Source organism: Phascolarctos cinereus, unplaced genomic scaffold, assembly GCF_003287225.1.
Source record: "Phascolarctos cinereus isolate Bilbo 61053 unplaced genomic scaffold, phaCin_HiC Scaffold_2;HRSCAF=192, whole genome shotgun sequence".
Classification (NCBI taxonomy): domain Eukaryota; kingdom Metazoa; phylum Chordata; class Mammalia; order Diprotodontia; family Phascolarctidae; genus Phascolarctos; species Phascolarctos cinereus.
This window is the reverse complement of record NW_027555625.1, coordinates 385141142-385285320: the sequence shown is the minus strand read 5'-3', so window position 1 is coordinate 385285320 and position 144179 is coordinate 385141142. Positions and strand designations below refer to the sequence as shown.

At 39.5% G+C, this 144179-nt stretch overlaps 1 protein-coding gene and 1 long non-coding RNA gene across 3 annotated transcripts; one reads left to right on the top strand and one right to left on the bottom strand.

The window, feature by feature from the left end:
• The first annotated feature begins 26009 nt into the window (after positions 1–26009).
• NMUR2 (neuromedin U receptor 2) lies at positions 26010–40648 on the top strand. Its single transcript, XM_020964294.2, has 4 exons — positions 26010–26893; positions 30877–30961; positions 33527–33652; positions 40365–40648. Exons 1-4 carry the CDS (start codon positions 26159–26161, stop codon positions 40616–40618), a joined length of 1200 nt encoding a protein of 399 aa, XP_020819953.1. The 5' UTR covers positions 26010–26158; the 3' UTR covers positions 40619–40648.
• A 1876-nt stretch (positions 40649–42524) lies between these two features.
• On the bottom strand, positions 42525–107940 carry LOC110192885 (uncharacterized). 2 transcript variants are annotated; one of them, XR_002320297.2, is made up of 3 exons: positions 107797–107940; positions 59114–59190; positions 42525–42807 (listed from the first exon to the last, which is right to left on the bottom strand). It is a non-coding gene; the product is annotated as an uncharacterized LOC110192885 (long non-coding RNA). The 2 variants fall into 2 exon arrangements; XR_013484875.1 differs by lacking the exon at positions 107797–107940 and having other exon boundaries at positions 59114–59276.
• Between the last annotated feature and the right edge of the window lie 36239 nt (positions 107941–144179).

The following is a 144179-nucleotide window of genomic DNA, read 5'->3' as shown; positions in this document are numbered from 1 at the left end:
AGGATATGAGTCACTACAGAGATGAATTACAGATGGCCCGATCTTAAGTGGATAGTATCTTTAGGAAGCGTGAATATTGCCAACAGTCCCCTAAGGTACTTTCAGACTAAGGGTACACTCAGCCCCTGTAGACTTCCTTCTTGTCCTCATCCAGCCTTCTCCATGCCAACATAAGTACCAGAATCCATGTGAGGGTCATAGGATGTCTCAGCAGTGGTGTGATTTAAAACTGTATTAATTCTGCTTATGAAGTAGAAAACATTGTTTCTTATATCAGTCCTTATCAGTGATGCCTCTTCCTCTTCAAGTACTCGTAGAAATTTATGAACACTAAGTAGTTAAGGTGAGCTTATAAAAAGTCTTTTCTGAGCAGTAATTAGTCAGAGTACGTAAGGCTAACTCACAGACTATTGTTTCCATATTCATGATTGGTTTCAGATGTAGGTGCCTGTTGTCTGGGTGAAACTGGTAATGAACCTGTTGTCACAATTGACCTAATAGCGACAAATGGTCAGTGACATTGGAAAATGTCAGTTTTCTCAGAATGGGCAATCTGTTCAGCATTTGCAGTCACAATAGACAGTAAGTAATAAAAACAAGAACAAAACAAAAAATGATGATGGTGGTAGTGGTGGTAATTTTTTACAGGCTTGTTATATACTTAGCCTCACTTCTGCAGGTTGGAATGGATATAGCAGAAGATCATAGATTTATGGGACCTCCGAGGTCATCTTTTCTAAGCCTTTTATTTTCCAAATAAGGAAATGAAGGCCCAAGGAAGTTAAGTGACTTTTTCAAGGTTTCCTGATAGTCAACATCAGAGGCTGGCTTTGAACCCCTATCCTCTGACTCCAGAACTGAATCAGTATGCTTTTCATTGTTGTACTATAGTACACTAGCATACCACGCCATGAAGCGGTTAACATCAGAAGAAATAAACCACCAGCTAAGAAAAAGGAAGGCAGCACAGGACAAAGGGACCTTGAAAGGAATGTAAAATACGTAATCTTCGAGCTAGAATAGGTATTGTGTCATAGAACAGCATATATGAGCTGCAAATGGTCAGGAAGTGATAGTGATTTTTACAGGCTTTAATGATCACATTCAATGTCTGCAAGTAGGAAATTCAGGCCCAGAGAAGGAAAGTGAGTTGCCCCAAGTTAGAAAGTTAGAGACACAGTCATAATTCCAGCATGGGTCTCCTGACTTTTCCTGGAATTTGTCACATTGCAGCTGCTTCAAAGTTACTTGCTGATGAAATGAATAAATGGAAGGACTTAATGGCAGTAGTTTGTAAGAGTATGAATAGCTTAATAATTCAATTTCATTGGGAAGAATGGGAAGGAAAAAGCTTCCCTTCTTAATTAGAGGGAAACCAAAGCTGTTACCATGGTTGCCAATATATTCTAAATGATGATGGATTCTGAGTAATTTGCCCAAATTGTTTTCTTCTTTTCAAACAGATGTCTATCAGAATGTTCAAGTTGAGTCTACAAAGGCAGTCACATAATCTGAAATTCCAAAACCTACCTCAGGACTTCAGTATGACCCCAAAGTGGCACAGAGGTGGGGGTGGATGTCTTGCTGAGGTACCGGTTGAATTGGATGGCTTCTGAATTTGCTTTCAACTCAGAGCTAGTGTGATTTTATGTGAGCATCACCTCTAGGTGGAAAACTCAAAGCAATGAAACAGAGTTGCAGGGGCAGATTTGGTGTTGAAGTTGGAAAATATTTCTTACCAGACTGGGCTGCTTTTAGGGGCAATAGGTTCATCTCCACTGGAGGCCTTCAAGCAGAGCCTAGATGTCCATTTGTTGCATGTTTTGTAGTGAGTTCAGGAATCTATTGAACTAGATGGTAATTCACACTGGTCAGATCAGTCCCTTACATTCAGGAGAGGAAAGGGACATGGAGAGACAGAGAGACAAAGAGGGAGAGACAGAGAGACAAAGAGAGAGAGACAGAGAGAGAGAGAGCACTTGATTGACTGATAATGATTGGAGGCCCTGACTCCAAAAGAATTTCAGCAACCCATTTCCAGAGCTGTATGCCTTTTGGCACCTGGGTCAAATCAGTGGATGATGCAGAAGAAAACTAATCAATAGCTATGTGACCATAGCCAAGTCATTTTAACCTCTCTGAGTCTTAGTTTCCTTATCTGGGAAAGAGAGGAGGGTTGGACTATATAACTTTTAAGATCCCTTTCAGGCCTAGATCTATAATGCAATGATCTTCTGAACATGGAGTATGAAGAACTCTCTTCTTGCATCATCAGTTAGTGAAATCATCCTGCCATTAAATTTCCATTAGCACACACAGAATGTTCACAGAATCCTGAATTTAAAAACTTACTTTGGAAATCACTTGGCCCAATTCTCTACCTAAAATAAGTATCTACTTTATAACATTTCAGCAATTCAATGCAGCAAGCATTTAATAAGTGTCATATATGTGCAAGGCACTTTGCAAAGTGCTAGACACACAAAAATGAAAATAAAACTATCCCTGCCCTCAAAGAGTGCATTACATTCTAGGACAAGAAGCAAGGAGGTGAGAGGAATAATATTATACAGTTAAGTAAATCTAAAAAGTAAGATAGTAAATAGAGTAATTTCAGGGTGGAGAGAACTTGCTGTTGCTACTGCTGCTGCTGCTGTTTTTCCTTCCTTCTCTAAGAGGATCATGACATCAGGGAGGTGTTGCCATGACATGCAAGTGAATTGGATTTAAGTGAGGGAAAGCTGTGCAAAGTCACCAGCCTCATCATCTCTGGTGGAGAGAACACCAACAACTGGAAGGAGGATCAGGAAAGGTCTCATGTATAAAGTGATATCCGAGATAAGCTTGAAAGAAAATCAGGATTCCAAAGAAGGGAAATGAGGGCGGAGTGCATTTCTGGTAGGAAGGGTTGCTTTTTCAGAGGCATAGAGGCAGGAAATGGACTGTCCTATACAGATAAAGGTAAATGGATCAATTCAACTGGAAAGTAGAGTTGGGTAATGAGATAAAATTACAAGTAGATTATGGTGAAGGAATTTTAATTCCAGGTTAGCATGGATATGACATGGCCTCTAGGAAGATAATTTTGACAGATATGTGGAGGAAGAATTGAGGAAAGGAATGACTCCCTATAGGGAGATCAACTGGAAGACATTAGGAAAGAGGCAATGCTGTCCTGGATTAGGATATTGGCCCCGTGAGGGGAAGTAAGAGGACATATATGAAAGATGCTTTGGATGTAGAATCAATAAGACTTGGAAAATGAATGGATATGGCAAAGGGCAGTGAGAGAGACTGAAAATTCAATAATAACTCCAAGTCTATTAAGCCCGGCGATTGGAAGAATTGAGACAGCTTTTAGTGTCTGGTTAGGAATAGGAAAGTTAGGAGGGAAATTTTTTTTATGAACCAAGATAATGTTTCATTTTGGAAATGTTGAGTTTGAGCTGATGGTCTAAGGTTTGAACTCAAGGAAGAGAGAAAGCCTGCATATATGCTAAATTTGAAAGTCATCAGCATGGAGATGGTAATTGAATCTTGTGGAGGTTGATGAGATCACAGAAAAAAAAATGGAGAAGTGTGCCCGAGCCAGAGTTCCTGAATTAGACTCAAGAGATAGGACATGGATGATGATCAGAATAAGTGCTTATCTAGCTACAGCATATCCAATTTTGAGTTAGCTCTAACTTCAGGCAAATTCTTTATATAGAGATGAAATTTGCTTCCCTCTTACTTCAGCTTATTAGTCCTGGCTCTGCCCTCTGAGACCAAAAAGAACAAGCATAAACCATATCCAATTCATCGGATAGTTGAAGACATCCTCCAACCACTAACTTGTAATTCTCATGTATTAATTAATTCAATAAATATTATGAATTCTATTTCTCCCCTGCATCAGCACTCTGGCCAGAGGTAAAATGGAGGCTGAGAAGTCTGAGCAAAGTCAGTACTATGTAAGGGAGAGCACCAAATACCTGGAAGCCGTGCGTTGTAGTACTATCATTAGTGTTGTACTGGTGGCACCCGCAAGGAGATTTAAAGAAGAGAAGTGGACTACTTTCTCAGATAGTTAGAAACTAGCCCAAAATGCGAAACCTTGAAGTCATTTCAGTTGCCTTCAGAAGTCAACACAGAAGCTAGTGAGCCCTGAGCCAACTGCTTCCCTTAGCACAAACTCATGTGTAATTAATTGTGTTTGCCTTCTCCCAGGAAAACTCTTTACCCTTCACTACAGATCATTCTTTTATAATTAGATAATTCTGTGAAGATAAGGTCTTCCTGAAATTACAGGTACACTAATCCACCCTTTGTGGAACTACAACTTGACCCAACTATTCTGGAAAGCAATTTGGAATTATGTTTGCTATTGTGACTAAAATGTCCATGCCTTTAAACTTAAGACCACACTTCTAGGAAGAGATCCCAAGGAAATCAAAGATAGAATGAGATTCCAGTATATACAAAAATATGTATAGTATCACTTTTTATTACTGACAAAAAACTGGAAACAAAATAAATGTCTATTTTGGGGATAATGTCTAAACAAATTATAGTATATGAGTGTGATGGAATATTACTGTCCTAGAAGAAATTATGAATCTGAATAATATAAGGAAGCATGGGAAGACATATAAACTGATGCAAAGTGAAGTAAAAAGAACCAGGAAAATAAAAAGCAAAATGATTACAACAATGTAAACAGAAAGGATAACAGATTAAAACTTAATATTGTGACCAAGTTTAACCCCAAAGAAGATAAATGATAATGTACATACCTCCCTTCTTTGTAGAGGTGGGTGGAATCATGGGTGTGGAACACTGCATATATAGTCAGATTGGATTAATGTTGATTTGGTCCGCTGAACTGCTTTTTTTCTCTTTCTCTTTTTTATTTTGTTATGATGAATGACTCTCTGGGGAGAAAAGGGGAAGATGTGTTGGAAAAATTGAGGTGATGGAAAGGCAAAATATAACAATTTAAAAAAAAACTTAAGGCTTTCCTGAGAGGTTCTAGGACTGCATATTGATTTACCTTATTATTACAGCTCTCATCTATATACTGCCTAAATGTTTACAAAGTGCTTTTTCTCACAACAATTCCATGCAGAAGTATTAGTCCTATATCAAAGATGAGAAAACATGGTTAAAGAAGTTAAGTGACCTCAACCCAACTGCACATATAGTAAATGGCCAAGTCAGGACTCAAACCTTTTTGAGTATTGCCTTTCACATCTGTCTGAGGCCCTCAGTCTCAGAGGTGGTTTGAGTTGAAGGTACAAAACTAATGGTTGCTCTCTAGTAGTACATACAATTACACTTTCAGAACCATGAGATTAATCCTGGGATAGTCATAAATTTATTTTATTTGTTTTCAAGGGAAGAGATCATTTTTCTAGTAAAGAATGAGTGTGTGATGAAAAAACCATTCCGGGATGGTTCTGACTCTATTTCTGACACAGTATCTGTTCCTAAAGGAAGGTTAGCATCAAGCCAATTCTAATCATTGCCAGCCTCTCACATGACCCAAGCAAAATTATAATGTGGCTTCCTCTGCATGGCAAAGGTATTTGAGACTCTCTGGCTAAGGAGCTATGTCTCAATTCACTTTCTGCCATTCAGCCTAGAGTTTCCAGTCTGAGCAGTATTACAATGGACTAATCTATCTCTGCTAAGCTCAATAGTTGCCTCATAGGTTTGGGGATCTGTACTTTTTGGATAACTTAGATGTCATTTTATTTACTAGCTTTAATAAATGGAGAAAAGCTGCAGAATTGAGGTCAATAAGTTACTTTTTCTTTCATTTGTCCTAATTCTAAGGAGTTCTCACAAAGGATAAGTCATAGAATGTCAGAGTTGGAAGGAATTGAAAAAACTGAACATATAAAGTTAGAGCTAGACAGTCTATTCGAGATGATTTAATCTAACACCTTCATTTCATAAATACATAGACTTCTAAAAAGATGAAGTGACTTGCCTAAGGTCACAAAAATAATCATATTATTAACTTTTTTTAGTAGTTTGTGGTTTTTTCCAGGTAATGTCTTCTTCAGCTACCTCATAGTGGCATGGAAATGAGCATAGGTTCTCAAAATCTATGCTGGAAGACATAAGCTAGACATATTTTGAGAATAGACTCAGCAGCTGGCAAATTATTCCCGCTCCTGAGGAGTAGCCAGGCTAAGTTCAGTGAGTCTTCTCACTGGAATACACTAGGAAATGATATTTTTTTTTTGCTTCACTATATAATAGATACCTCATTCTAAGTCTAGAAGAGGCTGCAATCTCCATCTGTGAAGGAACTTTGGTATATCTGGGCTTTAAAAATATTCCTTTGACATGAATGGGAGAGTATCAGAACAAATACTGTGTCAGAAATAGAGTCAGAACCATCCCAGAATGGTTTTTTCATCACAGACTCATTCTTTACTAGAAAAATGATCTCTTCCCTTGAAAACAAATACAATAAATTTATGACTATCCCAGGATTAATTTGGGATATTACCTAGAAAAAAATTAAACTGACGAGCAATTTAAAAACTTGCACCTTACATGAATTTATTTTGTTTGGTTTATAATATTAAATAATGCAATGACTAGCATGTGTGTGTGTTTTTGTCACTTTTAAAATTAATCTTTATTTTTATTCTGGTCTTATCAAACACCAAGTAAAACAGGCATTTGCACATACATAGCAGAACAGAAGAAGAAGATCATAGATGAAGCTGCAGATCTCTCAGGTACAGCTTGCTATTCTTTTTAAATATATAATAAGATCAAATTTTAGCTTTCAAAGCTGTCCTGCTTATCATGACAAGTGTCAATGGAATATGAAAATACTTCCTTCTTGTCTCTATGAAGTCATATAATGATGAGTCTCTTTGATTCCATTTCTTCATGAAGGACATGTCGGGGGAAACTTCCTAACAATTGCAGATGTCCAAAAGTGGCATGGGCTTTCTTGGGAAGTGGTGGATTCCCCCTCCTTGGCAATCTTCAAGCACAGGTTGGACTGCTACTTAGTGGGCATATTAAAGTGGGTAATCCTTCTGCATATCCATTGGACTAAATGATGGCCACTGGGGTCTCTTCCAATTCTTAAATTCTATGATTCTGCATGATTCTACCATGCAGAAACAGTACCAAGTACCACTGTGAAAAGTGGATATCAAAACAAAGGGACATATTGACACATTCTCTCTCTACCTGCTTTCCTGACAGTTAATACACTATGCAACACATATGAAGACACAACCAAGATAAGACTATTTCTTTTGGAACAAAAATATAGTATAATGGTAACCTCCCAATACCCCAGTGATTCATGTGGGTCTTATTCTTGCTCCTCAAACAATCCAAACCACCCAATAGCACCAACATTGGTAATCACCTATTATCTTCCTTAAATATGGCAAGATCAATTCCATCCATGCTTCACTTTACATCCTAGCTGCCTTCTCTCTAGCCACCTCATCCCACTGTACCTCCTCCTCCCCCACCACTTTCCAATTATAGGACAATTATCAGATCAATAATACCATTGCTGCTGGAAAGGTCATGTCAACCTATTTCCATGGGGCTCTTCTTTCCATCCTGGTAACTTTCCAAATCAAAATATCCCTCCTGGGACATTTCTCCCTGAGATATGTTATCTCCTTTTATTCAAACATAGGTTTCCTGAGGTCAAAGGATATCTGTCTTAGCTTTTGTGTTCGTATGCTCAGTGCTTAACAAGGTAGTCAGCACATGGAAAATATTTTATAAATGTTCATTCAAAAATCCCCAGTAGCATGCCCCATGTATGCTATGGCAGCAATGAAACAATGCAGCCCGAGTGTGATGGCTCCATAGAGAATATTTTCTAGAGAGTGTTCCTGTGCCATTTACTTTCCCTGATAAGAATTAAAAGATCAATCGTAGGAGGTGCCAACACACCCTCTGGGCATGTCTATGGGAGCTCCACTATTTTCCATTGCTTTAATCCTTCAATTAGAGGCAGGTCTAACTCCTGCACCCTATTAGATCTGGTCCAATGTTGAGATGAATTAAGGCACTCACAAGTCGTTGAATAGTGTTTTTTTCAAAAATGATTACTGTGCTCTAGCAGCAAGTGCACACAGCAAACATAAAAGCATTTAGCTTCTACAGCCTTGCATATGCCCCCTCATCTCTATATGGAAATATCTGGTCAGCAGGTCAGGGTATGGTGACTAGAATGGTCCTTAGATATCAACCAAGTCTTTGGGGCCCTAACTCCATGTGGGTAGTACTTTTATGTCCTTATGTGACCACGAAGCTGAATTAAGGGAGGAAGGATTCAACTAGGTCCTTTTAGGAAAGCTAATATCTATTGGAAGACCAGCCAGATGGCACAGAGTATAAAGCATCAAGCCTGGAGCCAGGAAAACTCATCTTTTATGAGTTCAAATCTGGCCTCAGGCACTTCTTAGCTGTGTGACCCTGGGCAAGTCACTTAATCATGTTCGCCTCAGTTTCCTCATCTGTAAAATGAGCTAGAGGAGTAAATGGCAAACCATTCCAGTATCTTTGTCAAGAAAATCCCAAATGACATCACAAAGAGTCAGACATGACCAAATAACAATAAAATTCCTTTTGGAGGGAAATTGTGGGGGGCGCCCTTGTACTAGCAGTCATCCACCTACTCATACCCATGCTAAAACCACTAGCCTGGTACAGAAGATTTTGCCTCAGATAGCAGTAATATGAAAAGTAGGAGGAAGGTGCAGAAAGGAAGTTTTAGACTTTATGCAAAGAAAAACGTTCTAGCAATGAGTGCTGTACAAAACTGGAATGGATCATTTAGGAAAGGAGTAAGTTCCACGTCTACCTTACTCCAAGTCTTCAGGTGAACTATGGATAATAGTATGTTGGGGATACTATTATAGAGAGGATTCTTGTTCAGGGACAAGTAAGACTTGATGGCCTCTGACATCTCCTCCAATTCTAAGAGTCTGTGATAGGAGGAGGAGGTGATCATCATCAATTCTGCTCTCCAGGGTACTCCTTCAAATTCTCTCCAACCCTTTGTCAGTCATTAAATTTCATCTGAACAGATACACTGATCAATACTATAAAGTACTCGAATCTCTGCTGAGTAGAATGTACAGAATCATTTATGGCCAATCCATATCTGCTCTGTGGGGTGCTGCTTATGGATCTAAGGAGGAAGCATTTCTCTCTTACACAGCAATCATGTTTGACTGAGTCCAACACATGGTATTTGTAAGTATTTATATTGAAATATGCTTATATATTATATATTTATATATTATATACATATTATTTATAGATGGTAAGTCTGCTGATATCAATAGTTTAAAATTGTAGCTCCCTAATAGATTTCCTGGTGTTCTGATCACAGTAGAGCTTGTGCCACAGACAAGTAAATTTTGTGGTAATCATGTTAACTGTACTAACTCTGAAATTTTTGCTGCTGATAAAAATACAATCATGACACCAACTTTTCTAGCATGTTATACTATCTACCACTTTCCTTCCATCACTTCTGTGAGGGAGGTGGTGAAAGCATCATGATCTCTCATTTTATAGAGGGGAAAACACAGACCCAAAGAGGATGAATGGGTTACTCATGATCACCTAGGTCATAAAGTCATAGGTTTTAGAGGTGAAAGAAATCTTAGAGAGAATCTAGTTCAACATTTTTTACTTTATAGATGAAGATCAGAGTGTCAAGTGACTGGCCCAGGGTCATAAGAAAAATCTCTTCTAACCTTCACATGTTATCTACATGAGGTTATTGTTTTTTCTTGTTTGTTCTAAACTTGTTATTTAATTTGTATTGGGAATTCCCAGACAGGAAATCCATCTTCTAATCCATGTAAGTGACTGTTCTTCAACATGGTTTGAGAGTGGTACCTCAAGCACTGAAATATTAAGTGATTTACTGTCACTTATATATATCAGAAGCAGGATTTGAGGATTGCCTGAAAAATGAGGCAGGCTCTCCATCTTTGTTATTCCTTTTATTACATTGATATAATATTTTATTAATACTAATCTAAATAATTATGTTATATATAGTTAATATAACATAATTGATATCTTATATGAATATATAATATCAGTTAATCAGTCAGTCAATAAATTTTTATTAACTATTTACTATATGTCAGATACTATGCTAAGTGCTGCAGATACAAAAAGAGGCAAAAGACAGTCCCTGCCCTCAAGAAACTCACAATCTAATGGATAGTAAGTATCAGAGCCTGTATGTAAGAGGTCAAGGTCTCCTGAGTCCCAGTTCAATTTTCTTGTCCTTAACGAGGACAATTTAAAATGAAGACTATTTTTCTGGGCCCAATTCTGGCCATCATTCCATTGCACTAGGAGGTGCCCGAGTGTTTCTTCTTAAGGAACAGGGTATTAATGTTCTATTTCCTTTCCTTTTACCATCCCTCCGGGCATCTTTCCAATAATGCTAATACCTCTGATAGGTTGAGAACAGCAACTGTGTGGAAGGTATTCCAAGAGCAACACTCTTTTCTATTTCAATCTGGATACCCATTTTCCATTCTCCATCCCTTACCTTCCATTCTCCATTAAGTGGGTCTTTCTGGCTAATGTATAAGATTTGCTCCACTCACACAGAGATTCATGGAATTTAAGAACTTGAAAGAAATGAGAACAAAGAACATAGCATGTCCAGAGCTAGGTGGCAACTTAGGACATAGAACATAGAACACTGGAACTGGGAAGAACCTTAGAAAATAGAATATAGTGAAAGACCTGGAAGGGACCTTAAACATAGAATGTTAGAACATAGAAGCCATTGTGTTAGGAATGGTAAGGATCTTAAAATATAGACCAGAAAATGTCGGAGATCGGACAAATGGTAGAGATAAATGAGTCCAAACCCCTCATTGAACTGACGAAGAAACTGAGGCAAAGTAAGGTAAGAAGGCAAAGTGGTTTTCTCAAAGCCTCAGGAAGCATTAGTGGTGAAGTCACCTAGATTTGACCCTCAGTCATAAGCTGTGCTATGTAATCCTCTCTTGATGTGTCATTCAGAATTACTCACCAAAAGAAGTAAGAAAGAACAATCAGAGCTGTAGATCTAAAGCTTAATTATGGGGAACCCAGGAGGAGAAAGGGAAGAGGGAATGTTTGAGGAACAAGTTTGCAAAGGTTGGGGAGGCACATTAATATCTCCCAGGCCTGTGGCTGGAATTTTGAACAAAAGCGGTGAACATAATGAAATCTGGAGTATTGGCTTAGCATGACATTGTACCCTTGGGTTAGCCTTTGAAAATGAGGGAAGAGCTAATTGCATTTTTATCACATTCAGGATAACGGGCTTCTGCCCAGAGCAGCTGTTGCTCTTATTAGGAAGTGACAGGGGGCGGAGGGAGGAGGAGAAGATGGGGGAGGAGGACAAACAGGAAGTCCCTTCTTCAGTTCCTGAGAGTCTGAATATACTTGAGTTCAATAATGGTGTTTACAGGTAATGCTTTCCCAACTTTGCTTTAAACCCAAGTTGTCCTGTTATTATCCCTAGCTTTCTTTCCATCTCCCTTCATCCCTTAGCCTCGGGGTGCGTGTGTGTGTGTGTGTGTGTGTGTGTGTGTGTGTGTGTGTGTGTGTGTGTGTGTGAGACAGACAGACAGACAGACAGACAGACAGACAGAAACAGAGACAAAGACAGAGAGAGAAAGATCCCTGGAATGCAAGAAGGATCCTCAAAACTAAAACCATTGATCATTAGAGTTGAAAGAGAATTTTAAGCTAGAAAGGATTGTAAAAATAGAATAAAGGATATCAGAACTAGACAAGAACTTAGAATATAATAATAGCTGACTTGTATATAACACTTTGAGGCAACTAAGTGGCTCAGTGGATATAGCCCTGGGCCTGGAGTCAGGAAGACCTGAGCTCAAATCCAGCCTCAGATGCTCGCTATCTATATGACCCTGGGCAAGTCACTTAACCTCTGTCTGCCTTAATCCCACAGAGAAGGAAATGGCCAACTACTCTAGTATCTTTACCAAGAAAACCACATAATCAGTATTGGCATGCTATGGTCCACGGGGCCACAAAGAGTCAGATACCACTGAATGACAGCAATATAACACTTCATAAATATTATAGTATTTAATCCCACAACAACCTTGTAAGGGTGGTGCTATTATTGTTCCCATTTTAAAGACAAGGAAACTGAGGGTCAGAGAGATTAAGTGACTTGTATTCAGTAAAACATACCTCGTCAGTGCCAAAGGTAATATTCAAACGCTGGTCTTGGCTGACTCTGGCTAGCACTCTTTCTATGATGCACTATCAAATAAATAAGGAATCTTAAACCCAGAATGTCAGAGTTGGAATGAACTCTGGGAACATTAAGACATCGTTAGGAACATTAAGAAACAGGAATACAAATGGGGTCAGAAGATTAGAGGATCACACAGTAATTGTTTCAATACAAAGGAAGAGGAGGGAACATCTGATTCATGTGAACCTGTGTGATCCTCCCTTAGAGAAGCATCCTAAAGACATAACCTAGCCTGTGAGAGCTGAAGAAAAGATTTGGAAAGGAGAAAAATACAGTTACTGATTCATTTCTATTTCTTTTTTTTCCAATTTTTCCAGTATCTAGTTCTCAGCCACAAAACCAATTATTCCACTTGAATTCTCTAGGAAGCCACACTTCTAACTCACTATTTGACCTTTAGCAAGTCACTTAACCTCTCTGGTCCTTAATTTCCTCATTTATCAAATGACAGTATTGAGCTAGCATTCTAAGGTTTCTTCCAGCTCTCAATTTCTATGGTTCTGTGGTCCTAAGTTTGTGTTGCATTCTCTATCCAGAGATAATGGATAGAGAGAATTGACAGACAGATGGATGGATGGATGGATGGATGGATGGATGGGTAGATGGACAGATGGGTGGATGGATGGATAAATTGTATTTGGATATAATTAGTTTCCTTTGTAATCCTATGTATTTTATTCATGTTAAACTATCATTCCGAGGAGTTCATAGGCTTTACCAGACTGCAGAAGGGGTCCATGATACAAAAAAGTAAAGAACCCCCAGATCTAGAAGATAACAATAGCTTATGTTATATAAATATAAATTATGTTACAGAAATAATGCTTTGAACTTAGCAAAGTGCTTTATGTACATTAGATCTTTTGAGCCTTGAAGTAGGTACTAAGGGTAGTATTATCCCCACTTTGTAGATGAGGAAACTGCTGTTCTGAGAGACTACATGACTTGCCCATGATCACACATGGAAGGGGAGGTAACTAGCTGCACTTCTATATTTTAACCAACAACTTTACTTTTTGCTTGTTTGTTACTTTTTCAGTTATATTCAACTAGTTTTTCAAGGTATTTTAGAAATATTCTCCATACTACATTGCAAAGAAACACATACGCACACACACACACACACACACACACACACACACCATCCAGGTGAATTATTCCTTAGAAGTCAACTTTGTTCATCCGGCATTTCTCTGATGAACATTTTCTGAGCCATTGTTATTGAAGGACAAACTGCTTTTCTGTGGTGCACATCTTCTTTCACCTCATCTGTCCTCCTCACTAGAGAAAAGAGAAACCTCCCCAAAAAAATCACCCTAATACCCTCACACTATTTAAGAGTCTGGTTTCCTCCTGCTAGAACCTGGATAATTAGTTGCTAAACTGCTCCTGAATGCTAAAGGCAAAATTTCACCTTAATTTCAAACTCTTGCTAAATCTTACTGTCAATAACTGGTATCTGTTCCTTTCTAGAAGCAAATTGGTCTTGAATTAATAACTTTCTGTCATCTGTAGACCCAGGAGTTGGTCCATTTTTTTCTTTTTTTTTATTTAAATTTAATTATTTTTAGTTTTCAACATTCACTTCCATAAGATTTTGAGTTTTAAATTTTCTCCCTCTCTCATTTCTTCCCCTCCACCCTGAGTTGGCGTACAATTCAATATAGGCTGTACATACGCATTCATGTTAAGTGTATTTTCCCATTAGTCATGATATAAAAAACAATTAGAACTAATGGGAATGAAGCAATAAAATAAAACAAAAAAGGAAAAGGAGAGCAAATAGTGTGCTTCCATCTGCATTCACACTCCACATTTCTTTCTCTGGGTGTGGAAAATTAGTCCATTTTTAACAACCCTTAACATCATAAAGGTGACTCAATCCAGTCATGTGATCCCTTCCTTATAGAGAGTTATTGTTCTGTCCAGAGCTGAGTGGTGAGAGGGCTTATTATTCTGCTCCACTATTTCAAAATAGGAGGAGGAGGAAGAGGAGGAGGAGGAGGAGGAGGAGGAGGAGAGGAGGAGAGAGAGAGAGAGAGAGAGAGAGAGAGAGAGAGAGAGAGAGAGAGAGAGAAAGTAAAGGCAGACAGAGACAGAGAGAGCAAGCCAAGTGAGATTTCTGTGTTAAAGCAATGCGGTCAAAGGGGTGGAGCCAAGATGGCGGAGTGAAAGCAGTGACTTGCTTGAGCTCTCCCCCAAACCCCTCCAAATACTCATAAAAAATGGCTCTAAATAAATTCTGAAGCAGCAGAACCCACAAAAAGACAGAGTGAAACAAATTTCCAGCCTAAGACAACCTGGATGATTGATCAGAAAGGTGTATGGCACTGGGCTGGGAGCTCGGCGTGGGCACGCAGGCCGCAGCTAACCTGGAACAGGCCTCAGAGGACTGAATCACGGGCAGCTGTGGAGGTTTCCAGACTCCTCAATCCACTAATGCCAAAGACAATTTAGAAGGTCAGTGGGAAAAGGCTGTTTCTGTCAGTGCTGAGACAGGAAGGCGGGGTTTCAGCTCCATTCCCCAAGAGCGTGGCCCTGGGGGGGTGGGAGCAGCTGCTTTCCGAGCTTCCGGCCCACAGACTGAGGGGGAATCCAGTGGCTGATCAGAGAGGGACTGCAGGGATCTCTTTGCCAGTGCTGAGGCAGGAATCTCTTGCTTTGCCCGTGTGTGGATCTGGGTCACAGTTCTGGGCAGCGGTGCTGGGGTGAGGAGGAGCGCTGGCGTGGAGGAGCTTGTATTGGCTGTGGAGAGGAACCCCTCACAGTTATGGGACAGAAAGGAACACTTGTGGTCATAGGCCAGAAAAGGAGTAAACACCTCACCCCTTATCATACCACCTTGGAAGAACTGAAAATTTACAGGTCTCTACAAGTATCTCTGAAAACAGCTGTACAAACCCCTGAAGCTTGGGACAGTACATTCTCCACATTGGAAGCAGACTCTTACCTTAACAAACAGTTTAAAACTCAAGTAATTGGCTGGGATCATGAGCAAGCAGCAAAAAAGAGTCAGACTATATTAACTTACTTTGGTGACAAAGAAGATCAAAATATACAACCAGAAGAAGACAACAAAGTCAAAGCTCCTACATCCAAAGCCTCCAAGAAAAATATGAATCAGTCCCAGGCCTTGGAAGAGCTCAAAAGGGATTTTGAGAAGCAAGTAAGGGAAGTAGAGGAAAAACTGGGAAGAGAAATGAGAGTGATGAAAGAAAATCATGAAAACCAAGTCAACAGCTTGCTAAAGGAGACCCAAAAAAATACTGAAGAAAATAACACCTTAAAAAATAGCCTAACCCAAATGGCAAAAGAGGTCCAAAAAGCCAATGAGGAGAAAAATGCCCTAAAAAGAAAATTGGCCAAATGGAAAAGGAAGTCCAAAAGATTACTGAAGAAAATACTTCCTTAAAAATTAGAATAGAGCAATTGGAAGATAGTGACTTTATGAGAAATCAAGACACTGTAAAACAAATCCAAAAGAATGAAAAATTAGAAAACAATGTGAAATATCTCATTGGAAAAACAACTGACCTGGAAAATAGATCCAGGAGAGAGAATTTAAAAATTATTGGACTATCTGAAAGCCATGATCAAAAAAAGAGCCTAGACATCATCTTTCAAGAAATTATCAAGGAAAACTGCCCTGATATTTAGAACCAGAGGGCAAAATAGAAATTGAAAGAATCCACAGATCTCCTCCTGACAGAGATCTCCAAAGGAAAACTCCTAGGAATATTATAGCCAAATTCCAGAGTTCCCAGGTCAAGGAGAAAATATTACAAGCTGCCAGAAGGAAACAATTCAAGTACTGTGGAAACACAATCAGGATAACACAAGATTTAGCAGCTTCTACATTAAAGGACCACAGGGCATGGAATATATATTCTGGAGGGCAAAGGAGATAGGATTACAACCAAGAATCACCTACCCAGCAAAACTGAGTATAATCCTTCAGGGGAAAAATGGTCATTCAGTGAAATAGAGGACTTTCAAGCATTCCTGATGAAAAGACCAGAGCTGAATAGAAAATTTGACTTTCAAATACAGGACTCAAGTGGAACATGAAGAGGTAAACAGGAAAGAGAAATCATAAAGACTTATTAAGATTGAACTGTTTACATTCCTGCATGGAAAGATGATATTTATAACTCATGAGACCTTTGTCAGTATTAGGGTAGTTGGAGGAAAAAAATTATATGTATGTATATGTAGATAGATAGATAGAGGGCACAGGGTGAGTTGAAGATTAAGGGGTCATATCTGGAGAATAAAATTAAGGGACAAGGGAGGATTATACTCAGAGAAGAAGAAAGGGAGAGGTAGAATGGGGTAAATTATCTCACAAAAAAAAAACAGAAAAGAAAAGCTCTTACAGTGGAGGGGAAACGGGGAAGGTGAGAGGGAATGAGTGAATCTTATTCTCATAGGATTTGGCTTAAGGAGGGAATAATACATATTCAATTGGGTATGGAAATCTGTCTTACCCTACAGGAAAATAGGGGGAGAAGGGGACAAGAGAGCAGGGGATGATAGAGAGGAGGGCAGATTGGGAAAGGGTGTAATCAGAAGTAAATACTTCTGAGGAGGGACAGAGTCAAAGGAAAGAATGGAATAAATGGGAGGGCAGGATAGGATTAAGGGAAATAGAGTTTCACAACGTGTCTACTATGGAAGTGTTTTGCATAACTGCACATGTATAACCTATATTGAGTTGCTTGCCTTTTCAATGAGGGTGGGTGGGGAGGGAGGAAGAAAGAAAATCTGAACCCTAAAGTTTTGAAAATATATGTTTAAAAAAAATGTTTTCACATACTACTGGGAAGTAAGAAACACAGGAAATGGGGTATAGAAGTCTATCCTGTCCTACAGAAAAATAGAAGGGGAAGGGGATAAGAGAAGGGGGGGGAAGAGATAGAAGAGAGGACAGACTAGGAGAAGGGATATTCAGAATGCATGCCATCTTGGGGTGGGGGGAGGGGTGATATGGGGTGAAAATGTGGAACTCAAAAACTTGTGGAAGTGAATGTTGAAAACTAAAAATAAATAAATTCATATTAAAAAAAAAGCAGTGGGGTCAAGTGAGTTTTCATGCTATTTCCTGTGTAACTTTAAAAAAAAAAAAACAGATAAAATGTCTTAGGAAGCAGTAAGTTCCCAGCCTTTAGAATAGCTGTTCAGCAAAGTAATTTGAAATTCTGCAAGAAATCACTATAGTAGCCATAGCTTTTGACACAGAGACACCACGGCTAGGCTTTTTCCAAGAAAGTCAAGAGAGAAACCAATGTACATGAAAGTATTTATAGAAATACTTCTTATAGTAGCAAAGAATTGGAAACAAAGTAAATACCTATTAATTAGGGAATGACTAAATGCACTACAGTACATGACTACGATGGAATATTATTAGAAATAAGGTAAGACTAATGTGAACTGGTACATAGTGAAGTAAACAGAACCAGGAAAACACACTGACTACAACAAAGTAAATGAAAATAAATCAACAATGAGGAAATTTTTAGAAATCTATTGTGTAATTATAAATACAAGCTTGGCCCCTCAAAAGAGAGGAAAAATATACCTGCCTCCCTTCTTTGCAAAGGTAGAGGACTCTAAGAATAGAACATTCCACGTACGCCAGACTTGTTTGACACATTTATTAGCTTTTCTGAACTGCTTTTGTTTCCTCTCTTTTTTATTCTTTATAATGTGGGGTAGGGGTGGGGGAGGGAGGGAGGGAATAGGAACCACAATTTTTTTTGCAACATATTGATAACCTAATCCTCCAACCATATGGTGGTTTAATAGTAGAAAGACTCCAATGCTTATAGAAGGAGAAATAAAATATTAACAAACTATACAAGGCCATGGTAAAGAAGGTGGTCTCATTCAATGTGGTAACAATTATAGTTATCCCTTCCACAACAAGGGAGGGGTTAGGCCACAGCATCCCCCATGATTTGAAAAATCCACGTAAAATTTTTGGCCTTCCCTTCATACCAGAGAAGAAGTTTAAATTATTATGGTATGTTAAAGATAAACTGTGTAGATATTATACAATACTATAGATAAATTTTATGCGTTTCTGAGTTTCTAAAGTTTTTCTGTGTCATCTGCTGGCCTTCATGTGTCATCTGTGGCTTCTGCAAAATTCCCATTTAATTTCTTATACTAACCTATGATATATCGAAACCGTGATGAGGAAAGTAATGATGTGAAAGGAATAACTGAATTTGCTGTCCATGGTTAAGAGGTGTTACAATACTTTCCTAAAAGGACTTTTTCGCAGTTATAAAAATATCTAGTCTCTTCCCCTTTTCTCTGCCCTGGAACAGAGAATGTTTTCTTATTCTGATAATAAATCTTGTCACTTGCATTCCCAAAACTCCTTTTTTCCCTTTGACTTATCCCACTTTGTCTACCCCTCCCTCTCTTATTAAATGCTTTACTTCTTCACCCTAAGTTTCCACAGGATGCTATCAATTGGTTGCATACTTCAAGCCAGCTTGAAAGGTTCTAAAAACCAAATCTATAACCTATAAATCTGAATTTGATATCAGCAAGAGCTGAGACACATATGTCTTATCCAAGAGGTTCAGAGAATTCTCTGAATTACAAGGGAGGAGTCTCTGGGTAAGGATGCAGGAAATATACTTGGATATAAAGTGAATTTTTTAAAAAATAAATTAAAAAGAAACAACCAGAAAGGTAATTCAGAACTGAATGAGGGAGTGTCTTATTATTTTATTCCACTCTTTCCAAAAAGCTGAGCAGGGGAAAGGAGAGAGAGCCTAGTGAGACGTCTATGTGTTAAAGCAATGGAAGTTCAGGGATTAGGTGATCCGTAGTGGTTTTCCCTGTGTATCTCTGTATTCCTTAACTCTTAACCACCCAAAAAAAAAAAGGAATGTACTGCTTCAGGAGGTAGTAAGATGCTGGTCTTTGGAAGTATTCAATAAGAAATTAGATGGTAATCAACCAAGCGTTCTGTATAAGGCATTGCTACAGTGGATAGGAAATATAATTAGAAAGTGAGAAGACTTTTGGCAGCATTTCTAAATCTAGTATTTTATGTTCTAATAATCTACATTCTAAAATCCCTTCTAATACTATCATTCTGTGATCAAATGAGGTAATATTTGGAAAGTGATTTGCACCTTGCTTGCCATATAGTAGGTGCTATTTAAATACTACTAGCTAGTAGTCGTGGCAGCAGCAATGGTGGTGGTGATGGTGAATGTTAACATCTTCTAAAATATATTTTAGAACTAATATCCTGTGTTTAAGGGCACTTCCATCTTTAAAATGCTGAAAAGCTTAATCTGCAAGTAGCTTTTTAGTATAAAGGACTCAGATGTTCCAGCCCAGAATTCAACTTCAGATGTCCAGGTGCCCTAGGAAAAAAAAAAAAAGCTCAAATTATGCTTTGGTACCAATTGGAAGTATCAGCACTTTGTTTGCTGAAGTCTACGAGTTTTCAGAAGAGTTTTGTGAAAAGGAAGGTGGCCCAAAACTGTTGGTGAATTGTTATGAATCAATTTATTCAGTCAATACAATTTATTGAGTGCCTACTCAAAATACTTGTTGAATTGAAGTGAAAGTACTATAGGATGTATATATTATATTTACAACCATCTAGCCTTGAACCCTCCCAAGTGAGGAAAAAAATAATTTTGCTGAGTGAATAACATTGTGTGAAAATGGCATCTAATAACAGGGAAGTAAGGACATTTTGAATGAGAAGAATTTATTGTCTGATATTGGTTAGTCATAGCAAGTCCTCAAATAGCCTTCACCACAATGCCTTCCATTTAATTTCTATTGAGATTAGACTCCTCACATAATAGCTAGATATTGTCTCTCATGAGTGAAGGAGTCATCCAAGAAGAAGGCTATTAGGAGCAAGGTTCATTGTGACCCTTACCTGTGTCCTATATTCTAGAGCAGATCTCTTAAGAGTAGTCTTCATTCTGAATGAAACACTATTTAGGTGAGAGCCAAACTTCATTCAAAGACTAGTGAACTCAAAGAACTTGTGTTCTGGAAATTGTCCCTCTGGGTATTTCTGATTTTGATTCTTCAGCAACAGCACTGAATTTTCTGGTAGGCTTCACTGTGAGAGGTAGTAATAAAATTAATAAGCCACTTTTATTATCATATCAGATCACTTCAGCTTGCTCAAGAATCTACCATTGATCCCTAATTCCCTACCACAGCTTCCCCCTTAAATATACCAAGTCCAAATGCCTCACTTTGATTATCAAGACCCTCCACAATATGAATCGCCATAGGTAGCCAACTTTATCTGGCATTCCTCCATAACATATACCCTCTACTCCAGGTGGTTCTGTATCCTCCTTATTATTCCTGAAAAGCATGTTGGTTCTCCATGCCTTTTTAAATCATAACTATCATCCTTTGTTCTAACATTCCATGTCCTATGTTCAACAGTACCTTCTAGCTCTAAAATTTTGGAATCTGTGGTCACACCCAATGCTGACATTCTATATTTTGAGCTACCATTAGTGCTAACATTCTATGTTCAATGTATTTTTTTAGCTCAGGAATCCTTGGTTCTCTAAAAATGCCCATCTCCTTACCCAGTAAATTGCCCTAGAATATGACAAGGAGAAGTTGGTCATATTCTTTCCTCTTTCCAGAATAACCACTGTAGGTTCTTCTTTAGAACAGAATAATAACAAACTCAGACTCTAAAATATAGGCCATGTAAAGGGGATTTCTAATACCTCTCAAAAATTGATGGCTGGGAGTCATAGGGATAGATTAATGGGACAATGGGGAAGATAGGGAATGGGTCTGGATTAATATTTCCCAATGTCCTTGAGTTCTCTCTTCCCTTGCCCTTGAAGAAATTTCTAATACTCCTTCAATGTCATTTTAAAATATTTTAACTCAATTTTTATATTTAAAAAGATGTTTTGTCAAATATCAACCATTATTTGTTTTCTCTCTCTCACTTTCCCCTACCCATGAAAAAGAGAGAGAGGGAAGAAAGAAAAAGAAATAGAAACCCCTTATATTATGTATGTATAGTCAAGGAAAATAAATTTCCACATTGAGCACATCCAAAAATTCATTTCTCATTCTACATGAGGTGGTCAGTGTTTTTCTTCCTCAGCTCTCTGTAATCATGGCTGATCATCTTATTGATCAGAGTTATTAACTCTTTCAGAATAGTTCATTTTTACAATACTAATTATATAATTGTTCTCCTTGTTGTGTTCACTTCACTCTGCATCAGTCCATACAAGTCTCCTCAGGTTTCTCTAAAACCATCTCTTTCATCATTTCTTACGTCACAATAGTATTCCATTACATTTATATACCACCATTATTCAGCCATTTCCCAATTGATGGGTATCCCCTTACTTTCCAGTTTTTTGCTACTACAAAAAAACCTGCTATAAATATTTTTGTACATATAGGACCTTTTCCTCTTTGGGGTATAAGCTGAGTAGCAGAATTGTTGAAGCAAAAGGCATACATAGTTTAGTAATCTGGGGAGCATCATTCCAAATTGCTTTCCAGAATGGCAGGACAAATTCATAGTTCCAGCACTACATCAATGTACTTGTTTGTCTACATTCCCTCCAACATTTGTCATTTTCTTTTTTGTCACCTTTGCCATTTTTTATTCCATTGTTGGAATGGATGGCCACATGGCAACCTGCTGTTAACTTCTTGTTATTTTGGTGCAGCTTAAACTGGTCAGTGCAAAGAACAGGCTGGGATGGACACTGAAGAGCCACAGTGGTGCAGACAGGGACCTCGAGCAGATATGCGGTCAGTATATTACATTGACTAGCTATCAATGTGGATACAACAGGATAGGACTAGGCACCATAGTAATGAAAGAGATGCTATTGTTTTGTGAAATCACTGTTTGAAGAGAGAAATCAAGCTAATAGCTGCTGTGAAACCTCAACCACTGGTGAGATTGAGCTAAAAGTGGGATCCTAACTCTGTTGTTGCCCCCACCCCTGCTGCCACCCCCTGCATTTTCTCCACTTGTCTATAGAACCAATCTCAATGATTTTTAAGCACCACCATTCCCTTTATTGTTTCCCTCAACTAAAGCTGGGAAAGGGTTGAGGGGCTGGAGAGTGGGTTATGAGTGAATAAAGCAGCTTCTTTGCAGTTTTGATATGTAACAGCTCTTTTATGGTTATTGTGTTCTAATAAATCGTGTAGCCATTGAAAAGCCAATTGTCTAAGACTTATGAATGGGATTTGTTGATTGAAAATCAACTTCCCAAATATGTTATAGGAATAAAATTATCAAGATTTCTTTTAAAATTTCAGACATATTCAGTTTTTATACCTGTACATCTACGTTATATCAATGCGAGTGCCCAGGTGCCATGAGGAAGAGGGAAATAGTCTAAAAGCTCTAAAAGGTAAGCACCAAGGCCAAGCAAAAGGGATCCTCCATTCTTTGGGAAAGTCAGTTCATGTATACTGAATACCTTTTGATAAGACAAAGGCCTTTCATAACCTACTTCCCCAAACTTCCAGTCTTCTTACACCTTACACTGCCTATCCGGTGCTGCCTTAAGCACTCTTCAGATCTGTAACACTGGTCTCCCTTCTTTTTCTCAAACAAGACATGCCATCTCCCAACTTCAGGTTCACTTGCTGGCCCTCATGCATGGAATGTTCTCCCTCCTTATCTCTGTCTCTTGGCTTCCCTGGCTTCTTTCAAGTCACCAATAAAATCCCACCTTCTACAGAAAGCCTTTCTCAATCTCTTAATCCTTGTGCCTTCTTTCTGATGATAATTTCCAATTTACTTTATATATGGTTGTTTTTATAAATGTTGCGTATTTATTTCCCCCATTAGATTGTGATCTCCTCAAGGAAGAAAACTCTTTGAGTTTTTTTCTGTTTTGTTTTTTGTTTGTTTTTGGTCTTTCTTTGTATCCCCATAGCACAGGTCCTGCCAAATAGTAAGGTGCCAAATAAACATTTATTGACTAACTGGTATATGGAGGATAGCACCCCCTGGTGACTAAAACACATCCTCAACTCCCTTAGCTGGTTAGTTAATTTTCTATAGGGGTTGGAAAGAAGAGCAACAAGATTGATTGCATGCAATTATTGCTATGATAGCAACACAAGGGTACATGATAACCCTGACATCTGTCACAAAGGTTAAGAAACACGTTTTTAAATATAGTTTTAAAAAGAATATATATAAATTCCAATGCCACAGTGAAATGTTCAGAATCACTAATAATGAAAGAAATGTAGACTAGACCAGGAGTGGGGCACCTGTGGCCTTCTAGGTCCTTCAGTGTGGCCTTTTGAGTGAGTCAAGTTTTACAGAACAACTCCTTTTATTAAGGGGATTTGTTCTGTGAAGTTTGGATTCAGTCAAAGGGACACCCTTGAGGACCTACAGGACCACGTGTGGCCTCGAGGCCACAAGTTCCCCACCCATGGACTAGACAGTCCTAAAGCATCATCTCACACCCACGTCACTAGTTAAGATAATAAAGGATGGGATAACTCATTGATGGGTAGTTCTTGCACTAAGAGGCATGTTGATTCCATGCTGGTGGAGCTCTAAATTGATTCAGCCATTCTGGGAAATAATTTGTAATTATACAGAATTTAACAAATTGTTCATGTCCATTGTCCCTAGATATTCTACTACTACTACTACTGCTGCTGCTGCTGCTACTACTACTACTATTACTACTACTGCTACTGCTACTGCTACTACTACTACTACTACTACTACTACTACTACTACTACTACTACTACTACATTGTAGTTCAGTCATGCCCAGTTCTTCATGACCATGTGGACCATAGCAGGCGTATACCACCCATGGGATTTTCTTAGCAAAGACACTGGAGTGGTTTGCCATTTCCTTCTCTAGTAGACTAAGGGAAACAGAGGTTAAGTGACTTGCCTGGAGTTACACAGCTCAGAAGTATCTGAGGTCAGATTTGAACTCAAGTCTTCCTGACTCCAGGCCAAGTACTTTATCCACTGAGCCACCTAGCTGCCTCTCTACTACTGTACCACAAGAAAATTATTGATAGCAATAAAACACTTACCACTTTAAAAAAGCAGCATTTCTTCAAAAAACAAAATCTGGAAATATATTATGGGCCCATGATTTAGGAATGACTAACCAAACTGTGCTATAGGAATGTATTACAATAGGACTGAGCCATAAGAAAAAGCAAATATGAAGAATCTGGAGAAATATGGGGCACAGTGATGAAAACAGTCAAAAGAAAAATATAACCAGTGATCATAACAATGTAAACAAAATCATCATGGAAAGGCAACAAAACTCTGCTCAGATGCAACAGCTAATGTTAGTACCATACCATCAAATTTAAAGGATGTCCCATTTCTCTCTGATAATAATTGATAAGCTAAAAATTTCAGGGAGGGGAGTTGAAGTGTGAAGGAAGATACTTTATAAGCCAGCTGGTCTGGCTCTTTGTTAGGAAATGCCTGATGTACCAAAAAACAAAATGGATTACTATGTTTAAAAAAAATGAAATCAAAGAAGATTTGCAACTATGTATTTCAAAGGAATAAAGGAAATTGAAAAGAGAATCAAATAAAAGTGAAAGGAAAAATTATAGGGTTTTTTAAAAGATGTGAAAAAAAACAGTATAAAAGAAAACATAAAGGAGGCACTGGAGCAAAGCTGTATGGGAAAGCTTTCGTCTCATTAAAGTAGAGCTTTTTCCTCCTTCCAGTCCCTGTATAGATTGCCCCATGCAGCCCACCTCAAAAAATATAATTACTATGCATACAACACCTTGGAAGGAAGCACTAAAAAAAAGAAATAACTTGTATTTTCCACCTTTTTTAACTGTCCTTTTTTTTCACTCTCAATTTTAATAACTGGCAGCCACTTGTTTAATCTTGAGAGCAGGGAAGTAACCGTGTTTAAGGGTTTCTGAGTACAAGAAGAGCGAAATAAAAAATTAAAGGGAAAAAAGTTGTGGATTTGTTTGTTTGTTTGGGGAGGGAAGCAGGGAAATTAGGAGTAATGCCATGGGGAAAACATTGTCTTCTTCCCCTAGGGGCTTCTAGAAATTTTTGGTGGGCATATTTTGGGTCAGCTAATCATAGTATGCTGGAACCTCAGAGTAAAAAGGACTCGGAGATGAAATACTCCAACCCACAACTATTGCAGGAATTCCTTCCACCTTTAAAATTCTGTGATCTTTTTCCTTAGACATTGTCATTTGTGTCCCAGCTCAGTAGGGATTCCTGCTCTTCTGCTACCTTCCTTTGTGTATCTAAGTTACTTCTGACTTCCTTGTAACTCCCCACATCCACCTCCCGGAGCCGACAAGTTCCAGAAGCTTTGCCTCCAGAGTCACGTCCTGTGTGTCAGAAGTACAGCTCCTCTCTACTCTTCCTCTGATTCACAGAAACCTTGGCTTTTCTGTGCAGCCAGTGCAGTCAGATACAACAGCACATAGAGCCAAATGATGAGTCCTTTCTTCTCATACAATTTGACACCCAGTCATTGGCCAGGGGTTGTGAAAGGAGGGGCTTCTGTCTCTGGGACTCCTCAAGTGGGCTCAGCCAGCATAGGCAGCTCTAAACCAAATCGGACACAATCATTCTCTCTCTCTCTCTTCTCTCTTCTCTCTCTCTCTCTCTCCTCTCTCTCTCTCTCTCTCTCTCTCTCTTCTCTTTCTCTCTCTCTCTCCTTTCCTTCTCTTCCCTTCCCCTCTCTCTGTCTCTCTATCTGTCTTTCTCTTCTTCCCTCTTATCTCCCCTCCCTCATTTCTCTGACTCTATTTAGATTATCAAAAATCTGGCAACTATCAAGGATCCCTTTCTTTGTCTGCATGACAAGCCAGCCATCAATGGATAGGATGAAGAATTCCTCCTGGTCTTACCAGCTTATGCCAGAAGATCCGTACAGGAAATATTGGAATAGCACTGAGGACTACCTGACTTTCTTCTGCGGCCCCCGGAGAAGTCATTTATTCCTGCCCATGACGGTGGTGTATGCACTGATCTTTGTGGTTGGGGTCACTGGCAATCTCTTAGTATGCCTGGTGATTCTGAAACACCAGACTATGAAGACACCTACCAACTATTACCTGTTGAGCCTGGCCATCTCAGACCTGTTGGTTCTGCTCCTCGGTATGCCATTAGAGATCTATGAAATGTGGTACAATTACCCATTCCTGTTTGGGGCAGTGGGCTGCTACTTCAAGACTGCCCTCTTCGAAACAGTGTGCTTTGCATCCATCCTGAGTGTAACCACAGTCAGTGTGGAACGGTATGTGGCCATCCTCCATCCCTTCCGAGCCAAGTTGGAGAGTACACGGAGGCGGGCCTTGAGGATCCTTGTCATCCTCTGGGTCTTCTCCATCCTTTTCTCCCTGCCTAACACAGGCATACATGGCATCAGGGTCCATCACTTCCCCAATGGGACCATGATCCCAGAGTCAGCCACCTGCACTGTGGTCAGACCCATGTGGATCTACAACTTTATCATCCAAGTGACTTCTTTCCTCTTTTATGTCCTGCCCATGGCCATCATGAGCATCCTCTACTATCTCATGGGACTGAGAGTGAGTATTTGACCTTTTATCTCTCTGGGGAACGTTTCTTCTCATTTCTCTTATTTATAAGATTCATTCATCCATTTATTCAACATCCATTTATTGTATCTGCTATGAAGATTAGAGGGGGAAAATCTGCTGCCTACTATTGCTTCCTTACAGCTCTTTCTTGACCTGACTGCTGCTGAATGTCCAGTGCACCAGCAACTGTTACAGTATTATAGACTAAAGCACATGAGCAGAATTTAAGGTGCAAAATCCCTTGACATCCAGGCTGCCTCTGATTTAAATGTCAGGTGAAAATGAAGGACAAGTATGCATGAAGCTGCATCTAATATCTACTCTGTGACGTGTATGTATGTGTGCAAGACACAGACAGACAAAAAAGGGAGAGTCAAAAAAAGAGACAGAGACAAAGACAGACACTGAGACAAATGAGAGAGAGAGAGAGAGAGAGAGAGAGAGAGAGAGAGAGAGAGAGAGAGAGAGAGAGAAGAGAAGGCATATGAAATGTGATGAAATAGAGAAGGGAAAGAGATGTAGATCAGAGAAAGAGACAAGAGACAAGGAGAGAGTGATTTAAAACTATAGAGTGATTGGGTGGGGGACAGATGAAGAAGTGGAGAAGTAAAGAGAGAGATACATGGGTAGACAGATGGATAGATAAATAGATAGGTAGGTAGATATTTAGAAAGCCATATAGATAGATAAACATTTCATAGAGAGATGAAAACAATGCATAGATAAAACAAAGAGTAGGGAAGTATTGAGAGATAAGGATAAGAGAGTTGGAGAGAGATATAAAGGTCAAGAGAAAGACAGAGGAAATAGTCAGAGAAGGAAAGACAGAGACATCTCATAGTTAACAACATATACATGCACAGAAATGAGAAGTGTTAAGAAATTAATTCACTTTCCCTCTTTTTTTCATGGTCATAGGCTTATCTCTTTCCTGTCTCTTAGTTTCCATTCCCCAAACACTGATTTATAATTTTCTTTGTAGCAGAAATTTTCAGAAGGAAAATTCAAACAAAGGATCCATGCTTGCAATGACATTTTTCTTCTATGAGATATAGAATGAAGAAGTTTGTCATTACAAAAAAAAAGTCAACCCTCTGTGACCTCTTTTCTTTTTAGTAAACTAAGCTAAATCAGAGAGGGGAAAGGTCTTGAATGCTAAATTAAATGAGAAAAGGATGGGTTTGTCACATTTACATTGTGTTCTGTTAAGATGCCATGGATTCTATTATATGACTCAATGTACTCCTTTCTTCATCTGTCTCTAAATGATGTAAACAAGAAGTCCAACCAACAGGCCTGGGGACTGTGTGAATGATCTCTAAAGTATAATTTTCCTGGAAGCAAATGCCTAGGCGTTGTCTAGACAACAGAGAAGGGTATGGGAAAATACCAAGCAGATAGAGTTCTGCTCTTGCAGCTTTTTCTTGGGGAACACATTGGCTCACTGAAGACCGTCCTGCAGAACTAGCTCATCGACACTGTCCTATCCCTCCTCCTTCAAAGCACACTTAGGAGAGACTAAAATATGACTAAATATATTGTGACTGCAAGAAGTTGTGGGAGCTTGGGCAAAAGACTTCCCCTCTCTGGGACTCAGTTTTCTCCTTTGTAAAATGTGAAGTATGCACTAGATGGTTTCAAAGATATGACCTCTCATGTTTGATGTTCTAAGGTCCCTTCTGTCTTATCTATGCACCTTCATCTTCTAAGGTCCAACACATAGTGTATATAGGAGGCATTTAATTCATATGTGTTGAATTTTCATTTTTAATAAGGCCCCTTCACCAAAGTCACCAGAGGGTTGTCAAGCACATGCTGCTTGTGTGCAAGACAATCTGCTAAGCCCTGGGTCCCAATGAATCGACAAGCAAGGATTAAGTGCCTGCTGTGTGTTAGAGATATAAAGAAGAAAACAAAAACGGTTCCTCCCCATTATTTGTTAACATTTCACTGTCTCCTTTAGCTCTAAAGGTCTATGAGCCAAAAACATTTTGTTGCCATTCAGTCGTGTTCAATTCTTTGTGACTCTATGGACCATATTGTCCATGCTGTTTTCTTGGCAAAATTACTAGCGTGATTTGCCATTTCCTTCTCCAGGGGGTTAAGGCAAACAGTTAAGTGACTTGTCCAGGGTCACACAGCTAGTAAGTGCCTGAGGCCAGATTTGAACTCAGGTCTTCTTGACTCTACACCCAGCGCTATCCACTGAGCCATCTGGCTGCCTCCTTAGCTAAAAATATTGAACTGTCCAAAAGTTGAATGGAAAGTTTTCAAGTAGAGACTAGTTGACCACTTCTGAGAGATGTTGTAAACTGCTGAGGCACATACAGACCAGCAGACCTAAGGTCCCTGCTCTCCTAGACACACAAAAGACAAAAGCCACCCACCCCCATGCCCACACCCCCACCAGGCCAAAGCACCAGACACTAGCCCAGAAGGAGACACAACCACAGCACAAGGGAAGGTTAGGGCCACTCTCTGGATATAGCAGGGGAAATGTTTCTTAGGAGGGCAAATCTGCCATGAGCTCACCTGATTATCAAGATTCTCTCTATTGAAGACCTGTGTTAGGACTGGCTATAAATGGAGCTTTGTGAATGCATCTGTGGTAACAGCTTAGAAACATTGCCCAGTGTCTGGCCTTTCAAATTCAGCCAGCCATTTCAATTGTATAAAACTTTGTCTGTGTCCCATTTTCTTCTATTACATAAAATAACTTCACAAAGCTTTTTTCATTTTTTCCCTTACTAGACTAATACCTTACTCATGCTGTCCAAGATGTGTTTCCTGTCTGGGCCTCAGTTTTATCACATGAAGTGAGGCTTTAGAGTATGTGAACAACAAGCTCTTTTTTTTTTTTAATTTGGACATTCTATGCTCCACATTCAAAGGTCCCTTCTGATGTGGTACTCCATGTTCTAATAACAACATGGCACATCAGAGCTGAAAGGTACTTTATGATCTAAAAACTAGAATGTCAGGTGGAAACCTTAGAGTAGAACATAAAATATTTGAACTGGATGAGACAAACGGAATCACAGAACCTAGATTGTCAGAGCTAGATATGGGATCAGGAGAGACATGGGTTTGATACTTACCCCCCGCACTTACCAGGTATATGACTATGTATATAAGTCGGTCTCTCTAAGCCTCAATTTTGTTATTGTTGTTCAATCGTTTCAGTCATGTCTAACTCTATATGAGCCCATTTGGGGTTTTATTGGCAAAGATACTGGAGTGTTTTGCCATTTCCTTCTAAAGCTCATTTTACAGAAGCAAACAGGGTTAAGTGACTTGCCCAGAGTCAGACAGCTAATAAGTGTCTGAGGCCAGATTTGAACTCTGGTACCTCATGCCAGGCCTGGCATTCTATCTGCTATGCCACCTAACTGTCCCAGAGCCTCAACTTGCTCATCTGTAAAATGGGGAGAGTAATACCTATAAAACCCATCTTACAGGGTCATTGTAAGGATCAGTTGAGATAATGGATGTGAGATACTTTATAAACCTTCAAGAACCATGTAAATGTTAATTATCAGTTCTCAGGTCCTTTCCAGGTCTAAATATGCTATGCTGTATGACTCCTTTTATCTCTGATACTCTATGGTCTATGTTCTGAGGTTCCTTCAGGAGCTATTGTTCAGTGATTCTGTTCATGACTGGCACAGCCTTTGGCCTGACAGTAAGGTGCCCAAATGGCACACATTAATGACAGAGATGACAATATAGCCATAGATTTACAGCTGGAATGAACCTGAGAATCCATCAATACAATGCCCTCTTTTCATAGATGGGGAAACTGAAACCTATAAAGGCTAAATAACTTGCCTAATGTCACATAGGTAGGAAGAAACATTCCAACGTGCCAAGCTACCTGGAACAAGGATCTCCTGCTTGACCATCCAAGGTCTCACTCTACCCCATGACATAACATTCCCCCTTCTGACTTCTTCCCAATGCATTCATTTCAGCTTCGAGGAGAACAATCTCTTGAGGTCGAAGAAATGGCTGCAAATGTTCAGAGACCCTCCAGAAAATCAGTCACAAAGATGCTGTGTAAGTTGTCAGGCCTCTGCTCCAAGCAAAGGTAAAAGAGAAGGATGTGAAGAGAAGGGAAAGAAATATCTGGCAGGGCATGGGGAGGGAATCTTTCAATAAGGAGAGATGCAAAGTCTCATTCCTGGACTACAAAAATTAACTTCCCAAAGCCAACATGGGAAGATGTTGTTCGATAACAATTTATCTGAAAAATTCTGTGAAGGTTTCAGTGGATAGCAAGCTCGATATCAAAAAAGTAGTGTTATGTGACAGCCTCTCCACCAAAAGAAAAAGAGAATGCATTTCTAAGTTGCCTTAAGAGAGGCATAGTGTCTAGCAGAGAACAATAATAGTCCTCTTGTACTCCAGAATTCATCTGCAGGGTTGTATTCATGTTCTGGGGGACCAGTCAACTAGCATGTGTTATGCACTGTATGTTCCAGGCACTAAACACATTACAAGGAATATATTGGTAAGCTGATTGTATTTAAAAGATAAGGAACACATAAAAGAGGAAGATGGAAATGATGATGGATTTTAATATCATGCCACCTTGTTGCTCAGTCATGTCCAACTCTCCATGACCCCATTTGGGGTTTTCTTGACAAAGATACTGGAGTTTGCCATTTCTTTCTCCAGCTCATTTTACTGATGAGGAAACTGAGGCAAACAAGGTTAAGTGATTGCCCAGGGTCACACAACTGATAAGTGTCTGAGGCTGGATTTGAACTCAGGAGAATGAGTCTTCCTGACTGCAGGCCCAGTGTCCTATCCACTGAACCACCTAGCTGCCTTGTATCATGCTACATAAGGACCAGTAAAAAGAACTGGGGATATTTTGCCTCTTGAGAACCTAATGGGGACAGATTAGTTGTTTCTGTATATTTGAAGGATGTTATGTAGAAAAGGGAATGGGCTCGATTCTGCTTGGCCCTGAAGGTTAGAATTAGGAACAAGAGGTGAAAATTCTAGCGAGTTACATTCAGGGTCCATATAAAAAATGGCATGTTCCTAACTATTAGAGCTGTCCAAAGATAAAATGGCTACATCTGGAGGTAGTGGGTCACCCATTTCCATGCAGAGGTTCATGTAAGGGCCAAATGACCACTTTCACGGAGATTGTTGAGGGGATTTGTTCAGGTAGAGGATAGATTAGGTAGATTCTTTAGGCACATCTGCCAGGGAGATTCTGCAATTCTGTGACCCTGTCCTGAGGTTGGAGCCTTTATAGTTTATATTTCTGGGTGGAAACCTCACATAAATGTTTTATGTTCTAAGTTCTTTTTTATCTCTAACATTCTAGGTTTTGTGTTCCGAAAAATAGCTAGATGGTGCAGTGGATAGAGCACTGGACCGGAAGTTAGGAAGACCTCAGACACTAACAAGCTGTGTGACCCTGGGCCGGTCACTTAACCTCTCTTTGCTTCAGTTTCATCATCTGTAAGATGAGAATAATAATAGCACCTTCTCCCAGGGCTGTTGTGAGAGTCAAATGAGATAATAACTATAAATGGCTTAGCACAGTGCCTGGCACACAGTAAGCACTATATAAATTTCAACTATCATTATTAAAGCCCCTTTCAGCTCTGACATGCTAGGTTCCCTTTGTCCTGTCTTTTTAGCTCTGATATTCTATGTTTTCTGATTCCTTTTCTTTGTTTTATAATCCTAGAGATAGAAAGTTTTATAGTCTTCTTAAATCCAAGAGCTCAGTTCTAAAAATGCATGTAGTATAACCACATGTAAAAGGCACAGTAGTACAGATATTTATGATCTACTTGGGACCCTGAGAAAATGATATTTTTAAAATTATCAATGCATCAGTTTCCCAGTCTGTAAAAAAGGAAGACTGCTACCCTGTATTATCTCACAGGACTACTTTATCATCCTTTAATCACAAATACTTGAGCATAAATATAGGTCTTTTGAGCTATTCAGAATGTTATGTATTGATTACAGTGAGACTCTACACAAAGTTTTGTGAGTTATAAATATTGTAAGCCCTTTATCATCAAATAAGAAATAGATATTCATCTTGTTATCAGTTTGAAAATAAATGAATGGAGAAGTACGTGTTAAAAATAAGAAACAAAATTGCTTTCTATAACCTCTCCACCAGTCTCTGTGTTCAGATTTAGACATTTTAAAATTATAATGGCAGAGGGATTAAGTCATAATATAAAAAGCAACAAGTAATCAAAAGGAAACATATAATATGAATCTAATAAAATATATGTTCCAACAATATTCTGTGATGGAAGTGCTCAAAAAAGAAAAGGTGATTTACACAATTTTCAAATCCTAGGCTATTAGGATTAGAATGGCTTTAGACCATATAGCATAGCATTGCAGAGCTAGAAGGCACCTTTGAAAATTGAACGTCAGAGCTAGAAGGGTCTTTGGAGAACAGAACATAGAATGTCAGCTGGACAGAACTCTCAAATATAAATCATCAGACCAATTTCTTAGGAGCAATCGTGGATCTCGTATAATGAATTGACTAAAGGTGTTTGCTTGTTTTGTGTTTTCTTCACATCATTTCATCTGACCTTCTTCAAATTCCTTTTCATCAATCTACTCCAGTCATCTTGGTCTTGGTATTTGCTATCTGCTGGACTCCATTCCATATTGACCGACTCTTCTTTAGCTTTGTGGAAGAATGGACTGAATCTCTGGCTTCAGTGTTCAACCTTATCCATGTGATATCAGGTAAGCTCAGTAACGTTATTGATGTCATGTGTCCAGCTGTTTCTCTAACCCTTCTTCTTGCCTAGAATGTTAGATTCTGGAAATTCTACATGGGTTATAAACTATGAGCTTTTTAAATATATATATATATACATATATATATATATATATATATATATGTATATATATATATATATATATATAATGTATATATATATATATATACATATATATATGTTATATATTATACATATATATGATAACTGCTTTTCAGTATGATTATTTTTTTAATCTTTTTTCTTTTTTTATGCATTTAAAAATATTATTCTAAGAAAGGATCATGGGCTTCACAAGATTGCCAAAGGAGCCCATAATACAAAAAAAATGTTAAGAACTCCTGAAATAGAAGATAGAAACCTACATATAAGGTACATTCATCAAGTACATTATCAGAATTATGTTTTGTAGCCATTAAATGGAAGATCTCTACCCTAGGTGTGGGGTCCTCATAGAAACCTTACATTAGAATAGAGGATAAAAGAGCTAACAGAGACCTTACAATGTAGAATGTCAAGGCAAGGAGGGATCTTAGAACTTATTTCAATCAATAAGCATTTATTAAGCACTAACTATATGTCAGGCACTGTGCTAGGCACTGGGTATACAAATGCAAAGAACAAAATGCAAAATGATTTTGACATGGAAGGAGCATACATTCTAGTTCATAATACAATTCCCTCATTTTAATGAGTAAACTGAGGCCAAGTAGTGTTAAATGACTTAGCCAAAACCACGTATAAGTTAGTGGGAGAGCTGGGAGTAGAATCCAAATTTCTCAACTCTTTATTTAGTGGAATTTGTGCTCTATCCCGTCACTTTTCAACAGCAGGAACAGTCCCTGATAATAGGATTGGTGTAAGTATAGACACTTTTGGCAAAAGTGGTTGGAATAAAGGAATTTGAGGTATAGGATTTGCTTAACATACTTTAGGAAAAATCTTTTAATTGGCCCAGCAGACCCTAACCTTGGGCAAACAAGTCAATAGAGGTCTATCCTTCCATCTTTCTGTGTCTATGGACCTATTCTTCATATCTATGAGCAATCACACCTATTTTTGGTAAATCTGGCTTTCAGAGAGTAAGAGTGAAGTCTGTCAAGTCAAGACAAAAGTCAAGTCAAATCTGTGTGCATTTTCTGCTGACGAGCCTGTCAACATCTGTCTCAAAGGGATGAGATATTTCGGCCTCTGTTGATATGATCACTTTGGACTAACAAATTGTAAAGTTAAAATGCTACCTCTTTTGGAATCAGATACAGAGAAATTGGGAATGTTTAGTGCTAGGGAAAGCAACAGAGTGAACTTTATATTTTTATAGAACGTTTGCATGAGTCTTTTCTAAGACCCATCCTCCTCCCCTTTGCCTTCACCAGCTTAAACTGAGAACACAAGTATGAGAGATATCATAAGACAGTCAATTCATGAGTTAGTCCCAACTTGTAACCGATAATAATTGTTCTGAGGTCAAAGAACTGGAGCAGTAATAGAAGCCATTAAGATATCTGAAATTTACTTCTTCTCTCTAGGTCTCAGTTTCCCTCTATGTAAAATGAGGGGGATTAGATGGTCTTTATAATACTTTTCCTCTCTTTCTAAGTTCTATAGACATAGTATGACTCACATTGGTAGTATTGACTTACAATGAGTTTATTTGATCTTGGAAAGACTATAATTGTGTTGTGGCTAGAAGCCTATAGATGGAGTCATAAGAGGCTTGAAGATGGGTTTATGTCCCAGTTCTGTCACTTTTTAGCTATGTGACCTTGAGCAAGTTACTCCTGGACTTCAGAATTTTTGTTTTTATTTTTTGTAATTTGTAAAATAAAAGGAAGGAATTAGGTTAGAATACTCATTCAGAGATCTCTTCCATTTGTAAACCCTGGATTTCAATATGTCAGTGAATCTAAATTCTCATCATTATGGGCTAAAATAACAAATCACAATTCATCAATGCCTTCTACTCCTGTGTGTCCATTGAAGTTTTTCCCCCAGATTCTTCCCAAAGGATCTATCCAATGTTCTAGGAACCTTACTCTAGTGGATTTGCATTTTATCCTTGATCATTCTTTACAATCACTGTATGGACAATTTAAGTCCATTTGTTACTATACATAAAATGACTACTAATCAGAGGAAATCCTGGTCAATTTAATGCCTTCCAATCAATTTCATGAGATTAAGGGATTTGGATTTTTGTACAATATTGTATTAGATAAGGTGTTGCCAAATTCCTCTTCTCCTAATCCCTCATGGCATTGCTTTAGTCTTCCATCTACAAGCTGATCCCTAGTGAAGGATCCTCTTCCTCTCTAAGAAGTGTATTGTTAAGTAAATTATTTCCTTATGGGAGCAACTCAGGAACTCTCAATATGAGAACTTTCAAACTCAGAATGACTCACAAGGGAACCCTCCAACTAATGCTAGAAAAGCCCATTGTTAGGACCAATAGTCTCTGACCCAGGCTCAGAAAATAAAATTGAAAGCTAGAAGAAAGCAGCTAGTGATTGTGGAGTTAAGTAAGTAAGTCCCTTCTCAAGCTCACCTGGACAAGCACAAGTTGCTGACTTCATGCTTCTCATGCAAGTTATCATGATCTGCTCCTGCTCAAGGAGAAATTATCTCCTCCTTTCCCCCCTCCTCCCAATCTTGTTATACTCTGGTCTGGAATTTCAAAGGAGAATAAGTACAGGAAAAGAAAAGAAGGTAAATGAGATGGACATTTACCATTCACTCTTAGAGATCATGGGGGGAGGGGTATTCTCTAAAAATAGTACACACTCCTGAACTCAATCAGCCATCAAGAATCAGTCCCAGTCACTAGGGACCAATCAGAGGAGTTCTACATCCTCTTAGGGGAGGTGCTTTTCCAACAAAGATCCATATTGTCTAATCCCATCAAATTGATCAGAGATTCTCCTGATCACCACCACCACCTCCCCAGCCATTACATACATTTCCTCAATGATGATCTCTATGCCACTTTGTATAGGTAGGTCATCACCAGAGCTGACATAGCTTTTTTATACCTCATCATACTCCCCTCCAGTTCCTTTTGGTTCACTTAAAACTTTGACTCATTGGACTTTATTGTGTTATAATATTCACAATACAGAATCGGGACATTTTGTTTAAAAGATGATTTTTGTACTGGGGAGTCTTTTGGAATTACTGATAGCAGTGCATGTTTTCCAAATATATTCCAGCTCATTCCCTTCCTCCTATTTAATTCTGTGTGTAACTCACTAACCAACTTCAGTGCCTGCCCCAGATACACATAATAATGTGCTCACTTAATGGATTAGCCATCCAAGTCTATGCTGAGGTCTAAAAAATTGTTGTTCTGAATTACAGTTTTTCTTGTGTACACTGTTAGACTGATCTCTTTTGACTTATCATAGATCTCACTGAGGAAACCCTTTAATATTCTAGTTTCAAGAAATCGCAATATCATCCACAAACAGGAACATCTAAAGAATCTCATCACCTATAGGGAATCCCTCTTGGGAAAAGGGATTCCAAATTTTATTATCCTGCTCATGAGGACAGGGTGTGGTGAGGAATGGGATGGAGCCACCTAGAGCAGGGCAGTGTTAAGGGAAGGTATCAGGAGTTCTCTGTCTTAAATTATTTTTCAGGGCACCTGAGCAGGGTGATGATTGTGGCCACTTATTCCCTTAAAATGGAAGTTTCCAATGAAGGATTTCAATACATGCAGCAAGAGGGAGACATATATCTCCCCTCCTCTAAAGCTTGCTATTTCTACCCTGGGAATTTGTACATTAATTAACTAAGTGGAGATCAAAAAGAGGAGCTTGACTAGTCAGGGCCAACAAACTCAAGTCAAGGTTTCCTGAAGGGGATCCCTTTCATCTCTTTCTTTTTGATCTCTAAATGCATGATTGGTAGCTTTGATTGGCTCATTTTGTCACTTCAGTTAGAGTCTTGTACAATGAATTATCCCTTTCTCAGTGAGATCCCAAGGATTCAGCACCTTAATTGAATATGCCAATGCCCAACTAATTCTCCTTATGGGCCAGTTCATATCACAGGCATTCACAGTGGCCACACCCCAGTAAAAACCATCTCAGCAGATGGGCTAAACCAGGTTGAGGGTAACCAACAAATCTCATTTGGCGACTTAGAGGGATGTGAAGACTGAATGGGCAGATGAGAACAATTTGTTCCAAAGGCCATGAAGGCAGCTCAAGCAGGCTCTATGGTGTGCTTAGAGCTTGTTTAGACATCAAAGACACCATCCTATACACCATCACCACTTGCCCTGAGTTTAGTCTTCCACTGGACTTCCAATGACTCTGAAAGAGAGAGTAAGGCTGATGGCTCTGTGCAACTCTGCCTCACATAAATCCAAATCACATGCAAGTCAAGACATTACCCATGATATCATTGGTTCTCTTCTCAAGGAAGGGCAAACAAACAACAATTACAGCACTTCTCTGCTTAAAATTTTTCTTTGGCTTCCTATTGCCAAATAAATAACATATAAACTCCTTAGCCTAGTATTCAAAGCTTTCCATAATCTAGGGCCACTTCACCCTTCCAGCTTTATCTCATGTGACTCCACTCCACATACTCTGTGCTCCAGGCAAACTAGAAAGCTCTTCCCTTCCCCCCATCACCACCTGCCTTCCCGTCTTTGCTAAAACTATTCCCCTGTTCCTGGAATTTCCTTCCATTCCTACTCCATTTGTTGAAATCCTCCCCCTCTTTCTAGATGCAGTTCAAATATTTCTTCCATGAAGCCTTTCCCGACATACTCCCCAACCCTTCTATCTTGACCACCTTGATCCTCATTTAACTCATCTGCCCATTCAGTCTTCACATCCCTCTAAGTCACCAAATGAGATTTGTTGGTTACCCTCAACCTGGTTTAGCCCATCTGCTGAGATGGTTTTTACTGGGGTGTGGCCACTGTGAATGCCTGTGATATGAACTGGCCCATAAGGAGAATTAGTTGGGCATTGGCATATTCAATTAAGGTGCTGAATCCTTGGGATCTCACTGAGAAAGGGATAATTCATTGTACAAGACTCTAACTGAAGTGACAAATATATTCGATCATGCATGTTCCATGTTATATTATAAATAGGGTTTTTTTAAGTTATTATCAAGTATAGATTACTATATGGCCAGTGAAATAAAGAATACAACTGCTCAGAAGAATTAGAAATGAGTATCACGGTGGAGAAGTGCATGGTGGGTTTGACTAGAGTATAACAAATAGCCAACACAAGGAAGAGCAGAAAATCAAGGAATTACATGATAGGAAGAAAAGGTGGATTAATCAGATGACAAGAATGGGGGACGACGGGGAGACAGCCAAAGTGCTCTGTTGGAGTCGCCATGATTTCTGGAGAAAGAGCGGCCCCCAGTATGTGTACTGGATCCCCTAGGATGAACCTATGGCTGTATGCTTACTGGATGCGTAGCCCTGGGTAAGTCACCTAATCTCCTTAAGCCTCAGGTCTCTCACCAGTACAATTCAAGGGTCTGACTAGATACTTGATTAAAAAGCACCAAATCTATCATCCTACAACGTGAATAGGAGCAGCTAGGTGGTGCAGTGGATAGAGTGTCAGGCCTGGAGTCAGGAAGACCTGAATTCAAATCCAGCCTCAGAACCTTAGGAGTTGTGTGACCCTAGGCAAGTCACTTAATCCTATTATCTCAATTTCCTCATCTGTAAAAATAAGCTGGAGAAGGAAATGGCAAACTACTCTAGTATTCTTGCCAAGAAAACCCCAAATGGGGTCATGAAGAGTCAGATATGACTGAAACGACTGAACAACGATAAAAACCATGGATGAATCGCTCAGGATTGGCAGATGTGGATACCACTGCAGGTAACTCTGAATGGATGATGTCAGAGAGTCATTTGAATAATACCCATTATGTTTCATATCCCTCCATAATAATAACGGCCCCTCTTCCACCTTCCTCTTATGTATCATCATGACCTGAGGGGAGCCTGGGTTCTCCAATGTTATGATAATGGAGCAAAAGCCCTGGTAGCTACATCCAAGCTTGAAACATTTTGAGTCCAAGCTCAGTGATGAGCTGAGTATCTGTCATCTGAAGAACAGTCCAGTGCTTAAGAGATACTCATCTTCAGAAATCCAGTTACAAAGTGAGGGGCTCTTTTAAGTTATTACTACTCCCCTAGACACTCTATTAGAGCAAATGAGCATCAAAAGCAGCATCAAAGAAGAGAGGACCCACACGGATGAAATCATGGGTCCTGGAAGTATTGTGGTAATAATGCCTCACCTTTATGTAGTGCTCAAATATTTTCAAAGCATGTTCTTTCTGCAGTCTTCTGAGTTAGGTCATGCAAAGATTATTATCCCCATTTTACAGATGAGGGAACTGAAGCTTAGATGGATTAAGTAACAAGGTCACATAACTAGTAATTATTGCACCAAAAGGAGTATGGGGATTAACCTCAGATTTTCTGACTATTCCTGTAATTCTTTCAGGGTAGAGACTCTATCTTTTCATCTTTGTGTGCCCCAGGATCCCTGGACAAGGCCTTACGTATAATATTTGTTTTATGAATAGTTCTTGAATCAAATTAAAATACTTTTCTGAGATAACCACCTGACAGTTACCCTCCTTCCTTTCCCTTCCCTTCCCTCCTTCTTTCTGCCCATCCCTAGGTGTTTTCTTCTACCTGAGTTCTGCTGTGAACCCCATCATCTACAACCTGCTCTCCCACCGATTCCGTGCAGCCTTCCTACATGTGATCTCCCCCTTGGGCAAGCACTGGTACCCAAAGCATTCCCCAAGTAGCCCCCCTGCTCAGCAGGACACTTTCCTGCATCAGGAATGCCATCTTGTGAATGAAGATGCCAGCCCCACATTTCCTCACAGTACAGCAATCTGCAGCTCACATTTATCCACCATCCTCTGAATTCCACTGCCAAAGGTGACTTGTGGTGAAGTCCATGACTTTTGAATAACTTCATTCCCAGGTACCATGATCTTTACAGAGTTTAGAACTTAGTGTTATGGCATTCAATACTTGCCATGAGGTTACATTTTGTCGCTCATCCTTAGAACATACTATCTTTTATATGAGAAGATGGTTATTCTTTAATAAGGTTAATATATTCAATCCACTAGTAGGGGGTGGGCAACATGCAACCATTAACACTCTCTTATTAATCACTGGTGTCAACAATAGCCAGGGCTAGTCTTATAAATAATTTGTACAAATCAAAGAGGCAAAGTTATCTTGGGGCCAAAAGTCTCCCTCCCAGTTCCAGGTATTTATCATCATAGCTGCACTCCTCAGATTTCATTCGTTGCAAGTAATAAAATGCAAGTATCTCCAAGGATGATTATATCTTAAAGTTACAGATGAAACTTTAAAGATCTGTTAATATTTTGGCCAAAATGGGACCCAGGATAAATCGTGTGGGTGGAAAGATAAAGGAGGCAGGGTAGCAGATGAATGAGATAAGGAGAGAGAAGAAAGTGACATTGAGAGACAATAAGGGCGCAAAGGATAAATTTATGTGCAGGGTTAGTGATATAATGGAAAGAGCCCTAGGCTGAGCAACCAGAAGACTGTATAAAATCCCCACTCTGATGTTGACTACCTATGTGACCTTGGGCAAGTTAGTTCATCTCTGCAAGCCTCAGTTTGTTCTTCTGAAAAATGGGAGTGGAGAAATAATCCTTCTACTATCTATATCACAGGGATGTCAGCAACAAATGAGATCATATACGTTTTTTTTTAAAAAAGCTCACATGAAAAGCTTGAGCTCTGGAGCATAATTGAAGGAATTGCCTTGGTGTTATGATGATCTGTGTGTGTGTCAGACCCCTCCTTATAGAGGATAAGCTCCTGGAAGGCAGCAAGCAGAATTTTTCAATCATTGTATTTCCAGGACCTAGGAGAGGACTGGACACCATAGTGGGCGCTTAATAAATGTTTCTCCAAAAATGATCTGGCATTACACAGTTACTTTAAAAAATAGGTAAAATAAAAAAAAAAAACCTTGTAATCCTTAAAGTTCTGGAGAAATGAGCACTACTTTACTGCTCCTTATCTGTCTGTGAGTTTTATGTGTTTCCCTGGGTTTCCTGGTGACCAGCCTGAGAACCAGAGCAGACAGTTCAGTCTGTATTTGTGCCCAGGGAGGATGGTTTCCCCTGGTTAATTCCCTATCAATCTGTGTCACCTGTGGGCAGAGGGCAATAGGCTGATATAGTTACTCAGACTTAAAAGACCTGGGTTCTAGTCTCATCTCTGTCACTTACTATATGATCCTGAGAAAGTCACTAAAGCATCAGTTTTCTCTATATGTAAAATGGAGTGAGTAGGAAGAGAGCAAAGGAATGATCTCTCAGACTCCTATCTTCAAATCCTATGCATGTGAGAGGAATCCAGGGACCCACTGTGCCTGCTCACATACTAAAAGGCACAAGGCAGTATTGAACCTGGCCATAGACTGTGCTAGATGAACACATCTGATGTGTCTCTGCACTCCATTCAGAGTCTGGAGAAGCCCCATCCATGGAAGCAAGAAGGCTCTCACTTTAGTCAGTTGCCAATACATATGGTACCTATTAAGCACCTGCTGGGAACAAGTCACACTCAAGAGCCAGCTATGTACCTCCCATCCCTCCACCCAGGTTTTTTTTTCCTTGACGAAATGGGAGTTTTAATAAGTCTTCATCACTCCCTGATTCCCTTATCCCATATCACTAATTTTACAAAATTACAATTAAACCTCCATGCCTCATAATTCTTTGAAAACAGGTTATAAAGATAGTCTGCATTTTGTTGTCGTTAACAACCGAGTCTGGAGTTTCCTTGTTTTCAATTCCTTTTACTGAAAATCGCTTCCTGCCTTAACAGATAGAGTACACTAGCTAAAGCTGCTTAGATATTTTCCTTTGACTGTGAGATCATGCAAGTCCCCATGCTAATCATGCTGGGACCCTTGTGCACAGCTGAAGAGAGATGGAGAAGTAAGAGGATATTGAGATGGATATGGATTAGATCCATGATGCCTCCAAACAATTGTCTTCTTCTTTCCCATTAAATCTCTGGTCTTAGCTGACATTCCAAATATCATTGGCATCCTTCTCCTAAAAATAGAATGCAAAGAAGGGGGGAAAGGTTAGAAAGATGAGTTGAATCAAATTAAAGTAGATTAATAAATGAATACACATTCATGTAACGCTTCATTCTTGTATTCAAAAACCAATGCTACAAATACAGGACTAGTGACATACAACTGCACAACAGTTGAAAAAGACCTAGACTTTTACTTAACTAAATAGGAGTTAGCAAGAGGGATGTTGTAGGTCCCCTCCCCACTTTCTAACCCCCCCAAAAAACTAATGTAATCTCAGACTGAATTAATAGAGGTATGATATCTCAAGCATAGGAGGTGACAACCCTATTCTCCTCTGCCTTGGCCACACCCAGTCTGGAGTACCATATCCAGTTCTGGGCGCCATGTTTTACAAAGGATATTGGAGGATCTCGAGGAGGGTATCCAGATTGGTGAGTAAAATCATATCAAAAGAGGATTGATTGAAGGGACTGGAAAATAATTTGGGTCGGGGGTGATGTTAGCTGTCTTCACATGTTTGAAGAGCTATTGTTTAGAAGAGATATTACACTTTTTCTGCTTATTCCCCAGCACGCAAGATCAGGACCAATAAGGGTCCTAGGGAAGTAACCTAGAGGCAGATTTGGGGTCCATATGAAGAAAATTTCTGAAAAGTTCGAGCCCTTTGATAGCAGAAAGGGCTGCCTTTGGAGACAGTAAGTTCCCTATCATTGGAGGTCTTTAAGTAGAAGCTGAACAATCACTTGCTGAAGATGTTATAGAATTTACTGTTCAGCTATGAATTGATCTCCAAGGTTGATTCCAATTCTTAGAATCTATGATTCTGTAGTAGATTATATGAATATAGAATGAGATGTTAAGAAAGGTTCCCTGAATGGGTACTCCTGGTGAATCACTCCCACAGAGCACCCAGAGCATGACCCTCTGCACATGAGCTATATTGAATACGAATTTCAGCAGCAGAACCACTTTCCAATGTCACGGCCCTGGATAAGTTAATGCCTGCTTCTTCACTCGCAAAAATGAGGGTTATACTTGCCTACTTGTCTCACAAGACCATTTGAGAAAATGTACATAAAGTACCTGGCAGCTAGATGGTGCAGTGGATAGAGTGCTGGGTCTGGAATCAGAAAGACTCATCTTTGTGAGTTCAAATCTAGCCTCAAACACGTACTAGCTGAGTGACCTTGAACAAGTCACTTAACCCTGTTTGCCTCAGTTTCCTTACCTGCAAAATGAGCTGGAAAAGGAAATGGCAAACCACATCAGTATCTTTGCCAAGAAAATCTCCAATGGGGTCACAACGAATCAGAAACAAATGAAAAATGACCAAACGAAAGAACACATGAAATGCCAAAGAACCATGAAGTCCTATGCGAGTATGAGTTGTTGTTGATATTGTTATTGTCGATACACAGATTTTCATTGGCCAAATTCACTTAAGTCTCCCTTTTGGAATGATGAACATTCATTTGAATCAATCTGGCATGCAGGCATGAATACAAAATAGTAAACATACAGAAGCATGTGTCATCCTTCCGCAAACTATACGATCTATTTGTAAAATAAATACCTTGTCTTCATGCGATAATTACAGGTCATAGAAAATCATGGTTATTAAGTTCATTGAAAAATACAGCCACTGAACAAGACATTGGCACAGTTAACTAGGGTTTCATAATTATCCTGGAAGGGAAATGTTACTCTTGGTGTGCTTCAGAGGTAAAGAACACCTTCTTGTCTGTGTCCCCTTTGTATTCATGCTTACTTTTAGAAATTGTTCTTAAAGTTATTGTGTTTCTATAAATCTCTTGTGAAGATCAAATGAAATAATATATGTAAAGTTCTTTGCATGCCTTCAAGCAGCATACAAATTCTGACCGTCGTTGCTGTGGTTATTGCCTATGTAGATATAACACGAAAGGCACCTCCTTCCATGGTAGATGAAGGTTGTCTCAGCTCAGGCCAGCCAGCCAAATGAAAAGTCAAATTTCTGTTCATATTTCATCACCTAATATGTTTTCTTAGAGGACCTACTTTACTACCCACATAAGAACTGTAATGAATGGCAACCTCTTAAAGGGCAAGAGCTTACCTTGTTTCATCTTCTGTCCTCTTTAGCGCCTATCATAATGTTTTCAATATAGTAGCACTTAATAAATATTTGTTGAATTAAATTTGATAAATTTAATCAAATAATGTCTTATTTCCCCTATTTGACCATAAGCTTCTGAAAGGCAGAGACTATATTTTATTTAGCTACGTCTAGCACAGCATCCTAAGCATAGTAGAAATTTCATAAATTATTTTGACTGAGTAAATGTCACTTCTTACATTTTATCTTTCTTGTTAAAATGTGTGTATATGTTGTACAAGTTCACTAATTAGTAGAAAAGATCTATTTGATTTAGTGAGAAGTGTAAATAAAAGAGAACTTTGAAAAGATATAATTATATTCTTTTCAGATTAATTCAGTAAATCAAATTCCATTAACAAGATATCCAGTATTGTTCTTTAGAGGCCTGCTTTATTGTAGCAATAAGAATAATAAACCGATGTCATTATTATTGCTACAGCTGGGTGGTGCAGTGCATAAGGTACTAGACTTGGAGTCAAAAAGATCTAAGTTCAAATACTGTCCTTATATGAGCTGAATGAGCCTAAGCAAATCACTTAACCTTTCCTTGCCTCAATTTCTTCATTTGTAAAATCTGTTGTTGTCCAGTCATTTCAGTTGTGTCCAACTCTTTGTGACACCATTTAGGCTTTTCTTGGCAGAGATACTGGTGTAGTTTGCCATTTCCTTCTCTAGCTCATTTTACAGATGAGGAAACTGAGGCAAACAGGATTAAATGACTTGCCCAGGGTCACATAGCTAGTGTCTGAGGCCCGATTTGAATTCAGGAAGATGAGTCTTCCTAACTCCAGACCCAGCACTGTATCCACTGCACCACCTGGCTTACCCTTCATTTGTAAAAAGAGAATAATACTAGCATTTATCTCACAAGGTTGGTGCGCAAATGAGATAACTTGATAAGCACTTGGCAAACCTTAAAGCATTACATAAGTGCTGGCTGTTATTATTATATTATACAAACATACTAGACTATAATATCTTTGAGAGCTGGGATTGCACTTTGCTTATATTTCTATTCCTCTCAATAGCCTAAAACAAGACAATGCCCATGAGTAGTTGCTCAAAAAAAAATCTGTTTGCACTGAATCTGTAATTAGCTGTTGAAATATTTTTAAGCAGATGGGTACTTTAGGGTTGTTGTTCAGTCGTATCTAACTCTTTATGACTACATGGACCATACCATCCATGAGGTTTTCTTTGCAAAGATACTGGAGTGGTTTGCTATTTTCTTCTCTAGTGGACTAAGGCAAACAGAGGTTAAATGACTTGCCCAGGGTCACACAGCTAGTAAGTATCTGAGGTCAGATTTGAACTCAGATCTTCCTGACTCCAGGCCCAGCGCTCAATTATCCACTGAGCCACCTAGCTGCCTCAGCTAGAAGCTGTGTACATTAGGGTACACAACTATAATTTATTCCCTCAGGCAATTTAAACATACTCCACATAATCTTATTTACATTATCATTTGCATGGTTAGCCTTTGTTCCAAGATGGTTCAAAGGTAGAATTTAGCCCATCCCTGCCTACAAAGAGATAGAGCACTGGACAAAGAGTCAGGATATTTAGGTTCTACATCCAAATGTGTCACTAACTTGCTCTGTGCTCTTAAGTAAGTCCTCTTCCCTTCCCTGGGTCTCAGTTGGTTTTTGTTGTTGTTGCTGTTTTAATCTATCAAATTTACAGATAAAAAGGTTTTTGTAGTGTTTTGTTTTGTTTATCTGTCTATCATTCCAAGATATTAAAGACTGCTAAGTGACAAGAGTGGAATAAATCAGGTGTCTCCTTCTAACTTCTCTTCCAGCTCCAACATTCTATTTTCTCTATCACAAATTCTACAGTAGCAGAGTCTGAACTAATACAATCTTATTTCCTTAGAAGAATGCCATTCAACTATCAATTTTATATTTTTGTTGTGGTTGTTGAATTGCATCTGACTCTTTGTGACCCCTTTGGGGGTTTTCTTGTCAGAGATACTGGAGTGGTTTGCCATTTCCTTCTCCTGCTTGTTTTACAGATGAGGAAACTGAGGCAAACAGGATTAAGACACTTGCACCAGGGCCACATAGCTAGTAAGTCTCTGAAGCCAGATTTGAACTCATAAAGATGGCTCCAGCCCTAACACTCCATCCACTGTGCCACCTAGCTGCCCCAATTTTGTATTACCCTTTTGTTTACCAAATAAAGCTGATAAATAAGAAAAGCGTGTCTATTGCTCCATGAGATATGCTGTTGATTATTACTTCATTTGGTTTATAATCCTTTCAAAAGTATTTCATCTCCATGGCAGCATTCATATTCGAAACAATTTCAGAGAATGCTGTACTAAAAATCTGTCAGATTCTTTAAAAAAAAATTTAATCATTAGCACCCAGCAAGCAGACAGTTCATGATACTATGGCCAATTGCTAGATGTCTATTAATAATGGAGTTTGAGATATCAAAGACTGCTAAATGATGAAAAAAAAAATTAATCAATACTATGATTCTGGCAGCTAGGTGGCACAGTGAAAAGAGCACTGTACCTGGAGTCAGGAAGACCTGATTTCAAATCCAGCCTCAAATGCTAACCATGTGACCCTGGGCAAGTCATTTGATCCTGTTTGCCTCAGTTTCTTCATCTGTAAAATAAGTTGGAGAAGGAAATGGCAAACCACAACTGAAATGACTGAATAACAGCAATGATTCTGGAAAGAACACAGCATGATATAGCAGAAAGAAGATTGGATTTGGAATCAGAAGACCTGAGTCTACTACCTACCTGTGTGACTCAGAGCAAGTCACTTACCATCCCTGGGGCCTCAATTTTCTCCTCTGAACTAAGGAAAAATAAGGGAGGCAGACCGAATGATCTCAAAGGCATTTCCCAACTTTAAATCCTATGGTCCTAGATCAAACAAGGATTGCCAAGGCTACAGCTAGAGGAATATAGGTCATTTAAAAGGAAAAACTTCTTAACTGTGGGACTTATTAAAGACTGGAATAAGTTGGCAAAGAAAGCCCTTCCCTAACTCTATGCCAACACTCTGCCTGAAATGCATTCCTCACTTATGTGTAAATATATGACAGAAAAGGGACTTCCAGTAAAGATAGGCACATGAAAATTTCCAGCTACACTGAGCTAACTTTAAACCCAGTACAACAAATGAGTAGACAAATAGATGATAGATAGATAGATAGATAGATAGATAGATAGATAGATAATTAGATAGATAATACAGAGATAGAGAGATGGATGGATAGATAGGTAGATGAGAGAGATGAGAAATAGATGGATAGAAAAATGAAATAGATGAGAGGGATACATGAATAGTTAAATAAAGATAAACAGATAAGCAAACAAATTGTGCCATATATTGCAAAATGTTAAGAGGAATGAATTAAAAGTACACAAACACACACACACACACACACACACACACACACACACACACACACTGGATAAAGCATCGAAGAACTACAATCTTGGGCCAAGTCACCAACAGGCACAGTCAGTGTCAAGGGAGAAAGTATGAGGCCTACGATTCCCACAAACCTGCCTTTAAGCCAGTGCCAAATAGAAAGCCACAGGTAAACAGAGATGTGTGTGAAGAGGGCTGGGCTTTGTCATCAGAGGTGTAGGTTCAAATCCTGTCTCTTTAATTTACCTTTAGCGAATCGTTCAGCCTTTCTAGGCCTGTTTTCTCATCTATAAAATGAGAGTATTGGGCTAAATGAGCTTTAAGTTCCCTATCAACTCTAAATCTATGATCTTATAATCTGGCTCATTCCTGGACCTGCTTCAAGGCAGTGCCACCAGGGGAAAAAAATAGCTGCTATTTCTTAAGTTACATAAACCCTTGCTCTAAGCCAGTTCTCAAAGTGTGTTCTGAGGATGCTTGAGGTCCTAAGACTCTTTTAGGAGGTCCCCAAAGTTAAAACTATTTTCATAATAATACTAAGACATTATTTGCCTACTAAAATACTCTTCCATTTTTCAACTATATATCTATGTGAGGCTGGATTTTCTTCAACAAAATAATACATGCCACAGATCAAGTTCAGAAGCCAATATAAGACTCCAGCTGTCTTCTATTAACCCAGACATTAGAGAGATTTGCAAAAATATATTAAATAATGTCACTAATTTTCTTCTCATTAATTTTTTGTTTTGGATAATATTTTTATTAAAATGTTATTTGTTAACATGTAATGTGTTTATTATTTTAAATGTATAAGTATCAATAGGTATAAGTCACATAAACATAAGTTACTTGGGGTCCTCAATAATTATGGAGTGTGTAAAATTTTAAAAAATTGAGAACTATTACTCTGAGTTATAGGCAGCTAGGTGGCACAGTGGATAGAGTGCTGGGCCTGGAGTCAGCAAGACTTGAGTTTAAAAATCTGCCTCAGAAACTTACTAGCTTTGTGACCTTGGGAAAGTCACTTAACCCTGTTTGCTTCAGTTTCCTCCTCTATAAAATGAGCTGGAGAAGGAAATGGCAAACCACTTCAGTATCTTTGCCAGGAAAACCCCAAAAAGGCATCATGAAGAGCCAGACATGACTAAAGTGGGTGATCATCATTGCTTGGCTCAGTATCCATCCTAATATCTGTCTCATCCAGATCAGACTTCTTCAGTCTTTCAAAGTTATTTGTCTTTACAATATTGTTGTTATTGAGTAAATTACCCTACTTCTGCTGACTTCACTCTGCATCTGATCGTATAAATTTTCCCCACTTTCTCTTAAACCATTTCTTTCATTATTTCTTCCAATACAATAATATTCCATTATATTGACATAGTCAACAAGCATTTATTAAACATTTATTATGTGCCAGACACTATGCTATAGATACAAGAAAAAGAAAAGACATCCTCTGCCCTTAAGGAGCCTCCACCTTAATATGGGAAGACCATACACAAAAGAGAACTGGAAAGCGTGTTATGGGGGTGGGGGTAGCTTCCTGGAGCAGGGGGTGGGGAGAAATGAGGTGGGACACAGCTGGGAAATAAATTAAAGATGGCTGGCAGGGGCCCTTTCTCAAACTAGAAGTTCTAAGAGGATCTCACCAAACACCTCCTGTCCTGTTCAATTTACATTGTCTTAATTATTTCTTTTTTATTTTTACTTCATGAGTTATAAAGATGATTTGAGGGCATGTTCCCTATTACTTGTCCTGAATATCACACTTGCTAGTGATGACTGACTTTGAACATTTGTTTCCTCTTCTGTAAAATGAGGGCTTATTCTCTAAGATTTTTTCCAGTTCTAAATTCTTTGAGCATTTTGCCAAGTGGAAGAGATCAGGGCAGGAGAAAAGCAGGAAAAAGAAGATGGATATTCTGAGATAGGTAAAACGTAGCTCTAACTTGGGTCTGGCAATGAATTGGATTGGCCTGGTTTTTGAGATTCCTTTTAACTACATCATCATGTTCATTGATAGGGGAATGGTTATACCAATTGTGATATATAAAGGTAATGGAGATTACTATACTATAAGAAATCATGAAGACTTCAGAGAAGCATATAAAGTCTCATCTGAACTGATGTAAAGTGAAGTATGCAGAACCAGGATAACAATATAAGTAATGGCTACAAATGATTTAAATGGAATGATAAATAAAAATCAACATAGAACCTTTTGTAACTATAATGCCTAAGTTTGAACCAGAGGAAGAGATCAGAAATGATCCTCCATCCATCCTTTACAATAATGAGAGATTGTGGTTAAAGAACACTACCTAAAACTGTCATGGTTGGTTCATTTTGCTGAACTGTTTTCTTTTCCTCTTTTTTACTCTTAGTTAGAAAGGATGGCTCTCTGAGTAGAGTTGGGAAATTTTGAATAATTTAAAATATGTCCCATATGAATTATAAATCTAATTAATAATCTGTGCTTCAAAGTTTCATATTTTAAAAATGAGTGAATTAGGTAGTTTCAATTACATTTCACCAGAATAATAACCAGTGAGATCTGGTCTACTGTTTTGTTAGTCAATACACTGTCATGAACATGTCTCAGGAGAGACCTTCAGGCACAACTCAAAGATGACAGTGAGGCTGAAAAGGCCTCTAGAAAGGCAAAAACAAAGTTGGCTTCCCATTCACAGAAAACTGGCCTGCCATTTCCAGTTGTCTGGAGCTATAAATATCTGAAGTGTAAGACAATGAGTCACAGGCATGTGAGAGCAACTGTTGTTGTATAAAATATAGCCATCCTGGAATACCTAACTGCAGAAGTCCTTGAGCTGCCAGGGAATTCATCAAAAGATTTTAAAGTGATATATAGAAGTCAATATGGCAGAGTAGAGAGAGCATTCTAGACAAACTTTTCCAACATTGCCCTCCAAATAACTTTAAAATAATGGGTCAGATAGAATACTGGAGTAGCCTCGCCAACAAAAGGTTGGGGCAAAACATTTTTCTACATCAAGACAACTTAGGAGTTTGGAAGAAGAGATCTCTGACACTGGTGTGGAGGCTGGCCTGGAGCATAGCATTGCAGCACAGCAGGCCAGTGGGTCTGTGCTGTGGGCCTTGGAGGCAGCAATAGCAGCAGCAGCAGCAGCTTCTTCAGCAACAATTTCAGGAGCTCTCATATCCCAGAAATGGTAAAGAAATTGGGCAAAAGGTCAAAAGAGACTACAGGGCACTCCTGTGTTGTCACTGGGTAAAGGACTTGGGGAAAGGGGAATGCTGTTTGGCAACTCCATTGCCAGTTACCCAGATGTGGGTCATAGTTCCAAGGTAGAGAAAAGTATTAGCACTTGTGGTTACAAGAGAGCAAACTTGCCTGGGTAAGTATGAAAGCATGGACCAGGAGAGCAGGGACCACACCTCTCCCTGGATCACACCACCTTTGAAGCACTGAAAACTTACAGGCCCCCAGAGCTAGCTGTGAAAATAGCAGCAAGGAAAAAGCACGAAGTTTGGGACAATGACCTTACCCCCTACCCAAGTGAGCAAAGGCCAACTCTAACACAAAGTTGAAAGGCAAGAAATAGGCTGGGGAAACAAGCAAACAACAAAAAAGGCTACATATAAAAGCTACAAAATTAACAGGGACGCTCGAGACACAAACTCAGAAGGAGACAACGACACAAAAACATTGACAAGTAAATCCTCAAAGAAAAATGCAGAAAGGACACAAACCAAAAAAAGATTATTGAAAGAGCTTAAAGAAAGAGATATTTTTTAAAAGATCAAAAATGAGAATTTTAAAATTTTAAAAATAAAATGAGTGATAGAGTGATAGAGGAAAAATTTGAAGAGAAATGAGATAAATGCAAGACAATTATGAAAAGATAATTAACAAGTTGGTAAAAGAGGTACGAAACCTCACTGAAGAAAAGAACTCTTTAAAAATCAAAATTGGTCAAATGGTGAAAAAAAAAAGGTCCAAAACTTCACTAATGAAAATACCTCTTTAAAAATCAAAATTAGGCAAATAAAAAAAATTACAAAAGTTCACTGAAGAAAATAATTCCTTAAACATTAGGATTGGACAAGTGGAAGCTAATGAAGCCATAAGAAATCAAGAAATAATAGGACAAATGGAAAAAAAAAAAAGAAAATGTCAAATAAATCATCTGAAAAACAACCTAGAAGATAAATTGAGGAGAGGTAATTTAAGAATTATTGGACTACCTGACAGCCATGTTCCAAAAAGCCATCCTATATATCATATTTCAAGAAACTGTAAAGGAAAAATATCCCAGAAAATTAGAACCAGGAAGCAAAACAAAAATTGAAAGAATCTACCAAATACCTCCTTGAAAGAGATCTCAAAATGAAAACTCCCAGAAATGTTATAGTCACATTCTAGAGCTCACAGGTCAAGGAGAAAATATTAGAAGCAGCCAGAAAAAAAGTATTCAAATATCATGGAACCACAGTCAGGATCACATAAGACACAGCAGCTAACACTGTAAAGAAGTGGAGACTTGGAATATAGTATTCTAGAAGACAAAGGAGTTAATATTACAACCAAGAATAAATTACTCAGTAGAACTGACTGAAATCTTTTAGGAAGGGCAAAGGGGAAAAAAATATGTCATCTTTAGGTCTGGTGAGGCCAAAATTGAAATTTTTCCTTGCCTTACAGTAAAAGCTGAGATGTTAATTAGGCAAAGTGATGAACTCCATGATCTCTAAATTCCAACTTTGAAATGTTAGCAGCGTAGTTAGGAAGGATAAGGTCTAGGATATTATGTCTCTCACTGAATAAAGGTCAAGAGACCTAAATCTCAATTCTGACTGTGTCACAACTTGGTAGTACAACATTGGATAAATCTTTTTTTCCCTCCAGAAAACCAAGTTTTCTACATCAATAAAAAGAATGCAGTTGAAGTAGCTGAAAGGCTGATTTTTTCACCCTGGCATTCTAAGTTCTAACGTCCTTTCTAGTTCTCATCTGTTCTAAGGTCCCTTCCAGTTCTACTAATCAATGATTATCTGAGTGGCTTCCAAAAGGCTTAGGGACCATACAGATAAAGAGTATTTCATATCATTATTTGAAAGATGATGGCATTGTCCTTTGGACATTCCATTTTTTAAAAAATTTAACTGGTATGCCCACTTGGGAGGAGCAAAGCATCTTCCTAGTATCTTTAGAGTAGCCTTAGTCCTTCCCTTTCCAAATACATTAACTATGCTGATGACATAACCAACAATACTTAGTGCATTGGACTTTTGAAGTCTTCAATTGGTCTGAGAGTTCATGAAAAATAAACCATTTGTCTTACGTAATTCTCATTTTTATTTATGCACAGGATGGAATTGTAAGAAACAGAACAAGAGAGATAAATACACACAGCAACCTCTCTTCTTTATAGCAACACGCTTGGAAAGAGAAGAACTAAGGGCTCCCTAAAGATATTGGGGAGATGCTTTGCTACCCCCAATGGCCATACAAGTTGTTTGGGGAGGAGGGGGAAGAAGAGGAATATACAAAGGACAGTGCCACTGTCTTCCAAATAATAACATAAAATATGCATATCCTACTTTTATCTTGAGATTTTAATAAGCCAAATCTGCCTAGTGTTAGAGACAAGTCTCTCAGGTGTTCCAGAGAGACAGTGGAAAGAGATTTGGGTTTAGAGTTAGATCTAGGTTCGTGTCCTATCTATGTTCAAGGAATTTCACCTTTTTAAGCCTCCATTTTTTCATCTGAAACATGAAGTCATGAATACCTGTTCTGCCAACTGCATAGGATTATAGCTAAAAACTCACTTTGCAAATTGCAAAGTCCTATAGAATCATCATCATCATCATTATCATCATCACTATTATTGTTAATATTCTAATCAGGCCTCCAGCTTTCGGTGAATGATTAAGATCACCTAACTAAAAGAATTAAATTACCTAAGAATGAATTAAATTTATTGAAATCACCAAAGACAATAAGAGTGATGCTGATGATACTCTACATCTACAGGATACTTTCAGCTTCAAAGAAAATCCCCATATATTGTCTCATTTGATCTAACTGTCCATAGAATGATCATATATTATTTTTTGATATTTCTATGAAAGGAGGTTCTATATTTCACTTATTAGAATGCTCAAATACCTTAGAAGCTGATCAGTCAGTCATCATCATCACAGTTAGCATCTATATGGCACTTTAATGTTTGCAAAGGACTTTGCAAATATCTCATTTGATCCTCACAACAATCCTGGGAGGTAGGTAATATTATTATCCCCATTTCATAGATGAGGAAACTGAGGCAGACAGAATTTGAGTTACAAAGCTAATAAGAGTCTGAGGCTGTATTTGAACTCAGAATTTCTTGACTCCAGGTCCAGCATTCCATCTACTGTGCCTCCTAGCTACCTAACTTGAATTAATCAACAAGAAAAGCTCCTATTATGTGTCAAGTACTGAACTAGGTACTGGGAATAAAAAGAAAAATGGAAAGGAATTCTTAACAGCTGAGAGGGTTTAAAGAAGAGGGAAATGATGAAGTGGAAGGACAATCAGGAAAAGCCTTTTTGCAGAAGGTAGTGCCAGAGCCTAAACTAGGGATTCCAAGTGGCAAAGGTGGAAAGATTCTAGGTGTGGAGTGATAACATTCCAAAGGCTTACAGACAAGAGATGGAGCACCATGTGTGAGAAACAGAAAGTGGTTCAGAATGACCGGAACATAGACATGGAGTTGAGAAGTGAGGAAGAAGATGGGAAATGCAGGAAGGGTTGCAAAGGGCTTAAAGTGTCAAACAGAGGAGTTTATAATGATCCTATGTTAGCAGTTCTCAAAGCGTGCTTCAGGAACGTTAAGACTATTTCAGAAGATCCACAAGATAAAAACTATTTTCATTATAAAACTAAGATATTACTTGTCTATTAAAACACTCCTCCCTTTTCCAATGCTATATTTGTGTGATGCCAGATTTTTTGGCATACTTTTTAAAGCAAAACAACGTATCACAAGAGACAGGATGCAGAAGCAGATATGAGGATCGAGCAGCATTCTATTAAGCCAGACATTAAACAGATTTGCAAAAAGCAATAAAAAAGCTATTCCTCATTAATTTTTTGTTTTGGAAAATGTAGGCTTTTTCATTAAAATATTTGATTTATTACCATGTAATGGGTTTATCATATCTATTTAAATGAATTAATAAATATTTTAAATGTTTATCAGTTTTAATTTTAATATCATAAATGTCAATAAATATAATCCACATAAGCAAAAACTTTTGGACATCTTCAATCATTTGTAAGAGTACAAAGGTATCCAGAGACAAAAAAGTTTGAGAACCACTGCTTTAAGTAAGAAGGAGTCATTGATTTTTGTTGAATAGCAGAATGATAGCTTTGCTCTTTAAAAATCTGTTGGGCAATTTTGTGGAGTATGGATTAGGATAAAGAGAGATCTGAGTATGAGAAACTACTTAAAATGGCACAAGCAAAAGATGAGGGTCTAAACTAGATTGGTAGCTATGAAAGTGGAAGGGAGTGATAGAAAAAAAAAAGATATGAACATAGAAATGAGTTTTGTCAGCTGATTGGATATGTGGAGTTAAGTGAGAATGAAGAGTTGAGGGCAACAATGGAGTTTCAATCTAGGATGATGCCTTCAATACTAATGTAGAAATTTGTAAGAAGAATGGATTTGTGGCAAAGATAATGAGTACTGTTTTGGACATCATGAGTCTTGGCTATAGAACAGCCAGTTTAAAATGTCTAGTAGACTATTTGTGATGCAGGACCAGAAGTCAGGAAAAGAACCAGATCTGAATACATAGCCTGGGGAGTCTTTACTATCAAGATGGTCATTGAATCTATTCCTTGTCAAGGAAAAGGTTCAATTCTTCATCAGAGTCTAGAGTAAAGGTGGATATAGTGGAGGATGATATCATCAGGGAGATGATATTAGGAGAGGGGGAGAGGAGAAAGATCAAGAAGAATAGCCTTGATTTTCCCAGCAAAGTGTGAAGTGAGGTTCTCAGCTGAGAAGGGATGCTGTGAAAGACTTGAGAAGAAATAGTTTGATATAACCATGGGATAGCTAATCCATTTTGTAGGAATAGAAGGTTTGCCTTGCTGGAATGAGAGTCCTGTTGAAATTAGATAACATATATTTGTAATAGACCCAAAGAGAGTGGTTGCATACTTCTTCCTGCTGAATTCAATAGTACATGAGTAGGAACAGAGGCAAATAATATGAGTAATCCAGAGTTGAGGCTTGGTAAGGTGTAAACTTAGATGGGATAAGGGAGCAAGGAATTTGAGAGTCAAGAAAGATTATAATGAGATAAAGGAATTTTGGAGCTCATGAACACAAAAGCAAAAACACCTGCGGGTGATAGAAAAGGCAAGGACATAATCATCTCTGTGAATAGCTTAGGTATAGCATAGAGGTACATGAAAATTGAGTATATTAAGAAACTGAAAAGTTAGAGTGGTTGAGGGAAGAACAACATGTATGTTGTAGTTGCTTAGCATGAGGGTAGGAGCTGAGTGGAGAGAGACTGTAAGACAGACACTAAATTAATTGAGAAAGGTATAATAATTTCCTGGAGGGAGGTAGATAATAGCCACCAGGCTCTGGACTGGGTGAAAGCCAAAGGAGTTGTTGAGTGATGGTAGTAAAGAGAGAGTCTGAAAGTGGCAACAGGAAGAAAGAAATATCCCAACTCCCTCAACAGGATCAATGAGGGCAGGGAAAGGAGGAAAAAAGAATAAAAGGAGGTACATTCAGTACTGGAAAGGATGGCCATCAAAGTGTGGCATCAAAGAAGGTGCTACATTCTATGAGCAAAGCCAAATTGCAGTAGCTCAAAAGAAATGTGAGATGCTCAAATTTAGAGATATCTCCTTTTCAAATGTTTGTATGGAGTATTTGTGCCCAACATCTGGTAGAACCTTCTGAACTTGCATTGGTCTGATCAGCCATATCTAGTCATACTGTACTTTGACCCCGATATTGTGATGTCATTTTGATCTCCTTTGAACATGAAAGACAGCAAACAAACCAGGGGACCCAGGTCTCAGGGAGGGCTAAAAGATGAAGCATTTCTAAATAAATCCCTCCTGATTCCATTCAAATATATTACCTCTCATCCTGTTTGTCAAAATATTCACTCACTCATATGATGTCTTCATGTCCTTTGAAGGCAGTTTACTAAAACCATTCCATCTTTCCTTTATCTTGCTTAATAAAATTCACTTCCCTTTTTTTTCCCCTCAGTCCCTAGAAAAGATCATGTCATTTTAAGTGCCCATTGACATCCTGCTTAAAGATTAAGGCCAAAACTCTGAGTCAGATTACCATGGTGAAGAATTTTGAGCCACGTATTTATTAAAGCTGGAGTAGGTGGCATCTGAAAGGGCTAGCCAGGGTGGTTATTGAATGCCTAGAACCATTTAGAGATTGTTTCATTGATCTCCCATCACAGATCAGCCTCCCACGCTCACCAGACTCATCACCCACGTCTTATAGGAGGCTTTGCTAACTCCCCCAACTGCATGTGCCTCTCTGAAATCCAAATTATCTTGAATTTACTTTGTATAGATTTTAATTTGTTACTTATAAGTGTACATATTATTGCTCCTGATAGAATATTAGCTCCTTGAAAATGGGAACATTTTTAGCCCCCCAGGAGAAACCAAGTTGTTTGGCAAATAATAGATATTTCATAACTGCTTTTTGGTTGATTGATTTAAAAAAAAACTAGCTATTTTAAATGTCCCTTGAGATCTATCTTCTTATACAAGTTTCCATGACAAGAGGGAAGAGATGCATCATAATATAATCATAGAAAGTCAGAAGTGAAAGGAAATGTATAATGTAGAATGTTGGTGATTAAAAAAAAAACTTGAGAACATAAATTTTATATTCTAAATGTCGGGGTGTAAGGGAACTAAGAACATAACAATGCCAGACCTGGAAGTGCCCCTAGAACATAAAAGATAAAGTGCTGGAGTTAGAATATGTCTTAGAACTCAATGTCAGACAAAGGACATCCTAACTCAATCCCTTCATTTTACACACAAAGACCCTGAAGTCTAACAAAAGGAAATGCTTTGACCAAGATTGCATAGCTTGTTAAGGGAAGAACTGGAATAATTATTGAATTTCTAATTGAATTATGTTAACTTTTGTTCTTTTTTTAATAAATTCAATATGTACCTATGACACCAAAATATATGTTGAACGTCAGTGGCAAATTTGAATAAGTAAACTCATTGCAAAAGTTCCTTCACAGCTCTAAAATTATACACTAGGTTGTAGAGTCTAAGTCCTTTTCAGATCTGACATTCCGTGTCTCGTGTTCTCTTCTTCCTATAACATTTATGTTCTATGTCCCAAATCAGTTATGACATTCTGTTTTCCACATTTTACACTCCAAATATTTTATGTTTTATGTTCTAGGGCCCCTTCTAGCTCCAACATCCCATAGTTCTATTATTTAAAAAGAAATCTTTTCAGAGATAATGATCTCAGAGGGATAAAACTTTTTTTTCAGATAGATTCCTTGAGTTTTTCAAAGTCCCAATGGAAAGAAAAAGAATATCACACACAGTAATATCCAGCCAGTTATGTAAAATGAGCAGCAAACCCATAGAGGGAACAAACTATTGGTTCCTTTTCCCCTCTGCTCTTCTCTTGAGCATAAACGGAAACTAAGTAGAGACCGTCAAAATCTGGAGCCCAGTTCTTGAAGCGGTATAAAAAAAAAAAACTTACCTTTCCCACAATACAAGAAATCATGGTGCCAGGGATATTTCAATGGCCTCAGGACAGTGTGAGTAAATCATCAGGCCCTGCAATGAAGAAAGGAATCACTTAATTAAAGACCCAATTATACTGACCCTGGTTAAAGAAACCTTTTAGTTCTTATCTGTGCCAAGGCACCATTTGAGACAAGAGGAAGCAAAAAACAGCTCATTATTCCTTGGGGAGTGTAGAGGCAAAGAAAGAAATTTTCTAGCCTACAAAAGCCCTTTGAGATGGAACAGCATGAAAGACAATTCTGCATTTTCACTAATTAACCTTTTGTGGTTAACCTTTTGTGGTAGGTTTTCATTTTATCATTTTACCATCCACATATATTGGGCCTATGGTGGGGGGTGGGGGGAGTAGAGAATACAAGCATCCTTATTACTATGTTACATATAGAGGGTGGAAGTGATAAGTTTAAAAATTAATATTATTTAATAAAATTATTGTTATTGCATGAGAGGCTTCTTTGTTATATGAAGGGCCCAAGTACAATTTAGAGACCTCTCTCTTCTTTAGCTCTTTCTCCCTCCCCAGGTGAAATTTAGGAACATTAGTATATGTCACAACCCATGAGCTGTCATCATCATCTCCTTGAAAGCACTGAGGTTCACAAGAGTAAAAAACATATATCTTTTTTCATTTAAAAATTAAAGAATTCACATCCAAATCCAGAGACAATCAAGATATCTTTCCTTCTTATTAGGTAATATTCTTCCCAGAGATTCACACAGTCTCTATTACTTTAAATACTGTCCTGGTTGGGGCTTTAGAAAAAGAAAGAAGCCCAAGTTTGCTATTCACTATCCTGTGGTTCCTCTTAGCTTACATGAGGTAGTGGTCACTACTTGTAGGTCCCACTTATTATCCTCCAGTGCTCCATTCCCAATACACTATATAGGTATCCAGGAGCTCGGCTCCTGGGACCATTGTTCCAACATCTATAGCTCAAACCCTCTGGTGATGTCTACAATTTTACTGCTTTCTAGTGGATGACAATTATAAACTTCCCCAGAGGCACATTCCTCCCCAGACCAAGAAGAACAGGTTAGAAATGTCTTAAGTCACTCCCTTCTATTTACAGATAAGGACTCTGAGGTCTAGCAAAAGGAAATGCTTTCATCAAGATCACATAACTCATTAAGGGAAGAACTGGAAAAATTCTTAAATTTCTCATTGAATTATATTAACTTTAAATTTGTTTTGGAAAAATCTCAATGTGTCTCTATGATGCCAAAATACATGATGCTTTTCAGCAGCAAATTTGAATAAGTGAGCCCTTGAATCATATGGAATGAACGCTCTGGAGTCCTTATATCATCCTACTTTCTTTCAGCTTGAAAGCACACCTTCATACCAACCTTAGGATCAGAGAGCCTGAAATTCTTTGAAAATCTATTGTGCACTGGCATCTTACAGCACCTGTCCTTCCATGCCAACAAATTCTAAGTGCTATAGTCAAATTTTCTTCTTATGCTATTCAAATCAGTCACTATCCTGAACCTCATACATGGTTACAATGAATAAATAATGTTCCTATTCACTCATCTCATACCTACATATCATGTCTTGTACTTACATCAGAATCTTAAAATTTAAATAATTCAACATTTTAAAAGTATGAGTATCTTGCTTTTCCCCCAAGGCTTCCCCACCAAAGTGATATTTCTAAAGCATAGGTCTAACCACAGGTCTCCCTTACTCAATATGTCTCTTTAAGACCAGACAAAGACTCCTTTTCTTTCTTTTTTTTGTTGCAAGGCCATTTTTAAAAATAGTTATTTTTCCCAATTACATATCAAGACAACTTGTAGCATTCATTTTTACAAGATTTTAAGTTCCAAATTTTTCTCCCTCCCTCCCTCCTTCCCTGTGCCTCCCTTCTTCCCAAAATGGTAGGCAGCTTGATATAGGTTACACATATGCTATCATGTAAACCATATTTCCATATTAGTCACAGTTGTTAAAGAAGAAACAGATCAAAAGAAAAAAAAATAAAGCACGTGAAAAAAGTATGCTTTAATTTGCATTCAGAGCTCATGAGTTCTTTATCTGGATCTGGATAGCATTTTCCTTCATGAATCCTTTATACTTATCTTGAATCATTGTGTTGCTGAGAAGAGCTGAGTCATTCATAGTTGATTATCACATGATGTCACTGATATTGTTTACAATATATTCCTGGTTCTGCTTATTTCGCTTTTCATCAGTATGTATAAGTCTTTCCAGGTTTTTCTGAATTCTTCCTGCTTATCATTTCTTATAGCATGATAGTGTTCCATTACATTCATATACCACAGATTATTCAGCCATTCTCTAATTGACGAGCATCCCTTCAATTTCTAATACTTTGCCACCATGAAAAGGGCTGCTATAAATATTTTTGCACATGTAGGTCCTTTTCCCTTTTCATGAACTTTTTGGATACAGACCTAGTAGTGGTATTGCTGGATCAAAGAGTATGCACAGTTTGATTGCCCTTTAGGCATAGATCTAAATTGCTCCCCAGAATGGTTGGAATAGTTTACAACTCTACCAATGCATTAATGTTCCAATTTTCCCACATCTTCTCCAACATTTATCATTTTCCGTTTTTGTCATATTAGCCAATCTGATAGGTGTGAGGTGGTACCTCAGAGTTGTTTTAATTTGCATTTCTCTCATCGAGATTTCTTCATCTGAAAACTACTTGTTCATATCCTTTGACTAGGTATAAATTGGGGAATGGCTTCTAGTCTTATAAATTTGACTCAGTTCTTCATATATTTGAGAAATGAGGTCTTTATCAGAGACACCTGCTGTAAAGATTGTTTCCCAGCTTTCTGCTTTCCTTCTACTCTTGGTTGCATTAGTTTTGTTTGTACAAAAGCTTTTTTATTTTAATATAATGAAAATTATCTATTTTACATTTTGTAATGTTCTCTATCTCTTTTTTGGTTATGAATTCTTCCTTTGCCTATAGAATCTGAAAGGTAGACTACTCCTTGCTCTTCTATTTTGCTTATGGTACCACCCTTTATGTCTAAGTCATGCACCCATTTTTTTGCTTTTCAGTGAGGCAATTGGGGTTCAGTGACTTGCCCAGGGTGACACAGCTAATAAGTGTCAAATGTCTGAGGTCAGATTTGAGCTCAGGTCCTCCTGACTCCAAGGCGAGAGCTCTATCCATTGTGCCACCTAACTGTCCCCATCACGCACCCATTTTGACCTTATCTTGATATACAGTGTGAGATGCTGGTGTATACCTAGTTTGTGTCCTATCATTTTCTAGTTTTCCCAGTAGTTTTTGTCAAAGAGTGAGTTCTCATTCCAAAGGCAGGGGTTTGGGGGTTTATCAAAACTAGGTTACTATGGTCATTGACTACTATGTCTTGTGTCTCTAATCTATTCCACTGATCCACCACTCTATTTCTTAGCCAATATCAGATAATTTTGATGATTACTGCTTTATAATATAGTTTGAGATCTAGTATTCTTAGGCCACTTTCCTTTGTATTTTTTTTTCATTAGTTCCCTTGATATTCTGGACCTGTTGTTCTTCCAGATAAATTTTGTTGTTGTTGTTTTTTAATAGCTCTATAAAATAATTTTTGGTAGTTTGATTGGTATGGCACTGTACTGAGTAAATTAATTTAGGCAGAATTGTCATTTTTATTGTATTTGCTCAGCCTACCCATAAGCAATTGCTATTTTTCCAATTATTTAGATCTGATTTTATTTGTGTAAAAAGGGTTTTGTAATTTTGTTCATATAGTTCCTAGGCTTGTCTTGGCAGGTAGACTCCTAAGTATTTTATATTGTTTGCAATTATTTTAAGTGAAATTTTCTTTTTACCTTTTGCTGCTGGGCTACATTAGTAGTATAAAGAAGTGCTGATGACTTATGTGAATTTATCTTATATCCTGCAACTTTGTTAATTATTTCAAGCATTTTTTAGTTGATTCTTTAGGATCCTCTAAGTATACCATCATATCATCTGCAAAGAGTGATGGGTTTCTTTCCTCATTGCCTTCTAATTTCTTCAATTTCTTTCTCTTTTCTTATTGCTAAAGCTAACATTTCTAGTACTATATTAAATAGTAGTGGTGATAATGGGCATCTTTGCTTCACCCCTGATCTTATTGGGAAGGATTCTAGCTCATCCTCATTACAGAAAATGTTTATTGATGGTTTTACATAGATGGTACTTATCATTTTAAGGAATGTTCCCATTATACCTATGCTCTCTAGTGTTTTTAATAGGAATGGGTGCTGTATTTCATCAAAAGCCTTTTCAACATCTATTGAGTTAATCACATGATTTCTGTTGGTTTTATTATAGATATGGTCAGTTATGTTGATAGTTTTCCTAACATTGAACCAACCCTAAATTTCTAGAATAAATCCCACCTGATCATAGTGCATAATCGCTGTGATATATCGCTGTAATCACCTTGCTAGTATTTTATTCAAAATTTTTGCCTCAATATTCATTAGGGAAATGGGTCTATAATTTTCTTTCTGTTTTAGCTCTTCCTAGTTTAGGTACCTGCACCATATTTGTGTCATAAAAGACGTTTGGTAACACTCCTTTGCCTGTTTGATCTTTTTCTAGCTTTTTAAGTTGCATGTTCAATTCATCAATCTGTTCTTTTACTACTTTGTTGATGTATGAATTTAGAGAAATAAATTTTCCCCTAAGTACTCCTTTGGCTGCATCCCATAAATTTTGGTTGTCTCATTGTTGTCATTCTCTTTAATGAAATTATTGATTGTTTCTATGATTTGTTCTTTGACCCACTTATTCTTTACGATTAGATTATTTAACTTCAATTAATTTTAATCTATCTTTTCACTGCCCTTTGTTTAATGTAATTTTATTGCACTATTATCTGAAAAGAATACATTTAATATTTCTGACTTTCTACATGTGATTTTGAGGGTTTTATGCCTTAATACATGGTCAATTTTTGTGTAGGTGCCATGTGATGCTGAGGAAAAAAAATATATTCCTTTCTGTTCCCATTCATTTTTTTCCAAAAGTCTATCATATCTAACTTTTATAATACTATATTTACCTCCTTAGCTTCTTTCTTGTTTTTTATTGGATTTATCAGGTTTTGAGAAGAGTACAGTTCAGGTCTCCCATTAGTATATTTTTGCTGTCTATTTCTTCCTATAACTCACTTAACTTCTCCTTTAAGAATGTGGATGCTGTACCACTTGATGTATATGTGTTTAGTATTGATATTGCTTCATTGTCTATGGTACCCTTTTAGCAAGATGTAGTTTCCTTCCTTACCTCTTCTAATTAGGTCTGGTTTTGCTTTTCCTTTGGCTGAGATCAGGATTACTACTCCTGCTTTTTTTTTTACTTCATTGAAGCATAAAAGTTTCTGCTCTAGCCCCTTCCCTTTATTCTGTGTGTGTCTCACTGCTTCAAATGTATTTCTTGTAAACAGCATATTGTAAGATTCTGGTTTTTGATCCACTCTGCTGTTTCCATTTCATGGGACAGTTCATCCCATTCACATTCACAATTATAATTACTAACTGTGCATTTCTCACCATTCCATTTTTTGTCTTGTTTGTTCTTCTTTTGCCCTTTCCTTCCTCACCAGTGCTTTGCTTCTGCCTACCACATTCCCCAATCTGCCCTCCCTTCTGTCAGTACTCCCCCACTTTACTCAATCTCTTCCATTCCTACTTCTCTGTTGGGTAAGATATATTTCTATATTCAACTGATTGTGTATATTATTCCCTCTCTGAGCCAATACTGATGAGAGTAAAGTTCCAGCGATGCCCATTACCTATCCTCCCATCTTCTCCTCCATTGTAATAGATTTTTCATGGCTCTTCAGGAGAAATAATTTACCCCATTCTACCTCTCCCTTCCTTCAGCCCCCAATATACTCCTCTCTCTCATCCCCTAATTATTTTTTATGTCATTCCCTAAAATTCACCTTATACCCATACCCCCTGTTTGTGTATATTCTTCTAGCTGTACTATTAGTGAAACAATCTCTGAGAATTACAAGTATCATCTTCCCATGTCGGGATGCAAACAGTTCAACTCCATTGATTTCCTTATGTTTTCTTTTACCTTTTTATCTTTTTAGGCTTCCCTTGGGTCTTGATATTGGAGGTCAAATTTTTGGTTTAATTCTGGTCTTCTCCTTACAAAAGCTTGAAATCTTTCTATTTCATTGAAAAACCATTTTTCTCTTGATGTATTATGTTTAATTTGGCTAAGTAAGTGATTCTTGGTTGTAGTCCTTTGCCTTCCAGAATATCACGTTCCATGACCTCCAATCTTTAAATGCTGCAGGTCCTACGTCCTGAGTAATTCTGATCGTGGCTCCTCAACAAATGAATTGTTTCTTTCTGGCTACTTGCAGTATTTTTTCTTGATTTGATAGTTCTGAATTTTGGCTACGACATTCCTTGGACTTTTTATTTTGGGATCTCTTTCCTGAGATTAGTGGATTCTTTCAATTCCTATTTTGCCCTCTGGTTCCAGGATATCATGTCAATTTTCCTTTATAATTTCCTGAAAGATGCTCTCCAGGTCTTCCTTTTGATTATGGCTTTCAGGTAGTCCGATGATTCTGACATTATCTCTCATGTCTATTTTCCAGGTCAGTTGTTTTTCCCACGAGGTTTTTTACATTTTCTTCCATTTTTGCATTCTTTTGAATTTGTTTCATTGATTTTTGATGTCTCATAGAGTGATTAGCTTCTACTTGCCCAATTCAAACTTTTAAGTAGTTGTTTTCCTCAATTAGCTTTTTAACAAATTCTTTTCTATTTGGCCAATTGTACTTTTTAAGGAGTTGTTTTCTTCAGTTGATTTTTGTATCTCCTTTTTCCATTTGGCCAAGTCTACTTTTTGCATCATTCTCGTTTCTTTTCCCAATCTTTCTTCTACCTCTCTTATATGACTTTTAAGCTCCTTTTTGAGCTCTTCTATGAATTCTTTCTGGACTTCAGACCACTTTGGAATTTTACCCATAGGTATTTTTACAATATTGTCCTATTCTGAGTTTGTCTTGATCTTCCCTGTCACCGTAATGACTTCCTATGGTCAGATTCTTTTTGGTTTTGTTGTTGGCTCATCTTTTTGGCTTTTTTCCTTTCTTTTAAATTTGAGCTCTGCTTCCAGGGCGGAAGGGGCATTGTCTCGGGCTTCTTGTGCCAGGGGCTGCAGGCCCTGGCTGTTTACCTGGTGCCGCACTGATCTTGCCCTGAGGCCCACAGGGGACTCTTGTGTCTGGTGGTGTGCTGAGGGAGTGCAGTGGGGGTGGCTGGCGCTACTGGAGCCATACAGTTCTGGCTGCTGACCCGGTACTAAGCCAGGGTCCTACTGCCGGTGACTGGTATGTGCTGAGGTCAGTGGGGTGTTTCTGCATTTCCCCAGGGATACACTACAACACTTGGTGGTCTGGCTACTGTCAGCTGCCTGTTTGCCCAAGGCTGCTCTGAATCATGTGGTGCTTCCCCACCACCACCACCCTGCCTGTTTGCTTAGACACCCATAGAGTTGGTGACTACCTGTTTCTGTGGTGCTACACTGAAGTCTGGTCCCTGGAGATTGCCTGTTGGCCCAGAGCTACAGTGAAACAAGTGATAGTTCTCAGAGCTGGCGTCTGCTCATTTCCATGATGATTCTGTGAGGTGTACTGGGGCTCAGGACCTCCTGCTGGTTTACTGGTGTTGGGCTCGTTGCTGGCTTGCTAGGATGCTTCCTGTCCTGGACTGTGCTCCCTTTTTACCTGAGTGAGACAGGCCTTTCCTGCCAATCTTCCAAGTTTCTCAGGTTCAAAGATTGTCTTTTTGCTGGTTCTGCTGTTCCCAGATTTGTTTTGGAGTGCTATTTCATGGTTCTTTGGAGGTGAATGTGGGAGAGTTATGGCTTTACCGCTTGATCCACCATCTTGACTCCCAGAAGTTGAATCAAAGACTCCTTTTCTTGATTTATAAAGATCTTCACAACCTGGCTCCAATCGTACTACACCAGTCTTATACATTCCCCCATTTACTTTTTAGTCCAGCCAAATTGGCCTTCTCACTGTTCAAATGCCATTCTATCTCCCATCTCCATGCAATTACACAAAAAATCCCCCATGCTGGAATGCTTTCCTCCCCTCACCTCAGTCTCTTGGCATCTTTGCTTTCTTGAATGCCAAGTTTAAACACCAACTGCTACATGCAGTCTGTTTTGATCCATCCAGCTGCTGTTGCCTCCCCTGAAAATAACCCTGGATGTCCACACATATACGTACACACAGGTGTTTTTATATATACTCATGTGTATGTATTCATATATGTGCATTTATATGCTTGTTATATACATTGTAGACATATTGTCTCCCTATGGCAAAGACTTTCTACCTTTTTCAGTGCCTACATACCTTGGCTTTCAATGCCTCCTATTCAATTGTAGGTAAATGAATTCTAGAGTTTACCTTGCTGAAGAAATAAAATAAATATTAGATAATTTTTCATTAATAAAATGATGTAACATAAGGACATAACATTTTAGTATCATAAAATTACCAAATGCTTATCAGAACACAGTCAAATAAATTAGTGAGACCCTTGATTCTATTTCTTGCCAACCAACAGTTTTATTACCCATATAGCTTTTGAAAGAGATTCTTCAGCCTGTAGGTCGCTTCTTCCTTTGGATTTGATTGAGACCAGAATGAGGAATACTGACTCAGAGATAAATTTTTATAAATGGAATTCAGGCCTAGTGAGTATATCTAAGTAAGAATTAGTTATGCTTCTCTAAAGGCTATACCAAAAATTTTGTAATTTCATTGTTTAGAAATCAATTAAAAGTCTCCAGATATTGTAGAAATCAATCTGTTGATCTTTCAGTAGGTCTTTGTCACTGGGGTTTTTTTTTCTGGTTTAATATAAAAAAAAAATTCCGATCCAAACCTCATTCATTTAGTTTAGTTCAGTAGATATTATTCCTTCAATTGTCTCTAAAAATTGTCATCCCTTTTTCACCCGGCCCCTGCTTCCTCATCTGCCTCTCACCAATATACATTACTATTTTTGGAATATTTCAATAGGACAATATAATTACATATCAAATGTTCCATGTACCCCCTTGACAAGCTTCTCATTCTCCTGAGGGATATTCATACACCAGATTGGGAAGTCTTGTCCTATAGAAGGTAAGCTCCTTGAAGGTAGGAACTTGTTCAGTTATCTTTGTTGTCATCAGTGCCTACTACACAATTGAGGCTTAACAAATACTTGTTGGTTGATTTAATTAATTGATTATCCTCTGGTAGAGTTTGGCAAAATTACTCAAATATAGCTATAGCTACTTCCCTCTTTTGTTCCAGTGAAGGTGTTACAGCACCTCTTTAACAGCAGCTATGTGGTATAGTGGATAGAGTGCTGGATCTGGACTAAGGAAGACCTGAGCTCAAATCTGGCTTCAGACACTACATAGGTGATGCTGAACAAGTTTCATAACTTCCACCTGCCTCTGTTTCCTCATCTGTAAAATCATGATAATAACAACATCTACTTCTCAAGATTATTGTGATGATCAAATGAGATTATGTGTGTAAAGGTCTTTGTAAACCTTAACACATTATATAAATGCTACTGGGTACAGAGCCAAGATGGTGGAGTAAAAGCAGTGACTTGCTTGAGCTGTCCTGCAAACCCCTCCAAATACCTGTAAAAAATTACTCTAAACAAATTCTAGAGCAGCAGAACCCACAAAAAGACAGAGTGAAACAAATTTCCAGCCCAAGACAACCTGGATGGTAGACAGGAAAGGTCTGCCCAGGGTGGGAGAGGAGCACAGTTCAGCGTGGGCCAGGCAGACAAAGACAGGGCCACAGCAAAGCCAGAGCAGGCCTCATGAGACTGAATCATGGGCAGCTGTGATGGTTTCCAGACTTCTCAACCCACAAATGCCAAAGACAACTTACAAGGTCAGTAAGAAAGGTCCATTGGACCTGAGTGAGAAAGAGGCTCAGTCCAGCCCTAGCCTTTGGGCAGCCCTACCGTGGTGGCCACAGTAGCAGCCACTGCTTCTGGAGCACTTTGTACACAGATGATTGGGAGATTAAGCAACTGATCAGAGTGAAATTGCAAGGATCTCTTTGTTGGCACTAAGGCAGATTTTTGCTGGTGCTTGGATCTGGGTCACAGTCCTGAGTAACAGTCTTGGGGTAAGGAAAAGCGCTGTCAAGGTGGAGCTTGTGGCAGCAGTAGATAGGGAATCCTCCTCACAGTTCCAAGGCAGAAAAGAGTACTCGTGATCACTCATAGATCAGAGCACAGGCCAGGAAAGGAGTGAACACCTCTCCTTTGATTATACCACCTTAGAAGAACTGAAAATTTACAGGTCCCTATGAGTATCTCTGAAAACAGCTGCACAAGACCCCTGAAGCCCTCCACAATGGAAACACAGTCCTACCTTAGCAAAGAGTTTAAAATTCAAGTAATTTTCTGGGAACATGAACAAACAGTGGGGGAAACCTCAGACTATGGAATCTTATTTTGGTGACAAAGAAGAACAAAACATGCAACCAAAAGAAGACAGCAAAGTCAAAGTTCCTACATCCAAAGCCTTCGAGAAAAGTATAAATTGGTCTCAGGCCGTGGAAGAGCTCAAAAAGGATTTTGAAAAGCAAATAAGAGACACAGAGAAAAAACTGGGAAGAGAAATGAGAACGATGCAAGAAAATCATGAAAAATGAATCGACAGGTTGGTAAAGGAGACCCAAAAAAAACCTGAAGAAAATAACACCTTAAAAAAATAGCTTAACCCAAATGGCAAAAGAGGTCCAAAAAGTCGATGAAGAGAAGAATGCCTTAAAAAGCAGAATTCGCCAAATGGAAAAGGAGGGTCAAAAGCTTACTGAAGAAAATAATTCCTTAAAAATTAGAATGGAGCAAATGGAAGCTAATGATTCTATAAGAAATCAAGAAATTATAAAACAAAACCAAAAGAATGAAAAAAGAGAAGACAACATGAAATATCTCATTGGAAAAACAACTGACCTGGGAAATAGATTCAGAAGAAATAATTTAAAAAGTATTGGACTACCTGAAAGCTATGATCAAAAAAAAAAATCCTAGACATCATCTTTCAAGAAATTATCAGGGAAAACTGCCCTGATATTCTAGAACCAGAGGGTAAAATAGAAATTGAAAGAATGCACTGATTATCTCCTGAAAGAGATCCCAAAATGAAAAGTTCTAGGAATATTACAGCCAAATTCCAAAGGTCCCAGGTCAAGGAGAAAATATTGCAATCAGCCAGAAAGAAACAATTCAAATATTGTGGAAATACGATCAGGATAACACAAAATTTTGCACCTCGTACCTTAAAGGATCAGAAGGCTTGGAATATGACATTTCAGAGGTCAAAGGAGCTAGGATTAAAACCAAGGATCAGCTACCCAGAAAAACTGAGTATAATCCTTCAGGGGGGAAAACGGACATTCAATGAAATAGATGACTTTCAAGCATTCTTGATGAAAAGACCGGAGCTAAATAGAAAATTTGACTTTCAAATACAAGACTCAAGAGTAGCATGAAAAGGTAAACAGGAAAGAAAAATCATAAAGGACTTATTAAAGTTGAACTGTTTAGATTCCTACATGGAAAGATGATATTGACTTTTTTCAGTATTAGGGCAGTTGGAGGGAACATATATGTAGACAGAGGGCACAGGGTGAGTTGAATATGAAAGAATGATATCTAAAAAATAAAATAAATGTTATTTATACTGTATTGTATGTGCTATTATATATGTTATATTATATAAATTCTATATTATTACTATAGCAGAAGAGCTTTATCATTCTTATTACATTTCCATTTATTAATCATTATTATATAATAGTCATGAAAGACAGGGTTGTATAGTGGTTAGAGAGTCAGTCTAAGTCAGGAAAGTCTGGTTTCAAGTTCCCCATCTGAAACATACTGGGCATATCACCCTAGGCAAGTCATTTAACCTCTCAATATCCCAGGAAAATTTCTAAGTCTGTAAATTAAAGATCACAGAGTGGAATAAGAGGGAGTTTCATTATCTTGAATTTCCTATATGAAATGAATTTACGAGTCCACACTCCACCACATTCCTCCCCCTCTTAAAAAAAAAAAATATTCATTGTGTGTAGGTTGTCAGAGCTGGAAGGAACTGAGGACATTGAATATTAAAATTTTCAGGTTCCATGCAACAAAGGTTACCAGACCTGGAAGGAACCTGAGAAATCACCTGGTTCAAACTTCTCATTTTACTTAAGAAGGAAAATTAATCATACCAGATAGCAGAGGAAAGGGCAAGTAGGAGACACAGTGGAAAGAGTGCTAAGCCTAAAGTCAGGAGGACTCACATTCATGAGCTCAAATCTGACTTCAGATATTTACTAGATGTGTGACCCTGGACAAGTCACTTAACCCTGTTTGCCTCAGAAAACGGCAAATCACTCCAGCATTTTTTGTCAAGAAAACCCCAAATGGGGTCATAAAGAGTGAGACATGACTGAAATGACTAAACAACAACAGTGGAGGGGCAATGCCTGACTTCTACCAGAGCCTCCTTATTTCAACACAAGGATCTTTCCAGGATACTACAAAACTCCTTTTTAAAGTGAAATATGACTCCTTTTGGACTATGCTATTGTTTCTCTCTGAAATGAGCAGCTTGACCAGTCTCAAGGGACACAGGATCACCATCTGTCAGAGCCCACAGAAATGGTAGCTTTCCTGTCTGTTATTACCTTTTAGTCACCCTGAGCCCAAATACACATGCTGTGCCTCCATAAAGAATGTTTCCTGAGTGCCCCCTTCCATTTCGGAGAAACCCAGACTAGTCTACAGGTAATTGGATTAATTTTTAGGTGATCATAGAAAGGAAGGGGGTGGGGAGGCAGAGTCAGGAAGGATGGTTGCTAGGAAACCGACCTGCATTTCAATTCAGAAAACTACTCTAAAGAAATAATTTCAATTCCTTCAATTACATGAGGGGAAAGAGCAGCTCCACAGCCATTAGCAAATTTGGCTCAGGGTATTTACTCAATGGCTATCATTGCTCAAAGTGTATACTATGGATGGCCCTGAAGAACCAATCCCCATTCTTGGAGATCTAGCCCAAAGGACACACTTTCCTCATCATTACCTTCATTGGGATGCTGGGATTTTGCACCCTCTGGACCTCCATTTCATATTCCTCTGTCATCTTGTCCCTAGGCTGAAGGTGAATCTAGAGTTATTGTTATAAAGTTTTATCTCCATGTGGCTTCTTGCCAGCAATAGGCCCCAGATATAATTCTCAGCCCCAAAATGGCTCAAGAAGTCTCCATTTGTTGCTATCATGAGTCAGAATCAGAGAATTGCAGGATTTCCTAGTGAAAAGAGACCCCAAAGCAAACTAATATTACATGACAAGTGCTTACATGACAACAGTGCTTACATGATAAGATATCTCTTCATATCTTGAAGATACCAAAAATGGCCATCTGAACTTTGAGAACCATCGGCAATGGGGAAATCACAACCTTCTAAGATAGACCATTCCATTTTCAGACAACTCTAATTGTTGGAAGTATTTTTCCTTACAATGAAACTAAATATGCCTCACCAAAAACTCCACCCACCACTGCTATTTCTGTCTTCTGAAGCCAAGAATTCAATTCAACTTAATAAACACTTATATAGCAAATTCTTCTTCCACATGACAGCTTTTCAGATAGAAGAAATCATGTCCTTCTAAATCTTCTAAGTTCCAGGTTAACTATCCCTAATTCTTTCCACCATTCTTCATGGCTCTCCAATTATCCTAGTTACTCTCCTTTATGCCCATCCCAGCATGTGAATATTCTTCCTTAAATGTGATATCTACAACCAAAAAAAATGTAGATGAGATATGACTGAGATATGACAAGACAAACTATTACCCATAAAAGTTCTACTCCGATAACTCATCATGGATATAGGGTGGACCCTGGCTTTTAAAGGCCTAACTATACCTGTGCAAACTCGGATGGGTCCTACCATGATAAGCCGTCTCTGTTGTCTGAAGATACCAGTTAGTCTCTAACAAAAATAAGCATTTTTAAGTGTCTACTATGTGTCAAGCACAGTGCCAAGTGCTGGGAATATGAGGAGAGATAAAAGACAGTCTTTACCCTCAAGGAACTCACATCCTAATGGACGAGAAAACAAGCAAACAAATATGTGCAGACAAGCTATATACAGGATACTTATAGGAAATAATTAACAGAGAAAAGGCTCTAGAATTAAGAGTAGTTGTGAAAATTTTCCTTTAAATGGTAGGATTTTAGTTGGGACTTGAAGGAATCCATGGAAGCCAGGAGGCAGATGAGGAGGGAGAGAATTCTAAACATGGGAGAGAGCCAGAGAAAATGTCCAGAGCTGAGAAATGGGTGTCTTGTTCACCAAAAAGCAAAGAGGCCAGTGTCATTTGATCAAAAAGTGTGTTGGTGGGGGAAGAGTAAGGTATAAGAAAACTGGAAGGGGTGAGGGGTTGGTTATGGAGGGCTTTGAAATCCAAACAGAGGATTTCATATTTGGTCCTGGAGATGGGGCTAGGGAGCCACTGGAGTTTATTGAGTAGGATGGTGACATGGTCAGATACTTTACTGAAGGAACTGAGCCACATCAATGTTGACATTCTTATCATAATTGAAACCACAAGATAATATTTTAAATGTTCCAAGTAAATGGAAGGAAAATCTTATGTACTCCCTAGAGAGACAAATTAAAGAGCAAATTAAGCCTATAGACTTTCATTTGTGTGGTTGAATTGTCTTGGTATAAAGGTAATATGACTCCAGTGATATTGACTTGGTGAAGTGATAAAAAGCCAAGAAAATTGGGTGTGCCAAGTCTAAGGGCAGCCTCTCTGCAAAACCATTGCTGACCCTTTTCATTCTCCAGTAATATTCATTAAACTTCTCCCCACCACAAAGGTAAAAGTAATTTATGGGATTTTGGAGCTGATATTTCACATTCACCTCAGACCTTCACTGGTCTGAAATCTCCTGAAATCTTTAGTCCTTCACCTGTAGGATGATTCTGGTAATGTTCATGTTTTCTTTGAAGAGATTCTTCTCCCTCTGGTAAACTGATACCAAACTCTAGAATCCTAGAACTCTAAGCCTACAGCTGAAAATGACTACTTTTCAAAGATCTCTAGTAACTCACCTGTGCTCAGGGAAGGAAGCTGGCCAAAGAAGGCAGCCATCTCAGGCTCACTTGGGCTAACACAAGCTGATTGCCAACATCATGTGCTTCTCAAGCAAGTCATGCTGTTATTGGGGGAGATGAAAGGTAGAGAAATCCCTCTCCCCTTACTGAAAGTCAAAGATAGAGAAAATGCTGGCAGAGTCCCAAAAGACAAAACACAAAATAGGATAGAGTTATTTCCACAGTTCTTCTGCTGGACTATGTATGGAGGGGTGGCATTCATTCATAAGAGTCCCATGATGCTCATTGGCCAATCATCTGCACAGCCACATGGTCATTGGAACCAATAAGGAGTTTCCTTGTCATCCCAACAAAGTCCATGCCCCTTGTCCAAGGAGCCATAGAACACATCTAGCAACCTGGGGGATGCCTTCTTCTGACAAAGGTCTGCATTCTATAATGTAATCAAATGAATTGGGGGACTCAATTGACCAAGTATCACTTGTTGTATGTACAATGAGGGCATTGGACCAGATGACCTCTGCGGTTCCTGCTAGTTCTAAAAGCTATGATCCTATTCTAAGTTCCTTATTTTACCAGAAAGGAAACTGAGTTTAATAAAAACTCTTTGACTAATCATGAGGGCCAGGACTAGATGTTTATAAATCCAATAGGCTCTTCCCACAATAGCATTACTGCCTATCTTATCATAGGGCAGCTAGGTGGCACAACAGGGCCTGCAGTCAAGAAGACTCATCTTCATGACTTCCAAACTGGCCTCAGACACTTAATAGCTGTGTGACCCCTGCCTCGGCAAGTCACTTAATCCTGTTTGCTTCAGTTCCCTCTCTGTAAAATCAACTAGAAAAGAAAATGGCAAACTGTTCCAGTATCTCTGTGACGAAAATTACAAAAAGGGGGTCGTGAAGAGTCAGACATGACTGAAATGACTGAACAACAACAGCTATCTTATCATAGATTAGAATCAAAGTTTTCTATCAATTGAATTGAATTGAATTTCTACTCTATCCTACAACTTTGTGGCAATTTAGGAATATAATAATAGATCATCAACTGCTTAGAAGAGAGGTCCAAGTGAAGAGGGAGACATAGAGCTATGGTGCCACTGGTCACTTAAGATAGAAAGAAATAAAGATAAGGTGTCTTGGAAAGAATGGTATCAATTAATAGGGCAATGTAATTTAATTTACCTGCCCTGTTTACACACAGCTTTCTTTCTTTCTTTTTTTTTTTAGGCAATTGGGGATACGTGACTTGCCCAGGGTCACACAGCTAGTAAGTATCAAGTGTTTGGTCTGAGGCCAGATTTGAACTCAGGTACTCCTGACTTCAGGGCCGGTGCTCTATCCTCTGCGCCACCTAGCTGCCCCTACACACAACTTTCTAAAAATACTCCCTTCACCCACAACTTCCATGGACCATGTAAAATAAATACTGCCACGGGCCGTGGAATGAGTCATACACCAACACAAAACTCAACCTTGCTATGTCACTCATACTTAAGTCAGTTCCTACAATAACATTTTGCAGGACTGTACTTTCTAGGAATCCAATTTCACACTATGTTGGCCATTTTCAGTTCAATTTCTGGCTACATAATTGTTTAGGGATTCAACATAAGGGAGCAGAAAGAGCCCAGGATGGGAAATCAAGAGCCGAGTTCAATTCCTGACTACCACTTTATAGATTTGTGACCTATATTAGATATTTCATATCTCTGGGCATCAGTTTCCTCATCTGTCAAACAGGGCTTACTGGGTATTTAGAACTTGAGTGAACTGTAGACATTACCTAGTCTTACAGATAAAACTGAGGCCCATGAAATGATTTGAGCAAGATCAAACAGGTAGTAAGAAGCAAAGCTATTGGATAACTAGATCTTTGAAGATAACCAAATGAGATAGCCAATATAAATTATTTTACAAAAAATGCCACAGAAACGGCAACTTGCATTGCTTATGTTGACCTAAGACATGCTTGTTCATGGAAAGAAGCTGAGGAAGGGGTTAATGCGCAACAGAGTGTTATCCCCATTTTATGCATAAGGAAACTGAGTTAGAGAAGTAAATTGAGTTGCCCATGGTTAGGTCACACAGGTAGAAGGTCACAAAAGCCAGGATTTAGCCTCAGTTTTCTTACTCCATCCAGTAGTCCTTGAATTGTACTAAGCTACTTTGGGTCCTAAGGGCTTAATGGTCTGACAGAGCTAGTTATTAAAATGTAAATGCCCCTGGATCAGTTGATATCTTGTAATTCCACTGTCAAGTAGTTGGTGTCAGAGTCAGAATGGAGAGCCAAGCCTCTGACTCTAAGCCTGGTGTACCAGCTGCCATATTGTCTCTGCATGACCTAGAATGGTACTAGGGTTATAAGTCCTACAAAGAGCTTCCTAAGAGATAACCAAATGAGGTTAACCATTGCTTCCAATCATAGAGGATTAGAGCTATCCTCTCCAATCTAGGGAGCCTAAAGGAAGGGAGAAGTTAGCCTTGACCTCAACACCTTCCTGCTATACCATACTGTAACTGCCATGGCTGCAGTCTTCCATCTGGTTCTATACTGCCTGCCTGGAGCTGTGCCATCCTGATTAGAGAGCATTAACCAGCCCTAGCCACCAACCATGTTTCATTGCCATCTTCTTGCCATGCCATCCTACAGACATCTCCACTCCCACCAACTCTCCCCCACCACACACACACATGCTTAGAGAACAGTAATCAAGACAACGCTATCATTGCTTCTGGAAATGACAAGTCAATGAATTTCCCTATGGCTCCTCACCTCATCCCTGTAACTCCCCAGACATATATGTGTGTGGGTATGTATGTGTGTGTGTGTGTATAAATAAATATACATATATGTATGTTTATGTATATGTACATATATACATATATATGCATACAGATATATTATATGTTGTACATGCACACATGTTGTATATTCTATAATATATGCATATATGTACATATCCATGTACACGTACTATGTGTATATATACGTGTTATATATGTTTATGTGTGTTGTGTATATGTGTATGCATGTATATATGTGCGTGCATGTGCTGGTGTGTATGCATATATAAATATACATGCATGTACGTGCATATACATATATGCGTGTACATACATTCACATATGTTATATATTATTCTTCGTATATACATGCACATTGTATGTTATATAAAATACATATGTGTATACACACGTGTGTGGTGTGCCATGTGTATACATGTGTGTGTGTCTATGTTATGTGTATATTTATATATATATACGTGTATATGTATATTGCATTGTGTATGTGCATGTGTGTGCATATGCATATACATATAGTCCCTCCCTGTTAGGATGAAGTAAGCTTCCTCAGTACAGCAATCTTCTGTATTTTTATTCCTGGTGCTTTTTCATTCACTCATTTATTCACTGATATTTTGGTGCCATCAGAAAATGGAGTCCTCCAAGCAGCCTGAGCCATAGGCAATGAATTCACCTCAACAGAATCTCAATTCCTTAATTACTTCATTGGATCCGTGGCTTTTTCAGCCTATTGATTCCCATTTATTTTAATTCAGGGCAATGCAAGTATAGGGTCTGTATTTTACCTTGTTGTATTGATCTGCTCCTGTGCTCCTGCCTCCCTGCTGTTGTCTTGTGCTGAAAAGGCCTTGCTTCTCTACATGGTCCTGTGCTGCTCTCTTTTAGTAAATGTGCTGGATACGCCCATAGAGCCTCAAGACAGGTGACACCTCGACCCTCTCAAGGGTCTAGTGACAGCCAGCCTGGGTTTGGGTTTAGGCTCTGCCACAGAACAGCTGGGTGGTTTAGTTGTTGTTGAGTCATTTCAGTCGTGTCCAGCTCTTCATGGCCCCATCTGGGGTTTTTCTCAGAAAAGATACTGAAGTGATTTGCCATTTCCTTCTCCAGCTCATTTTTACAGATGAGGAAACTGAGGCAAACAAGGTTGAGTGAATTGCCCAGAGTCACATACTTAGTGTCTGAGGCCAGATTTGAATTCAGGTCTTTCTGACTCTAAGCTGGCATTCTATCCAATGTGCTACCTAGCTGCCCTGGAGTGACTGACATAAGACACATGCTTTTTTCTGGGTTTCTGTTTCCTCATTAAGATGAGATCTAAATGATTTCAAAGTTCCCTTCTTTTGCTAATGTTCTACCACAGCAAGTTCTTAGAATCATAGACCTAGAAGGACCATCAAAAAATCATCTAGTCTAACCCCTTAATTTTACAAATAAGGAAACTGAGGCTTAAAAAGTTAAAAGGATTTATCAAAGGATACATAGGTATTAAGTATCAAAGGTGGAATTTGAACTCAGATCTTACAGGCACCAGAGCCAGTGATATTTCTACTAAACCACACCTTTCTGCATTCTAGTTTTCTCTTCTGCGAAATAGGGGTGTGCAATGGATGGAGCACTGGCCCTGGAGTCAGGAGGACCTGAGTTCAAATCCAGCCTTAGACACTTACTAGTTGTGTGACACTGGGCAAGTTACTTAATTCTGTTTGCCTCCAAAAAATAAATAAAAATAAAAATGTGGGGAAGAATATTTGTTGTTCCTCTTACACAGCTAAACCATGAGGAAAGCACTTTAGAAATAAGCATTTTCTCTGGCTATCCCCCATGCCTGAAATTCTCTCCCTCCTCTACTCCACCTACTGACCTCCCTGGCTTCTTTTTAATCCCAACTAAAATCCCACATTTTTACAGGAATTCTTCCCCAATCCTTCTTAATTATAGTGGCTTCCTTCTTTTAATTATTTTCTACTGATCCTGTATATAGCTTGCTTTGAATATATTTGTTTGCACATTTTCTTCCCTATTAGACTATAAGCTCTTTGACGGCTGAGACTGTCATTTGCCTCTTTTTTTTTCTATCCTTACCACTTAGCACAGTGCCAGGCACATAGTTGCAGCTTAACAAATGTTGATTGATTGATTAAACTTTAAAGCACTATGGGGAAAGGGAGCTCTTGTTTTTATTTTTCTTAAATAAGATTTCAAAGAAAGCATTATATAAATGCACTATTAGACTCCATGACAATTATCCTATAAGATGTATTCCTTCCTCCTTTCTCATCCTAAGGCAAACACCCTGATGAGGCTTGAGATACAGTGTAAATGTGCCTGGCTAAAAGATAACTGGTGTCCAGTTACTGGGTCACACTGTTGGCTCTTACTGTTAGCCATACATAGCTACCATACAGTTCAGCCTACTGGCCACTAGGGATCACCCTTGTGCCATAGAAAGCAGAACAGAAGCCAGTCAGCTGTTTAACCAGCGGCTTTAATGTTTGGTTTTGGTTTTGCCTGTTTCTAAAAGAAGACCCTCTACAAATTTATCTCATGGAATCACTCGAGTTCCTTTTGCTTTTAATTTGCTTGAAAATATTAATACCATTTAAAAGCCAAGCTCCTAATTGGAAGACATTGTCAAGCTCAAAAATCCCTACAAAGTCCCAAGATCTCATAAAGGGACATCCTTTCTCCCAGGAATTCCCACTTGCCTGACCTGCCACTCTCCCCAGGGCATAGAGGAGAAAGATGATATTAATTTTTATTTTTAAGAAAAAACAAAGTAATTTTTAAAGTAACAGTGCTGAAGAAAACTCTCATTTTTTTAGTATTTTAAGGAGATAGCTCTTTAACAGTATTATTATCCCCATTTCACAATTGCAGATATCAAAGCCAGGCAGATTATAAGTAAGAGAAGCTGTGTTTGACCACAAAAGAAACAAGCCATCCCCAAACACTAGGCAAGGCTGTTCCTACTCATATGTAAGTTAAGTACTTGCTTTGAAGATGGCCTTACTTCAGTCAAATAGTTAATAGTAAGTCAAGGAGCATTTATTAAGCACCTAATATATTCCAGGCCCTATACTGAACACTAGGGATACAAAGAAAGACAAAAAAAGTCCATGATTAAAATACACTCACAATCTAATGGGGAGACAACACACAAACTATATACATAGAAGATATATACAATACAATTGAGAGGTAATCTGAGAAAGAAGGTTCCAGCTGGGGGGAGGAGAGGGCAGGAAAGGGAAGGGGAGATACTACAACCTGTCATTCACTGTGCTTCAATTTTCACTGTTAGAGAAGATCAAAAGAATCTTGGATTTAGAGGTGGAAAGGATCTCAGATGTCATCTAGTCCAACTTTGAAATCATACAGATGAAGAAAATGAATCTCAGAGAAGTTGTAACTTTTCCAGGGTCAAATAGGAGCCAGAATTTGAATCCAAGTCTACTGACTCCGAACGCAGTGCTCTGTGTGTTATTACACCAGGATTCTTTGGATCCTTAAGACTTTTGGTCTTCCTGAGACTGTTATTAAAATATAAATCAGTTTACATCCTACTTAATGAAAATAACACTGACAGCCAAGACACTTGGGATCCTATGAATCAACAAGTTAACCATCAAGCCTGGAAATATCCATTTCTCAGAATCACTTGTGCTTGCAAATGAACAAAAAAGCCAAAGAAGGAAGGCAGGACTTTGAAGTCAAATCTCATGCTTGCCTAGGCTAGCACATGTCTCCCACTGACATGTTCATTTGCTGCAAGGTGCCATTTGCCAAGGTAAATGGTGGGTGGGAGTGGAAAGAATCCCTCCCCCCAACATACCCCTCAGTCACTAATATCTTTGTCAGAGATCTGGTTAGTCAGTCAACAGACACTCGTTAGTTACCGTGGATGAATCAGAAATTTTCTATGTCATCCTAACAAGAATGTCCTCTTCTCACACCCTGCTACACACACACACACACACACACACACACACACACACAACATGTAATAGAGATATTAAACTGGTGTCAGAAAGATTTTTATGCCAATTTTATCTGTATTGATTTGTGCATTTTGTTTATATAAGTTAATATAAGACAAACCAAATAATCATTGTTATCATTGCCTGAAGGATATTGTTAGAGGCTGAATGATCCAGCTATGTAGCCTTCTATCATAGGTACATTAGTAGAACGTGTTAATCAGAGTAGCTTACTGCCACCTTGGAAAGCAGATTGGGTTCAGCTCTAAGGGGATGAGTGAGAGACAAGATCAAGCAGTAAGGAGAAGAGAAGAGAAGGTGAGAAGAGCAGGCTCAGAACTAGAAGGAACCTCAGAAGGTCCTTCCCCTGAGTCTAAACTATACCTGAACAAACATCTATTCTACAGCATTGCCAAGTGGTTGTTCGGCCTCTTATTAGACCTCTACCTCTCTCAAGACAAGCCTCTTCTTAAACCTATTACCTCTCAAGACAGATCATTCCACTTTCAGACAGCTTTAATTGCTGGAAAGTTCTTTGCTTGTTATTAATTCTCTTTGCATTGCCTCTAAAGCTGTCTCTAGAATGTAAACTCATTTCTCCTAGCTCCAATCTCTGTAACTAACCAGAGCAAGTGAATTCATCCAGGTGCCATTCATTCATATACTGAAAAATAGCTCTGACGCCCTTTCTAAGTCTTCTCTTTCATCAGATAAGCATCTACCAGTACCTAAAGCTGGTCAGCTATGCCATGAGCTCCAGTCCTCTCCTCTCCAGTCCACTCTCTGCCTTCTAGACATGCTGTTGACTTACAATGCACTCGTACTTTAGCTAAACACTAGTACAGAGAGCCACTTTCCTGTAAAAAGTCTCTTACATTTGGTGGCCCCACAATTATTAGGGAGGTTTTCACTCCGTGTTCCATGTGCTAAGAAAACCCCAAACTTCCTTAAACAAAGAATCAGTAACTTTTACCGCTCAGATATACCTTTTTCTAAGGGAGGCATGAATACATACAGAAGTTTGTGGACTAACCCAATCAAAACAGAGCTCATGTTCCCATCCTACTGGAAAACTCTGCCTACTTCTTAGAGAACAGGATATATTTTAATAAGCCCTAGTCACATGACATTGGCATAATAGAGTCTCCTCTTCTCAGAAGCAGACAATCATGTATGAAGTGCTTTTAGTCTTAGCATAGATTCAATAAACAAACAGTACAACAGTACGTGATAACAAGAAAACCATGCATAATAAAATACCTTCCAAGTGCTGCATGCCCAAAGCCTCTCCCCAACTCTCTGCTGTCTCCAGACACAGTTTTGTCCCAAATCCAGATATTCTAGTAAATGTGCTGTTGGAGTTTCTTTAGTCAGTAGGTCAAAAAGCATTTGTTAAGTACCTACTGTGTGCCAGGCACTGTACTAAGTGCTAGGAATACAAAAAGAGGCAAAAGACAGTCCCTGCCCTCAAAGAGTTCACAATCTAATGTGGAAAACAACGAGCAAACAAATATGTACAAATAAGCTATATACAGGATGTTGTTGCTGTGTTGAATTGTTTCAGAGTTTTCTTGGCAAAGATACTGGAGTGGTTTGCCATTTCCTTCTCCAGCCTATTTTAAAGATGAGAAACTGAGGCAAACAGGGTTAAGTGACTTGCCCAGCTAGTAAGTGTCTGCAGCCAGATTTGAACTCACAAAAATGAGTCTTCCTGACTCCAGGCCCTGGAACTCTATCCACTTTGCCACCTATCTGCCCTATGTATAGGATAATATATGCCCTGTATAAAGGAAATAAGAGAGGGAACGTACTCAAATTAAGTGAGATGGGGAAAGACTTCCCGTCAGGATGGGATTTTAAGGAAACCAGGGAAGAAAAGAGGTGGAAATGAGGATGGAGAGCATTCTAGGCATGGCGGACCAGCAGAAAAAAATGTACAGAGCCATGAATGTCTTGTTCATGGAACAGCATGAGCCATTGTCACTAGATCAAAAAGTGTGGTGGGGAATAAGGTGTAAGGCTGGAAAGGATGGGGGAAGGGGGCGAGGTTATGAAGACTTTTGAACACCAGAGGATTTTGTCTTTGACTGTGAAGGCAATAGGGAGCCACTGGAATTTATTGAGCAAAGAGAGGTGGAGGGAAGGAAGAGATATAACATGATTGGACCTGAGCTTTAGGGAAATCAGTTTGGCAGCTGAATGGAGAAAGCAGTGGGTGTAGACTTGTAGCAAGAAGACCCACCAGCAGGCTATTGAAATAGTCCAAGAATGAGGTGATAAGACCTGTACCAGAGTGGTGGTAGTGTCAGAGGAGAGAACAGGTTGTAATCAAAAGACGTCACAAAGGAGAAATTAACCAGCCTTCACAACAGATTGAACATAGGGCAGAATGAGAGATTCTAAGGAGTTGATACCTAGGTTGTCAGTCTGGGGTGGGGAAGGCAGGGAGAATCGTGGTACCCTCTAATAGGGAAGTGTAGAAGGAGGGTTTAGGGGGCTTAAGATCATGAGTTCAGTTTTGTACATGTTAAGTTTAAGATGTCTACAGTTGGAGATGAAAGGCAATTGGAGATGTGAGACTAAAGTTCTGCAGAGAGGTTAGGGCAAGATAGGTAGATCTGAGAATCATCAGAATAGAGATGACAACTAAATCCATGGGCGCTGATGTGATCAGCAAATGAAGTAGTATAGGCGGAAAAGAGAACCCAGTCCTGTAGGACACCTAATGGTGGGGCAAAGAAGACTAAGGCGTGATCTGAAAGGCACATGGAGAACCAAGAAAGGATGAAAACAAAGCAGTCATCATAGCCAAAGGCTTCAGAGAGGTCAAGAAGAATGAGGATTGAGGAAAGGCTATTGGATTTGGCGACTAAGATGTCATTGGTAACTTTGGAGAGAGCTGGTTAACAGTGGGATGATGAGTTCAAAAGCCAGATTGTAGGGGTTAAGAGAGTGAGAGGAGAAATAGTGGAGACATCTGCTGTAGGTGGTCTTCTCGAGGATTTGAGCCACAAAGGACAGAAGAGACATAAAACAAAAAGGGAAAGGGAAGGATCAAGTGAGGATTTTCTGAGGATAGGGTAGGCATAAGCATCTTTGTAGGCAGCAGGGGAGGAGTCAATAGACAGGGAGAGATTGAAGATAAGCAAGAGAGTGGAAATGACAGAAGGGGCAACGTGTTAGAGGAGACAGGATAGAATGGGATCACTTGTTCAGGAAAAAAGGTTTGCTTTAGTGAGAAGTAGAGTCACCTCTATGCATTAGACAGGGATAAAGGAGGAGATAGTGGCAGAAGGCTTTTGAGTGATGAGATGAGGAAGAGAAAAGAAGATAAAGCTCATGGTAAATGGCCTCAAATTTTTCTGTGAAATATGAAGTAATGTTCTCAGCTGAGAGGTTGCAGGGACGGGGAGGCAGGGGAGATTTGAAGAGGGATAAAAAGGCTTAAAAGAGCTGCTATGTAAAGTGGTACAGTGAGTTGATAAATTCCCTACGACTGTTCCCCTATGAGTAGGCAAAGTGGTGAATACTCATTGCTCAACCCACATTTCCAATAGGACAATTCTTTTAGATGAAGACAAAATCTGGAATTGGGATCTTAGCTCAGCCCAGGGCATCAAACTCTGGAACCAAGTGCAAATTGGAGCTCAGGAGCATCTGTGCTTTCCCCTGTCTCAGCTGTCTAGTCACTGGCAGGAACCTCTGGCTATTTCTGCCCATCGCAAAACAGGTTAGCGGACTCAGCAGGCAATCCCAGCAAGAAGTAATGCAGCCAGTAATGCTGCTGGCACCCCTTTCTCTCCAGAGCAACATCACTTGCTCTTATATATTTCCTTTCTTGCTCTCTTACCAGGCCAAAGCCTCTTTGCTCTGTGGGGGAGGAGGGATTAGGAGGGAGAGATGGAGATGGAAGAGTGGTGCTGCTGCTGCCTAAGCATGCTATCCTGATCCACCAGCCTAGCCACTCTATCCAAAAAGAAAATGAGATGAGTGTAGCATGCCTTGTCCTTGCTAAAGCCTTTTAGTAATCACTATTTCCTTTTCTAAGTGCTTATAAATCATCCCTTAATAAAAGGTTCTAGAATTTTGCCAGGAATAAAGGTCAAGATCACTGGTCTATAATTTGCAAGACTCCACCTTTCTCCCTTTTCTGAAAATTAGGACATTTCAGCTTTTCCCAGTCCAGAAGCACATCTCACGTTATCTAGGATCATTCAAACATTACTGACAGTTTCTTAGCAATCATATGTGCCACAGCCTTTAGGTTCAAGGGTGGTTCATCTGGGCCTGATGACTTGCAGTAAGAGAGGGCAGCTAATTGCTACCTGGAGGTCTCTTCACTTTTCTTGAGTTTCTATGCCCTGCTAATCACTTCTATTCTAACCTTTCCAATCCAAAAATCATTCTTAAAGGAAAAAGTATGGTTTCAACATGCCTCAAGGAGGAGTTCTTGAATGGCACAATTACTAAAGAAAAGGAGCTCGGAGCAAATGTGCATTCACCACCACCACCACCATTCAGTTCCTGCTAGAAATCTGTACTTAGGGCAGTGGCCAAAGAGTGAATCTCTAGCCCTGAGCTCAACTAGCTACTGAGACTTGTTCTTGAGAGGAGGCAATCCGTCCAGGCACAGACCTGTTCACGTCCAGGAGCTTCCACTGCTGACCCTTACTAAAGTCCTTTCCAGCCCCCGACATTCCCTGTTTTACAATCCCTTTTAGGCCTGATGTTGGGATTATAAGAGTTTAGCTTTGGACCTCTAACAGACATTAGAGATCAGCTAACCCAACCCTATCATTTCACAGGTGAGGAAACTGGAGCCCAGAGAGTAAAGTGACTTGATCACATGAGTAATTAATGACAAGCCAGGAACTGAACCCAGGCCCTCTGACTCCAAATCCAGCCTTTTTTCTAGTGCTCTACAGCTACTCCATTTCTTGTTCTATGCTCAAAACTCCCTTCTAGCTTGAACATTGAGTCTATGAAATCTGCATGTAAGATCCAACAAAATAGGGATGATGATGAGTCAGAAACATTAAATTATTTGAAATCAAGGAACATAACCAGATCAGAGAACTTTCCATCATCCTGTGAACCTCCCTAGTCATTGAATTCATGATAGCCTTTTGTGTTATATAGCTTTCCATTGACCAATAGATGGCTCTCTCATTCTGGAAAAAAAAAAAAAAGAAATTCTGGAGAAGGAATCAGGGGCACTTGCATTTCCTCCAAACTCACTTGCAGGCCTCTCTGTAGACAGGAAATAGCCCTACACATCTCCTGCATAGAGTTCTGGGCCTTCTTATTCATAAGACCTTTCTTTGAACACTCTCTTAGGTGTGGTTAGCTGCCTATTTTCCCTGTATGAGAATTTGGCATATTTGAGTAAACTCTAAAAACAGGGGTTTTTTTGAAGCCTTTCCAGGAAATCTTTGACTAAGAGGCCTCCCACCAGGACATCCATCCAATCAGAAGGGTCCCTCAGCCCATTTCAGGTAACATTCCACTACTACCATCTGGGGAGGAACAAGAGAGGAAGAACCATACCTCCTAATCCGACCTAAGAGACACTGCAGTATAGTGAATTGAGTGCTGGCCATGGATTTGGGGAAAAAAACTTTAAGTTCTAGTCACACTGATTTGACATTTTCTTAATATATTTCTTTAAGGCATGCTACTCTCCCTCTCTCATCTTTATAGTTCCCTAATCCATAAAGTGAAATACTGCCCCTGTTATCTACCACACACAGTTGTTTTTAGAATCAGAAAAGATAAAGAACGGACAATATCTTATAAGCCAGAGAACACTAAGAAAATGATAGGCAAAACAAGCATCCTACCACCTAAGTAGGTTCTCTGCCTGTTCTTCTACCAAGAAACAATATTCAGAGAAAATGAGTGACTGGGTGACTGAAAAAGTATTTATTAAAGGCTTAAACATCAGAGATACAAATAGAAAAGTGGAAACAGCCCCTGATCTATAGGGGCTCACATTCTAATAGAGAGAGACAACACACATAGGAGATCTCGGTGTTAAGGTAGGTGGAAAGGTACCTTCGTCCCTGGGGTGCATCTAAAGAATAGATGGCAACACACTTTTCCTATATTACCTCCACCAACAAAATCGTATCCATCTCTGATGTTGAATCTCTTGACAGAGCCAAGAGGAATCATCCTCTTATTAACAATAACAGAACTCACATTTCTATATTGCTCTACAGTCTACAAAGCATATTCCTCACAACAGCCTGAGGCAGAGAAAGGATGATGCAGTAGAAAAACATTCAACTTAGCTTCAGGTTATGGCTCTTCCAATTAAGTGTCATTTTGGACAAGTCGCTCTATCTCTCTGAGGGATTTGAACAAGTCTAATCTCTCTTCCACAGGAAAGTCTTTCAAGGACTGAAGACTGAGCTCATGTCCCTTCTAAGTGTTCTCTCTTCAAGTGAAATATTTCTAATTCCTTCTATTGGTCCTCCTATCCCATGCTTCAGATGCTCTAAAAGGTCAAAAGATGTGGTGATTATTAGCACCATTTTACAGAAAGGGAAACTGATGCCTAGCTTGCATGGAAGTGATTTGCCCAAGATCACAAAGCTAGTAAGTGATAGAATGGGACCAAGTGCTTTCTCCAATACCAGCCAGAGGAAGGGGCCAGACTCTAGCCTGCATGGAGCCCATGTTTGTGAGCTGAGACAGTGCCAGGGGACGAGATTTGCAAAACACTCTCCTCAAAGGAAACAGAGCCACTTACCGAGAAAATGCTAGGGCTCAAGACTTCAATCCATTTGCCAAAGCACATGCTGTTCCCATTCCAAGGCCAGTAAAGCAATAATGAATAAGCAGGCAAGGAAAATTAATCAGCTTCCAGAGCATTTTAATAAAACGTTATTAGAAATCAATGCAAGCTGGAGCACATCTCAGCAGCACCAGCACCTGTTTCTATTTTAGCAGGATGAAGAAAGCAAGCCAGGCAATGAAGGGCAAATTGCTTCCCGGGTGGCATAGGCCTGAACCCAGGAGCTCAAGAGCCAGTAAAGGTATCACAGAATTCAGACAGGAGGAGGGCCTTGGAGACCATCCAGTTGAACCCATACCTGAGCAGGAATCCCTCTACAGCAACCCAAGAATGTGATCATCCACTCTCTCCTTCCCTAAAGGTCTCCAGGGAGGGAGAGCCTACAGCCTATTACGGCTTCCCATTCCTCTTTGGGGCAGCTCTACGTAATGGGGAGGGGCATTGCAGGTTGTGGCCATTGAAGTCCCAGTTGTCTGACCAGGCCCAGGGTGTTACCCCTGCTATGGCAGGACTTCCTCCACTAGCCTTTACCTTTACAATTAACTGTGAAGGAAGGGGGTTGTTTGGTTTGGTTACAATGAGCTGAAATCTGTCTTTCAACTCATGTCCATATAGTGCTTTCAGTTTGGCCCCTGGCATGAAGCCAGACTAGTCTAATCTCTCTTCCATATGAAAGTCTTTCAAATATTGAAGACTGAGATTATGTCCCTTCTAAGTCTTCTCTCCTCACGCAAAATATTTCTAATTCCTTCTATCAGTCCTCATATCCCATACTTCATGTTGTCCAAAAATGTAGTGCTCAGAAATGAATACAATATTCCACAGTATTCCATGTGAAGCCTGACCAGGGCATAGCAAGAGTGCTGCCCGCCCTATTTTATCCATTAGACAATATTGCCTAGCATGTTGGGCTTCAGCTCTTTTGGATTCCATGTTCAATGTTGACTTATTTTAAGTTTGTAGTTCCCAAACCCCCAAGTCTTTTTTCACTGGAATCATTATCTAATCACATTTCCTCCATCCTGTTCTTGCAATGTTGATTGATCACAGAAGTCCCCTTCTCTCCTCTGGAATTGCTACCACTCTGGTATGGGCCCTTGTCACCTCATACCTGGACTATTATAGTAAATAGCCTTCTGGTGGGTCTGCCTGCCACATTTCTGTCCCTACTACAGTCCATCCTCCATTCAGCTATCAAAATGAGATCTCCCTAAAGCATAGGTCTAACCATGTCACCACTCCCCACCCCCTCACCCCACTCAGTAAACTCTAGTAGTTCTCTATCACCTCCGGAATCAAATATAAAGTCCTCTATTTGGCAACCAAAACCCTTTATAACATGTTCCCCCACACATCCCTTTCCAGTTTTACACCTCACACCCTTCTATGTAATCTTCAATCTGATTGGCACTGGCTTCTTTGCTATTCCTTGAATAAAAAACTGCATCTCCAGACTCCCAACATTTTCCCTGGCTATCCCTCCTGCCTACAATGCTCTCCCTCTTCATCTCTGCCTTTTGGTTTCCCTGGCTTCGTCCAAGTCCCAGATAAAGCCAACTATCTACAGGAAGCCTTTCCTGATCCCTCTTAAATCTAGCATCTTTCCCCTGTTGATTATTTCCAATCTATCCTCGTATATCTTTCTGCACATGTGGTTGTTCAGCTACTCCCCCCCCCAATAGAATATGAGCTCCTTGAGACGAGGGACTTTCTTTTGCCTTTTTTTGTCTCCTAGTGCCTAGCACAGTACCTGGCACAAAATAGGAGCTTAATAAACATTTACTGACTGGTGGACTGACTGTGTGGCCTTAAGTAAATCACTTTAGCTCTCTGAGTTTTGTATTCCTTTAAGGACCAAAGGAGATCTATCTAGCCATGCAATTGCATTTCCAACATCCATATTCTTGCCTTCAATTTATTTTCTTACTAACAACTGATATTTATATTACACGTTAAGGTTTACAAAACCATCTATGTAAATATAGAATATAGAATAATGGTTCTGGAAAGTAGAGCATGAAGAAATTATTCTCCTCATTTTACAAAAGAGAAAACTGAGGCTCAAAGAGGAAAAGGAAGGAAAGTATATTACCTAAGATAACCCAAGTAGTAAATGTTAGAGTTGAGGCTAGACTTTAGGTCTTCAGACTCCAGTGTTCTTTTTTCCTATGTCACATTCAAAATTTAGCATGTCATATATGGTAGAATATAGTTGTCTGGGGTTAGAGGCACAGCATGTACCTGAGGAACAGCACAACTAACTAACCAATAACAGCAGATCTTTGGATTCTAGCCTCGTGCTTGTCAAATTGGCAGATGACACGAAGCTAAAAAGGAAAGGAAACCGTTATGATAAGAGTCACTATCCAAAAAACTTTCAATTGGGGGCTAAATAGAATGAAATATAATGGGATGGATGCTAATACAATGAAATTTAACAGGAATAAATGTAAAGTACTATAAGAGAGTTCAAAAAATCAATCTCACAAGTGCAGTATCAGGAGGCATAACTGAACAATATGTTCTAATGAAAAGACATCTGAGGACTTTAAGGGACTCCAAGTACAATACAGATCAACAATGCGACCTGGCAACCAAAAGAAACTAATTTGTAGGCTAGGAGGGCACATTAAGTGAAACATAGTATTCATGGATGATGTTTCATTGCAGCGAAGGTCAAAGGTTCAGTTGCTGTGTGGGACACTATTGGAGTGCTGGTGCTCTGACTATTGAAATAAACCTCAGTAAGTAACGCTAACATACCATTTTGAAACCTTATAGCATATCGTTTAATTACTATGATCCATGCAAAGATCCCATGAGGTAGGCAATATATATATATGAATATACCCATTTTACAGAAGAAGAAAAAAACTGAGGCCCAGGGAGGGGAAACAACGTGAAACCAGGTCTCCTAACTCTCAGTCTACTAGACTGTCCACTAAAGCAGAAGATTAATTCATTGGCCAGGGCCCTGTGGATTTTGGGGATTCTGAAGATTATTGAGTAATGAGGAACCTAGTAGTCAGACCAGACAGATAGAGGCAAGACAGGTATGCTGATTTTATTTGGGCTTCATTTAAAGTTTAAGACATCAACTATAACGAAACTAATCATCTTCTTGGCTATAGGAAAAATATCACCAAGGCAACTTTGAGATTAAATTTGTTAGAAAGAGCAACGTAAGGGTTTTCTTCCTCCTTTGGTTTTTTATTTTCTCTTTTATTAATATTCTATATTTCATAGTTATAAAAAATACCTTCCACTGAACAGAGAAAATAAATTGGAGACATCAGCACTTTTGCTTCACAGCTGGGTCCCAAGTTGGTGGTTTTTTTCTCTGTAAAATCGTAATCCCATAAAATTTAAGGTTATTAAGTTGGAGGTGAATAATTCATGAGGCAATTATGAAACATTTATGATGAAATATTATGAGCTTCTGAAGGAAAGGAAACATTTGGGGTCACCCAGTTGAGAAACCTTGGGCACCATTCTGTGATCTCCCTTGAGGAGGTAGAATTAGCTTGTAATCTCCTCTCTGCTCTCCCATCTCACCCTTTTGGCCAGAGAGCAACAGACTGCCTTCCCCTCCCTCCTCTTCCTCCCACCTTATCAGTATGGAGTCTATGAATCTAGGCAATAGTGTTTGTCTTATAGGAATACAGGCCCTTTTCCAGGGTTAGAACCTGACCCATGAAGCTCCAATATGTTGGGACTGGGAACTCTGTTACCCATTTTCTGTAGTTGTAGTCATAATTAGCCAATCCTCGTTAACACTCCTTGTAATGTGGTAACAATAATAACGCACATTGTTATAACACTTTAAGCTTCACAAAGTGCTTTCCTCAACAGCAACCCTGTGCAACAGGAAGTACAAGTCATAAAATCCTCATGGGCTATTAGGTGGTAGAGCAAGTAATTAGGATATAGAGTCAGAACTCAAGAAGTCAGGAGTTCAAATCCTACCGTGAATACTTACTATCAAGTCACTTAACTTCTGCCTCAATTTCTTCATCTGCAAAATGGGAATGATAATAGCACCTACTTCACAGGGCTATTGTAATGATGAAATGAAATAGTATGTATAAAGCATGTTGTAAACCCTAAAGTACTATATGAATGTTGGCTAGCAATTATTATTTCAAAAAGACGAATTGGTCCCTTTAAGGTGAAGTCTCCTTCTCAAGATCATACAGCTAGTATCAGAGTCAGTACTAGAGCTCAGGTCGACTGAGCCCCAGTAGAAATAGCGGATTAAAACTCCCTTTCACAACATAGGTCAGGACTAGCCCTGGTGCTATAGGCTAACTGTGTTCCCTCACGTACTCACTATGTACAATCCCATTTCAAGGAATGTAATCTGATCTACCTAGCTGCCTTATAAAAAGCACGCTACTATACTTTCAGAGAAAAAAAAACAGGTCTATCATTTTCTGCACCATTTGAGCAATATCGCAGCAAGGACAGTGCTACCTTGATAGCATACACCAGCAACTCTAATGCCCAGGTCCTGCTATTTCTTTGACTTCCTTCTTTATCACTACCTGTAGTTTCCACTGAAAACCCACTCTCGGTATCTTAACTGTTAACTGCAGATTTCCCTACCCCCTTCCCCCCCGGAAAGTAAATATCCCCAGCTCTTAGAAATCACAGTTATGGCCCCTAGGAGCCATGCATAGAGCAAAGATACTTAGATTCACCAGAGAAACAGTAGAGAACAAATAAATTGTAATGCAGCAAAATTTCCCTCCCCATTAGCAATGCTCAAAGAATTTTGGAAGGTATTGGATCTACACTGATCCACAAGGCCTCGGCAAACCATCCTCTGTAGATACTATTTTGTTATGGATGCTCTGAAACAATATTCTGTTGCCAAGACTTTGCATATGTTCTGTTAGCTATTGTCTAGTCCTATGTAAACAACATGTTGTCACCGATACTCTGTAAACTGTATCCAGCAGTTTTATGCAGTAAACATTATAACATGGCACAGCTGAAAGATCACTAGATGTGAGAGACACAGGATCACAGATTTAAAGCTGGAAAGGAAATTGGAGGCCAGTGAGGATGACTCTCTCATTTTACAGATGAGGAAAATGAAGCACAGATTAGGTGATTTGCCCAGGCCACACAGTGTGTAATTGCCTTTGGCAGGATTTGAACTCAGGTCTTCCCAACTCCTAGGTAAGTGCTCTGGGCAGCTAAGTGGCACGGTGAATAGAGCCCTGGGATTGGAACCAGGAATCTTCATGAGTTCAAATCTGGCCTCAGACACTTACTAGCTGTGTGACCCTGGGCACTTAACCCTGTTTGTCTCAGTTTCCTCATCCATAAAATGAGCTGGAGAAGGAAATGGCGAACTATTCCAGTATCTTTGCCAAAAAAAAGCCGGATGAAGTCACAGAGTCAGACACGACTGAAATGACTAAACGACAATAACAAAAGAGTCACGTGTTTGATTATTCAGTCTCTATCTAAGTGCTATCTACACCATTCTGCCTCTCTCAGAGATCAAAAAAAACACACTAATCCAAGCTCTACCACTTACAAGGGTGACCTTGAACAAATCATTTAAGATCTCTAAGGCTTTAGTTTCCTCCACTATAAAATGAGAGGGGTTGGTCTAGATCAGGGTTTCTTAACTTTTTTGTGTTATGGGCCCCTTTGGTAGCCTGAAGAAGCCTATGGACTCATTTTCAGGATAATGGTGTTTTTTTTTTAATTCACCATTGAAATAAATATTAAATTTCAGGTAAGAGGTTAGTGAAAATAAAGTTGTAATGTTTTTCCCCATTCAAGCTCATGGATACCCTGAAATCTCTCCGTGGTCCATGGGCCCCAAATTAAGAACTCCTGGACTCTAGAGGATCTCTAAGATTCTGTTCCACTCTAAATATTATGATCATAAGCCCACTAATATAAAAACAAATAGTTGTTACTAATGCTCTGTAAACAATACTCCACTATATGTAGTCCATACAAAATACCATCTGTATCATTAAATAACCTAAAACCCAGCACAGATCAAGTTTTTCCTCCACACCCTGCAAGAAAAAAAAGGAAGGAAGGAAAGAAGGAAGGAAGGAAGGAAGGAAGGAAGGAAGGAAGGAAGGAAGGAAGGAAGGAAGGAAGGAAGGAAGGAAGGAAAGAAAGAAGGAAAGAAAGAAGGAAGAAGGAGAAAGAAAGAAAGAAAGAAAGAAAGAAAGAAAGAAAGAAAGAAAGAAAGAAAGAAAGAAAGAAAGAAAGAAAGAAAGAGAAGAAAGAGAGAAAGAGAGAAAGAGAGAAAGAGAGAAAGAGAGAAAGAAAGAAAGAGAGAGAAAGAGAGAGAGAGAAAGAAAGAAAGAAAGAAAGAAAGAAAGAAAGAAAGAAAGAAAGAAAGAAAGAAAGAAAGAAAGAGAGAGAGAAAAAAGAAAGGAAGGAAGGAAGAAATATTCTGTCTTGAATGTCAAAGTCAACCTAGAGAAAGGTCCCTCCTGAAGAACTCTAGGGCACTGTCCTGGGTCCTATTCCAATAAGCGTAGATTTGGGTGATAGATTAGAAATCATGTTGTCAAATTTATGAGACACAAAGTTTCAAAGGATATCTAATCTATTGCATGTAGATTGAAATCTAAAAAGGTCTCAAAAGCAAGAACAATGGATCAGAAATGAGATTGAATTTAATAGGATAAATGCAAAGTTCTACACTTTGATTCAAAAAATAAACTTCACAACTACAGGATGCGGAAACTGTGGCCAGCCAACAGATCTTATGAAAAATACTTGGATGTTTATCCAAATATCCAAATACTCTGGATAATCTCAACATGAGTTTGAATGAGCAATTTTAAATGGTAGCTAATATTCTTCTGGGCTACATTAGAAGAGGCACAGTATCTAGAACAAGATAGCTGATGGCCTTATGATGCTCTGTTCTTGTCCAGTTATATGAGGAGTATTGTGTTCAGTTCTGGATACCACATTTTAGGAATGAAACAGACACACTGAACTACATACAGAAAAGTTTGATGGCAGCACTGGAGAATAATGCATGGGAGGATCACTTGAAGGTACTACGAATCTAGAGAAGAAAAGCTGTCTTCAAGTATTTGAAGGGCTATGTGGAATATGGAGTAGGCTTTTCTGTTTGGAAAACACAAATAGGAGAGTTGAGCTGCGTGGCAGATGGAAAGGCCTAGTACTTCTAAAGTGAAAGAAGTAGGATGGATAGCAAGGTGCAGGGCTCCTTAGGGTGCACAAGCATGTTGGATAGCAATGCCTGGGGGTCCAAAGGATGTAGTGGCAAGGAAGATGGTAAAGCCCAGCGGGCCAGAGGGTGTAGTGGCAGGGAAGATAAGGCATGGTTGGTCCACCCTCTTACCAGAAAGATTGCAGTTGATGACTCCCATCCTGGAAAGCTCTGGGAGGTGGAAAGGAGTAGAGGTAGAGGAGGAGGTGCAACGTGGTAGAGATGACTGGCACACTACCATTGGGAAGTAAGGAATGAGTCTAAGGGTCAGAGTGGGGCTGGACTTTTGGCTTCCCTTCCACCAGGATAGTGATAGGAGGTTAATATCCAGCCAAGAGAGGAAAAAGGAAAGAGAACAAGGTCACAATGAGGGTTGAAGGGGGGAGGGAAAATCTCCCTGTAGTACCTACTCCTTCTGGGCCCTGTATTGTTCAGACAGAATCTGGGCCAGTGCATCAAAAAGCCTCATGACAATGCATGATAAACACCACCTTTGAGAAAAAACAACTGGATTAGACAAAGTAAACAAAGAGGAGATCCATTCTGGGGGTTGTGAACAGATTAACAAGCTGGCTTACAAGTTATCAGAAGAAAAGGGAAGATACCAAAGCTATGAGAGAAAAAGCCAGACCTTATTAATAGTAAAAAAAAAAAAAGTGACCAAGAGAACTTCAACTACAGACCTACATACCTACTTTTCCCATCAATGTAAACATCATTGTGAGAAACACTGCATGTGTATCAAGGGCATTCTGGAGGAGGGAATTAGAAGGAATAGCCAGGCTCTTGCAATCAATATTCCACAATAGACCACATTTTTACCACCATGGAATTGAATGTCAGATGAAGAGAATAAAAGATCTCGCTGTGATTATTGTTTCTTGATTGCATAAAAAACATTTGATTCGGAAAAGAGAAGTGTTGCCTTAAAGGCTCTCTCCCAACAAGCATCACCTCCATCCATGCAATCCATACAGCACAATTATTCAAGGTTCTTTGTAAGGCATAACAGAGATGACCTTTTTCAATGACTCACCATAAATATCAGGTAAGGCATAAAACAAGGCAATGCATACTTAATAAAATGTTCGCCACTGTGATGGAGGAGATCCAGTACAGAGTGAAAGTTGAGGAGAAATCCCCTTTAAATGGTGAGGTGCTCCAGGTGTTCTTGTTTGTAAATGGCATTAAGCCAGTTGCATCAAACCCTGGAATACTGCAAAGCTTTATGAAAGAGATTCAAAACCACTCAAAAAGAATTTTGCATAACCATCTGCTCAGGAGAAATCAAGCAGATTAAAGATATCTATTGCCCAGATTATGACAAACAATAAAAAGACAGTCTAGAGAACTTGTGTGTGTGTGTGTATAAACATACATATATATATATATATATATATATATATATATATATATATATATATATATATATATATATATACACATGTGCACATGTACACACTCCCACATGTATATATAAATGTATGCTCATGTACACACACACACACACAACACACACACATATATATATATATATATATATATATTTGTGCGTGTGTGTACATATTTACATGTACTTATAAATATGACAAGTAGTACAGATGAATGACAAATTGGACCCACAATTGAATAGGAGGAAGAAAGTGGACAGTTACTTTTGCAAAATTGCAAAGCTCTTTTAACGACCTCAAACTTTTCCCAGAATTCAAGGCCCACCTTTTTTTGTTCTTTTGGTTTTTGGGTTTTTTTGTTTGTTTGTTTTTGGCTTTTTGCTTTGTCTTTTGCTAGGCAAAGGGGTTAAGTGACTTGCCCAGGGTCACATAGCTAGTAAGTGTCAAGTGTCTGAGGCCAGATTTGAACTCAGGTCCTCCTGACTCCAGGGCCAGTGCTCTATCCACTGCATCCCTTAGCTGCAAGGCCCATCTTTTTTAATGCCAATATTCTACCAGAATTGTTGTATGGTTATAAAACATGGAATTCAACAGTCTCTGAAGAACTAAAAATTAGTATCGTGCAGAAAGGCAATGGAGAAACTAAACCTATGTCTAGGGGAAGCTAGGCGGCACAGTGAATAGAGCTCTGGCCTTGAAGTCAAGAGCAGCTGAGTTCAAATCCAGCCTCAGACACTTAACACTTACTAGCTGTGTGACCTTAGGCAAGTCACTTAACCCCAATTGCTTCACCCAAAAAAAAAAAATATATATATATATTAATTAATAAGATGGGTCTTGAATTCTGGAAGCACAAGAGATAGATGCTAACCACGGGATTAAACTGGAGGAGGTCTTGGGTTTACTGGGCAGTGTAGTTTCCATGGCGATGTGGGGTAGCAAATAGAATAGTGGATGAGGAATCAGGAAGATCTGCAGTAAAGTCCTAACTCTGCCATTTATTGACTGTGTAACCCTGGACTGATCACTTGTTCTCTATGTGCCTTGGGCCACTTCGTAGGACTTACCTACTAAGTCCCAGATAGAAGTCCCAGACAGGTTGCAATCTGTGTTGACAGCAGGAGTTCCCAACCTCTGAAAAAAATCATGTTCTGTATTCGTGTATGGTTTCTGTGATTTCCAAACCTTTTTCCCAGATCTGAGTAGCATGGCTGATGTATTGAATTCTTCTCACAATCCGATGGGGGACACCAGGTGGATTCCAAGCAGGTGAGCTTGTCTCTGAGAGCTCTGGCATTATGCTCATGTTAAACAAAGCTGCCTACGGTCTGAAGCATGGGGGTTTGGTTAACCAGCAGGCATCTCTGTAGAAAGATTAAGCTGACTCTGTCATGAGAATGGGAGAATCTTAATTTAAACCCAAGTCCTTATAGGAGTTCCCTGGAGAGGGTTAGGATCCCCTATCCCATCAGGGTGCCTGAGGCTCTACAACTTCTCAGCCACTACTGGGAGAAGCATGCTTACATTCTCTATAATGTATTTGACTCCTGGGGGATTAGAAGCTGGTGCAAAGGACAGCACATAAATGCACATATATATGTACATATGTACCCATTTATATGTGCATAAATATATCCATTTATTATTATATAACAAACACACCAATTTGTTATGCAATATGTTTTATTTGCATATAATTCCACTATCTATGCGTATGCATGCACATATGCACTATATTTACATATATGTGTGTATGTGTATTGTATATGAGTATATATGTATATCTATGTGTGTATATATGTATATGTATATCATGGTCTTACACGAGAGCCATTGAAATCAATCATTTGCCTCCAATTTTCAGTTATTTCAGCATAATGCATTTGAAATCTGGCATTTATTTGGAAGGATAAACACAACACTTTGGTATTTCAATTTACAAAGAAAAGCCTGTTTAAAGCCCATGGCTGGGTCCACAGCTCCCACAGCAGATCAGCACAGCTACAGGCAGTCCTCTGAGGTGAATCAGGAGCCACCAGTCAAGGTTTGAGGGTGAAGGATGCAACCCCTAGAACAGATTTTCTTTTTCCCTCAGTGGGTGCCTTGGGACCAGTCTCTGACTCTCACCTTCCCATACATACTAGCCTGTATGTGTTTGAGAAGTTTTATGGACTGAGCCATGACCCCCATCCCAGACTTGAGTCCTCACTATAGCTGAAAAGATGGCAATATGCATTGCCACATTATTCCATTTGTCCTACCACTGAGCCCTAAGGACCACCCGACCTTCCCAGCTGCTCTGCTTTTGTACTCTCCAAACCCTGAAACATTGCCATCTGACCTTCTAAATACACCTTGAGAACAGCTGTGATTTCCCATTCACCCTGAAGCTGAACCCACCTATACCACATTGCTTTCCCTAATTAGAATGTGAGCTTCTTAGGAACAGGAATGGTTTGTTTTTAGCATAATACTTGGTACGTAGTAAAAACTTAAATGCTTTTTTCACTCATTCATTCATTCATTCCTCCCAGAGGTACTTACATTTTTCTCACATTCATCACTTTTAAAATGGGGATAACAACATTAGAAGAAAAATAAAATAGCTAAAGAACTTTAAGGTTTAGGAAGGGAATAAGCATTTATATAGAACCTACTACGTACTAGGCACTTGCCAAATATTAGCTCCTTTGATCCTCCCAACACTGGGAGTTAAGTGCTGCTCTTACCATCATTTTGCAGTTAAGGAAACTGAGGCAAACAAAAGTTAAGTGATTTGCCAGGGTCACGCAACTATTAAGTGTCTCAAGCTGGATTTTAACTTGGGTCTTCCTGGAAGAAAGGCCTGGAATAAGGAAGGCTCATCTTCCTTAGTTCAGATCTGGCCTCAGACACTTAGCAGCTGTGTGACCCTGGGCAATTCACTTAACCCTGTTTGCCTCAATTTCTTCATCTATAAAAAATGATTTGGAGAAGGAAATGGCAAATCACTCTAGTATCTCTGCCAAGAAAACCCCAAGTGGGGTCATGAAGAGTTAGATATGACTAAAATGACTGAATAACAACAACTATCTTATCATATATGTACAATCAAAGTTTTATGTGACTTGAATTTCTACTCTATCTTACAACTTTCTGGCAATTTAGGAACATGATAATAGATCATCAACTGCTTAACAGAGAGGTCCAAGTGAAGGGTAGGAGACACAGAACTATGGTGCCACTGGTCACTTGATAAAAAGAAATGAAGATAAGTCATCTTGGAAAGAACAGTGTAAATTAAGCTGAAAATGACTAAACAGCAACTTTCTGATTCCAGGCCTAGTGGACCAATGGACCACCAGCTGCCTCTACAACGGGCTTTACATATATTACCTCCTATGATCTCACAACAACCCTGTAAGGTAAATGCAATTAGTATCCCCATTTTACAGATAAGAAAACCAAGGCTGACATATTAAATGACTTATTTGGGATGACACAGCTATTAAGTGGCTGAGGAAGAATTTGAATTCAAGTCTTCCTGATTCCAAGTCCAGCATTTATTTCCTTTACTATCTAGAGCCTCCCTGAAGGTACACTCAGGCATATTTTATTAGACAGACTATAAGCTCTTTGACAGCAGTGTCTGTGTTGTATTAATCCATTATCTCCAGCTCCTGGGAGCCTTCCTTAGACATAGTAAGCCTTTAATAAATGTTCGAAAAGTGAATAAATCAAGAGGAAAAAGAGACTTCCCGCTATAACTGAAACCAGGAAGGTAGCCACTATCTCCCTGTCCAACAAGCTTTACTAGGTCTTCCAATTCTAACCATTCCTCCACCTTTCTCAGTTACTTTGGGTGTTAAAGTTGGGGAAGACATAGAGTAAAGAAGAGAGGGAGAAATGAGGAAAGAACTGACTTTGATACTAACTTAATGTATAACTTTGAGCAGGGTTGGGAACCTGCGACCTGGAGGCCCCACGTAGCCTTCTAGGCCCTCTGGTGTGGCCTTTGGACTGAGGCCAAGTTTTACAGAACAAATCCTTTTATTAAGGGGATTTGTTCTGTGAAATTTAGATTCAGTCAAAGGGCCATAGGACCTAGAGGGCCTCGTGTAGCCTTGAGGCCTCAAGTTCCTCACCCCTGGCTTTGAGCAAGTCATTCCCCTCTTTGGGCCTTGTGCCCCCAACTGGAAAATAAGAGAGTTAAGACTGGATGATCCTGAAGTTCTCTTATAGCTCTGACACCCTATGATCTATGCACTAAGATCCTGTCCTGCTCTGATATGTTGTGATTCTGTGAGCCTCATCCTATGCCCTCCTGAAAGGGAAGATACAAGGGAAGGCCAATTCCCCCCATCCCTCTCTCCCAATCACTGCCATTGAAAATCTAGCTACAATTGGAGGAAGGGGTATTTAGAATTCACGCTGTCTTGGAGTGAGGGGAGGGGAGAGATGGGGAGAAAATCTGAAACTCAAAATCTTGTGGAAGTGAATGATGAAAACTAAAAATAAATTAATTAAAAAAGAAAGAAATGTAGCTGCAGCTGGTAGCTACTTCGCATTGAATAGTGTTGTGGTTGTTGTTGTTTAAGTTTACTTGTGAGGAAGATGTAAAATCATTATTATCCCCCTTTTACAGATGAGAAAATTGAGGCTCCAAGCCATTACATGACATATTCAAGGTCACACAACTAAATAGCAGAAGCAAGATTCAAACCCAGGTGCTTTGATTTCAAATCTAGTATTCCCAGTCATACCCTCTCCTTCTGGCATGATTATTCACCCCCCAGAATATTAATTTCAAACAGATTCTTATGCCCAACCATGAAGGGTGATCAGGAGAAAAGATGGAATTGCTGAGGACCAGAATGTAAAGTTATGACCTATTAATCAAGTGCGAGAGGGAGAGAGAACCCCTGAGCTGCTTTATGAGAGCATCTGGGTGCCATCGTGGCCAGCTGTGAGGCAGGAGACAGGCCCATAATTGGCTGTCAGGGAGGCCTCCTGATACGTCTCTACCAATTGTTCCAATCTCATGATGTCACCAGTGACGCCACCTGTGTTCATTAAATTACCCAAAGCCCTTCAGCTGGTGCCTCAGCCAATAATGATGCCTCCCAGAGCTAGGGATGTGGGCAGGGAAGGGTTCCAAACCTGGCGGTTATTTAGCATTCATTTGCATTTTAAAATGAGTTAGGCCATGGACCGTTGCAAAGCCATGACAGAGGGTTTTTTATAATAATTAGTCTTGTGGGAACAGGCTAGGAAAGGACTACTCTGTCCTAAGATTGCACTGGAACAGAGAACAAGATGCGGCATCTTGAATGAGGGCTTCTTTTCCCAAGCCCATGTCAGCCCAGTGGACTGGTGGCAGCTGCTGCCCACTGAAAGGAGTTCCCCTCCCCCCCCAGCCTCCCCCTGCACCCCTTTCTTCTCTCTGCTCTGCTAATGAATTCAATGAATTCTAGACTGCCTCTGACTGTTCAGTCTCAATTAAGCATACTCCTCTGCCAGGCTTTCAGTGCCGGCTTCAGGCATTTTCAAGGTCTTCCTATTATGGGAAATTTCAATCATGAGGTTCCTGAGTCAAATTTCACAAATGTGTCCCTCAGGCCAAAGCCCCAGAAATTCTCTCTCCATACCCCTTCCTCAATCCCTAGAACCCTATGGTTCTATAATCACAGAATTTCAGAACTAGGAGGGATCTTAGAACATAGAGTTTAGAATGTCCTACGTGTGATTCTATGAGATTTGAGCACATAAATATTGGAACTAGAAATAAACCTAGAACTTAAACCTCCTCACAACAACCCTGGGAGGTAGGTACTAGTATTATACCCATTTTATAGTTGAGAAAACAGAGGCAGACAGAAGTTAAGTGACTTCCCTAGGGTCACATAGCAAGTAAGTTTCTGAGGCTGGATTTGAATTCAGATCTTCCTGAATCCAGGCCCAGTGCTCTGTACATTATCCCACCAGTGTTCTCTGTGTGTGTATATGTATGTATATATGTGTGTATAAATACACACACACACACAAACACACACAGACACACGCAGACAAATATAATATGTGTGTATATATATATATATATATATATATATACACATATACACATGCAGAGAGAAAGAGAGAGAGAAAGAGAGAGAGAGAGAGAGAGAGAGAGAGAGAAGAGAGAGAGAGAGAGAGAGAGAGAGTCTAGAAGGGGTTTGAAAAGATGGAAAAGATTTTTGGAGATGAAAGGTATCTTAGTAGAACCAGAGCCAGCTCAAAATGGCTAGCTGAGAGCCACTTGTTAAATTTCACTGAGAGCATTTATGCCTCTTGAAATTGGCAAGCATTACAAATCAGGGCTTGGTTTATTACTGTGTTGATTGTCTAGCCTTAATAAAATGATGGAGAAAATGTTAATAATACAGGTTAAACTTAAAAGGCTATTATAAATACTTTTTTGGAGAGCCCATTGTTAAATATTTATGAGTACACTGCTCAGTAGAACCCTCTCATTTTACAGAAAAAAAAACCCCTAAGGTCCAGGGAGGTCAGATATTTGTCCAGTCACGTAGTAAGCGAATGGCAGAGCTGGAAACAAAACCCATGCGCTCTGACAACCGTCTTGTATTTTTTCCATTAGAAAGCAGACATTTTCCTGCCAAAGAAGCTAGAATATTAGCTAGTCATAACCCCTTCCCTGCCTCGTACCATCACTAATGAGGAAAGCGAAAGGAATATGGAATGCAAACGGAGTCTCTCCACTGTGGTTACTGTCTGCTCTGGAGTCCTAGATTAGAAATCAGAAGATACAAACGTGAGATCATAGCATCACAGATTTAGAGCTAAAAAAAGATTTTAAAACTATATAGTCCAACTCTCCGCTTTTATTTATGAGGAAACCAAAAGCCCAAGAAGTTAAATGAGTTCTAGTCCTGACTCTTCCACTAATGACCTGTGCGACCTTGGGTAAGACACATCCCTCCTCAGTTGTGAACTGATCCAACCATTCTGAAGAGCAATTTGGAAGGATACCCAAGGGGCTAGAAAACTGTGTGTGCCCTTTGACTCATCAATACCACTAGTAGATCTGTATCCCAAAGAGATTTAAAAAGAGGGGAAGGTGGAAAGAGCTATTTGTATTTTAAAAAAATGTTTATAGCAGCTCTTTTTGTAATGGCAAAGAATTAGAAAGTGAGGAGATGCGTATCAACTAGGGAATGGCCCACTAAGTTGCGGTATATGATTGTAATAGGATACTATTGTGAGATGATGAGCATGCAGATTTCATAAAAATCTGGGCAGACGTATACGAATTAATGCAAAGTGAAGTAAGCAGAACCAGGAGAACATTATATGTAGTAAAGGCAATACTGTATGATGATTAACTGAATGACTTAGCTATTCTCAACAATACGGTGATACAAGACAATGTCAAAGGACTCGTGATGGAGAATGTTATCCACCTTCAGAGAAAGAACTGATGGAGTCTGAACGCAGATCGAAGCACGCTATTTTTCACTTTCTGTATTTTTTTCATGTTTTTTTTCCCCCTTTGGGTCTGTATCTTCTTTCACAAATGACTAACGTGGCAACATATTTTGTTTGATTGAACATTTATAATCTATATCAAATTGTTTACTGTCTCAGGGAGGGGAGAGGTAAGGGAGGGAGAGAGAAAATTTAGAACTCAAAAAAGTTTTAAATGAATGTTAAAAATTGTCTTTACATGTAAACTCTTTACATGTAACTAGGGGGAAAAAATATACTTTTTAAAAAAGACACATCCCTTCTCCATACTTGAGTTTCCTCTTCTGCAAAGCAAAGGAGTTTCACTAGATGAGCCCTAAGTTACCTCCAGACTCTAGCATCCTATATTGTTTCCTTGTTTGGGGTTTTTTTTTTGCCTTTTTCGTGAGGCAGTTGGGGTTAAGTGACTTGTCCAGGGTCATGTAGCTAGTAAGCGTCATGTATCTGAGGTCCTCCTGATTCCAAGGCCAGAGCTTATCTACTGCGCCCCCTAGCTGCCCCTATACTGTTTTCTTAAAAGCCACTGAAATGGCCTCCTGAGTTGTTTCCCTACCTTGCCTCAGGATCACAGAGAACCAGACTGATGGCATCTTTTGTGCTTGGGTAACAGCCCAGAACTTACTGACATTCACCCCGGGCTTAGGGCACAGTGGTGCGCTTGAAAGCATGCATCTAACCCAATCCTCACCCCACTCCCATTTTAGAGAAGAGGAAACAGACCTAGAGAAGGGAAGAAACTGACTGAAGGTCCCACAGCTGCATTGTTGATGTTAGAACTCACTAAGTCTCTTGAGTTCCACAACACCTTCCTATCCCTGTCTGGAAATAGAACGTGGGAAAGATCCCCGTGATCTTTACCTTTAGACAGGTAGTCACGACTTGTTCATCATTCTACCTGCTTCGAAGGCATTCACTCTCTGACCGAAGTATAGTGGCCTCATTATTCCAACAGCAGACTGTGCTCAAGATAAATTTCCCCAAAGGCCCCAAACTTTGCCATTTTATTACAATGTCACTCCCCATTTTAACTCATATTAATCATAAGGATACATTTTTTTTTCACTTTGCTATGAATTTAAGTAACCCCTTCCAAACACTAAAGTAAAGGTTGGATTTGTGGGGAGGAAAAAAAAGTAATAATTCAACATGGTGTCTTCTTTGTAGCCCAAGCTAATATATCTGTGGAAAGATTATTTCAGGTTTTCAATTTTCTTAGGGACAGAATGTGAGGGAAGTGACTTTTCTCCAGTAGTCCTCAATTGCTATTAGAGACAGAGATCAGCTGAGAATGGAAATGACTCTCAGACACTAGCCCCACCAAACTAGCCTGAGGACAGTTCTGACAATGGTCACTGCCTCCTGGTAACTTGACCGGTTCCAAATATCCCCTTGATCCATCCCAAAAACACACTAACTAGAAGTCCCCACTATGGATCTCAGCTCTCCTGAAGGGGGTGAGGAAGAGAGGGGGAAAGATGAGCATTTACAAAGCACCTGCTATGCACCAGATACCATGCTAAGCACTTCACAAAGATTATCTATTTCATCTTCACAGCAACCCTGAGAGGTAAGTGCTATGGAAACAGAAGTAAACAGTGACTTGCCCAGGACCACACAGATAATACGTGTCATCCGAGACTGGATTTGAACTCAGATCTTCCTAAAGCCAGGCCCAGAGTTTGATTCACTATGTCACCTAACTGCTCTAAGAGACCCAGGTCCCAGAAGGAATATAGATACCAAAGGGCAGGGCTGACCATTAGACACTTAAGGAACGAAGCAACTCATGGAGCTGTTTACCACACCAGCTCCCTCTCTGTATTTTTATATTAAATTCTGCTTGTCAATCACCCCAGTAAGGCTAGGAAAGAATTAGAATCATTAAACCTAGGTATATCAAGTATTAGCTTAGCAGGGTTGGGGCCCTGCGGCTTCAAGACCACCTGTGGCCCTTTAGGTCCTCAAGTGCAGCCTTTTGACTGAATCCAAATGACTTCAGTCAAAGGGCTGCACTTGAGGACTTAGAGGGCCACATGTGGCCTCAAGGCTGCAAGTTCCCCACCTCTGGTTTATAGCGTTCCATAGAATCACAGAAGTGTTGATCTAGATCAATGGAGCATCAGAATTTATATAATCCAGTTTCCTTTTTTAATAGCTAAGGGAATTGAGGCCCAGGGGCAAAATGACCTATAAATAATTAATAGCAAGGACTTTAACTCCAGACCCTTATTCCACTCTTCTCTAGTACCTCTCCCATACCCTAGTTCTCTCTAACTTAGGGACATCAATCAGCAGGTATGTCCCCAGTAGAATAGTCAAGGTGGTCAAAGCAGACGACAAGCATGGGAAAGTTCTCTATACTTCAAAAGTAGTGGAGGGGAGAAAGAGGGGAAGACAGGGAGGATAGGGGGAAGGTGGAGAGAGACAGAAGAGAGAAAGAGAAAGACAGAAAGAGAAAAAAAGAGAAGAGAGAGAGGAAAAGAGAGAGAGAGAGAGAGAGAGAGAGAGAGAGAGAGAGACAGAGACAGAGAGACAGAGAGACAGAAAGAGAAAAAAGAGGAGAGAGGAAGAGAGAGAGAGAGAAGAGAGAGAAAGAGAGAGATGGGGAGAGAGAGAGAGACAGAGAGAGACAGAGACAGAGACAGATACAGAGACAGAGAAAGACAGAGAAGAGACAGAGAGAAAGAGAGAAATGGGGAGAGAGAGAGAGAGAGAGAGAGAGAGAGAGAGAGAGAGAGACAGAGAGAGACAGAGACAGAGAGACAGAGAGACAGAAAGAGAAAAAAGAGGAGAGAGGAAGAGAGAGAGAGAGAAGAGAGAGAAAGAGAGAGATGGGGAGAGAGAGAGAGACAGAGAGAGACAGAGACAGAGACAGATACAGAGACAGAGAAAGACAGAGAAGAGACAGAGAGAAAGAGAGAAATGGGAGAGAGAGAGAGAGAGAGAGAGAGAGAGAGAGAGAGAGAGAGAGAGAGAGAGAGAGAGAGAGTACATACATAGGGGTTAAGTGGTAACTGACTTGATCTATCCCATGCCTCCCACACCCTGGCATTCATTTAAAACCACTAAAGATTGTTGTTGAATTTAAGGAAAACAGGGGAAATTGTATCCCTCACCCCAAATGGTCCATTCCTGGTTTTGCCTCTCTCCTTGGAGGTTCAGCTGAGATGCCTCCCTGCCCCTCTTTCTGAAAGATTGAGAGATATTTTATTGAATTTCCCTTTATCACCTGAAGACAACAGTCCTCTAAAATGCAATATCATTTTGATAGGAGTCCTCTTCTTTCCCCAGCACTATTGCCATCATCCAGGCAGGGAGGCACTGAATCCATTTGAAGTGCCACCCACACACTTAGGCCAGATGCTTCCTCTCACTTCTGAAGAATAACTAAGCCTTAACCAGACAATCTCCCAGGCAATGCCATAACTCACATTTCTAGGATGCTTTACAATTTAAAGCACTTTATGACTATGATCTCATTGGATCCTCACAACAAACCTGGGAGGGAGGGAGGGGATATGCAATTTATCCCCATTTTAGAGATGAAGAAACTGAGGCCCTCCCATAAAGGCCAACTGATTTGTCCACGGTTACATACTGAGCCAGGGTTAGAGCTGAAACCAGGGTCCAGGTCTCCTGACTCTTGGTTCTAGGTTTTCTCTGTTACAATATCCTTTATCACTGTGCCCTAGAATATGTCACCCACATGCCCTCCCAATGTTCTTTTCAGACACCTACCTCAGTGTTCTTGATCTTGACCTTGGTTCCTGACTTCTGCTTTTGTATTTTGCCTTTTATGTTCTTAACCCTGCTGAGGCTAAGTGGAGTAACCATGGGGATGAGGTGGGAGAAATACAGGCATTGGTTGGGAGGAAGAACCAGAGACCTACACAAGAAAAAAAAATATGCTAGTAATGAGTGCCATGTAAAAATGGATTTCTGAAAGCATAATGTCAGTCGATGGGAAACGTGATTTGATTTACAGAAATTAAATTTATATGCAACTATTCAAGATTTAACCAAGGTCTGCCTGCAACTGTTCATACAGTATCTAATGCTCCCATAATTACAAGGGAACCGTCATGACAAGTTATCAAAAGCTAATATATTATTTTCATCTTTGGGAAGAAGCAATAGGAGATGTAGTAATTGCCAGGTGAACCACTAATTAATGTGTAAATTGCTTGGTAGCTTTAAGGAAGATTATCAGGGAAAAGCCTGAGGCTTTATACCTACTCACATAGAACATAAAATGCTACAGCTGGAAAGCACCTTGGAATAACAATAATCATGTCATTGCTACTATTAATAATCATCATTACTATTGTTAAGAAAGCTACTACCAACATATTCCTATAGCACATAAAGACTTACAAAGTGCTTTCCTCACAATTACCCTATGAGACAGCTCATTTTGCAGATGAAAAAGAATGTTAGAGGCGAGAGAGACCCCAGAGAGATCATCTTGACCAATAATCTCATTTTATAAATAAGGAAATTGAGGCCCAGAAAGAGGGAGGCCACATGGATAAAAAGTGACAGAGCCAGATTTCAAACTCCAATAAACTGCTCCCGACTTTTACTATGTCATGGTTCCTATCTTTTGAACTTCCATGCCCAGAACCTGGGAAGCAATCCCTCTCACCTTCGAGAGAGACAACCTCTGTACACCTGATAGCCCCTTCCTTCTCTGCCTATCAGTTTAGGAACAGGAAAAGAATCCAAATCAAGGAAGTCTAGCCTTGATATCTGGACTTTTATTTACAGAAGAAAAGTCGTGAAGTAGGTGAAATTTATCTTGAGATCTTTCCCTGCCTCCTCTTTCGGTACTTTTTTCTCCCCCGGCCCCCCACCATTCCATTGATCCCTGCCTAATTAAGAGCCCATATCCAGGTCTCTAGTCCCTAGACAATGCCTTCATTTTATGGACCCGTTTCTTTTCCCTTCCTCCCTCAACATCTGCTCTGAGGAGCTATCACAATGAAATAGATTACAATCTTATTCATACTGCAGTATATACGACTGATACCAGTTTAACTTCCTGAATCATCCGTCCCACAGAGGGTATCTGCAGGCGACAAGATATTAACACAAAAGAATGATGCTGAAAAAAATGGACTATCCATGGTACATCTCTGGGGAAGAGATTTTGAACAGAGCAGTATCTCAAATTTCATTTCTCTCACTCTTTCATATCCTTTCTGTCTTTCATTTCTCCTTTTCTTCTCTTTTTCTCTGTCTCTCTGTCTGTTGTCTCTGTCTGTGTCTGTCTTTCTCTTTCTCTTTCTCTCTCAATCTGACCCACCTTGACCAGTGAGTCAATCAACAAATGTATAAGTGGCTACTAAGTACTGGGAAGGGTACTAAGCCATGGAAATATAAAGAAAGATTAAAGATAGTCTCTGCTCTCAAGAAGTTCACAATCTAATGGAGGAGACAATATGCAAACAACTATATTACATACAGGGAAAAATTGGAATTAAACAAGATAGTAAACACTAAAGTTGGGAAAGAATTCCTGTAAAGGTAGGATTTTATCTGAGATTGAAAGAAGCCAGGGAAGCCAAGAGGAGGAGATAAGTAGTAATAGAGTTCCAAGCAAGAGAAACAGCCAGTGAAAATACCCTGATTCAGGAGATGGAGTGTCTTGTTCGAAGAACAGCAAGGAGGCCAGGGTCCCTGAAACACAGAGTATATGGAGGGATGCAAGGCATAAGAAGAATGACATGGAAGAGGATGGAGGGCAGGTTACAAAGGCCTTTGAACAAAAGAGGATTTTATATTTGATCCAGAGGTGACAGGGAGTCACTGATGTTTATTGAGTGGGGGAAAGCGATACCATGATTAGGCATGAGCTTTAGGAGGACCATGTTGATAGCTGAGTGGACAGTGGGCTAGAGTGAGGAGAGATTTGTGGCAGAGAGACCAGTGAGTTGGGAGTATGAGTTGAAGCACTGCTGGTACTGGAAAGGGTGGCTACCAAGGCTTTATCATCAAGAGGGAGCTAGATCTCAATGAGAGTCAAAAGAGGGAAGGAATGAGAAAGGAAAAGATTTAAGATGAAAGCAAGTTAGTTAGCTATCGATCAAGTATTCTAGAGAGCACAATGGAAAGGATAAATAGCATTAGAGAGAGAGATTTGGGGGAGGAAGTAGAAAGGGGGACAACAATAAGGGAGTGGGAGAGGAAAATTGGGTTTAAATAATGACAGTTTAGGATTCAGAATCACTGAGCTGAAGGAGTTTATTAAACATCAAGGAATGAGTTTCAGGTAGGTTACCAACATCCCTAGGGATTTGACCTCACTATAGCGTCCTCTCAGGTCAGTTATGCAGAAGTGTGTATCTGGGAAATTGGTATGGAGAGGGGAGTGGAGAAGAACCCAACAACTTCATGCTCAAAGAAATGGACTGGCAGGGGCTATACAATGCAACAGCATTGCTCAGGCACGGTGACTGGTAGACAGGTCCTGTTGTTTCTCCCCTTCACTGGTTGATGGGAAAGCTGGTCACTTTAACAAAGGGAAGACAGAGACGGGAGGGGGAGGGAGTGTTGGCCTTATGGTGCCCAGTGGCACACAGCCCAGAGTCAGTTACACAGCCCAAAGTCACACAACAAAGTTGACCAGAGCTCAGCAGATGCCAGGGCATCTGCGACTGCAGTGATGGTGCAGCTGGGGTCTTCATATTCCAGAATGCTAGAGGAAGAAGCCAGGAAGACAGAAAGAAGGCTGGGGGTGGGGTCTCTTCGCAGAAAATAAAGTCATCAAGGACATCACCTCCTTTTCCAGCCTAAGCCAGCAGCCTGATAACTACATACAGTCTGACTTCCAAGGTTTGCCAGCCAACTGCTTGGCTATCTCTGGCCACCAGAGGGCAGTGGACCTTAAATAGAGCTAAAGTGAGATTTCCAGTTCTGACCTTACCTTTATCCTCGGGGTCTCTCCCCCTTCCCTCCCACTTCTCAGGACAGAGCCTTCAGAGGAATTCAGGGATTTAGAATGGACCATCTGTGGAGAATGAATGGTTCTGAAAGTTCTCTTCCCTGGTCAAACCCCACTTGCAATACTCTGCCCAGTTCGGGGTGCCATGTTTGAAAAAGAACACTGGCAAATTGGAACCTATCCAACAGAGGAAAATAAGCCAAAATACTTTATTATGAGTGGTAATTAAATCATGTATGTGATTTGTAGACCTTAAAGCATTAAATAAACAAATGTAGGCTATTGGTATTATAAGAGAAGACTTTGAAACAATTAGAAGTGATTAAACTAAAGAAGTCTTGGAGTGGGAGTGGAAGACATGATAGCTATCTTCAAGCATCTGAAATGTTATCCTGTGAAAGTGAGATTAATTTTTTTTTCAATTTGGCCCCAGAGAGCAGATGTAAGACTTTCCAATAAGAGAAAGCTGCATGAACCAGATTTGGGTCCCATTTAAGGAAAAAGCAGTTTACTAGAAAGAAATTTGGAAATAGAGTCTGGTTTCAAATTCCAGTTCTGCTACTTACAAGCTGTATGAGCTTGAGCAAGTCACACAACCTCTTTGGGCCTCAGTTTCCTCATCTGTAAATTGAGGGGTTGGGGATTTATGACTTCAAAGGTCCCTTTCAGCTTCAAGTCCAATGGAATATAGCAGTGCTGAAGTACCATTTCCTGCCTTGGGAGAAGGACTCTCAGGAGGGCTTCAAGCAGAAGCAGGATGGGCATATGTCATACAGCAGATTCCTCTTAATTTATCACTTAGACTAGATACCTTTCAGCCCTCTTTCACCTTGACATTAGAGTCATCTATAGTTGCTCTCTGCTGTATGGACTCCAGTTTGTAGCTTATGACTTGTTAATGACTCAGAACCTTTATGGCTAGCTTTTAGATAACTGCAGCCTTGAAGAGAGTTGCCTGGGCTCCAATTCATAGCCATGGAAAATGATAAACAGCATCCCACATACCCAACTGGAGCCAAGTCCAAAGGTTGTCCCCCATCCCCACCCAGAAGCAATAGGGCTATTATGTTATAACCAGCCTGGCACTAGAGGCTTCCCAGAGCTGGTGATTCTGAGCCTCTTTTTACAGTCTCACTGGGGACTGATTGCAGAGTAGTTGAATTGAACACAAATGGCCTAGGAAACGTGTCAAGCCTGGTACTCCAAAGATCTCCACTAACCTCAACATTGTGTGAGGGTGTGTTTCGCACAGCATCAGAATCACAGAAGCTCATCCAAGGAACTTTCTCATCATTCTGTGTATCATAGAGGATAGTTCCCTGCGAGAAGGGAAGTAAGTGGTGGGGTGGGAGAGCCAAAATTGCTCTCTATCTGTTTGCAGAGGTTAGAAAGAGTTGGCAGATACGTGGAGCCATTTAGATTACTAGGGTTCAGTAGACACTAACCCCAAAATAAGCCTGTCTAGACTCTGAAGGCTGGTTTTGCATGCTGCCACCACCCCACAGAGGATAAGAGCTTTGACACAATTCCCTCACATGAGTATCAAGCTGAGGGAAAGAACCTAATGATGGGACTAGTCCTAGAGAGGTAGAGAGAACATGAGAGAGTAGTCCTAAGTCCAGAATACTGAATCAAAGATCCACAAAATCTTGGATCTTGGATCTGGAAATGACCTCCAATGGAGGGCATCCAATACAATGTGCACCTGATGGGTGAATCCCCTCTATAGTACTAGCAGATGGTCGTCCAACCTTTCCTGCTACAAATCCAAGGATGAGGAGCTCCCAACTTACTAAAGCTATCCATTCCCCCTCCCCACTAAATGAAGTCTTTACATGCGTTGCCTGACTCTAGAAAGGGACTCTATATCTTGGGCCTGGGGAGGTTGGATGTGCTCTATGAACTTTTTTCCAAGAGAAGAATGACTGATTCTCTAGACAGTCTGACCTATGCTCTAGTCTGGTGAGGCCAGCTCTAGGGAGCTACCAAACCCACCTTACTCCTTTGCCTCAGAGCTCTTGGAATTATCCCAAGTCAGTCACACACTATTGACAGGAGGAATTAATAACAATAACTGAAGTAGGGGGAGTAACTCAGAGTTAGAAAAATCTGGCTTTGAGCCCAGGTTCTATCACTTACTTGCTGCCCATCCTTGGTAAGGGGAATGAACCTCTCTGAGCCTCAATTTCCTCATCTGTTCAATGGGGATATAAATCCCTGTCCTGCTTTCTTCACAGGGTCATTAAAAGAATCAAGCCAGATACTATTCTCAGCAAGTTATTGCCTATACATAAGAGATTATTATCTTAGAACTCCCTTGGGCTAACTGAGGAAGTGCTTTGTCAATCTTCAGGGAAAGTTTTCCTCCCAAAGAAACTGATTCAAGATTCCCGCAGCTTAACAATAATAAGGATCATACACTGCTATTCCTCTTCCTCTCCTTGTCCTATTTTATGAAAACGACTGCCCCAGAGGAAAATGAGAACGAGTGGAAACGTGACAAGCATTCTCTTCCTATTAATATCTTCTCACATTGCAGTCAGTCCTAAAACTCCCCACAGCTGGGGGGGGGGAGGGAGGAATGAGGATTAGAAGCGCCCAGAATTCAGGTCATGGATAGTTAAATAGGTACTACCCTTGGAGAAGCATTGTGATGGAAGGGAGAACACTAGATTTGGGATCAGCTGACCTGGGTTTTAATCTTGGCCCTGCTTTTGGCTCACCCTGTGACCTTCAGCAAGTCATTAAAACTTTCAGTCTCAGTTACTTCATCTGTAAAATGGGGATAATAATTCTGACACCAGCTTCCTTGTGAAGAAAAATGCTCTACAAATCATTAAGCACAATAGAAATTGAAGGCGTTGCTGTCTTTGATCAAGCCCTGGATTTAGATTTTGCCTAGATGGCCTTGTAGGCATGCTGAAATGACTTATGAATGTTCACATATAAACCACTTCTTAGAGTAATTATATATATCTTATGTATTTCAATGCTTTCTAAGTCTCTAAAAATTCCCTATCTCCATGATAAGCCTCTTTCTGTCTGATCTTAGTCTTTTATACAATTATATTCTGATTAGTATTACATTTATCTTTTTTATATATATATTTATATTTCTCCTAGTAGACCATAAACTCCTTGGGAACAGGGAAAACATATCTTTCACTGTGTGAACAGAGTTTTGCACAAAATAAGGGCTCCAATAAAGCATTAAAAGACACATGCCTGGAGGAGACTTCCCCTAGAGGCCTGACCTCTGATTGACAATTCTTCATTCTTCTCCCACTGGGAACCTAGGAGCCTATAAGCTAGAAATTCAAGAATCCTCTCAGGGGATTCAGAGGAGCCAGAGCACATCTGTGTTCAAAAGAATTCCATGGAAGCCCACATTGAAACGCCAAAGTTTCAAATTCTATCTCAAAGTCTGGAATAGAAGGACTGTGAAATTCTCTCTTGGTTAAGTTTTGTTGATGGAACTTTCCTCTTGTTCTTCTGGCTCTCTATTCCAGACATCTAGGCTCACTATGAAGATGAAAGCAGCCTGCCTATACTAGCTTCTCTGAAATATTTATTCTGTCCTAACCACCCAAACTCCTAGCCCCAAGACCCATTCCAACTGGGCTCATCCATCATTTAGACCATTCCACTGCCCTTTGGAACCCTCTATTGTCAATAAACTCTCCTCCACTGAAAGAGACAGTGTGATACAGTGGAAAAAGCTCTGACTTTGGAGTCAGAGGACCTGGGTCCAACATTCACTTCTGTTCCTGTGTGACTTTAGGCAAGTCATGACCTCTCTGAACTTTGTCTTCTTCATCTCTAAAATGATGGGGCTGTATCTCTAAATCTATAATCACTGAAATTTTTCAATCTATATTATCTTTTGCCTCTTTGTTCTAATAAAAGCATGGCTCTTCCCTGAGGATAGCCATCCTCTGTACCCTTCTCTTCTGTGGAGCACTCCTCTTCCACATCACAAAAGGTCAGAGGACAACATGGATATAATTTGTTGAATCTAAATCATTCATCTGTCCCAGTGGTGTTTTTTCCTTCAAGGTCAATTCAATATGGTTGTCCCTTTCATCTTCCTCAAAAAAATGTTCTCTATCTCTGTTAATATCAAGGACCAACTTCAAATCATTCATTCTCCCAACTTTTCCAGTAACTTCCCCAGCTTGCTTTCTATTTCTCACCACCCTCCCCCTACCATTATTCTCAGGAACTTCAATTTTCCCACTGATGACCCCTCTAACAACCTGACCTCACAAGTCCTCATCACCTGAAAACCTCGATGCTCTCCTTTTCTGCTCTGACTTTAGTCAAATAACAACACAACCACAACTCAGACTTCACCATCTCACAGGATTATGCCACTTCCAAGACCTAATCTTAAGACAAGACAAGATCTTAAAATTCCACTCTTTGGACACAGCTTTCCAGCCTATCTATCCCACTTTATTATTCATACTTGCTCTTTCCCTATATTGTGAATCCCTGACCCATTTCCATTTTTCCAGTTGACTTCCACTATTTAGTTTTCACTCGCCTCCATACCTAGCCTTGATCCAATGTTCTGCCATTTAATGTTCCATTAGCTTCTACCCTCAAATCCCTTATAGTGCTGGACTTCTTACCATGTGAAACATATGGATTGTCATCCCAGGGTAATCTCAACCTTCCAGTTTCTCCCCTTCCGCTTCTACTCCAGCACTTTGGAGAATTACTAGAGAAGAAATGAAATTTTACCTGCTACAAATACATGGGCCCTCAGTGATACATAAAAATCCTTGTATTCCACTTTTATTGATTTCTTATCTCATTATCTACACCATTGTTTCAAATGTTTTTTTTTTCCTCTCCCCAGAGATGGTAAGTGACTTGCTCTAATTCACACAGATAGGAAATAGATTCCAGGATTTGAACCTAGGTCCTCTGACTTCAAATGTAGTCTTCTTCCCACTATACTGTGCTGTGTTCTTGAGAGGATCATTATTTGTAGTTGTTGCTCAGTCATTTCGCTCATGTCCAGCTCTTTGTGACCTCATTTGGGGTTTTCTTGGCAAAGATACTGGAGTAGTTTGCCATTTCCATCTCAAGCTCATTTTATAGATGAGGAACAAAGGCAAACAGGGTTAAGTGACTTACCGAAGGTCCTACAGTTAGTAAGTGTCTGAGGCTAGATTTGGACTCAGGAAGATAAGTCTTCCTGACTTCAGGTCCAGCACTCTATCCACTGTGTAACCTAGCTGCCCCCAAAGTTTCTCAGTACCCCTACCCTTTTAGTCAAGCTTGTACCCTACCACTCTACAGAAATTATCCTCTTTGTGGCCACACATGAGTCCCGATCACTAGATTCAGTGGCCTCTTTTCAATATCCATCCTCCTTGACCTATCTGTAGATGGTGATACTGTTAGCCACCCTTCTGCTAGATCAAATTTCTGTAAAATTTGGATTCAGTCAAAAGGCCACACTTAAGTATCTAGAAGGCCACATGTGGTCTCAAGGCTGCAAGTTCCCCACCCCTGTGCTAGATCTTTCTCCTCTGTTTTCAGAGACACCTCTCTAAATGCTCTCCTCAACTCTCTCTTTCACTGACTCTGCATCTTGATGACCCCAAATGTGCCTGATCCCCAGAAGTTTATCCTTGGCTCTCATGTCCAGAAACCATGCCCAAGAAGAGCTAAACTGCTTAGCTCAGCACACCCTAGGATCGTGCAGTTTCCTCTGCACAACTACATTACCCCTTTGACCTCTTGCTCTGATAATCATAATTAAATCAACAGGGTCTTTGATCTTGGGAAAGGACACATCAATGGACTCCTTACTGTTCCACTCATTAACTTTGGGACTTTCCTGACTATAACTCTCTTCTTTGGCCACCACTCTCCACATGTGCTGCTTCCGAGTTAGAATGTAAGGTTCTCTGTGAATTAGCATACCTATTCTGGAATGAAATTTGGCATTATGTAAATAAAGTAGCTGAAATGCCCATTCCCTTTGACCCAAATATTCCATTGCTAGGTATATATCCCAAAGAGGTCATTAACAAAAAGAAAGGTTCCAAATACACCCAAATATCACAGTACTTTTTGTAGTTGCAAAGGGCTAGAAACAAAAATACCGATTGGGCAATGGCTAAACAAATTGTGGCCCTTGAATATAACGGAATATTACTGTGCTTTAAGAAACAATGAACATGATGACAACAGAGAAGCACAGAGAGAATTACGTGAACTAATATAAAGTGGGGTAAGCAGAATCAGGAAAGCAATAGGCATGATGACGACAATGGAAAGAACCATGCAACAATCAAAAGTAAATATGAAATTATAAATAAACAAGCTTGACCCCAAAGAAGAGATGAGAATTCATCTTCATTTTAGTACCATCCCTCTGCTGATTATTTCCTATTTATCCTGTATATAGCTTGTTTGTACATATTTGTACATTGCCTCCCTCGTTAATTAGATTGTGAGCTCCTCAAGTGCAGGGACTATCTTTTGCCTTTCTTTGTATCCCCTGTCCTGGACACAATTCCTGGAACATACTAGGTGTTTCATAAATGCTAATTGGCTGACTGAAAAGATGCTTGTCCCAACGCCTTTATCAAGCTAGGGATTGGGAGAGGGGTGTCAGGTGTGGAACAATGCATAGAATGTAGGATATTTGGGATGCATTAATTAGTTTTGATGAATTTTTTCTTATTTTTCTTTGTTCCTTTTTGTTATAAGGATCAGTCATAAAGGATGGCCTTCTGGAAGGATGGAGGAGGGATGCAGGAGAATTCTAATATAAATTAAATAATAATAATAATATAATAATAATAATGAATAAAAATCTATTTTTAAAAAATAATTTAATTACCCTGGGGCAAGGACTGACTTACCTCTCCATTTGTAACTTCAGTTCTTAGCTACAGATCCACATTTCCAACTACTCCCAGGAGCTTTCCATCTGAATGTCTCAGAAACACCTCAAATTCCAAGTTCCGGAAGAGAGTTCATTCATTTCCTTTCCCTTAAACTATCTATGCCTTCTGGACTCACTCTTCCAGTCATGGTAGCACCATTCACCTAGTCTCTATTGTCCCACTTTCTCATATCTCATATCTAGTTAGTTGCTGGATCCTTTTAATTACATCACTGAAATATCTCTTGCATATATCCCTTTGTCTCTGGTCCCACTACCACCACCCTAGTGATGGCCCTTGTTAACACCAATGTAGACTATTGCCACAGCACTTTCTAGGCCTTGTCACCTCCCCTACTCCTGTGTACCCTTCTTACTACTACCAGAACTACCTCCCTTGTGCATAGACCTGGCCTTGTAACTCTAACTGCCTTGGAACTATCATTTCTCTGGAAAAATCTTCAGTGGCACATTACTTACAGAGTAAAATTTTAGCTTCTCTGCCTGGCATTCAAGATGCTCATTGTTGATGTTATCTTTCATCTCTGGTGTAAAACCATACTGCTCCCATCAACTCTCTTGTGCTCCAGGAAAACCAAGGCTATTGTCTGTCCTCTGAATTTGGACTGCTCTCTCAAGTCCTTTTGTCCAGTCTGTTCTCTCTATCTGGAATGTCCTCCCTCTGTCTCTGTTAAATGTTAAATCATGGAATGGGATGAGATGGAGTGGAAACACATTTATTAAGCTCCTACTGTATGCCAAGCAATGTGTTAAGCACTGAAAATACTTATTGAAAAGTGAATGTTTCCCTGATCTCAAAAAGCTAATACTCTACAATTTTGAGTACACAACACATAAAGGAGGTTCTCATTCATGGAAGATGCAAAAGTCAAGTGGTATCTAGGTTCTGGAAGGGAAAATAACAGGGGAGGTGTCAAAGCACCCAGGATTTTCAAAAGCAATTGCAGGGCAGATGGTTTCAAATTAAGAGAATAGAGGATCCAGGAGTCAGAGTGGAGTGTGGCTCTAGTATATCTTCAGGCAAAGTGGTGGGGGTGAGAGAGAATGTCAGTATCCAGCAATGCCAATCTAGTGCCTGATGGTAAATGAACAATAGGATTATGGACATTTAGTTGGAGAAAGGAGAGTTTCATTGTTCCCTTTGATTGTGACTAGTAGTGCTGGTCCCAGTGGTTTGACCCACCTGCTGGGGAGAGGAGAAGAAGATCCAGAAAGAACTCCCTCCCCATCTCTGCCTTTCAAGATTCTTTTCTTTCTTCAATGCTCTAGAGCAATTAGAAGCCAAAGAAGGTTTTTTAACAAGTAGGCAATATAATTAGATTTCAAATAATTATGTGAATGATTGATTATAGAGGACTTCCAGCCAAGGTGGCTTCCTAAACAGGAGGCAGACGACTCAGGTCCCACAACTCACTCTGAGGTTCACAACCATACTGAATAATGATCAAGAAATCCAATGACGAACTACAGCAAGTGACTTCTTCCATCCTAGAACTGCATCTTGAAAATAAATCAGCCAGAAGCCCATGGGTAATAGGAAAATGGGCCCACCAACCCTACCAGAGTCAATGTAGGATAGCTTCCCATTGTGACCAGAGGCAGCCAGAACAGAAAGCTAAGAAAGCCCCATGGTGGGGACTTTAGAAGTCCTAAGGGGCAGCATAGGGCACCTACTTCCTGTTACTGGAACATTTATATGCACAGTACAAACTTCCAAGGACTCTGGGGTCCCTAGAACTCTGTCTTGAAATACCAGAAAAGGCCCTGAAGATCCAATGTTCTTAACCTCAAAGATCCATGGGGATCTAACTCCATGAGGTAGAAGTTGATACAGGAACCTAAGGGATTCAGAATAGACCAATTAAAGCAGTCACCCCACCCAAAAGTGTAGTGGGGCACAAAGCCTGCCTCTGGCACAAAGCTCCAAATAAGAAATTAATGCTAGAGAGATGAGTAAACCAAAGAAAATACTAAGTATCAAAAATTGTTGTCATTCTAAAGGTCTCCCAAAAGTAGGAGCAAATAACAACTGTAAAGACACAAGGTAAAAAAAAAATGTATTTCCTACAAGGACTACATGGATGCCTAGAAGAAATGAAGCAAGAGATAAAAAAAAATGAAAAACATTTTGGAGGAAAGAATTGGAAGGAGAATAAATCACCTAGATGAGAAAGTAGTAAATGTTACCCAATAAATGAACACCCTGCAAACTAGAATAGACCAATAAGAAATCAATAACTCCACAAAACAAGTTATATATATATATATATATATATGTGCACATATATATACATATACATATATACATGTATACTAGAACAAAATCAAAAGATTGACAACATAGAAGAAAATGTAAGATATTTGATATAAAAAACATCTGACCTGGAAAACAGGTCAAAGAGAAATCATTTTAAAATCCTTGGACTCCCTGAAAAATAAAGTAGTAAGATGTCTGGACACTATGTTTTGGGAAATTATAAATAAAAACCGTCTAGATTCATTAGAACCAGAGGGAAAAGTAAAAATAGAAAGAATCCACCAATCATCTCCTGAGAGTAACCCTAAAAGGGAAAGTTCCAAGGATGTCACAGACAAAATCCAAAGCTCTCACATTAAAGAAAAAACATCACAAGCATCTAGAAAGAAATGTTGCAAGTACCAAGCAACTAGAAATAAGATCACTCAAGATCTTTCAGCTTCTACTATAAATCAGAGGAGATGTTGGAATCAAATATTCCAAAAGACAAAAAAATAGAAGCTTATAAGTAAGAATAACTTATTCTGCAAAGCCAAGTACAATACTATAAAAGGAAAAATTGACCTTTAATGGAATATAGGACTCTCAATCATTTCTGATGAAAAGGCTAGAGCTGAGTAAGAACTCTGAAATATAAGCTTTAAAATACAGTGATATCTGAAAAAGTAAATTTAATTCAGCAATGGGAAGAAGCTATAGGATGACGCAGTGCTAAAATTCTAATAGACAGAGAAGAAACAAAGCATCCCTTCAGCATCTTGATTTAAGCTTGTATTTGCATATAGGAAATGTTTTTGATAACCAGGATGTTCAAGCAAGCACTGCATCCCATTCTCTGACCTTACCATAACACAGTTTGCCATATGTTTATTGTAATCATCCATCTATCCATTCATTCATACCTAACAAACAGAAACATCCTACAATGAAATGAGTTGCCTAAGAAAGTGATGAGTTCCCCCATCACTGGACATCAAGTAGAAATTTGTTGGACATTGTCAGAGAGACTTTAGAGAGGACTGATGCTCAAGTGGGGATTAGACGCTATGCCTTTTGAGTTCTTTTTCTGGTCAAGATTCCAGAATTCAGTGGTTTCATCCTCAAAAGTCTACTGGTAGGATATTTTTTCCAATGTGATGTAACAAAACCCTTGCTTAGAGGAAGACCACATACTGCCAGACAAATAGAGACCAATGTCTTCAATTTATAGCAAGTGTATATCAAAAGGAATGCTTGCTTTTTGCGTTCCCAATATTCCTACCCCCTCAATCCTTTCTTCCCCCTTCCCATTCCCCATCCTCACCTCTGCTCTCTTCACAATTCCTAAAATAGCTTCTCTTTGGAAAAATGGCCACTAGGCACCACTTTCTGTGCTTCCATTTGCAAAACGAAAAGCTTGCTCAGCTGCAATGAAGAAATTGACCAGAGGGTGTGGGAGAAAAGCCAGGGAGCCCAGAACATGGATGGCAAGCTATCTCAGAGTCATTTGGGGAATGATTCAAATGGCCACTGGGATGTAAGCCAGTGATGCCTTGTCTTCCAGAGGATCACTAAACAAGCCAGCCTCCAGGACTCAGCATAGCATAATCCAATCAGGATTGGTATCCAGTGTAGGCTACTGTCTGCATGATTTGAATTTAAGAACAGGTAATGATAACAGGTCACACTTCTACAGTATTTTTCTGTTTACAAAGCACCTTCTTCACAGTCCCAGGAGAGTTGTTAATAACTCCCAAGTATTATTATTCCTTCCAGGGAAGTATGTTTCCCCTTTTCAAGATGAGGAAAAGTGGGAGGAGAATGTCCTAAGGTCACACAGCTAGGAAGTGAATGATTGCGGGGACTGATGCACAGGCCTTCTCATCCCACATCCACTTTCCACTGCATGCTGCTGCTATGCAATTACTTGTGGCTTTAAAATCCTAGGGTTCTATGAGCATCAAATTCTGAAACAGTCCTCCTTTCCTACCCAGAATAAGCAAGCCAAGAAACCCTGTAAGGACTTCTGAGGTATGGGTGATTTACAGCAGAGAAAGCATGGCTAGTGCAGAGTCATTTCAGGAAAGGCACCACATTCTAAATCTTTAAGTCTGGCCCAGCTGGCCTCTGGGGGAAGGTTTGTTTCCTTGCTGTCCTTAGCATTTCAGTTTAAGGTCAAAGAGGTTCCTGCAGCCTGCTCTGTGCTCCAGATGAGCTATTCTTTGGGGCTCGGGAACAAATTCATTTTCCGCTGGCTTCTTTAAACAAAGCACCAGGCTGGCCATAGACAAACAGAGCATCAGTGAGTGCCCACACAGTGCTAGCCCACAGGCCCTGGGTACTTGATGGTAGATGAAAGCATCACAGAATAGAGTAAAGACAGGGACACCAAAGAAAACAAATTCACATCATCATTTTTCCTAGGTCAGGCCCTAGCGATGCTCAAGTATTCCTCCTGGAAACTTGCTTAAATTGTTCCTAATTCTGCCCTCCAGGGCAACATAGAACAAATCGTATTTCTTTTCCCTATAAAAGCCTTGAAGGCTATGATCCCTTATATTTTTCTCTTTTCCAGGCTAAAAACTCCATGGCTTTGCATCCCTTCACTCTCCTGATCACTTTTTGCTGTTCATTTGTTCAACACCCCTCCTAAAATATAATGCTTGGGCCCAGATATCAGGGAGTCCCAGTATTGAGAATGATAGCTAGTAGTCTTTCCAAATCTTGGAATCGAAAGAGATTTTAAAATGCCAGAGCTGAGAGGAAACTTAGATATTATCTAATTCAATCCTTCTTTTTGCAACAAGGAAACTGAAGCCTGAGACAAGTGGTTTGCCCAAGGTCAAGCAAGAGAGCTGACCAGGATCAGAACCAGGACCCAAACATCCAAACCTGATCTTCTAACTCTCAACCCAAAGTTCTTTGCATGATGCCACACTAGCAAACATTAGGTCAACTTCCATGGTCAACCAAGTTCTGAACTCCCCAAGCTTTACAGGGAGGAGAGAAAAGAGAAACATAATAGATACAAAACTATAAAACCGATTAAATGGAGAAAACTCCTTATATAATTGGAGTATAAATCATTTCAGATGTGAATAATGATATGAAGACAGGCAATTTATTTTAAGTATTAGAGACTTTCGATCACCAGTTTAGCTATATTTGAAACCCTCTCACCAACATTAGGAGGATAACAACATAGAGGGACCTTAGTCCTTTTCAGTCCTCACAATATAGAAAGTTGGAAAGTAGAACACAGAATGTCAAAATTGGGAGGGGCTTTAGAATACTGAAATGTTAGAGATGGAAGAGACTCCAGAATGTGAGAGATGAAAGACACCTTAACCCATGAATATAAAATGTAAGAGCTTGAGGAGTGAGAAAATTGAGGGAATTGGGGGCATTAAGACAGCACGCGGTAGTGGGAATTGAGTGAACTACACTGACTCCATCCTGTGACTCAGCTCTGGAGCTAGCTCAGTTCCCTTTCTATTCAGCTTTGGATCTAGTCCAAATTCTGTCTTGTGAGAAACCTTTATTCAATTGTGGGAATTAAGAGAAAACCATATTGCATTGTTTAAACATAGGCTACGTGGCTAGAAAGCTGGACCACCTCTACCTGAGGTTTAGAGACCCTTAACCAAGGACCCAGTCAGATCCAAAGATTGATGAAAGGAGTTTTCTCACAATTCCAAATCTCAAGCAATCTATATGTCTTACCTGAAAACTGGCCCCGTAGTGATCAATCAGTTATTGTTTCCATGTTTCTTTGACAGTTCATAGATACTTGGGCAGAGTGGGACACCTCTTTTTCTGAATTCAGGAAATTGCGCCTGTTCACTCTCCTCCTCCCAACTTGGAAAGTCCCTAATCTTACATTCAATTAGAAATCAAATTACCTAACATGTCATTTCTTTTTCATTAATCGGCCTTATTTGATTAATTGTTTTTAATGTATAAAAGTCTGTCTCAGCTTATATATTATATATTTATATAATTTTAAAATGACCAAAAAAATAGAAGCAATGTTTGAAGAGTCATGAAAAGATAATGCCATTAGCCTGTGGAGCTCTGAATTAGTCCAACTATTCAGATAATGGTTTCGAGTTATGTGATAAAAATCACTGATTTGTTTCTACTCTCTGATTCAATGATTAAACTATCGGTCATATCAACAGGAATGTCAAAAACAGAAAGATACATTAAATATATAATGAAATGTTCATAGGGGCAGTTAGGTGGTGCAGTGGATAGAGCACCAGCCCTGCATTCAGGAGGACCTGAGTTCAAATCCAGCCTCAGACACATAACACTTATTAGCTGTGTGACCCTGGGCAAGTCACTTAACCTCATTGTCTAGCAAAAAAAAAAAAAGAAACATTCATAACACCACTTTTGTGTTTGTATGTGGAGCAGCCAAGAACTAGGAACAAAGTGATAGTGTTTGTTTTTGGTGTCCAGCCCTAAGTTGAGGAAGGGGTCTGGTCTCAGTTTGTTAAGTAATTGGCATACATTGCTTAATAAATTGATACACTCAGAAGATCAAACCTTTGTTTCCTCAGTCATTTCATCTTTCACAACAGGAGTCCTGATGTGCATCAGCTATTCCAATGGCTTTCTTCTACAAATGGAGAACCAGAAAGTAGAAGTGATTGTCCAAAGCTGATTGATTAACTGATTGATGGATACAGCTGAAGGAGCTGAAATCAGAGTCTAGATCTTCTGTGTTCAGTATTCCTTCTATCACATCAAAATTTCACTAATTTTATACTACAGAATCACAAAAACTCAGAGCTAGTATGGGTAAGTATTATAAATTTGCCACCTGGCACTCCCCAGACCACAATTTCTGCTTTCAGTCCAAGTCTCACCGAGGGAAGCAACTCCTGTTGAGAAGGGGCCAGCCATCTCTACCAACTACAAACCACCTACCACATCTAGGGCAAGCAAGCCAGTTTACCTGAAACATCAAGAAGGGAACAAACATTTATTAAGCATCTACCATGTGCTAGGCAACATGTAACATGCTTGATAAACATTATCTCATTTGATCCTCATAACCCTGTGAGGTAGGTGGTATTATTATTTCTGTTTTACAGTTGAGGAAACTGAGGCAAACAGGAGTTAAATGACTCACCCAGGGTCACACAACTAGTAAATATCTGAGGCTAGATTTAAACTCAGGTCTTCTGACTCCAGGTCTAGTGCTCTATCTACTATAACACCTACTAAGGCACCCTGAGACAGAGACAGAAAGCAGAATGTGCCAAGTAAGTCAAACAACCATTACCACCTTGACCACCATCTCCATTCAGTCACTGATGGAGACAGCCCAGGATTGTGAACCGCAAAGCCTTAGGAATAGCAATGCTTCCAGTACAGTGCCCTCAGCTATCATCCTGGGAAGCAAGCCCTGTGGAAATATAGCCTGGCCACTGCTCCTACAGATGCTATGGCCACAGCTACTGAGTACTCAGAAAGGGTAGTTCTTTCTGCCAAGGACTTTGGCACTGTCAGATGGTTCAGCATCAGAAAATAATATTATTTTATCAGTGCAAATAACCTTAAAGAAGAGGCAGTAACAACCATTTTTCTGCTACACCCTAAGTACCATGGGGCCTTTCCCTATGACTCGAAGATGAAACCTTTGATATGTATTGTCTCTCCCATTAGAATGTGAGACCCAGCAGGGATTGTTTGCCTTTTCTGTGTGGCCCCAGAGCAGTGCTTTGCACATTGTAGGTGCTTAACAAATGCTTTATTCTTTCATTTTTTTCATTCATCAATACAAATAGGTATGATTCACTCCATATATGTTGAATTATTTGCTTATGTTAAATACATGTTTTTAATTGTATACCTATATTTTTTTTTGTGCATATTGTTCAATTTTTAAGTAAGTTTTATTGCTGCCTTTTGTATTTACACAGTGATTTCTGTATATCTCTCTTCTCCAAACATGGAAAATGAACTTTCCTATGAAGCAGAGGAACAAGTTAAGCAAAAATAACCAATCCAGTGACCACATCTAACAATGCATACAACATTCTACCCTCACAGTCCCCCACCCTACCCCTCTAAGAAAATGGAGGAAGCATGTTTCATTATCTATTCTGTAGGACTATAACTTATTTTAATAATGCTTATTTCCATTTCATTCTAGTGATTTTTTTTCTTTTATATTATGGCAGTCATTGTGCATATTGTTCTTCTAACTGTTCTCTGCATCAGTTCATACAAATCTGCCCAGGTTTCTCTGAATTCCTTATACTACTTGTTTCTTTCTACACAATAGGACCCCACTGCTTTCATATACCAATTTGTTTAACCATTCCCCAGTCAACAGTTGTTCACTTTATCCACACCCAGAGGAAAAATATGGAGTCTGAATGCAGATGGAAGCATACTATTTGCTTTGTTGTTTTGTTTTATTGCTTCATTCTCCTGGTTCCTCCCATTAGTTCTAATTGTTCTTTACATCATGACTAATGGGAAAATATGCTTAACGTGAATGTATATGTAGAGCTTATATCAGATTGTATGCCATCTTGGAGGGGGGGGATGGGAGGGGAAGAAAATTTAAAACTCAAAATCATATTGAAGTGAATGTCAAAAACTAAAAATAAATAAATTTTAAAAAATAGTTGCTCACTTTGTTCCTAGCTCTTTGCTGCTACATGTATGTACACAAAAGTGGTGCTATGAATATTTTGTTATGTATTTAACCTATCTTTCTGGTTTTGACATTTTTGTTGATAATGACTGATAGTTTAAACATTGAATGAGAGAGCAGAAACAAGTTAATGATTTTTATCACATAATTCCAAAGCATTATCTGAATAGTTGGACCAATTCACAGCTCCACAGGTTAATAGTGTTATCTTTTCATGACTCTTCAAACATTGACTGTTTCCATTTTTTTGGTCGTTTTTAAATTATATAGCTAAGAAGAGGGCAAACAAAAAAAAAAGACTTCAGTCTGTGGACACAAACAAATGCAAATTGTCAACCCTAGATTCTCAGGGTTTTGTTGGCTAGATTTAAGTCCACAGAGCAGATACTGGAAAAGAAGTCTATATATCTTCTCACTCCCACAAGAATGAAAAGGATCCAGGCAAAACAAAAAGATGAAAATAAAACATAAAACCACGTGTATGCTGTTTAATTCAGTGCACATACTGTCTCAGAGTCTAAATTTAAAAAATTGCTGTAATCCAAAACAAAAAGAATTTGTCTTCCATGAATTCTCAATGATTGGTAGCTCCCCGATTGTGACATGAGGTGAGAAGCCAGGCTTAAGTCCTTCCTGCTTCTCATAAAATACTTCTTCCTCTTCACCATCCTCAAACTGCTGAGAGAAACTGTGGGAGCAGTGGCCAAGACCTTGGTGTAAAGAGGTGCAGAATCTTGGGGGCAATCTCTCACATGACTAACACAGATTTCTTCTTCTTGCCTTTGCCTGAAGACCAATTGAGTCTGAGGCTCTATCTATGCATTCACTATCCATGGTTGTTCTGCATACTTCTCTTCCCCATTGAGCTTTGGAGATGTTGATCACCTCTTCTTTGGGGAGATGGGTGCTGTCCTAATTTTGGAGGGCTCAGCTCCTGACCCAGTTTGGGAGGTGGATGCTGCCCTCGTATCTTTCTCTTTCTGGTTCTGTGTCCTCATACAAGCTCCTAGACTTGGGTTTGCCCAATAAATTACACAGGCTTCCCTGAAACATGACAAAGAAAGGACCTATTATTATGCATCACTGGCCCCACTAATTCTCCTGCATAGCCCCTCTAAGTTCTAGGACTTAGTCTAATCCTAGTATTGCAGTGCAAAGAGCCCAAACTTTGGAAGGCAATAAGCATGCCACTTCTTTTTGGACCTCAGTTAAGTTTCATCAATTAAATTTGTATATCACTACTCTGTTTAACCCACAGAACAGCTGAGATGAGATAATGGAGATAAAGCACTTTCTAAACATAAAATGCTATATCAATGTTAGATAGTATTATTAGATGAGAGGGGAAAGTGACTTGACCAAATCTTCACAGCTAGTGAGAGGTTGTATTGTTACATCTGCAATGCTAGACATTTCCATCCCCCATTCAACCTTGATGGTTGGTGGCTTCTTGACTGTGACATAAACAGTGGGAAACCAAATTTGTTTAAGTAAGACATTTTCCCTCCCTATAAAATACCCATTTCTCCTGATAAAATATCCATTCCTCTTCAGTATCTCAGAACTCTACCTTTTGCTGACTTTTCTTCCTTATCAAACTCCCTTACCACAGGTTTACTCCCCAAAGTTATCTCCCGAGACCTTTTCTCTTCTATCACTAAGTGAAATCACTTGCTGACCTCACAAACTCCTGTTTTGATTGGCATCTTTATACAGATGAGCCTCACATCTATATATCCAGACCCAGTCTCTCTCCTGAGCTCCAATCCCACTTCACAAGTTGCCTATCAGGTATTTCCAACTGGATTACTGTAGACAAATCAAACTCAATAAATCTAAAATACAACTCATTATCTTTCTCCCCTCAAACTCAGCCCTCTTCTAAAAATTTCTATTCCGTCAGTCCAGGCTACCAGGTTTATAATCTTGATGTTATCTCCAAGTCCTAATTGCCACTTGTCCCATGAATCCAGTCAGTTGCTAAATCTTGCTGCTTCTATTTCCACTGCTGTTGGTTGTCTCATCTATACCCTTTTCACTAATGACATAGCCATTCACTCTAGTGTGTCAGCAGCTCCTATTACCAGTGCTTAGCACATAGTAGAAGCTTATCATATGTTAGATATTGATTGATTGTTGTTATTATAACCCAAGCACACTATGAGGAAAACCATTTGAGTGAGTAGATTTTCTCTCTCCATCCCTACCCAATTAGCAATAGTGCAGGGGCAGAAACACAGGGCAGCAGTTAACAAGAAACTAATGTTTCTCACCTTGACAGTAACCTCACGAGTCAGGAGTTCCTGAGATCAGAGGTTCTGGTACTTGAGTTTGTGGAGAAAGATTTTTTGATCAGTCCCGCTCCTTGCATGTGGAAGAAGATAGCCCCAAAGGTGCCTGCTAGCATCCTCCTTGGACATCAAAGTCAGTGGGTTACTTGAACAGTGCAAGTCCTATGAGAAAGAAATGCGTTTAACAAGCTCCAAAGCATTTCATCTTTTACTGGGAATTTAAAGCAAAAGATGATTCTATAAGATTGAGATAGATCTCCATTGGACTCTGCGGGAAAGATTAAGTTCCCAGAATGAAAAGTGGAAGTCCTAACATTGAATCTAAGCCCAGTCCCTCAGATGGGAGCTGATAGACTATTAGACTGCTTTATGTCTGTATTCTCCTTGGTTCTTGTGGGTCTTTAGTACTTATAGATTTTCTGTAAGGTCAGTCAGTTAATAAACATGTATAAAACTTCTACTAAGTTCCAATTACTGGAATATAGTGCTAAGTGCTGGAGATACAAAGAAGGGCAAAAGACAGTGTCTCTGCTCTTCAGTGTCTCACAGTCCAATGGAGGAGACAAAGCAAAAACAACTACGTACAAACAAGCCATATACAGGATAAACTGAAGATAATCAACAGAGGGAAAGAATTAACATTAAGCAGAATCAAGGGAAGCTAGGTGGTGCAGTGGATAGAGCATCAGCCCTGAAGTCAGGAGGACCTGAGTTCAAATTTGGCCTCAGACACTTCCTAGCTGTGTCACCCTGGGCAAGTCACTTAAACATGATTGCCTCAAAAAATGCATTAAGAGGAATCAGGAAAGTCTTCCTGAGGAAGATGGGATTTTATCTGGGACTTAAAGAAGTCAGGAAGCAGGAGTCAGGAAAAAGAGCATCACAGGCATGAGAAACAGCCAGGGAAAATGCCCTGAATCTGGAAATGGAGCTTCTTATTGGAAGAACAGTAAGGAAGTCAGTGTCTCAGGATGGAAGAGAAGGGAGGGAAAGGAGTGGGGCAGTAAGGTAGACTGGAAAGGTAAGAGGAGGCTAGGTTGTGAAAGGCTTTGAATGCCAGAGAGTTTTATATTTGATCTTGGAGGTGATAGGAAGCCACTGGAGTGAAATAAAGGCTTTCTCATGCCCAATTAAAAGATCATTATGATATTTACACTATTATTTAACAAAGGTAAATAAATTCATTTTTCCCAGGTCATAAAACCACATCAAAAACCATTACCAAAACAGAATAAGTTCACTTCCATTTTTTCTCTATGCCAATGTATTTCAATAAAAATCTGTCACAACGCTGATTCTTAGAATAACTGCTAAAAAAAAATCAGGGTTCCCCACTTAAGTTAAATCCATGAAAAACTGAGAGGATAGTTTGCCTCACTGATACTCAAATATTTGTGGAGTTATCTGGGTTAGCCACCAGGTAGCACAGTGGTTAAAGGCTAGTAGTGCTAATGATCTGCTAATGAAGGGAGACAGGGTCAACCCAACCTTGGCTCACAGTGGTAATTAGGCATTTAATAAATGTTTGTTGAATTAATGAATGAATAATTAGAAAGTAAAGTGAATTAATTTTTCTTTTGTTGTTAGTTAAAATAGGAAGTCCCCTCTAGCCCTAATATTCTTTGTTCTAAGATTCCTTCTAATTCTGATATTCTGTGTTCTATACGCAAAAGTCCCATCTAACTCTAGTAGTCTATATTCCAAGGCTCCTTAGCTTTGTCATTCCATGGTCCTCTGCCTCTGTGCTGATGGAACCAGACTCTCCTTCCTCTTCCCCAAAGGCATTTCTGGACCACTTTCTTCATTTCTTATTTTCTGCTCAAACTATCTTGCTCTCTGACACCTACTTCATTCTCTTGGGATTCTACTCAATCCCTACCTCTCCTTATTTTTGTCTACACTTTAAAAAAATCTGTGGAGATAATTAAGATCATATCCATAGTCTTCTCCACATCACTCCCCATCTTGGGCCTCTTGGGTCAACATTGAAGTAGACAATGATCAGAGAACAACATAAATTCCCATCAGGCCTCTACTCTGTCCTTAGACTTTTGAGCACTGACCTCCAAGCCTGCCACAGCCAATTGGTGGAACTTTGGTCAAGAAGAAACAGCCTCAGGGAATAATCGTTGGCTGGTTCAGTCTCCATCTAGCTCTAAGCAAAAACTGCCAAACCTCATTCAAGTCCTCCTTTTCTCCCTTTTCCCTGCTCTGGTCCCGATGCCTTTCAGAATCGGCCTCCCTGGAGAGAATTAGGTCCCTCCTGATTAGGCTCTGTAGGCAAAGTGAACATTGAATGCATAATTTACTATTTACTGAACTTGCCTTTGGTTAAAGGTGTGTGTATGCTGGAATATAGAAATGTCAGAAATGGAAGGAACCTTAGAACACAAAATATCCTAACTGGAAGAGACCTTTGAGATCACCTAATCCAACTACCTACCCATTTTACAGAGGACAAAATGAGCCCCAGAAAAGGTAAAAGACACAACTATCTAGTAGCTGAGCCAGGACTAGTACTCAGGCCTTTCTGAATCCCTATCCATCAACAAGCATCTTTTTTTTAAAAAAAATCCACAAACATACATTAAATACCAGTTATGTGTAAAATAGCATTTTCAATTCCGGAAAACATACAAAGTTCAGATAAGTAATGTTTCTTGCCCTCCTAGATCTTATAATCTAGCAAACATGGACACCAAACAAAGTAGAATATGATAAATGTGATAAATGCCACAAAACCACAAGAAGAATATTAAGTACCATGAGATTAGGTGATAAATAGTGTGGTTCAGCGCCTAGAGTGCTGGACTTACAGTGAGGAAGACCTGAGTTTGAATCCTGCCTCAGATACCTTACTAGTTGTGTTATCATGGGCAGGTCACTTAACTTTTGTCTTCCTTAGTTTCCTCATCTGTAAAATGGGGATAATAACATCTCACAGGGTAATTCTGAGAATCAAATGAGATAACATATGTAAACCTAAAAGCACTATATAAATACTAGCTATTATTAGCTATTGTTATGGCCGCATTTGAGCTAGTCCTTACAGAATGGAACGGCTTTCAGAAGCGGACCTTGTTAGAGGAAGGTAGCCATCTGTGAAGGAGATAAAAGTACTTGCACTTTCCTGAAGCTTGTGGTTTTCTGCAGATTGGCCAGGGATCATTGTACCAGCCAAATCCTTCACACTCAGAAGCCTAACAGTCACACTCAAGTAGATAAAGGCTGCTCACCTACTAGAGAGGCATTCTTGTCTCAAATCAGAATTCCAAGATACTCTCTCTAGCATGTATTTCTACTCCTCCCTGCCCCATACCTAACAAAATGGCGAATAAAAAAAATCAGGTGTGGTCTCTGTTCTCACCTTGTTTCTAGAATGGGAAGGAAGATGCCAGACATCAAAATAATAAATAGCAACACAAGTATCCTTCCTATCCAAGATTCTATGCTGTAAATCCTAAGGACCCTTATAGCTCAAACATTCTATGTTCTAAAGCTTCCAGCTCTAATATCCTCTGTTCCAAAGTCCCTCCCACCTCTAACATTCTAAATTCTATGCTCTCTGGTGCCTTTCAGCCCTGACATTCTGTAAGCTCCTTGAACACTGGACTTGCAATCAGAAAGGTTTGAGTCCATAATTCTACTTCAGACACTCAGAAGCCATATGACCCTGGGCAACTCACTTAACCTTTCTTGGCCTCAGTTTCCTCACCTGCAAAAGGAAGATAATAATAGCACCTACCTCACAGGGTTATTGTAAGCACCAAATGAGGTAATGTGTGGAAAGTGTGAACCATAAAGCAGTCTATGTGAAATATATATATATACGTATATATATATATGTGTGTGTGTGTGTGTGTGTGTGTGTGTGTATACATACATACATACATAAACACATCACACAGAACATATATATTTTATACATATAACACATAGAATATTTTATGGTTCATATTTTCATATAAACATGTACATATACACATACACATGTGTATATATGTATATGCATAGCTATTAAGTGTATATCCATACATATACTTGTATTCTGAATTTTTTTTACATTCTCTGTTCAAAATTCTCTTCCAGCTCTCATATTCTATCTGCTAAAATCCCTACCAGTGCTAACAATCTATTCCATATGAAAAGATAAGTGGAGACCATATTATAGAGGGCCTTAAATGTTAGCCTAGGGAATTTTAAATGTACAATATACAACGGAAAGCAATGGTCAATAATTGTTCAAAAGAATATTTTAGGAAAATGAATCTAGGATAAGTTACTGATATATTAGAGACAAAAATAGACCCCTCTGGCCAATAAATTTGGTCACACTTCCTTTTTTTTTCCCCCCTTCTTGAGATAGGTGAGCAGAATCCTCTCACCACAACCTCCTGTTTATTTGATTCTCTCCAGCCTGACCATTGCAGGACAAACAGGACATTCTGAAGCACTCTGCCTGGGGAGCTGAGAAGAAAAAAAATATTTGCATGCAAATGTCCCCTTAATGGGTAACGAGGCAAACAGCAGTAGCTAGATATGCTGTGTAAGGATGAATTGTCTCTAAATAGAATGTGCTCTAAGTTTTCCATGGGGCACCTGCATCAGCAGTTCTGGAAGTAAGTCACTGAGGGAGAATGAACTTTCTCCCAGGCATGCTCTGCCCCCAGAACATTTACTTTCACAACCAAGAGAATACAGCATGATGCCACCCAGTTCTTGGCTCAGAATAGGCCAGGAAAAGAGGGTAACTCAAGCTCCATTAGCCCATGGTTCTCATGGGCTTTTTTTTTTTAATTTCCTGTATCCTAACTTCCCTTTTTCAGGATTATGATCCTTCCAGTTTCTCAGGTTCAACGTCTCTGAGTCAGCTTGGACATTTAATTCCCTCTCTTTCAGCCCTCACAGCCATGCTTCTTAGAGGAGGCTGAGTGCCTTAGCAGATAAGCAAGCTGCACCCGAAGTCAGGAAGTTTGCTGTTGTTCAGTCATTTTTCAGTCCTGTCTGAGTCTTTGTGACCCCATTTGGGGTTTTCTTGGCAAAGGCACTGGAGTGGTTTGCCTTTTCCTTCTCCAGCTCATTTACAGATGAGGAAATGAGGCCAGAGTTCAAATTAGACTTCAGACACTTAGTTATGTGACCTTGGGCAATTCAAGTCATTAAACCCGTTTGCCTCAGTTTCTTCAGCTGTAAAGTGGGGGGTAATAATAGCACCTAACCTCCCAGGATTGCTGTAAGGATCTAAGGAGATACTATTTTAAAGTACATAGTAGGTACTATATAAATGCTAGCTATATAAGCCATTGCCAAGTCTTTTTAGAGTCTACAAACATGGCATCTCTCATATCTGGGGATATTATGAAGGCCAAATGAGATAATCAATGTAAAACACCTTAAAACACTTTTATAAATGCCAGTTATTATTATTGTTGTTATTATTAGCCTACAGTTAGCAGGCCTCCAGTCTGGTGATGACTTTATTCCCTGAGTCTTCTAATACACTCCTGCTGAGCTCAAGCAATGTTTATAAACCAATACAAGGATGTGCTAGTAAATGTTTAACAACCCGAAAAAAAATGTATGCACACACTTTTCAATTAATCCGCATTATTAACACTTTTTCAAGTCCGGACAATCAAGAAAACAATAAATCAACCCCTGATTTGTAGCGACTGCTGATTTCTGCGATGTAAATGTTCACACCGAAAATTTAACAATGGTGTACTCACAAACTCATCAGAGCCGGCACTAGGAAGCCTGCAGTCACATGCACACTATTGTCTCCGCTCGAACTACCACGGCCGAAGTTCAGGTCCTCATCTCCTCTCTGCCAGACAATGGAAACAGCCTCCTGGATGAAGGAAGGAGAAAGTGCTCATTTAGTGCTTGCTTTGTGCCAAGCACTGTGCCCAGAGTCTAGGGGACAAACACAAACAAGCAAGAAAGGACCTGGAGTGAAGTGAGCAGAACCAGGAGAACATTGTACTCAAAAACATTGTGCCATGGTCAACTATGAATGACTTAGCTCTTTCTCAGCAATACAATGATCTAAGACAATTCCAAAAAAACTCACGATGGAAAATGCTATCCACATCCAGACAAAGAACCATGAAGTCTGAATGCAGATCGAAGCATACTCTTTGCTCTTTTTCTTTCTCATGGTTTTTCCCTTTTGTTCTGATTCTTCTTTCACAACATGACTAATGTGGAAATATGTTCAATATGATTGCACATGCACAGCCTATATCAGATTGCTTGCCATCTTGGGGAGGGAGGAGGGGATGGAGGGAGGGAGGAAAAAATTGGAACTCAAAACCTTATAAAAGTGAACGTTGAAAACTGTCTTTAATGTAATTGGGAAAAAAAAATACTATTAAGTGAAGAAAAAAATAAAATGAGAAAAAAAAAGAAAGTCCCTGCCTCCCACAAGCCTCCAGTCCTAACATCTCCCTGCCACAAGTTTCTCCCCTCCACAATTCATCCTGCACACACTGGCCAAATTGAAATTCCTCTAAAATTTTTATTGTAAGCTCCTTGAAGTCAGGGGGCTCTCCTTTGCCTCTTTTCATATCTCCAGTGCTTAGCATACTACCTGGCACATAGTAGGTTATTAATAGATACTGATTGATTGATTAATTTACATCAACTTCATTTCAAATATGCTCTCTTTCCTTTTCTCCTTTCTACCTGGCAGGCCATTACTTGCAACCAAAAATAAATAAGAAAGAGGAAAAATACTGCAGTTCAACAAAACAAACCCATACATCACCTGGATCTGATTGTAAATGCAATGTTCTAGACCCAAAGCCTTCTCAAAGAAGGATAGAGGTTTATTTGCTCATCTTTGGGGCCAAGCTTAGTCATTATATAATTACATAGCATTCAGTTTCAGGAGGGTGGTGGCTATTCTTTCCATTTACACTGTTGTAGTCATTGTGTATATTGTTTTCCTGGGTCTGCTTACTTCATGTCTCTCTGCATATAAGTGCATATAAATCTTTCAATGCTTTTCAAAAATTCTTCTTATTTGCTGGTTCCTCTTGTTGTTGTTCACTCCTGCCTAACTCTTCATGATCCCATTTGGTGTTTTCTTGGCAGAGATACTGAAGGAATTTGTCATCTCCCTCTCCAGCTTATTTTACAGATGAGGAAACTGAGGCAAACAGGGTTAAGTGACTTGCCCAGGGTCACATGATTAATACGTATCTGAGGCCAGATTTGAACTCATGAAGATGAGTCTACCTGATTCCAAGCCCAGTGCTCTATCTACAATGCTGCCTAGCTTCTTACAGGGCAGTAATGTTATTTAGCTGTTTTCCCAATCAATCAATTTATTAAGTGCCTACTATGTTTCAGGAACTAGGCTAAACTCTAAAGATACAAGGATACAAATGATCAGTCCCTGCCCTCAAAGAATCTACACTTGATCCATGGAGACAACACATGCATCAAAGAGTTTCTGCAAAATACAGAAATACTGTGTGATTGTGTGTGGTGTGTGTGTGTGTGCGTGTGTGTGCGTGTGTGTGTGTGTGTGTGTGTGTGTTGTGTGTGTGTGTGTGTGTGTGTGTGTGTGTGTGTAACTTTGGGGACGAAGCATTAGCAGCACCTGAATCAGGAAAAGCTTCATTTAGAAAACAGCTGAGGGGGTGGGATGAAGTGAATCAAGTGCTGGACCAGGTTTTAGGAAGAGCTAATTTCAAATCTGGCCTTACATACTACTGTGTACTATACTATACTGTTTAATACTGGGCAAGTCATTTAACCTGTCTACCTCAGTTTCATCTCCTGTAAAATGAGGATAATAATAGCACTTACCTCCTAAGGTTGTTTTGAGGAAAAAATGAAATAATATTTATAAAATGTTTTGCAAGTCTTAAAGTGCTTATAAATACTAGCTGCTATTATTATCATTACTATTATTACGCCATGCTTGATCTGAACTTCTAAACGAACTAGGGATTCTGAGAAGCAAAAGTGAGGAGACAGTGAATTCCAGGTGTGGGAGATGGTCCATGCAAATGCAGAGGGATTCTAAAGGGCAACAAATAGACCAGCTTGGCTGGGAGCAGACTACAAAGATAGACTGGAGCCAGCTTGTGAAGGTGTTTAAATAGCAAACAGAAGTGTTTGTATTGGATGCCAGAAAAAATGAACAGACACTAGAAATGATGGAGCAGGAGAGTGACATGATAAGACCTGGACTTTAGCAATATTAATTTGACAGCCGTGTAGAGGATTGATCAGAGAGGCAAGAGGCCTAAGGCAAGGAAACTGATCAGAGAGTGATTGTAATAGCCCAGGTTCGAGGTGCTAAGAGCTTTCTCCATAATGGTACTCGTGTGGTTGAAGAAAAGGAGATGGATGTGGGAGATGACATGGAAGCAGATTCAGTAAGATTTGAAATCCAATTTGTGTGTGTGACATGAAAAGTGAGGAATCAAAGATAACTCTGAGTGTGCAGATTTAGGAGACTAGGAGGAAGACGCTACTCCCAACAGAACTGGGTGAGTTCAGAACACATTTAGACGGGAAGACAAAGAGCTTTAAGATGTGTTAAGTCTGTGAAAAGTCCAATAGGCAGTTTGTGATATGGGGCTATAACTGAGAAGATGAAGACCGCATATATAGCTGCAAAAGTCATCTGCAGAGAGATAATGATTAAAACCCTGGGAGTTAACAAGTTCACCCAGTGAAAGGCTGTAGAGAGAGAAGAGGGTTTAGGGTGCACTCATGCTTAAGGAGTAGGACTCGGTTTATGATCCAGCAGAGGAGACTAAGAAAGAATGGTCTAGCAGGTAGGAGGAGACTCAAGAGAGAGTTATATCAGAAAAAAAAAAAAGGCAAAAAAGAGAAAGTATCCAGAAGAACACAATCATTAGTGTCAAACGTTACAGAGTTACCGAGATAGAAGAGAATGAGGATTGAGAAAAGGTCGTGAGATCTGACAATAAAGAGATGATCGGTAACTTTGGAGAAAGCAGTTCCATTTGAAAGAAGTTAAAACCCAGATTGCAAAAGGTTGAAAAGTGAGTAAGAAAAGAGGAAATGGAGGCAAGGAATGTAAATAGGTTTCTCTAGGATTTGTGGTCGTGAATAGGAATAGAGATACAGGACAATAGCTTCAGGGAAGGGTAGCAATCTAGAGTTCTGATTTTGTTTTGTTTTGTTTTGTTTGTTTGTTTGTTTGTTTTTAAGGATGGAGAAGACCTGGGCATGTTTTAAGGGAATGAAGAAGAAGCTAGTAGAAAGATTGGGTTTGGGGATGGATGGAGGAGATGGTTTTGAGTCAGAGACAGGAGGGAATGAGATCAAGGACACAAGTAGAAAGAAGGGTTGATCTTGATGAGGAGAAAAGGTAGCCTCTTAATTGAGAGACTGGAATAAAATAGGAGAGAATTGATGGGTATCTATTTTGTTTCCAGTTCTTTGCTGCTTCAAAAAGTGCTGCTATTAATATTTTGGTTTTATGAAACTTTCTGCCAATTTTGATTTCCCTACTCCTGCTCTAGAGCATATGACTAGCATTAGGACAAATAGGGCAAAGGTCATAGACTCTTTAGTCCCTTTTATTATATCACTCCAAATGATGGAGTGGTTGGACCAATTCACAATTCCACCAACAACAAACTGCTTTTCCAAAAGCATAAGTCAGTGCTGGTCATTCTCCAGCTCAGGAAGCTCCAATGACTCACTCTAGTCTCTAGCATCAAATACAAACTGCTCTGCCATTTAAAGTCCTTCATAATCTGTTTCTCGCCTCGATTTCCATGCTTATGATACTTTAGTTTCCACTAGTCACTCCCCACATCCAATGTGTTACCAAGTCCTGTCATTTCTACTTTCGCTACATCTCTCTTATGCACCCCCCTCTCTCCTCTGACACTGACACCACCCTGCTACAGGCCATCATCACCTCACATCTGGACTATTATAATAACATGCAGCTTGGTCTTCATACAAAAAGTCTCTCCCTACTCAGATCCATCCTCCACTTGGATGCCAAGGTGATCTTCCTAAAGCCCAGGTCTGACTATGTCACCCTTCCCCCTCTCTCTCCCAAGCCCAACTCTCTTACCTTCCAGATCAAACATAAAATCTTCTGTTTGGCTTTTAAAGCCCTCCACAACCTGGCCCCTTACTACATTTAAGTCTCCTTACATTTGACTCCTCTCCACATATTCTAAAAGTTTTCTTGCTGTTCTTCACACATGACACTGCATCGCCCAACTCTTTTCACTAGCTCTCTCCTTCCCTACTCCATTCTCCCCTCCCCCTGCCAACTTTCCTGGCATCTTTCAAGATTCAGCTCAAATCCCACCTTCTGAAAGATGCTGTTGCCCTCCCTATACTCCCTCCCCCTCCATGCTCGTGCCTTCTCTCTGAGATTGTCCTCCATATATACTGTACCTGTTTTGTTTGCACATAGTTGTCTCCCCCATTAGAATGGAAATTCCTTTGCCTTTCTTTGTATCCCAGCACTTCACACAGGAGCAGGTACCGACAAATGGTAGCTGTTTAATAAACGCTTGTTAACTGGCTGCCTGACTTCATGCCCTCATCTTCCAGAAAAAAAACTGGCCGGGCTTGCCATTCAGCATATGTGGCATGCCACTTTTGATGGGAGGCCTCCCTTGATCACCCCCCATCTGCTAGTGCTCCTCCCATCCCCATTGGACATTATTTTGTATTTTTTTCATACTTCGCATTATTTAGCTATTTACATATGTCATACCACCACCACTCCTCAGGCCCACCCACCATTCCATTCCACAAAATCAAAAAAGAACCTAAGTTCCTTCAGAGCAGGACTGTTTTCATTTTTGGTTCTGTATCCTAGAAGGCTAGTACAGGTATTTATAGTAAGTGTTTAATAAATGCTTGATGAGTAAATGAATGAACGAAGGAATGGGGTTGGGTCACCAGCTTAGACAGGATTGATCACACAAATTAATGTTCCCATGATTCACAAGAAACAAAACTTTCCCAGGAAAGAGTGGATAGAGCACAGGATATAATAATATTTTTCAAAAGAAATTCACATCTCTAATGCTTCCATCATAACAGTCCTATGAAAGCTGCAACAATACAGCCTCCACTGTGTTTCTATGGCCTGATAACTGTGAGTGACTCACAGAGAATGAATGTCAGCACCTGCTTGCAGCCCTGTTCAATGCACACAAGCTTCTTTACAAAGATTAGGGAAGGTGGTGTAAGGTGAGGGAAAGGGAAAAGAACTTGAGTGGACCTTAGAACCTGGAAGGTCAGAGCCAGATGATCTTAGAACCGAGAAAGTCAGAACTGGAAATCTCTGTCTAGAAAGCATAGTCAAAGCATCCACATTTTACAAATGAGGAAATTGAGGCCTTTCATTGTTCATTTTTCAGTTGTGTCTGACTCTTTATGACACCATTTGAGGTTTTCTTGGCAAAGATATAGGAATGATTTTGTCATTTCCCTCTCCTGTTCATTTTATGGAGGAGGAAACTGAGGCAAACAGGGTGAAGTGATTTGCCCAGAATTCACATAGATAGTAAGTATCTGAAGTCAGATTTAAAGTCAGGAAGATGAGTCTACCTGACTCCAGGACTGGTACTCTATCCACTGTGCCAGCTAGCTGCCCTAAATTGAGGTCTAGGGAGGTGGTTTTTTCCTCTTTTCTATTTAGTTGGCATTCTTCAGGACTTTATTTTGATAGAAATTCTGCTTTCCTTTTCATAAGGATGTTTATTTAGAAAGTTGTCACTAGAAAAGAAATTAGATTTGCTTTGCTTGGTCCTGAAGGAAGAAGTGGAACCAGTGGGTAAGACGTGGTATATAGTAAATTTCAATTCTACATAAGGAAAACCTTCCCGACTGTTAGAGCTGTCCCAAAGTAGAATGGACGGCTCAAGCGGTGGTGTCACTGGAGGTCTTTAAGCAGACGCTAGAAGATCATTTCCTAACAATACTGCAAAGAGCACCCTTACCCAGAAATAGGTCGTACTAGACACCCTTGGAGTTCCCTTCTATCTCCTGACTCTGTGACTTCTATCTATGACTTTACTGATGGTGGTACTCCTATACATACTTGTGTGACTGCACATGCTTATTCACAATCCAGCATTGCCCCAGCAGCCTGGAATCTGGGGAGAGCCACATTCCATGGCAGCAAGTCAGTTCCCTTGTGATATCCTCATGTAAGTACAGTATGGATTAGATTTAGAAACTGACCTTTACATATTCCATCTTCTCAGTGTCCCTCCTCTTGGTGCCACAGAGAGGAATTCTCAAGGGAGCGCTGAGTGTAATTACTTCAGTGTCTGCTTTGGGAAACGGCTGCCTTTGGTGCAATGCTGTTCTCGTCTGAGGCTTCATTTTAGTTCCTTTGTATGAAGCTAGCTGGCACTGTCCTTTGCATTAGGCTAACTGTGTCAGATGGCAAACACTCCATGGCTGAATTTAGACTTGTCCTTTTACCTATGGACCCTGGGTCTTCTATATATATATACCCTTCCAGGACACATAGACTCTCATCTCCCTTGGGAATCATTTCCTCGGGAATGGGTCTGAACCAGCCACTGGGTGTCAGGCTTGTGTTACCCAATTATAGGGGAACTAGAGGTCTGTTTGACTTGGTAGCTAGACTACACTCAGATTTTTATTGCAGTTATCTTAAAGTCATAGAACCTTAGATGTGGGATGGGACCTTAGAGGGTCATCTAGAACAATCTATACCTGATATGAATCTTAAACTCCAAGAACAAAAATATGATATTCAGATCAAGAGAGGTGATAGAACCATTGCACTCATGTATACTTATACACACTTGGAATGATAAGATTTGGTAGTTTGGGGTATGAGTAATAGCACTTATAGCTTAAATACATACAGGTTTCCAAAGTGCTTTCCTCACAGCTTTGTAAAATGGGTAATATGAGTATCATTATCTCCATTTTACAGATAAGGAAATTGAGGCTCAGACAGCTTAATGTTCATGTAACCCAACTAATCAGTGTCAGAGGCAGAACTTGAACCCAAGTTTTCTGACTGTAAGTCCAATGCTCTGTGTACTTCACCCCCCTGGAAAGGACTTTAGAATGCAGAACATAGAATGTCATTGCCAGAAGGGAACTTAGAACATAGAATATTAGAACTGCAAAGGATCATAAGAGATCACATGAACTGGGGTGGGGGGGAGGAGGTGGCAAATATAACCAAGTAGAGAGAGGTAGGGCTAGAGAGGAAGTAAGTATGACCAAAAAAAGGAAAAGCAATCAGGAGATAAAAATGGAAATGGGAAAATAGAAAGCAAAAATCTTCCTAGGGATTATATTTTTCAAGAACTGGACAGACAACCAATCTGTCTGGAACAGTTAAAGTATGTCCCTTCCTAGAGTCAGGTGGATGGTCTTAATGACCTCTCAAAGTTCTTCAGAGCCCCAGGGTTCGATGTATAGCATGTGCTGCCATGCTATAACCTCAGTCACTTCCCTCCCTTAGCTATAAGCCAATTGTTTCAAAACAACAACTTTTGCTTTTCTCCCAAGGAAAAAGCCCATAGCTGCCATGTTTCTTCCTGACCACAATTCAGTGTCATCTTAAGTAATGAACGATCCACTTAGAGTTGAGCTTCCATTGGAAGTCATAGATGATGGTCCTCTCATTAGGATGTTGGCTGAAAGAGTAATAGTATTTTCCCTGGGAGCTTTAACTAGGTCACCATGTCCTCCAGGAGAGTCTGGAATTCTAACACAAATGAGAATAGAAAGGATTATGGAGATCTCTATGCAAATCAGCCACATTTTCTCTGTTAGAATTTTGCTTAATATAATATGAATATCCCTGCTCTGCCCTCACCCTCCACAATTAGTTAATCAACAAACATTTTTTTTAAACATTTACTATGTGCTAGGCACTTGGAATACAAATACAAGGAGTGAAGCACAGCTTATATTCTAATGGGGGAGAAAACAAGTAAATGTACAAGGCTATGCAGACCAAATATAAAGAGAATAAATATCCCCCAGTAAAGGTATTTTTTTAAATCAACAACTACTTTGCTAAATACAAGATGATATTTGGAGAGAGGGTACCAGTAGCTGTGTGTATCAGGAAAGGCTTCATGTGGAAGGTCGTGCTTGAGCTGAGACTTGGAAAAAGAACCAGATTCTGTGAGAGGGGTGAGGAGAGAGTGGATTCCAGGCACCGGGACGGCCAGCGCAAAGGCACAGAGATTGGAGAATAGAGTCTTCTGTGGGAGGACAGAGAAAAGGTCAGTTTGTCTAGATCACAGCATGCAAGAGAGAGGTTAATGTGCAGTCAAGTTGGAAAGATAGGTTGGGACCAGATTGTAAAGGGCTGTAAAATCTAAACAGACAAGTTTGCATTTTCTTCTTGAGGCATTAGGGAGTCCCCCTGGAGTTTATTGATTAGGGGAGTGACATGATCAGATCTGTGCTTAAGGAAATTCACTTTGGCAGCAGTGTGTAAAATAGCAACTGTGTGCATATAGGGAAGGAGTCTGATGTGAGAGATGTTGTTGAAGTAAAAACAGCCAAGATTTAGCAACCAATTAGATATGGGGAATGGTGAAAAGAACCTGAAAATAGTGCTGCATTTATGTATCTGAGAGACTGGAAAGATGGTAGTGCTCTCAGTAAAAATAGTGAAGGTTTGGAAGAGGGGCGAGTTTGGGGGAAAATAATAAGTTTCATTTCAGAAATATTGGATTTGAGCTATCTCTGCGACATACAATCCAGTTTCAAATATGCAATAGGCAATTGGTGATACAGGACTGGAGCTCAGGTAACTGTGGACCTGCTGGAGCTGAGGGAGTGGGGTGGCAGGCACAGTAGGAAAAACAATTCCTTTCTACAAGGAAGATAGAAATGATAACAAAGATGGGAGATCCTGTGACTGTATGGTAACCTGTCATTGAAGGAGAGAATAACTCAGTTTTATGCATGTATTGTTATAAGGTTAACAAAGTACTTTCCTCCCAGCAACACTATGAAGAAGAGGAAGAAGAGGAGGAGGAGAAGTGCTGGTGGTGGTGGTGATA

Bases quoted from the DNA above. Each gene is read 5' to 3' on its own strand.
- NMUR2 (XM_020964294.2), top strand. From the start codon at position 26,159: ATGACAAGCCAGCCATCAATGGATAGGATGAAGAATTCCTCCTGGTCT. The intron at 30,962-33,526 runs GTAAGTTGTCAG...AATCTACTCCAG, and splicing joins ATCAGTCACAAAGATGCTGT to TCATCTTGGTCTTGGTATTT. The intron at 33,653-40,364 runs GTAAGCTCAGTA...GCCCATCCCTAG, and splicing joins CCTTATCCATGTGATATCAG to GTGTTTTCTTCTACCTGAGT.